General features: G+C 38.8%; 6 protein-coding genes, 1 long non-coding RNA gene and 3 pseudogenes across 18 annotated transcripts; 9 read left to right on the forward strand and 1 right to left on the reverse strand.

The window, feature by feature from the left end:
- Positions 1 to 267: 267 nt before the first annotated feature.
- Positions 268 to 1,895, reverse strand: LOC148917089 (uncharacterized). Its single transcript, XM_089052365.1, has 2 exons — positions 1,106 to 1,895; positions 268 to 602 (listed from the first exon to the last, which is right to left on the reverse strand). The coding sequence occupies exons 1-2, from the start codon at positions 1,893 to 1,895 to the stop codon at positions 268 to 270; spliced, it is 1,125 nt and encodes a 374-aa protein (XP_088908491.1).
- A 5,413-nt stretch (positions 1,896 to 7,308) lies between these two features.
- On the forward strand, positions 7,309 to 14,509 carry LOC148917090 (glutamate receptor 1.2-like; annotated as a pseudogene).
- A 13,699-nt stretch (positions 14,510 to 28,208) lies between these two features.
- LOC148917091 (uncharacterized) lies at positions 28,209 to 29,127 on the forward strand. The gene is made up of 4 exons (XR_016127307.1): positions 28,209 to 28,308; positions 28,738 to 28,787; positions 28,916 to 29,009; positions 29,092 to 29,127. It is a non-coding gene; the product is annotated as an uncharacterized LOC148917091 (long non-coding RNA).
- Positions 29,128 to 30,016: 889 nt separating this feature from the next.
- LOC148917092 (large ribosomal subunit protein eL20-like) lies at positions 30,017 to 33,912 on the forward strand. 11 transcript variants are annotated; one of them, XR_016127457.1, is made up of 9 exons: positions 30,017 to 30,092; positions 30,189 to 30,252; positions 30,338 to 30,411; positions 30,527 to 30,575; positions 31,191 to 31,250; positions 31,416 to 31,580; positions 32,277 to 32,405; positions 33,426 to 33,606; positions 33,750 to 33,912. XR_016127457.1 is itself a non-coding variant. In XM_089053568.1 (8 exons), exons 1-4 carry the CDS (start codon positions 30,046 to 30,048, stop codon positions 30,564 to 30,566), a joined length of 225 nt encoding a protein of 74 aa, XP_088909694.1. In that variant the 5' UTR covers positions 30,023 to 30,045; the 3' UTR covers positions 30,567 to 30,575; positions 31,191 to 31,250; positions 31,388 to 31,580; positions 32,277 to 32,405; positions 33,426 to 33,674. The 11 variants fall into 11 exon arrangements, 4 of the variants coding, with proteins under 4 accessions (XP_088909694.1, XP_088909693.1, XP_088909695.1 ...); XR_016127458.1 differs by having other exon boundaries at positions 33,426 to 33,567; positions 33,750 to 33,911; XR_016127459.1 differs by lacking the exon at positions 33,750 to 33,912 and adding an exon at positions 32,884 to 33,228 and having other exon boundaries at positions 33,426 to 33,674.
- A 20,253-nt stretch (positions 33,913 to 54,165) lies between these two features.
- On the forward strand, positions 54,166 to 57,964 carry LOC103343316 (glutamate receptor 1.4-like). Its single transcript, XM_089051470.1, has 5 exons — positions 54,166 to 54,515; positions 54,668 to 55,992; positions 56,204 to 56,507; positions 56,754 to 57,118; positions 57,425 to 57,964. The coding sequence occupies exons 1-5, from the start codon at positions 54,167 to 54,169 to the stop codon at positions 57,779 to 57,781; spliced, it is 2,700 nt and encodes an 899-aa protein (XP_088907596.1). The 5' UTR covers position 54,166; the 3' UTR covers positions 57,782 to 57,964.
- Positions 57,965 to 60,462: 2,498 nt separating this feature from the next.
- On the forward strand, positions 60,463 to 79,094 carry LOC148917093 (glutamate receptor 1.2-like; annotated as a pseudogene).
- Positions 79,095 to 81,624: 2,530 nt separating this feature from the next.
- LOC148917094 (glutamate receptor 1.2-like) lies at positions 81,625 to 83,511 on the forward strand. Its single transcript, XM_089053609.1, has 3 exons — positions 81,625 to 81,927; positions 82,211 to 82,590; positions 82,881 to 83,511. Exons 1-3 carry the CDS (start codon positions 81,717 to 81,719, stop codon positions 83,235 to 83,237), a joined length of 948 nt encoding a protein of 315 aa, XP_088909735.1. The 5' UTR covers positions 81,625 to 81,716; the 3' UTR covers positions 83,238 to 83,511.
- Positions 83,512 to 93,662: 10,151 nt separating this feature from the next.
- LOC148917095 (glutamate receptor 1.4-like) lies at positions 93,663 to 98,611 on the forward strand. Its single transcript, XM_089053608.1, has 5 exons — positions 93,663 to 94,119; positions 95,113 to 96,455; positions 96,812 to 97,115; positions 97,470 to 97,846; positions 97,996 to 98,611. Exons 1-5 carry the CDS (start codon positions 93,819 to 93,821, stop codon positions 98,299 to 98,301), a joined length of 2,631 nt encoding a protein of 876 aa, XP_088909734.1. The 5' UTR covers positions 93,663 to 93,818; the 3' UTR covers positions 98,302 to 98,611.
- Positions 98,612 to 132,659: 34,048 nt separating this feature from the next.
- LOC148917096 (glutamate receptor 1.4-like) lies at positions 132,660 to 140,390 on the forward strand (annotated as a pseudogene).
- A 1,338-nt stretch (positions 140,391 to 141,728) lies between these two features.
- KIS (tubulin folding cofactor A (KIESEL)) lies at positions 141,729 to 144,001 on the forward strand. Of its 2 annotated transcripts, none has more exons than XM_089052663.1 (4): positions 141,729 to 141,907; positions 142,278 to 142,431; positions 143,541 to 143,627; positions 143,709 to 144,001. In XM_089052663.1, exons 2-4 carry the CDS (start codon positions 142,279 to 142,281, stop codon positions 143,811 to 143,813), a joined length of 345 nt encoding a protein of 114 aa, XP_088908789.1. In that variant the 5' UTR covers positions 141,729 to 141,907; position 142,278; the 3' UTR covers positions 143,814 to 144,001. The 2 variants fall into 2 exon arrangements, with proteins under 2 accessions (XP_088908789.1, XP_008232194.1); XM_008233972.3 differs by having other exon boundaries at positions 141,733 to 141,907; positions 142,273 to 142,431.
- Positions 144,002 to 144,179: the final 178 nt, after the last annotated feature.

A 144,179-nucleotide genomic window follows, 5' to 3' on the forward strand; every position in this document is an offset into this window, starting at 1 on the left:
CATGAACCGTTAAATCTCCGATTCAAGCCTACACTGTCTCACGGTTTCGTCTCGATACCACTCACGCCCGAAAACCACTCGTGGTCCCAAAATCTTCGGATAAGAAATTGACCAAAATTACCCTTAACCCAAGAGTAAATTAATATTTTCTCTTAATTTAATTAAAATAGGAAATAATTGGAGTCGGGGTGTTACATTCTACCCTCCTTATAAAAATTTAGTCACAAATTCACATACTGTCGATGGAAGAGATAAGGATATTTGGCATCATTTTTCCGGGTTCCCAAATAGCTTCTTCAACGGTTTGTGGCTTCTCCACAAGACTTTCACTACCGGGATAGATCTAGAACGCAGCCTTTGTTCTTTCCTATCCAAGATCTGTACTGGTTGTTCCTCATACGACAAATCTTCTTCTAACTCCATAGGTTGATATTCTAATACATGAGAAGGATCTGGCATGTATTTCCAGAGCATGGATACATGGAATACATCATGAACTCGAGATAGTTCTGGGGGTAAGGCAAGTCTATAAGCAACAGGTCCAATTCGCTCTGTAATCTCATAGGGTCCAATGTAGAGGAGCTTAACACCCGTTCCCAAATCTCATCACACCCCCAGGAGATAACCGAGAACACCCAATCCCTGCAAACTCAAGATCCTTGGACCTGTTATCTACATAACTCTTGTCGGTCTTGTGCAGTTTTCAACTTCTCTTTTATCATCTTCACCTTCTTTATTTACCGGATACTATCCACTTTTTCCAGTTTCTTGTGACCCGCCGTTCCAACAAATAGGAGTCACCCACCTTTATACATGCGCCTCATAAGAGCCATCCCAATACTCGAATAGTAGCATTGTTATAAAGCAAACTCCACGAGTGAGTGAACATCCCATACATCCTTAAAGCAGCGAGGACCTCAACATGTCCTCCAGTGCAGATAGTCCTTTTCGATTGTCCATCAGTTTTGTGGGTGAAAGTGAATCTGACTAATCTAGTACCCATAGCTTCTTGTAAACACCAGAATCGAGTAGAACCTAGGATCACATCCCGTCTAATGGGCGCAGGTGCTCCATGTAATCGACAATCTCATCCACAAAAGTTTACCAACCTTGTCAAAGGATAGGTCTCCTTGATGGGTAGAAAATGGCGGACTTGGTGAGTCTATCACTATCACCCAAATTCCATTATTGCTTTGAAATGCGTGGAAGCTTGAAAGCAAAATCCATGGCAATGCTCCCACTTCGGGAATCTGAAGTGGTTGCATAAGTCCGATAGCCACATCGCTCGCCTTCACTTGACATATCAAGCATCTGCTCACATACTTGGCAATGTCTCCCTTCATATGCGGCCATGAATAATATACCCGTAGCGTCCGATACATCTTCGTGCTACCCGGATGCATAGTGTAAGGGGAACAGTGAGCTTCCTCCATGATTTCTCTTTTCAACTCAACATTCTTACTAGGTACACATAGACGAGCTCCTTTTACCAAGGCTCCGTCTCCTCGTATGGCATAGTCCTTCCGTATTCCATTTTCTACTTCTCCCCTTATCCTACAGAGTGTAGGATCTTCCAACTGGCCTGCAATTACCCGTTCCACCATAATGGGTCTCACATGCAAGCTAGCAAGGATCCCACCTTGTTGAGTCATCTTCATTTCTACTCCATCTTTCAGTAGTTCCACCAACAACGGAAGATAGGCCGCCCTAATATGGGCTAAGTTCGCAGTAGTCTTCCTACTCAATGCATCTGCAACCACATTAGCTCGGCCTGGGTGATACTCAATCGTACAATCATAGTCCTTGATCAATTCCGACAGCGCCGTTGTCTCATATTCAGCTCCTTCTGGGTAAAGAAATACTTGAGGCTCTTGTGATCCGTGAAAATCTGACATGTCTCACCATACAAGTAATGTCGCCAAATCTTCAAAGCAAACACTACTGCGGCAAGTTCCAAATCATGGAGTGGATAATTTCGCTCATGCTTTTTGAGTTGCCTCGAGGCATAAGCAATCACCCGGTCATGTTGCATCAGAACACATCCCAATCCTTGCAATGATGCATCACTATAGATCACCAAGCCCCCGAGTTATCAGGAAGAGCCAAAGCAGTGCGGTGGTTAGCAACTTCTTAACTCTGAAAACTCCGTGCGCACTCTTCCGTCCACTCAAATGCAACGTCCTTCCTTGTCACCGCGTGAGAGGTGTTGCTATCGAAGAGAACCCTTCCACAAATCGACGATAGTAACCTGCTAACCCCAGAAAACTCGTACTTCCGTCACACTTGTGGGTTGTACCCAATTCACAATAGCCTCAACCTTCTGTGGGTCCACATAAATCCCTTCCGTTGAGATTACATGTCCAAGGAGCACCACTCTATCCAGCCAAAACTGACACTTGCTAAATTTGGCATAAAGTTGCTTCCTCCTTAAAGTCCTCAATACCAACCTTAGATGCTTCTTATGCCCTTCCAAAGTCTTAGAATAAACCAAGATATCATCTATGAACACAATCACAAAGTGATCCAAATAAGGTCGGAACACTCTATTCATGAGATCCATAAATCTTCTTTGGGCATTCGTCGATCAACGGCATCACAGTTCATAGTAGCATACCGAGATTACGAATGCGGTCTTGGGGACATCCTCTTCTCTAATCCTCAACTGATGGTATCCTGACCTCAGATCAATCTTAGAGAAATACTTGGCATCTTTCAGCCCATCAAACAAATCATCAATCAGCGCGGCAAAGGATGCGGATTACGTCACATCACCTTATTCAAGCGCGGTAATCATCCCATAACCTCATGGTCCCATCCTTCTTCCTCACAAACAACAGGGTGCACCCGTAGGAAACACTAGTCGGATGAAACCATATCCACTAATTCACCTGGCCCGAATCTTGACTCGGTGGTGGTGCCATCCTATAAGGTTAGATAGATAGGATTGGTGCACGGAAGAATTCAATAGTGAACTCAATTTCCCTTTGGGAGGTAACCGGGAAGATCATGCGGAAAGACATCGAAACTCAGCGACAGCGGGAATATCTTCGTTCAATGTGCGTCTCTCAGTGTCGATGATATGAGCTAGGAATCCTTCACACCCTTTCTTGGGTAACCTCTTGGTGCAATGTGAGAGATAAGGCAAGTAAAGGGGAGGATTCTCGTTCTCCCGGAAAATCACTTTAGGTTGTCTGGACTCAGTGTCACTTCCTTAAAACAATCACAGGCCATATGATGCTTCTCTAGCAATCCATCCCAAAATAATATCAAATCCACCAATTCTAAAGGATCAAATTGGCTTCAACCACACATCGTCAACTTGAACATAACATTCTCTGAATACGGTCATATACATGACTTTGTGGGTAAATACTAAAACTTCTGTCATGGGTGTCGGTCTCCTGCGACATAAAGTCGAAGTTGTGTGCTCTGAAAGAATGTGTGGCCCGAGGTCGAATTAAAACCACGAGCAAGATAACCAAAATAGGATCATACATTAATCCGTGCAGGTGAGTGCATGCCTCCTCTTTGGGTCATAGAGAACACCTAGCAGTGGTAGACGCCCGAGTGACCTTGAATTTCGCACTTCTTCCCAGAAGATGGCGGATTGCCACCTCTTGGAAGATCCCGCTGCGGAGAGTAGCACCACTCGACTCGATCTTGACCCAAATACCTTGCCTGTGGTGCTCAGATCCCACCTGGTGTGTCACTAGGGTAGATCGGTGAGCAAATCCTCTTAGTATGCCTACCCCCATCACACAAAGTAGCATATTGGGCATTGCTCGGGCTTGGTTTACCCTGAAATGGAACTAGGGCAATCCTTTGCAAAGTGCCCCACACTTGCACCTGCTTGTGGCATGTCAGCAGTTTGCTGGAGGAGTCTAAGTATGCTAGATGCAGGCTGCTGCTCGGAATCTGAGTCCATCTTTGGGCGAGGCCGGATCTCCACTACGGCTGGATCCTCGTCCACCCGACCATCCACAACTAGAGGCTGGAACTAGATCCTCCTCTCTTGGATGGGCCTTGGCAGACCACAATCCTTGCGCATCTGCGAGCGTCTTCTTGGCACAAAGCACATGTCCTAGATACTCGCGTGACTGAGCCGAGCCCTCATGTTGGGATAAGTCTTTGGCGATGACCAGATCGAATCTCCCACCGGACCAGCCTTCAAGCGTCTGCGATCCTCTTGGTAGCCACTATTGCAGGTGCAAACCTTGATAGTTTATTAAACTTATGCTCATACTCGCCACCGACATTGATCCACCTTGAGATCTGGGGACTTGACTTTTTAGCATATCGATAGGAAGGTGGATAAAATTGATGGAGAAGACTCTTTGGAATTCCTCCGGAGTAATAGCGGTTGGATTCTCTGTGCCCTTTTGCAGCTTTCCACAATGATAAGCATTCCTTTAGCGAGAAAAGGTAGCCAAGCGGACTCTATCTCCATCTGGGCCTCCGATTACCTCAAAAATCCGCTCCACATCGGTAATCAACACTCGGCCTCTGCTTGAGTCTGGCCACCATGAACTCTTGCCCCAGGGTTCCTTCACCCTTTTGATTTCAGAACTTTGCCTACGCTCCCAGTAGCGGTAGTCATCGTCTGCGGGTAAATTGGCTGACACATGGCGCAAGTCAAGGCATTATCTCCGGCGGTGGAGATGGTGGAGGAGATGGAACCGCTGGTAGTGAAGGAGGTGGTGCGGAGATGGTGGTGGAGGATTTGGGCCCCGTCGACCACGACCTCGTGTTCTTGGTCATGTGAAGTTGCCATGGTTCTACAAAAAACCATAAAATCATTAGATCAACAATGCAGAAAAAGTGCAAATGTCGAGAAGGAAAATAGACCTAATGCTCAATACCAAGCGGACCGTCTTGGTGCCATATCTGCGATGCGCCACTACTAAAAATCCAAGACATCCTACCAAAAAAGTCTCCTGCAAATGCTCAAACCCAACAATATTCTTTGCATAATTTACATAATAGATATATTCCAACCCAAGATGCTTTTAACAACACAACAATCCAACATAAAATGGCTTCTCGGCCCAAGTAGAAACCTAACATGGGCGATAACAGAGTATCTCTGAATTTGTTTACAACAAGCGGTTGAGTAGAAGGAATTTACACAGACTAACAACTGATGAAAAGTTTGGAGCTGCAACCTACAGGCGCCTAAAAGCAACCCTTGGCTGAGGCGAAAGAAATATTAGGACAAAAATAAAGTTTGCACTTTAAATCAACATAATAACCGCCACCATGTAAAATAATGCTCTAGCATGCAGCTTCACAACCAAACCAAAACTCAAAACACATTATCCTAAAGTCCAATACATCTCCACATCTCAACCCACAACTCATTTCCCAAAGATATGCAACTCTCATCAACCCGAACATATATATATATATACATATATAACTATAACTATACTATAATATATACTTCTCTCCATACTAATGTACCGGCGGAAACAATCCAGCGGAGGTTGTTTGATGCTTGAGACCCGAACATAACCGCAAGGCCGGGGATGGAGTAGTCCAGCGGGGCCGAACTCCATAGCTCACCTGCCAAGCCGGCACGCCAGCGACCGTGTAGCTCACAAATCTCATAACAAGCCCCTAGCGCGCGAGCCGATTATCATCACCCACCGCAGTGCGCCCAACGGACGTGTGTGATGATGCTAAGCAATATACATACTCTTCCCATGCCGGCGCCAATGACACGATGGAAAGTGTCTCACACACCGGCACTGCCACGACATGTGTGAGACCCGCAATCTCATGGCCTTCCCACCACTGCATCGCCAACTACGTGTGTGGGAAGCCTAGTAACTAGGGAATGGTACTCACCTAACATACTCATACATCTCGCAACCATCCCTCTAACTCATATCTTTCCACAATCTCACCACAACAACCTCTCATACTCTATACATAGACAATATAGATAGTCAATCCCAAAATCCTTATCAACATATTCATCATACTCAAATACATATATCCATACTCAAAATATATTGTGAATACTTATAAGAATATTCAAATCCATCAACCCAATAATTATTAAATCAAAATCACCATTTAAAATATATGCACAAGTCTTTTATCAATAAAACCATGCATATGCTTAAAACAAAGTCCACTCACAAATAATCCCAAGCTGCCCGGCCCCGAGAGGGTCCTACTGCGAATAGTCAACCAAGTACCTATTTCGAGATACGAACCCTTGATTAATATAACGTTTCAAGATGGAAATTCATAAAAGGAAATACTTAAATCCCCAAGTTCCCGGTGCGCTTACGTCCAAAGGAATATCCTAAGGTCCAGCTGTACAGTTTGGGAATCGCCAATCGTATTTGCGGTTATCGCGAGTCCCCAAACTTCAAATTATTGAATCGGAACATCCGGGGCTCCAACCACGATCCGCGAATTCCTATAGGTTTCTAAGAGTACCTAGATCAACATACTTCAGTTTGGAAATGATCCAACGGTTAGAACTTATCGAACCCGGATAACGCACAATATGCGAAATCCGTTCGATAGTCAAACGACATCCAAATTGAGATCCGCAAAATCCTACGCACTCGTGGCAACCCAAGGATCTCATCAAGATAAAAGCAACTTCACCAGCCTTGCCCACGCGCCGCCACACGCGCCGGCAGTGTGTAGAGAAATTTCCGGCGACGGAAAATCTCCAAATCACGAGCCACCCATCCAATCCTGATTTTTACTAAACCCTTCAAAATAATTACGGTTCCGCCACCGAACGTATTTTGATCGCCAAAACTTCGTTAAATCTCCGATTCAAGCTTCATCACCGCTTTGTCTACGCTTCGTCTCAGTACCACCTACGCAACCAAACCACTCGTGGTCCCAAAATCTTCCCGGATAAGAAATTGACCAAAATTACCCTTAACCCAAGAGTAAATTAATATTTTCTCTTAATTTAATTAAAATAGGAAATAATTGGAGTCGGGGTGTTACAAGTACTCTAGCAGTGGACATATCAGAGGTGTTCTTTAAATTATCATAACGCATGCAACAAGCTTGAAAGAATATTCAATTTGTTTGGTGAACACGTAAACGGTATTTTCATAGTCCACAACCCCTCCCACACGTACGGTATTTTCATAGTGATAGTTTTCCTCCTTAGACAACATTTTATTTAACTAATATAAAATTAATATTCTCGGGTCGAGCTAGCACTAATTAATTAACGTATGAAGAAGCATTATATATATGCGGGATGATACTGATCAGGTGTTAAACCAACCAACAGAGAAGCAGAAATTAAGTTGGGCTCTTGTGTATATGGAGTTTCAAGGGAAGAAGCAAACCATCCTTTGTGACCTTGTCTAGCCTTCTAGGTCTCTTGTGTGCTGAAATTGATGGCAGTCCCAATATTGTTGTGGAAGAGGTTCGTGTTGGTGTGATTCTTGATATGGGGTCAAGGGAAGGAAAGATTATTCTCAGCTGCATTTCAACAATCTGATTTCTACCGTCTACATAATAACTACACCACAAGAGTAATTCTACACACCAGAGATTCCAAAGGAAAAGCTCTGCATGCTTTATCAGCAGGTAAGCCACATATTAATATTTTAGTTTTTGTAGTATAAAATTAATTTTCTTTCTAAACTTTGTTATAATGATTGTAATAAATAAAAAAAAAATTATAATAAACTATCATTATATACTTTTATCTTAAACTCAACTCGCGATCCTCAACAAAATCCAGCTCTAAATCTTTTGGATGAGATCAAAGTGGAAGCAATAATTGGTGCACAAACAAGAATGGAAGCAAACCTATTGGCAGAGTTAGGAGAAGAAGCTAAAGTCCTTGTATTGTCACTTTCTGAACTTCGTACTAAAGTCCTTGTATTGTCACTTTCTGAACTTCACTAGTCCTTTCGATGCTCCTAATATCCCTTCTTTGTTGAGATCGCACAAGATGAAACTTCTCAAGTTACGGCAATCATTGGCCCTATTGAAATGTTCAAATGGAGGGCTGTCATCCTTCTATATGAGAACACTGATTATAGGAAAGACATCATTCCATTTTTTATCAACTCCTTTGAAGAAGCAAATGTGAATGTTCTATATAAAAGTTGCATTGCTGCCTCCTCAGCAGATGAACAGATCATTGAAGAGCTCTGCAACCTCACGAAGTTGAAGACGACGGTATTTGTGGTGCATGTATCACATTTTCTTGTTCCTCTCCTTTTCTTGAATGCAAAAAAGTTAGGCCTACTGAATGAAGGGTATGCTTGGATCATGACATCAACTAGCATGAATTTCTTGCATTCTTCCATGGACCCATCTGTAATTGAGTCAACGCAAGGAGTGCTTGGTTTGAAGTCTTATACTCCAGCATCAACCCGCCTCCACAATCTTACTTCAAGATTGAGGAGGATATTTTACATGCAGGATCCTGATAACCATGGTGGAAAGAAAGTATTTCGGATCTAGGTTTAGAGAGAGAAATGAAAGAAAGGTAAAGCTCTGTATATTTCTCAGAAGTGTTTTCTTACATGATAATGAAATGAACTAATCACAAGCTTATATAGTTGTGTAACAATGACTCCTTCACTAATCTGAGCTCAACAGAATAACTAATTAGACTAACAAGAGTAACTAATCAGATTAACAAACACGTGAAGAGCTAACAGACTTGCCACCTCAGCAAGTACACGTGTCACACATCATCTTTATTATCATCCCCTCTCAATCTCACGGTAAAGGGTGAGCCAAGACCGAGATTGCCACAGTGTTTGACAAGCGAGGACTATGAAGACCCTTGGTAAGAATATCAGCCACTTGCTCATCAGAGAAACATATTGAACAATGAGATCTTCGTTTTGAACTTTCTCCCGAATGAAGTGGAAATCGATATCCATATGCTTGATACGAGAATGAAGTACCGGATTAGCACTTAGTGCTAAGGCATAAGTTATCCTGTGTAAAAGCCCCGAGCTTGAGGAATAACCATATGTAAATCGTGCATAACAAGCCTAATCCATGAAATCTCTGCAAAAAGCCAATGAGCAAGCTCAATATTCAACCTCTGTGGAGCTTCTGGGAAACTGAAGCTTACTTTTAGACACAAGAGATTGGATTATGGCCAAGAAAAACTGCATAACTAGTGGTGGATCGACGAGTGTTTGGGTCACCAGCCCATTCGGCATCACAATAGTTGGAGAGAAGCATAGTGCCGGGAAAGCGATCCCATCTTTGTAAGTACCTTAGATACCGGAGAATTCTTTTGACAAAACCAAAATGAACATCGGTGGGATTATGCATGGCCCTGACGACGGTATTAACCGCAAAGGCTATGTCTGGACGAGTGAAGGTTAAATATTGTAGGGCCCCGACAATACTGCGATACAATGTAGGATCACTAAGAGCAAGACCATCAGTTGTCAAAGCTTGTTGATGAGGTTTGGAGGGTGTACTACAAGGTTTACACGTATCCATGGCAGCCTTCTTGATTAAATCCTTAGCATACTTAGCTTGATTGACAAACATATTGCCATTAGCCTGATAGTGAATCTCAAGACCAAGAAAATATTTGAGCTGACCCATATCCTTGAGTTCGAATACTTCCCCAAGATCACGAATACAGAGTTGACAAGGCGCAGGATTAGATCTTGTGAGGATGATTTCATCAACGCATACAATAAAAGAATAAGAATATCAGAAGAAGTTTTCTTGATAAAAAGGCTTGGATCAGAAGGAGACACTGTGAACCCCAGAGTAGGCAAATATCCTTTAAATTTGGCATTCCATGCACGAGGAGCTTGTTTTAAGCCATATAGGGACTTCTGAAGTTTACAAACAAAATCAGGATATGTAGGATCAACAAAGCCTTGAGGCTGCTTCATGAAGACTTCTTCTTGGAGCTCGCCATGAAGAAAGGCGTTCTTAACATCTAGTTGACGTAATTTCCATTGAAATTGAACCACTCCCAAAATCAAACGAACTGTAGTATGTCGAACCACGGGACTGAATGTTTCGTCATAATCTAGACCATATTCTTGACTAAACCCTTGTGCTACAAGCCTGGCCTTATATCGAGAAATAGTACCATCTGCATTCTTTTTAACTTTAAAAATCCACTTGCACCCAACAATGTTTGTATGAGAAGGAGGAGGAACTAGAGTCCAGGTGCCTTGTTGGTGAAATTGGACCTGTGGTAACAGTTCAATGCGATGTGACCCTTCTTTCCACATATCTGACATTCAAGTACAGGAGAAGAAGAACTCTCTGGAATTCGATAATAACAATTTGGAGCTGTATAACTCTCTTGTTACATATTTGGCATTCCGGGATGGGCTGATTCCGATTCCTGGAGTTTGAAGAAAACCTTGGTGAAAAACCGCCTCGATTATTAGAAGAGAACCGACCACCTGGACCCGCCTCTAGGAGTGAAGGCGAAGAGGACCCATGGGTGAAAAGACTAATGTAGCGAAGATGATGGCACATTAGGCAAGGCAAGCGTAAGAATCTTGAAACCATTAAGCCCTGTGCATCGAAAGAATAAGAGGACTGTGGATGAGCGGTTAGTGTCCCCATGAGTGAAGCGATGGCTCGATCGAGCAGGAGCTTGAGCATGAGACGATGAACCATATTCAACACTGAGCAAACCAGTCATATTATGATGCATAGCGTTATGCGTGACTCAATATTCTTCTCGATAGTTAAGAGATATGCTCGGAAGTCCTTAAGTGATATTGGTGTGTCACGAGCCACCAAGATACAGTCTTAATGATGTCAAACTCAGGTGGTAGACCATTTAAGGCTGCAATGATTATATCATCATCAGAGAACTTGATACTTGCTGGTCGAGAGAGTTGGTCTCGAATATGCTTCAAAGCCTTAAGTAAAAATTTATCTATAGAATCCCCTCCTTTGTGAATGGTATAGAACTCTGTTTTAAGTTGATTGATGCGAGCTCTTGAGACAGAGGCATATCGATCGCAATGAGACTCAACCAAGCTTCGTGCAGATTTACACCAACTACATATTCAATGGCATCATCGATTAGCGAGCAATGAGTAGGCTAAGCAAAGCCTTATCTAGTTGAAGCCAATGTCGATAGTCCTCGAAATCTGGTGAGTTACTCCTCAGTTCAAGTAACAACATATTTAGGTGGACACACGGAGGTGCCATCAAAGTGACCATATAGATCATAGCCTTGAAGGACATATTGCAATTGATAATTCCATTTCACAAAGTTATCATCATTGAGTAATAATAATGACTCCTAAGAGACCGTCAATTTTTCGAATAGAAAAAGTCATATTTGCCTTGTGCTTCAACAATTGTGTGGCAACAAATTAAGAATCAAATATTGCTTTGTGCTTTAACAAATCAGAAAGTAGCAATAGTGCTTCAACAGGTAGATCAGATTATTCGGATCTTCAAGAAAAGAGCCGTGCTTCAAAGAAATCTCAGATAAGTGCTTCGTGGCTAAAGAGATCTTAGAGGCGTGCTTCGTGCTTCAAGAATTTAGAGAAGTATCTTTGTGTTGCTTCAAGAAATCATAAGACAGCATAATTGAATAAGACTGAATCGAGTCAAGAAGAGGAATATCAGGCATACCAGAGGTGAATTCATCACCGAGTCAAGAAGAAGAGCACACGAAGAAGATTGGCGAACAACAATTGCAGAATCGCGAAATATGAGCAAACTGGACAAAACCGCATAGCGGCCACTGATTCGCCATTGTTGCAATTTGAGGCTCGAAAATGAAATTAAGCGGTGATCTGATGGCGGGCTTTGAGATTGTGGAGCGGAAGCGTAAAATATCAGGAATCGATGAGCCGAAGCTCTGATACCATGATAACCATGGTGGAAAGAAAGTATTTCAGATCTAGGTTTAGAGAGAGAAATGAAAGAAAGGTAAAGCTCTGTATATTTCTCATAAGTGTTTTCTTACATGATAATGAAATGAACTAATCACAAGCTTATATAGCTGTGTAACAATGACTCCTTCACCAATCTGAGCTAACAGAATAACTAATTAGACTAACAAGAGTAACTAATCAGATTAACAAACACGTGAAGAGCTAACAGACTTGCCACCTCAGAAGTACACGTCAACACATCATATCATATCGGATCCTAAAATAGTAGTAAATGCGGTAACCCTAGATGGAATTTGGGCATATAATGCAACTTGGACTCTAGCTGAAGCAGTTGAGAGGACCTGGACTTCTACGAGATTGAACCTAGTGAATTTAAACAATATTACATCCTCCAAACATGGACTTCTGCTTCTTCAAGAGATATTGCAAACAAGGTTTAAGGGTTTAAGGTGAAGAAATTCAATATCCAAAGCGGGAAGCTAGTTTCAAGTGCATTTGAGATTGTGAATCATAGGAAAGGGAACGGGGTTGGATTTTGGCCATGTGAAGAAAAGCACACAAGAGATTCCTACCCACTTTGAATAACAGAAGAAATTTACTTTTACCAATGATCTCGAAACAATCATATGGCCTGGAGGATCATCAACCATCCCAAGAGGTTCAAAGATGCAATTGAGTAATAGTTCCGAAATAAAACTAAGAGTTGGCATTCCGGTGAAAAAGGGTTCAACGAACTTGTGCTTAAGAACCATGATACTCAAACCAATCGAACATATTTCAGGCTTGCTCGTGATAGACGTATTTGAGGCTGCAATTAGAGGGTTGCCGTATGAAGTTAAATATGACTTCGTTCCATTTGCGATTGGCGCTAATCCAAGTTACAATGATCTTGTTCACCAAGTTGTTCTCCAGGTATGCTTAATTTGAAATTAAAAATTTATATCAGGTGGAATATAAATATTATGTTGGATAAATACATCTGTAATTGTATGCTAGTAACTTGTAATGCAAAAATAGATTTGCATCTCATTATATTACATTTTAATGATTTAATCTTTCTAATTTTCATTTTTCATTTTCCTGCCACACACTTTTGCATATTGGGAATGCATATTAACTAGACATTCGATGCTGTTGTTGGGGATACCACGATCACATCGGAGAGATCTCAGTATGTTGGTTCTACAATACCATATACCTGACTTAGGTGTGGGGATGCTAGTATCAAGTGAAAATGAAGACATGTGGTTTTCTTGAAACCCCTTTCGCCAAATCTCGGATCACAAGTGCGGGTTTCTTTATCTTGACCGGTTCTCGTTGTGTGGGTAATTGGCGTCCCACAACTCAGAATTCCAAGGCACACCTTCGCAGCAAATCGGAACCATATTATGGTTTGCCTTCTCAACCCTTGTGTTTGCTCATAGTAAGTGCACGATATCTCACTACTTCTTTCAATTATTCAAGTTTACTGCACATTAGTTTTCGCCTCTATGAAACAACCCTTGTCTTTTCTGATTATTCAAGATATGAGAAAGAGTAGCATTATGAATTATGTTTTTCTGACTGAATTCTCTTAATTCAAAATGATTCCTTGTTCACTCAAACTCCATTCAGATGAAAGAACGAACTCAAATTACGATTAGAGATGTCTGAGTTGACGATCAGTCTTGATTCTCACAGGAGAGAAGTTGTTAAACAATTTAACAAAGTTTGTAGTGATCATATGGGTGTTTGCTGTGCTTATATTGACTTCCGTTACACAGCAACTCGACATCAATTATGACCGTTAACCAAATACGATTAAACTCAAGAAACTATATAGGTTACCAATCACGTTGAGTCACCCAGGAGTGGTAAAGAACTTGAATTTCAAAGGTCTTAAACCCATGGTCGGTTGAAGAATATGCGACGCTTTATCAAGAGGAAGTAAGCATGGTGGTGTCTCTGCTATAGTTGACGAGGTTCCATACATGAAGATCTTCCTTGCACACTATCCTACTGGCTACTCCATGATTAAACCCGAATCTAGCACTAGCACCAATGGTTTTGGCTTTGTGAGTAACCTCCTTAAATTAAGTTATGCATCAATCATATGTTGTATTTCCGCTAAAACTAGCAACATTAAGCATGATATTTTGGCCACATAACATCTTAACATTTATAGTTTCTGTAGTTTTTAAGATTTTCCAATTTGATCCTTGTATTTCTGATTCTGACAATTAAGTGCATGTACTTTACTTAAGCAACCTGATTAGTTCGTTGTTCATCTTTTTTTGTATATGCAGGTTTTCCCTAAAGGTTCGAAATTGGTCCATGATATGTCAATGCAAATTCAACGAATGAGAGAAGAGGGAAAGCTTATAGAGATGGTGGTGGTCTGGTTTCATAAGAGAACAATTCCCATGTTTGACAACACAACTGTGAGTGATCCCAATACCTTTCGTGGTTTATTTCTCGTTACTTGGGTTTCTTCAGCTTTTGCTCTTTTCATATTCATAATATTTCCTCTCAAAGAAAAATGGTATGCCGCAAAAAAATTCAGATTTAGATATCGGGTTCGAGAAAAGCTGCAGCGTGTAAGGAAGTTCTTCTCTCACAAAGTTTCCAATGAAAACCAAGAAAAGCAGTATACATATAGTGCATGAAGCTAAGTATTATGGTATGTAGAACTAGATATTGCTCCCCATTGTAGTCGCTGAGGTTGTACGGGAGCTGTGTGAAATCGTGATTTTACAAACAGATAAAAGTCACTTATAAGCAATATGCTTGCTTCTCTTTTGTTAAGTATAGGAGTGAAATGCAGTTTTTTCTTTAATCTCTTGTTTTCCGAAAGCAAAATCTATATTATTGACATAATAATCAAAAGCAATAAGGGAAAGATTTATACATAACCCAAGCAAGTACTAGGTCCTCTATGAGATTTCGGGAAATTAGTGTGAAATTAAAAAGGGAATCGTCTTTAAATCCCAAATTTATTGTAACACCCCGACACCCCAAATTTATCCCATGTTTTAATTTATTTATGTGGAATTAAGAATTTACCCGTGGGATAAGGGCATTTTAGTCCTTTTCTTATCCGAAAGGAATTTGGGAATTCGGTTGTACGTTCGTGAAGAGCACGGCGAGATGAGTTCATAGACACGTAGTGGGCTCGAATCGAGGAACGATGTGAAAAGTTCTGGGCAAAACATCACCAGTGGAAAAATCGTAAATATTTTGAAATAGGTTTTGGTTAAAAGCGGAACTGCCCTCATCTCTCTTCTTCCAGCGCGTCTCCTCTCTATCCTCGGGTTCGCACGGCCGGAACGACCGCCACGTTTAACCGGCCGTGCTCGTCCGTACCAAACTTACGGGCCGGTACCAAAATAACTGCCAGCGTCTCTTCTTCCTACCCCAGCCTGTGTCTCGCCGCCACCGTCCGGTTTTGCTGGAAAATCGAAGAAAACAGCTCGGTTTCGCCAAACCGCCGGCTTCGTTCTCCGTCGTCCGCCACGATTACAGCAAGTGAGGTATGGTTTCTCACCTATTTTCCGAGATATAGCTGCACTGTTGGGTAGAATTGATCAATTTGTAGCGTAGGGAAACTTCGATTTCTGGTGGGTTTCCGATTTGAGGAGATTCGCCACTTCCGGTCAGTTTTTGGGGTATGCCCAAGAACAAAAGTGTAACACCCCGACCCCAAATTTATCCCATGTTTTAATTTATTTAAGTGGAATTGAGAAATTACCCGTAGGATAGGGGTATTTTAGTCATTTTCTTATCCGAAAGGAATTTGGGAATTCCGGTTGTACCGTTGCGTAGAGCACGGTGAGATGAGTCCGTAGACACGTAGTGGGCTAATCGGAGTTGTAATGAGAGATATGATCAAATGAAGCTCAGTGGCATAATCGTAAATATTTTGAAATTGGTTTTTGGTTGAAAGACGGAATTGCCCCCGTCTCTCTCTCTCTCTCTCTCACTCTCTCTCCCCTGTCAAAACAAAGCAGCGGCGGTTTTTCCACCGCCACCATTCGAGTGGTGTTGGTCCAAAATGACCGCTTGTCTTCCGCTTCCAACCACAGCCAAGTCTGCGAAGGCGAAGCTCACGGAACCTGCAGAAAATCCAATGGCGATTTTTCTCAATTTAAATCGCTGTTCTCTCTCATTTCTCCACCAAATTGGACGTATAAGGTATGGATTTCTTCCTATTTTTCATGATCTAGCTGATGGTTGGGTAGGATTGCATCGATTTTGAGCGTAGGATGTACGATCTTGGAATTGGATTTGGCACGGATTCAGGATGAGATTAGGCCACTTCCGGATCAGTTTTTGGGGTATGCCCAAGAACAAAAGTGGCTCCAAATTAGGTGTATTACCTAGGGTAGGAGTCTTGGCTCACGATTTGGAAGTTTTCCGGCGATGCGATATCGCTTTGGACACCATACACCGGGCTGCCGGCGCGTGTGGCGGCGCACGTGAGCACTACAGTGAGGGGCATTTTGTCCCACCGCGATCCTCTCGATGTCACGAGTGCGTAGGTGTGCTCGGATCTCATTTTGGATACCGTTAGAGTTCCGAACGGATATCGCATATCGCGATTTTCCGGGTTCGCTAGGTTTGGACCGTTGGATGGTCCTGAAGTTATAATATGTTGATCTAGGTATTACAGGATCGTAGGATTTGACGGATCGTAAAATGGAGTCCCGGATACTGAAATACCAACCCTAGGGTTAGGGTTTTAGTGACACCGATCGTGCGATCGTGAGCGATCCGACCGTCCGATCTGGACCAAACTTGTAGGACGTGTGTCCTAGACCTTGTAGAACCTATAGGAACTGGATCATAATTTGGAGGTCGTGGGCCCCCCGCGGGCCTGTTTGACCAAGTTTGGGTAGTTTGACCCTAGGTTGACCGCTAGACTTTTGTTGCAGTTCTACCATTCCGGGAGGGTTAGAATGACCTTAGTGACAGGTCTTGAGCGTTGTTGAGTTAAATGGTTTATACGTGAATTTAGGATATTATTATATGATTTAAATTGCAGAAATTATCATATGCTATACCAGGGTTGAGTTTTACGAAATAAAGGATTTTATGTGATTAATGTAATTAGGTATGTATACGAAGGTATTAAAGAGTATCGAATGTTAGTTTACAGTGCTATACGCATTACCCCAATGTACTCTTTATATTGTGATCATGTTGAGGCCTTTAAACCCGTGTGGTGATGAGAATGTAAGGCGAGACACTAAAGTGAGCGATGTATGATGGCGTGAGAATGTAGCGGCGAGTGATGCATGAGGGTGGTGAGAATGTAGCGGAGCCTAAGGTTACAGCGCCGCCTTGAATTAGTCGGCGCAGTGTGACAGACATACATGGCGGTGCATCCCGGCGTATGAGGAGATATGATTGTGTAAGCTGCCGTGAGAATGTAGCGAGCGGTGTGAGGTCGCACGCGCGTCTTTGGATTAGCCGGCGTGTTGGACAGACCATCGTGGCGGGTGTGTCGGCGTATGAGGAGATATGATTGTGTGAGGTTGTGAGAATGTAGCTAGGCCGGGTGAGTCGCTCGTCTTGGATTAGCCGGCGAGTTGGCGGACCCATCGTGGCGGGTCGCATCCGGCGTATGAGGGGAGATATGATTGTGTGAGGGCGGTGAGAATGGCGGGCCCGGTGTGGTCGCACGCTTCTTTGGATTAGCAGCGTGTTGGACAGACTCCATCGTGGTCGGGTATCCGGCGTATGAGGGGAGATATGATGTGTGAGGTTGGTGAGAATGTAGTCAGGCCCAGAGGTCGCACGCCGTCCTTGGATTAGCGGCGTGTTGGCGGACTCCCATACGTGGCGGGTGTGTCGAATGCATGAGGAGAATATGATTGTGTGAGTTGGTGAGAATGTAGCTAGGCCCGGTGTGAGTCGCACTTCGTCTTTGGATTAGCCGCAGCGTTGATTAGCCAGACCCACTTATATCGTGGGCCGGGTGCATACCGACGTATGAGGGAGATATGATTGTGTGAGGGTCAGAGAATGTAGCCAGCCTGGTGTGGTGCTGCGCTTCTTTGGATTAGCGGCGTGTTGGCGGACCTCATCGTGGCGGGTGTGTCACGTATGGGAGATATGATGTGTGAGGTTGGTGAGAATGTAGTCATGCCTGCGGTGTGAGTCGCAGCGTCTTTGGATTAGCGGCGTGAGTTGGCGGACTCCACGTGGCGGGTGTGTCGGCGTATGAGGAGATATGATTGTGTGAGGTTGGTGAGAATGTAGCAGGCCCAATGTGAGTCGCCGCACGCGTCTTGGATTAGCGGCGTGTTGGCGGACCCCATACGTGGCGGGTGCGTTCCGAGGCATATGAGGGAGATATGATTGTGTGAGGGTTGGTGAGAATGTAGTCGAGGCCCGGGTGAGGTCGCACGGCGTCTTGGATTAGCGGTGTGTTGGCGGACCCACGTGGCGGCAGCGCGTCCCGGCGCATGAGGAGATATGATTGTGTGAGTGGTGAGAATGTAGCGGGCCCGGTGTGAGTCGCCACGCGTCTTTGGATTAGCCGGCGTGTTGAAGCCGATGCACCCTACACGAGGTCGGGTGCGTCCCGTCGTATGAGGGGATTATGTGATATGTTGATGAGTTCTCATGTGTCGTAGGTTTATCCGGCGTGCGGATAAGTCCCATATGTAATTTTGGATGTTCCGGCGTATGGGGAGATACTATGATTGTGTTTGGTGAGTTGTGATGATTAAATCCTAGAATGTATGAATTTGTATGGCTGTAATGGTTTTCTAATATTAGGAGCCAGGATAGATACGAAAGAGCTACGTGTGGCTTGATCCCTTAGTAGGGTACGTGAGGCGCATCGGAAGTTACTAGGTGCAGCCACAGATTAGACCCCATTTAGGTGGCTCTTACTGAGATTGGTTTGGACCTCGTTGTTGGTTCAAACTTGGTTAAATTGAGGCTCGTCCTGTGGACTGAGTGAGTGAAGGTGTGCATAAATAGATTTTGAAGTTGTTATGTGCATGTTTGATGCATTAAGTTATTTTTTAAAATTATTATTGGGCAGTTCGCTAGAATCATTTGAAGGCCGGAGGCCATTTATGTAATTGCATGAGATTATATTATGAGTGCGCCGGTTGGGTTATAAAATGTGTTGTATGCAGGTGGAAATTTTGGGGAAATGTTCAATTTATGTGGGAGACTCACGAAATTTCAGGAAGTCTCGTGCCATAATCCTCTCTCAGTAGCGAGGACATAGATTTAAGGAGGACCCGGCATGGGGTGATGCGAGGTCTCCGCAGGTCTCGGGTTAGGAAATTGGAGGCGGGTCTGTCACAAAAAGTGACTCAAATTAGGTGTATTACCTAGGGTAGGAGTCTTAGCTCTCGATTTGGAAGTTTTCACGTCGATATCGCTTTGGACACCCATGCACTGCGACGTGGCGGCGTGGGGCACTGTGAAATGTGAGGGGCATTTTGTCCCACTATGATCCTCTCATTTTGGATACCTAGAGTTCCGAACGGATATCGCATATCGCGTATTTTCCGGGTTCGCTAAGTTGGGACCGTTGGATGGTCCTGAAATTATAATATGTTGATGAGTTCTCACGTGTCGTAGGTTTATCCGGAGTGCGGATAGGTCTCATACGTAACTTTGAATGTTCCAGCGCATGGGGAGATATTGTGATTGTACTTGGTGAGTTGTGATGAATAAATCCTAGAATGTATGAATTTGTATGGCTGTAATGGTTTATTTGATATTAGGAGTCAGGATAGATACGAAAGAGCTACGTGTGGCTTGATCATAGTAGGGTACGTAGGCAGCCTGAGTTACTAGGTGCAGCCACAGATTAGACTCCACTTAGGTGGTCTTATTGAGTTTGGTTTGGACCTCGTTGTTGGTCCCGAAACTTGGTTGAATTAAGGTTTGTCCTGGGGACTAAGTGAGTGAAGGTGTGCATAAATAAATTTTGAATTTATTATACGCATGTTTGATGCATTAAGTTATTTTAAAAATATTGTAGCGATTCAGTTCTGCAAGAATCTTTTGAAGGCCGGAGGCCATTTGTATAAATTGCATGAGATTATATTGTGCTTTGGGTTAGGTTATAAAATGTGTTTTATGCGGTGGATATTTTGAAATGTTCAATTTACAGGGAGACTCTGTAAATTTTGGCAGAAAGTCTAAATGCCCTTAATCCTCTGGTAAATGAGGACATAGTTTTAAGAGTGAACCCGCGTGGGTGTGATGCCGGGGTCTCGCGCGGGGTTCGCCTCGGGTTCAGGAAATTCGGAGCGGGTCCTGTTAGCTTAGTATCGGAGCCACTCTGTCGTGTGGTGCGAGTGTGGTCGACTAGGACGTCGGGCCCATGAGGGGGGTGGATTGTAAGATCCCACATCGACCAACGGAGAAGGGGTGATGTGCCTTATATGTGCACACCCGCATCCATCTAGCACGAGGCCTTTTGAGAGCTCCTGGTTTTGGAGTCGAGGAACTCCGAAGTTAAGCGAGTTGGAGGTTAGAGCAATCCCAGGATGGGTGACCCACTGGGAAGTTGCTCGTGAGCTCTAGAAACAAAACCGTGAGGCAGAGGCCGCGGACAATATCGCTATTCGTCGGGCGGTCCCGGGATGTGACATTTATACTCGCACTAATGTAGATTGGTAAAGTTGGAGCATCCCCATGCATTATTTGCTTATTGTCTTATCCCAATATGAATAATACCAGGATCTGTCATGATTCTTGTAAAAGACGAGAAGAATATCTACTATCAATGATGTGGACCCCAACTTCCTCAAACCTGGCGGACCTCCGTTTGATGCCGACATCACACCAATGCGGGCCCACTTACTAAAAACCCAAGACATCCTACAAAATTTTGTAGCCTCTCCCAGTAAAATGCCACACCCAACAATATTCAACCTGCATAATTTACATAATATAAATCTCAATCACATATGCTTTCAACATACAACAACAAAATAGTGGCCTCCGGCTACTTAAGTAACAACCTAACATGGGCGATAATAGAGCATCTAACAGAATTTGTTTACAACAAACAGTTGAGTAGAAGGAATTTACAAGTCCTATCTACGAATGAAATGTTTGGAGCTCACAACCTCGCTTCGAACGCTGCAAAAGCAACTATCTGCCTGGGGGACGCAAAACAGAAATATGTGAGTGGACAAAAATAAAGTTTGCATTTTAAAACAACATAATAACCTCACCGTGTAAAAATAATGCTCAAGCATGCAGTTTCACAATTCATAAACCAAATACTCAAAACACATCATCCCAAAATCCAATAAATCTCCAAATCTCAAAACCACAACTCTACTCCCAAAAATATGCAACTCTCATCAACCCGTAATCACATATATATATATATATTTATAACTATAACTATAATATAATATATACTTCTCTCCATACTAATGTACCGGGGAAACAATCCAGCCGAGATTGTTAGCTAAGTCACGCAGGATTTTGAACACTAACCGCGTCCGAGGGATGAGTAGTCACCGGGGGACGGGAACTCCATAGCTCACACACCGGCACTTTCATCAAGCGACACGTGTAGCTCACATATCTCATAACAAGTCCTACGGCCGCGAGACAGTATCATCACCCCACCGCATCGCCAGCACGTGTGTGATAATATTAAGCAATATACATACTCTTCCCACGCGACGCGCCAACGACGCGATGGGAAGTGTCTCACACAGCGGCACGCCAGCGACATGTGAGACCCCAATCTCATGGCCTTCCCACCCCACCGGCAAGATCGCTAACGACGTGTGTGGGAAGTCCAAGTAACTAGGGAATGGTACTCACTTAACATACTCATATATCTCACAACCAACCCTCAAACTCATGTCTTTCCACAATCTCACCATGACATCCTCTCATACTTTATACATAGGCAATATAGATAAACATCCCAAAATTCATATCAACATATTCATCATACTCAAATATATCCATATTCAAAATATATTGCCAATACGTATAAGAATATCTAAATCCCTCAACCAAATACTTATTAAATCACATTTACCATTTAAAATATATGCACAAATATTTTATCAATAAAACCATGCATATGCTTAAAACAAAGTCCACTCACAAATAATCCCAAGCTGCCCGCCCCGAGAGGGTCCCCTGCTGCAAATGATCGACCAAGTACCTATTTCGAGATACGAACCCTTGATTAATATAATCGCACTTCCAAAATAGAAATTCACAAAAGGAAATACTTAAATCCCCAAGTTCCCGGTGTGTGTACGTCCAATGAAATATCCTAAGGTCGATTACAGGTTTGGGAATCGCTTCAATCATACGATTATCGCGAATTCCCAAACTTCAAATCATTGAATCGGAACATCCGGGGCTCCGATTCACGATCCGCAAATTCCTATAGGTTTCTAAAAGTACCTAGATCAACATATTTCAGTTTGAAAACGATCCCACGGTTAGAACTTATCGAACCTGGATAACTCACAATATGCGAAATACGTTCGATAGTCAAACGACATCCAAATTGAGATCCGCAAAATCCTACGCACTCGTGACAACCTAAGGATCTCATCAAGATAAAAAGCAACTTCACCAGCCTTGGCCACGCGCCGCCACACACGCCCGCAACAGCTGGGTGTGGAAGAAATTTTACGCGACGGAAAATCTCCACACCAACGCCACCCTTCCTACCCTAGCTTCTTCTCAAGGTCAGGATCACTTTCTTCAACGCCACAAGATCCATTCAGACGGAACTGGCCGAAATTTCAAATTGAAACCGACCAAAACCTAATTCAAAATTAACTTCCAAAACCTCCAAATCGTTCCAATCCTAAGCAAATAGCGGTCAGCTAGGAACACGAAAAGAGGAAGAAAGCCCATCAATTTTACTGAAACGGACGGTGGTGGCGGGGCGCAACGATCGGAAAGCTTCGGTTCAACCATGAAACCGCGCCGGATTCGAGGTTTCCGCGGAAATTGGGTGGGTCGTGATCGGGACTTCACGACGAGTCGAACGGGACCGGTGCGGCCTTTTCCGTGGCCGGAGTTGAGGGAATCGAAGAGAGAGAAAGTCGGTATCGGGGGAGAGAAACGGAAGAGAGAGAGAGCGTACGCGGGGAGAGAGAGAGAGTGAGGTAAAAATGAAAAATCTGATTTTTACTCAAAACTTTTCGAAATAATTACGCTTCCGCCATCGAGCTTATTTTGATCGCCAAAACTTCATTAAATCTCCGATTCAAGCCTCACCGCCTGTCACGGTTTCGTCTCAGTACCACCTACGCAACCAAATCACTCATGGTCCCAAAATCTTCCCGGATAAGAAAATGACCAAAATTACCCTTAACCCAAGAGTAAATTAATAATTTCTCTTAATTTAATTAAAATAGGAAAATAATTGGAGTCGGGGTGTTACAATCAATCTCCCTATAAAGGGCACTATAGTACTTCCAAAGGTACAGCTATCCTAATCAGGGGTGCATCCACCAAAACATGGTCTGCCCATTAAAATGCCAACTTGATTTGAAACTATTGAGATTTTAGTACTTTCTTGAAGCACCTTGATCAATGATTTTGTAAAACATAATTTGATGTCGGAACGGTTTCCGATTTGTCTAACTTTTTTCAAAAATGATCTATGAATATATACTTAAAAAATAGATAGTTTGGATCGTTTAAAAAATTCGTAACGGACCTTAGAGGATGCCCCTCAAATAAAATTATTTGAAGAATCTCTCAATAGAAGAGGAATATATATATATATATGTATATATATCCAAGAGAATTTATGGACTCTGAGAATATTGCATGCTTGTCACTTGTCAGCCTAACTCATGTACTCTCTATTAATCAGTCTATTAAAACAATCTTGGTGATAAGAAAAACCAAAAATATGCAACAAACATTGAAAGGCAAAGCAGAAGATCATCAGAAAGAAGAGGCAGAATTGGGCATATGGGATTTGTGGCAGCCCCTCTGAATTAGTCACATTTAGTCATCTGATTGAACGACATCTAACGGAATTGCCATCTCTATAGGAGGATCAAGGTGGTTCATCACCAATCTCTCTCATCATCCATCATCAGAGATAAAAATCTAATGATCAATTTTTTCATCTAATTTCTAGTCTTTGAAGAAATAAAACTTTAAATCATATAAACCACCCTAGTTTATAGCTCAATTGATTAATTTTCAATAATAATAAAAAATTCTTTCGATACATGCGATATTTGGGGAGGAAAAATTGAAACTTAGACAATGGTAAACGTTCTTAACTATTTGAACTACAAGATCCTTAGAATTTTCAATAAGCTTTAACCGAAGACAAATACATATATTAAATGCAACCAAAAACCATATATTATCAAAATGAAAATATGTTCAACAACATAATTGAAAGTGTAATTATTTTAATGTGTATTTTTATTGTTGCCCAGCAACTAAATTCATAAAGAAATGAATTTGAAAGAAAGCAAATATATATGTTTAATATTTTTTATCCCAAAAACCTCATTGGACTACAATGTAGCCCTTGTGTAGTTCCGACCATGTCCTTGAGAAGAACTATTGGACGAAAAACCTTTCTTTAAGACTTCAATAGCACACCATCGTTTTAGCTTGTTTCTATAACGATGATAATCGATGCACTTGTCGTTCGATTTACACTCATGACCATCATCGGCACATTTGTGATTTTGATGTAAACGCATTGTCTGCAGCAACAAAAAAGAAAAAAGAAAGATAAGCTTGTTAAAAGAAAGAAGAACAGAGCAAGAGCACATGAGTTGATAAAGGATAGTAAATTAATGACATCTCGTGTACGTACAAAAAGGACAATTTGGAGGACTGTCTCGCTATCATGCTACCAATATTTTTCGACAAATTTCAACCACTCAGTCACAAGCCTTTTTATTTGTATTAGCTAGTTTACCTGCCAAGACAATTTTTAACTCAATTATTTTTTTTAATCAGATCTTGTTTATTATAAAGTTGTTGATAACTCAAATCTTGATTGCTCATATAATGTCAATTTCAAATTATATATATACTAAAACTGAGTTCACGAATTCACTGTTCCTAGACTGTAGCTTAGGAATAGTGAATTGTCGATTTTGCCCTTTATTAAATTTTCCCTTATGTTCCCTTTTTGCCCCTTCCCATTCGCGTCTCTTTCGATTCGACGCTTCGCTTGCTGACCGCCTTTTTGCCAACCAGCTTGGTTGGGTGGGCTGTTTGGGGCAGCCATGGAAGATCGTAGTTCACCGCTCGCATGCGTGGGGGTCGATTTCTTGGGGAGGCGCGCTGCAAATCTAGCCACCCTTTGGTCTTTATCTTATCTGTTCTCTCTCGGATGTTGTGTTCGCATGTTGTTGCTCCAGATGCGCTTCATCCTTCTTCTCATCGCACGGGTTTAGCTCAAAGGATTTCGGTTTTCTAGGTTGGTTTATTCATTTGTCATGTCGAAAAATTGAGAAGTAAATCAGAAATTGTGTTTGGTTTGTTTTTACAGGGAGGAAGATCTAAGGAAAAAGAACTGGAGTAATCAATATGAGAACCATCACAGTCAGCCTCATCAACTGTAATTGATGTTCATGCGTGGTATTGATATTCTGCTTGCATGTGGTTATAGAAACCTTTTTTAAAAAAAATTATTTTTTATTTTTATGACTCGCAGATCAGAATTATAATTCTAATAGATGTTATAGATTTTCTGTTATGCGTGTGGTTATAGATTTACTGTGTGGTGATTTTTTTATTTTTTATTTTCTTTCTGCTTGTACTTATCTTGATTGTTTTCCGATGAATTGTTTCAGCAAAGATCACCAATAGTACTCTGAAATGTATATTTTGATGTTCAACTACGAGTTTGTCATACATATGTGTGTTTAATGTCATGAAGAGGTCTTTGCAAGTAAGACTTTGTACTTATTTGTTGAATGTTATGTTTCTTTTCTCGCTTGGCCTCTCCGATATCACTCTTTCCTCCATCACATCATTTCCTTTAGTTGTTAAATTTTCTGCTTTTAGTGAATTTGAGGGGTATAAAAGGAAGTGGAGGGAATTGGGTTCGGATGTGTGAGTGAAATTATGCATCTTTGTGTGTTATTTCAGTCCAAGTTTGTACCTTTGTATATAAGACTTTGTACTTATTTGTTGAATGTTATGTTTCTTTTCTCGCTTGGCCTCTCCGATATCACTCTTTCCTCCATCACATCATTTCCTTTAGTTGTTAAATTTTCTGCTTTTAGTGAATTTGAGGGGTATAAAAGGAAGTGGAGGGAATTGGGTTCGGTTGTGTGAGTGAAATTATGCATCTTTGTGTGTTATTTCAGTTCAAGTTTGTACCTTTGTATATATGAGTGTGTTGTTCTGTTTTGATAAATGGGAAGGCACTGTGATTGGGTTTCTATTGTTAGATTTTGAAATTTTGACTGGTAAAGGCATTCTCAAGGGAACCTGACTTTTTGGACTATATTTGCTCTGTTTCAAATGCTTTGCAGTAAATCTTTCTCTGAAATGAACCAAAAATTATATACACTACTTAACCCAAGCAAACAAAAGTGGGTGTTTTCATGAGTCATAATATATATATATATATATAATTAATTTGATGTTAAAGCTCCTTCAATTTGTCATTTTGGATATCTATATAAGTGCATATGTTTGTAAATCTTTTGAGAAGTAGATCATTTTAGATCCTTCTTAGGTTTTGCACTTCCTCTGTCTAAAGCACCTGTAATTTATAATACAATTTACATCAGAGCATATGCTTTGTAATTGAATCATGAGAGCATTGTTGAATGAGGGGATCCGTACAGAGTGGTTTCTTTCCGTACAGATTTTTCTGTAGCTAATTTTTTTGGTTTAATGAAAAGATTGTGCATGTATAAAATACTCAAACTAATTTCATCTCCGATTTTTCTGTTTTTTTCTTCCTTTTTCTTCTTCTTTTTTTAAACCATGTTTTCTTTTGATATTTTGCGGGTGGTCTTTTGTTGCTTTGGATAGAGCAGTTTGGTTGGTGTTTTCAATCTGTTAAGCAAGGGTGAGTTTCTAGGCTGAAATTCCAATTAATTGTTTTAAGGTTTGTGAATAGAGCATAGGAATTAGCTAATGGCATCAATTGACAATTGGTTGGTGTTAATTTGTTGTTGTAATGATGGGTTTAGATGATTACAAGATATCGAGCATGTTGGTAAATCCTTTGAGTGTTTTGGCAATTGGGTAACTTGAGAACTCCCAACATGAGGAGAGAGTGACAATGCGTAATTGATTGAGGGAAAACATGGTGTCTCTCTTTGTGTGTAGGTGGCTCATGGGGAATCAATCACTCGCCTGTATTCAAGCAGCGCTATGCGACGCTCTCATTTTTTTGCTTGCAAATTGCAATTTGTTGGTATTTAAAGTAGTGGAAAATTTTCAAAACATTTCAAAGTGGTCCTAACTCTGATTTTCTGTTGTTTTTTGGTTTTTGAATTTGTTTGTTTCTTTTGTTTTTGTGGAATTTTTTATTCAATACTCTCTCTCTCTCTCTCTCTCTCTCTCTCAAGGAAAGCAAAACTTGAAAAAGCTTTTCTGATCAGTAGAGTGAAAATAATACTTAGAAGTGAAGAATCACTTTATCTCTTAATTACTAGGACAACAAAACTTGAAAACGCTCTTTTAATCCAATAATATACTTACAAAGGTTAGAACCAAAGAATCACTTTATAATACTTCAATTGATCTGCTACATTTATTGGATTCCTGAGTATTTCTTTTTTCTTTTTTTTATCAACTTTCATATCATATTAGTACATCCACCACACAGTACACATCTTTCATGCTCTATTTTTCGTTTGTCTTGCTTCTAAAAAGTTAATTATTAATTTTCCTTGAACATGGTTTTCTTTTGTTTGTCGTAAAAAAAAAAAAAAAAAAGAACAAGGAAAAAAAAAGGAGAGAAAACTCTATGATGAGAAAAGTCCAACCAGCTGGTTTTGCCTTTTGTTGGAATTGTTGGGGGATGGGAGATATTTTTTTATTGGCTCTTTCTCCCATGAGAGCTTCACGTTGAAGCTTGATCCTGGCTTTCATGCGGCCGCTGATTTCGCTTTGTGGCTGCTATGGTGCGAATTGGTTCTGGCCCATTTGGTCCTCTCTTCATCGATAATCTTCTTTTATTTGTTCGCCTTTTGTCTCATATCGCCTTCTTCCTCTTTCTTTCGCTTGTGCCTCAGGCTGTTATTTGTTGGGTTTTCTTCTTCAATTTTTCAGATATGTCTTTCTTTTTCTCTTCTTCTTTTTTAAGCACGTCTTCTTTTGATGTTTTGTAGGTAGTCTTTCGACGACGGTTCGAATGCCTCACCCGTTGTATCTCCCGACGCTCCTCCTCGAGATTCAACGACAGCCATCCGACGATGACATGATCAATCGTGGGACCTGCGGTCTTTCCGAGGATCTCAATCAAAATATTATTAAGCAGGCAAGATCTCTCTCTCTCTACTTGAGCATGTGGATAATGAACCCTAGGAGCTTAATATCTGTTTGCATCTAAAAGGAAATATGATTTAACACTGTATAAAATATGTAGAAACCTACTTATCCTCCTGTTTGCTAAGAAAATGCAAGAAAAAAACAGAAAATTTCGTCTTTTTAAACATTTTACTGTTGTTTTGTGGGTAGGAGTTCAATAATTATGCTTATAAGAGCGTTTGAGGTCACCCACTTAATAACATTATACTTTTTATTGAAATCACTTGGGTTTCTGTGGAAACTCAAGGACATAAGGGCAAAAGTTTGAGTCTTTGTTCTATAATTATCTTGAATTGAAAATTTGGTGCTTTTCTTCTTTCTTGCATTTGCTTGGAATTACAATGAAAATTTCCTTTCATTGTTTTTTTGGTTGTTGAAGGGTTTGAGCATGAGGAAAGGTGATTTTGCAACCTCACCAAAGCATTTCAGGTAAGAACCATATCCTTGAATTGCCCTTTTGGACCAAAAGTAAGCCTTTGTGTGACGGTTTATAATATGATTGGGTTCTATGTTTGAGCTTATGGATTGGTTCATGGTGGATTTGAATTGGCACGCAGAGTTGCTTGGGTGAAGCTGATGACTTTGTGCATTGCAGGACTACAACAAAATGGTGCAACTACATCTATTCGTGGACTTTGAAATAGAAACAAGGTTTGCATCTTTTAATCACCTCCATCTCGTATTTCAATTTCTTTCCCTTTATTAATTTTGATTGTATTCTCCCCTATGATAGGATTGAACATGCTTTTGAACCTGTAATGGCAAGTGATCTGTTTGTGCGTGAATGAAGGCTTGCCATTGCCCTTGTGCTGATGTGGGACATGAGCGCAGTATATGTAACAGAAGTTGGTTATGTATACAATGTTCTCTCTCCCTCTCTTTAATTTCAGTTTTTTTCTTTAATAGAATTTCACAAATATTTTGGTTCTGGATTTTTTGTGTTGAAGAAATTTACAATAAAGGTATTTTATGACGTTCTCGTGGTTTGTAAATATCTTTGTAGAACAAACAGTAATGTTGACTCGACTTTGAAGGTGTTACAAGAAAAACGAAGTAGGGTTCTGCGTTTGACTAGCAAAGAGGTTTGTCAATTGTCCTCTCATCCTCATTTTTTTTTTCAATTAGTCGATTACATCTCAAAGCCTTAAATTCACTGTTTTTTTTTAAATTTCTGTTTAATTTAATGAGACAATTTCTGTTACAGAATTCTAAATTATGCACTTCTTTTTCCATGTTAGGGTACTGGGATGCTAGGGGTTTCTTTTTATTCTCTTTTCCACTGCATATTATAACTTAGATGGGTATGCTTCAAGAAGGTTAGTTTTATTCTTGAAGAATACCCATTTGGTTTTAGACGTAGTTTATTTAGTTAAATATATGGCTACTGGTGAAATGGATTAGCCAAACATTGCATATGTAATATGCAAACAAATTCTTAGTATTGTTGCAAACAGTCAGTTTAAGTGAAGGATTGTTGTATGAAATTTGGTAAACAAATATCTAGAAATTATCTTCACAGTTTCTTAGGTTCCATTTAATTTGGTATTTGTTTTTGTGTGATATATTTCTCTTAGCGCGTGTCAAATGGTAAAGCTGCAATTAACGGCGCCTTTTTGTGTGTTTCCACCAGACCAGGTTGTTAGGAGGAAGCTCCCTATCATCTATTGAGCACCCTAAGATTTACCAAATGAAGCTCTGGGCCACCAATGAGGTTCGCGCCAAGTCCAAATTCTGGTATAATCCTTAACCCTAGCTCAGCTTTTGTGATCCCAAATGTTCATTGGTGAATTTGGTTAAACTTAATATAGTTGATTGATTTGTTTGGATTAGGTGTTTCCTTAGGAAGCTGAAGAAGGTCAAGAAGAGCAATGGCCAAGTGCTTGCCATTAATGAGGTTTGTTCTCTCTGCCGTTTATACTCTATTTTTTCTTATTAATAAATTTATACCCATTTTGATTATTTGTCAGTGTCTAATGTAGTCAATGTTGTTTTGTGGTGGGGAAGTGGTTCCTCCTCAACTCTCCTCCTGGCTTAATCCAATTTGTTGCCAAAGGTCTCCGCCTTTGACCCACTCTTTTATCACATTTATTTCGCTTTTTTCTAATTTTGTTTCAATCATTTGAATCGTATTTTGTATTTGATGTTTGGCTTTGGTGGCAAATGTGAAGGAGGCTGCGTCAGAGGCATCCCCTTGAAATGACCAGTTGATTTGGAGACGTATGTTTTCTTTTCTTTTTTTCCTTCATAATTGAAGCCTCCACTTTGCTGAATAAAGGCTCCTCTTGGCTTTAGTGTTTCGTTTCAATGAATTTTGGGCTCTCACATGTCTGCGAAATTGCGAACCTCTTTTTCTATAGAGATGTTCAAAGTTTGAACACTACGTCCATTATTTGAGTTCTAATACTGAATTTTAATTCTTCTCTCTTTTTAAGAACACTACCTCTATTATTTGGAATTGATTAAGATTATTTTTTGCGCCTGTATTTTGGCTAATTTTTTCTTTGGGAGTATTATGAAAACCTATCAGCATATCCACACCTTCTTCTACACCCTATTTCTCTGCACATTCCTCTCGAAAACTTAAATGCTTTATGCTCCACTGTAGCCTTTTGTAGTTTTCTCTGCTTTCACTTGGTTCCATTTTAAGTTTTTTTTTTTTTTTTTTTTTAATCTTTATTGTAAATTTGTTATTTTAAATCCTTAATTTTAGGATTAGTTATGGTTTATTTTTATACCTTATAATAAATTGAGATGTGGACAATGAATGTGTTTCTTCCTTCATAGTTGTGCTTAAAATAATATTTCTCTTGATATCTTTTCTTTCGTATATAGGTGACATGAAGAAGAAACAGGGAAGGAAATCTCATATGTAATGGGTATTTTATGTTGGAGGTTAGGTTTATTTTATGATTTTTTATGTTAGATTTCATACTGAATCAATTTGAAAGGTTCCCCTGAAGACTATATGAATTTCTTTTAAGGTTTTATGGTTATAAGTTATAACACATTAAATTTATTTTTCTTATCAGTTCTTTCAACTTTATTTTGCTAATTCAGTGAGAGTAGTTGTCAAAGATGGCATCAAAGCTTAGCAAATCTATGCTTGATGGGGTGAAATTACGATTTGATCAGTGATAGGACTTTTGGTTAAATCCCAAGCAGGAAATGCATTCTTTGCCATAGTTCCCGGACAGGTCCTCTTGGCTTCCCTTGATGCTATCAGTAAGTTAATTAGGGTTCTATAACCTATAGGTGTTTATAGGTTATTTCTGCTTTTATAGCTTACTTCTCTATTAGATCAACATAGCCTATAAATGGCAATACATGTATCAGTTTTGACCTTAGGTGTCTATAGATCATCTATTCTTTTGTACAACAAACTTGCACATGGTTTGATTTTGTTATGGGTATTTGGTTTGATTCTATTGAAGTCTGGGTCTTTTGGTTTCATTGTGGCAATGACAGGTTATACTTTTGTCTACCACATTTGTAGAATGCTTGGCGAATTTAAATTGTGGTTTGTGCAGTCGATTTTTTGGCCTTAATTCTGTAATAATAGCCATTGTCTTCACTAAATTTTCCCATTTGTCTACACCAACACCTCTACCAGTTTCCAAATTTGTAGCAACAGATTAAACACCCATTGATTTGATGCTATTAAAGCTCGAGTGTTTTGGCTTAATTCTCTCATACCTATTTAATAAATTGTCACAATTGTTCTAAGTTTGTTATCAATTGATTAAATAGACTGCAGTTATACTTTTGTCCATCATATTAATAGAATGGTTGATGTACCTAGACTGTTGTTTGTCCTGTTGGATTTTGTAACTTAATTTTGTGATATGGTAGTTGGTCTTCGCTTAAATTTTTCCATTTATCTACACTAACACCTGCCATTTTCCAAATTTGTACCAACAGAGTTAAAACCCCTGCAAAGGACAAGAAAGAACAGAAGCCACCTCTATAGCAAAGCCATCAAGAGAAAGATCCCCTTCCAACATACATCAAGGCAGAAAATCCCCTTCCACCACCCAGTAGCATATATATGTAAAGACCTGTCCAAACTCTTTTGAACAATGAACATCTTAAAACTGCTGATATTTTGATACTATTTTGATGTTTTAATTGCTGCTTGGTTTATTAAAATATGATCAATATTTTAACATGACAAGCTGCATATAAAACGTGTTATTTGTCTATTTTTTGTAACATAAACTTGCCAAATAAAGCATGATGCCACTATTTAGATCTCCATGTCTATATAAATATTTCCATCTTTCATATATTTTTTCACGATTTTGTATACATTTCACACGGTTTTAAATCCCGCAGCATCGCGCGGGTACCTTTGCTAGTAGATTTCTAAAGTTGAGCATCTTGTTATGATAAATAATAAATCTCATCAGTTTCTCATTCATAATTAATGTAAGAGAAATGAGCAATGATACTTTTCTTTTTCTTTTGCTAGATTTTAAATATCTTTTACAGATTGACATATGTTGAAATGCTGTTGTACATTTTGCAGGGGAGATGTTAAACAATTTGCCAAAGTTTGTAGTGATACATTATAACCGGATAACTTTAGCATCAATGATGACAGTTAAACAGATACAATATAACCCAGATGCAAATTACATAGGTTTCCATGGTGTATTGGCCCCAGGAAATTTAGATAACTATGTGAAATCTGAAGGTCGTAGAACGTACAATTCGGTTGAAGAATTTCACGATGCTTTATCAAGAGGAAGTAAGAATGGTGGTGTTACTGCCTGTCATTGACGAAATTCCTTACATAAAGTCCTTCCTAGCAAAGTATTCTGCTAGTTACTCTATGATTAAACCCAAGCCTATTACCAATGGTTTTGGCTTTGTGAGTAACCTTTCTAACGTTGCATATGCATTCAAATATAAATAAGTAAATAGATATACATAAGCGACACATTACAAAATAGCGATTTAAAACATTGTCTATAATTCTTGGGTAATTTTCGTTCTGAGTCACATATGCAAGCGGTTGATTAAATTAATCAAATAAGCCTTCATAACTGATTCATGTTTTGTTTTCAGGTTTTCCCCACAGGCTCGGAATTGGCTCAAGACATGTCAACACGAATTGAACAGCTGAGAAAAGGAAGAATGCTTTTAGCAATGGAAAGGGACTGGTTTCATGAAGATACAAGTGATCCTCATACTAGTAATGCTAACTAAGGTTGTTTCATGGCTAGAAACAGACTAATCTCTAAGTGAGGTGCAATTTGCTCAATGTATTTACGAATGCTAAATTTGATTAATACAAAACAAGAGCCAATTCTTCTACTTCAGAAATTTATCAATCTCTGAGCTTAGTGGTTCGGTCAAAGCCCCTTAGCTTACATGCTCTCTCTTTTTCAGGCAATCTAATAATAGATTACGTTTATGAGACGCGTGGCATTGCCAATCAACTCGGCGAGAATCAACCTTCACTTTGTTAGTGTCTGTTAGCTTGTGTGTGGAAAACAATAAATGTTGGAAGTGTGAAAGTAGGAAATATTAACTTGACTTGTGGAGACTTTGGAGGCTGCTGCTGTTAGCTAGACCAGCTGTGGGTGTTAGCTAATAGGCTACTATTTTGTAGTTATTAACATTAGTAAGGTTGGCTGCTCTTGGGTGGCTGTAGGGTCTGTAGGTTAGCTGTGGGGTTGCTATAGGTTGGCTGATGTATAGATTCTTGTGAATATGCCACAAAATTATCTTCTCTCATTCTCATATTCTCATATTCCAGCTTCTCATGTTTTGGCATGGTATCAGAGCCTAATGGCTAATCCTTAAGATATTCTACCGAATTGAGAGTCGTTGGCGTTTTTTCATGTTGCTGTAAAATCTCTTGTTTATCTTCTTCTTTAATCAACATTTTTTTTCATTCCACCTTAGCCGTTTAGGCAGATTCTTTTTTCCTCCTTTTCCTTCCAGTATCAACCAAAATACATAACTAAATAAATAAATGTCATTACCTTGTTTCTTATTTTATTCCCCTTTATTTCCTTAAATTATTTCTTCCACTCTATTTCCATACCATTTTTTGGGGTATATTTCTTTCCCCCCTGTTACCCACGTGCAGGGTGTTTTTTCTCCTCATCTCTTTGTTCTCATGTCATGCACACCATATTTGAGCCTATCTTTTTCGATGAGTAAAGTTTTTCTGTCTACTCATTTCTCCATTAAAAAAAAGAGTACATATATGAAAAAAATTCGCTACTTCTTCCAGCGGCGGATCCAGACCTTTTTCAAAGGAGGGGCAATATTTAAAAGTCTAAAGCTAAAAAACAAAAAAACCGAAAAAACCTTTATTTCATACAAACTATCTATTAGATTGACTGGTTATGGGTTATGACAGGATCCGCCCCGAATTTCCTGGAACCCGAGACGAATCTGTGGAAATCCCGACACTACCCCGATGTTGGGCCCACTCTGCAAATTGTAACCCCTTTCTCTTAAAAGAGTAAGGGCACGAGACTTTCTGCCAAAATTTCGGCAAAGTCTCCCCTGTAAATTGAACATTCCCCAAATTTCAACCTGCACAAAATTCACATTTTAATATCCCAACGGACAGCATGCACAAGATAACAACATGCAATTCCTGCTACTTGGCCTCTGGCCTTCAAATACTTCAAAACAAATTACCAACACATACCTTACGCCAAATAATATAATCAAAAGAACTTATGCAAGCCAAAAGTAATTTATATCACTTAATTTTCCAAATCAATTAGCATACGAGGCTCCAACCTCCTAACACGACTGCATCTCACTTTCACCCAAATTTCAAGACCAACGACAAGGTCCGAACCAAACTCAACATAATACCTAACTAAATCTAATCCATTCACTTAGTCCACCGAAAAGCCTCAATTCAATCAAGTTCCCGGACCAACAACGAGGTCCGAACAATTCTCAATATACGAGGGTAGTTTAGCCTGCGGCTGCACCTAGTAACTTCAGTGCCACGTTGATCAGTTCACAATTGCATATCATTTTGTACCATTCTAACTTATGATTTGGTTATGTTATTGAGTCAAACGTGTGCTTTTAATCCCTTTTCTGTTTATCATTCAATTCATTGAGCCTTAGGTAGCAATGGTGCCTTTGGATAAGAAAAGATGCAAAATGGTGCAAAAACGAGCAGACTGGGTTGGCAACTCATTTCGACCTTAATGTCTTTCTCCCAACTTTGATTGGCCCATATAATATGTGCTTGGAAAGATGAGAGTCTGAACTTTAAGAAGGACTACTCAAATATATCAATTGATTAAGTCAACCCCAATCCGTGAGCCCATCAAAATGCACACTATGCTCAGAATGCAACGCTAGCTGTTGAGCCATGTGCCGACAAGACAGCATGGAAACTCAGAAGGCATGGGCAGCTGACATTCCGAGAGGTATGGGCAGCTGACATTCCTAGAGGCATGGGCTACACATCAAATCAGCAGCATGGGAACCTAATGGGCAACTCAGACAAATGGGAACGACTAGGAATGGGTGTGCTTCACCAGCTAAAGGGGGAGCACAAATTTGCACTCTATAAATACAGTGATGCACACTCATTCAAGGGGAGTCACTCCATTCAGCCTAAAATTCACTTCAACCATCCTCTAACACTCCCATCCTTCCCCAAACACTCCATTCAGTCCCAAATCACCAAAACAGCTCCAACAAGCCTCCTTCCATTTCCCTACGAATTTCCTCTTTTCGCCATCACCACTCACCCAAACTCATCCCAAATCACCTCTTTAGTTGCCATACTCTAGATGCGAGGAAGCTCTTGGAGCAGCATTAGGTGTGGAGAAGCACTTGAGAAGCCTTGACACCACAAGTAACTTCAGAAATGGGTTTTTCCACTCTTATTACATTCATTATGTTTTCTCATTTCTGTTTAAGTTTCATTTCCATTATGAGTAGCTAAATTCATAACTAGGACTTCGATGTAACCTAACATGAATATTCTGGGTTTATAAGTTGAAGTTTTGAGTTTCAAGTTTGATTCATGATTCATGTTCTTATTCATTATGCTTATCAGTTAATATGCTTGTTTGGATGATTGATCACCATTAGAACTTGTATATTAGCTATCTTGGTTTGAATCAAGAGTAGACACCATGCTTTGATTCGAATTGAACTATGAATAAGAAAAGTATGTATGGACATTCGATAACAGGGATTAGATACATGCTTGGTTGTTTAAATTGTTCTTCTATGCTTAATGAGTTCCTAATGCTTAATTTAGGTTAGACAACAAATGATCAAGTTAGGGAATTAGGAACACAAGGTTAGGACCAGACACTATGGCCTAATCATACTTTAGCTAGAATCAATCTTTGAATCCGAATTAGACTTGTCACTTGACTCCTTATAACCTAGAATTGAATTGTTATGGTGAATTGAATGCCCTAATCTCCCAATCTGTTTTCCAGCCCACAAAAACACTCTTTGTTACATTTGCTCATTTGCTTTTGTTTGAAATTTCGTTTTGCCTCATTTGTTCAACAATTACAATCACTCTTGCTTTAAATTCTATTTTAGACTTAACCTCCTACTTTCTTGAATTTGGTAATCTAAGTACATAACTAATTTTAACTTCTCAGTCCTCGTGGGTACGACCACTACTTCTCTTGCTGTATTACTAATTGGCCCGCATACAATTGCGAGTTAACATTTTAACAACATACGACCCTTACTGAGGGATCAAGCCACACGCAGTTCTTTCGTATCAATCATGGCTCCTAATATCAAATAAACCATTAAAGCCATACAAATTCATACATTCTAGGATTTATCCATCACAACTCACCAAACACAATCACAATATCACCCCTCATACGACGGGACGCACCGGCCTCGTATTGGGTCTGTCAACACTCGGCTACTCCTACGACACGTGCGACCTCAACACAATAACAATATCACCCCTCATATGGCGGGGCCTGGCCTCGTATGTGCAACAACTGTTGGCTACTCCTACGACACGTGCGAGCTCAACACAATCACAATATCACCCATCATACGATGGGACACACCGACCTCGTATGGGAGTCAGTCAATACGCCGGCTACTCCTACGACACGTGTGACCTCAAGACAATAACAATATCACCCTCATACGACGGACGCACCCGGCCTCATATGGGGTCTGTCAACACGCCGGCTACTCCTACGATCGTGCGACCTTAACAACAATATCACCCCTCATACGACGGGGCCTTTTGGCCGCTTATGGGTCGTCACAACACGCCGCTACTCCTACGACACGTGCGACCTCAACATCATATCTCACTATCCGCTTTGGGCTCGCTACATTCTAACCACCATCCGATCGTATTCGCTTTGGGCTAACTACATTCTCACCCTCTAGCTGTTGCTTTGGGCTCGACTACATTCTCACCACCCTCTATCGCCGCTTTAGGCTGACTACATTCTAACCAGCCATCTAGCTCGCTTTGGGCTGGCTACATTCTCACCAGCCGTCGGGTTTAAAGGCCTTAACACAATCACAGGGACGGTACTTACAATGTAATCAAAATCCGGGGGAGGTACATATGGTGGTGCGTATAGCACTTCAAACTGACAATCTACACTCTTTTTATACCTTTATACTTCCACACAATTAAATATATATCTAATTTCTAATCTTATATAGACCTCAACCAGTATAGCATCCCATAAACTCCCCCATTTAAATTCATCAATTTATATCCTAAACCCACAATATCCATTTAACTCAACAACACTCAAGACCTGTCACTAAGGTCATTCTAACCCTCAAAGAAAGGTAAGACTATCTCGGAAGTCTCACGGTCAACCTAGGGTCAAATGGGCCCGCGGGGCCCACAACCTCCAAATTCCGATCCGAAAGTTCCTATAGGTTCTACAAGGTCTAGGATGCACGTCCTGCAAGTTTGGTCCAGATCGGACGGTCGGATCGCTCACGATCGCACGATTGAATGACGATTACTATAAACTTAACCCTAGGGTTGGCATTTCGAGTATCCGGGACTCGTTTTACAATCCGTCGAATCCTACACGATTCTAGGAATGCCCAGATTAATATATATTAAATTGGAATTAATCCAATGGTCCAAACCTATTGAACCCGGATAACCCACAATATGCGTAATCTGTTCGGGGTTCAAACGTCAACCGAATCAGAATCCGAAAGAACCCACGCTCATCGCGAAAACCAGGAGACCACATCGGGACCCAAGCCCTTTTCCCGCCGCTGCCACACCGCCCAGCGTGGGTGTCCAAAGCGATAACCCATCGCCGAAAAACCCATAATCACGGCTGAAGACTCCTACCCTAGGCAAAACACCCTATTTGGAGTCACTTTTGTTCTTGGGCATACCCCAAAAGACCGGAAGTGGCCGAAATCCCTCGAATCCGACCAAACCAATTCGTAAATCGAGTTGCCTACACTACAAATTGATCAATTCCTACCAACAGGCAGCTAGAGCTCGAAAAATAGGTGAGAAACCATACCTCATTTGCCGGAATCAGTGGCGGACGACGGAGAATGAAGCCGCGGTTTGTCAAAATTGAGCTTTTCTCCTCGTTTTCGCGAAATCACGGCGGTGGCGGAGACTGGTGGGGTAGGAAGAGGACGGAGGCCCGGTCATTTTAGTACAGGCCCGTCCACATTGGTGGCGGATGAGCGAGCAGCCAAACGTGGCCAGGTGTGGTGCTGATAAACCGAGAGAGAGAGAGAAGTCAGTTTTATCAAACCCTTTTCACAATCTCTCTAGTTACAACTCCAATTCAGGCCCACCACATGTCTACGGACTCATCTCACCGTGCTCTACGTAACGGTACAGCCGGAATTCCCAAATTCCTTCATGATAAGAAATGACCAAATTACCCCTATCCCAAGGGTAAATTCCGAATTTCACTTAAATAAATTAAAATAGGCAATAAATTTGGAGTCGGGGTGTTACAGGTTAAAAGGGTTTTTGTTTGTTGTATAATCTTCTATTATATTTTTCGACCAAAATAAAATCTTATATTATATTGAGATTTGTAAATTTTTAATAGGCAACATTTTGATTTTAACTGGGCTAAGCAATAGTTTATTGTTGTTTCTTTTTGGATTTAGTGTAGGTGACGATATGATTTTATATGACTTGGGTGGTGGGCCCATTGGGGCAATTTTGTATTTCCAATGGCTTAGAAACCAACTTTAGTGAAACACTGCGTTTCATTAAACATAATGAAATTAGACGACGCCGTTTCACCGTAAAAATAAAATTAAGGTATTATGTCTTCTTCTTCTTCGTGAGGCAGTGCCTCAACCTCCATTAAGAACGCTTTGCAACCTGTCGTTTGCTAAATTAGTGGCGCCATGAGAAGTTGTGAGCACTACGCATTCCGGCGAGAGGAGGTGCAAGTGCTTCTCCTTACGCCTGTGGGTCACGACTGACCTATTCTCTTTCACGCCAATTACTTGGCTTCCTTTTTCCTTTATTTTATTGACTTGTTTTGCACCATATGGCTCTTCCTTTTCAACACCCCTCACATTTGTCAACATCGCCTACCTTATCTATACAATATTCATCCCTTTCTCTCTATGTGTGCACACACGTCATCCACCTTCATTAATTTTTAATCCTTCTTTCTTTTGGGTTGTTGCAGACTCCTTTCCATCTTTTATTCCTTTTCTCTCATTGTCGGCTGCCCACCTTCATTCCACCTTCCTCTATTGCATTTGTTTCTATTTAAGTCTCTTTTCTATTATTTCAGTTTCCCTTCTTCCAAATCTCAACCCTCTACTAGTGTCGGATTTGAGGGGAATATAGATACAACTTTATTAAGGTTCTATGTCATGCTCTGCCCAAAACACCCGTGGGTCACCTCATCTTTTCTTTTTTAATTTATTTTTTATTTGTTTTGTTGTTGTTATCTTCTCTTCATTTGTGTCTGCCTAGAAACACTCGTGTCTTCCTACTCTCTATTTATTTGGGTGTTACTTTCTCCAAATCTTAACTCTCATACATCGTCGGATTTGAGGGGGAGTGACACCGCTGCAATTCTCATCTATTCCGCTGCAATTCACCTACCTCTCTGCCATGGCAGATTATCCGTGCCTGTTTCTCAAGTACCACTGATCATATAGCTCCATCGACCCATTCTCTTCAAGGGGAGAGGAGTGAAGAGAAGTTGTCTCTGTTGTTGTTGTTGTTGCCAGTGTCTTATATTGCTCTCGTGGTGCCAGCGCCTTGTGTTGCTCTCACTAGTGCCAGTGCCTTGTGTTGCTCTCACTGGTGCCAGTGCCTTGTGTTGCTCTCACTAGTTCCAGTGCCTTGTGTTGCTCTCACTAGTGCGGTGCCTTATGTTGCTCTTGCTTGATGCAGTGTTGTTGCTCCTGCTGTATGTCTCTTCTTTGGGAAAGTACCAATATTGTTGCTCTCTTATGGTGCAGTATTGCTCATGCCTTTGTTGGAGTATTTCCGTTGTGGTCACGCCCATTGACCTTGTCTTTGCTCCTGACTTTCCTTACCTTGCCTTATCCTATTTTTAGGGTTTGGTTTTGTCTTACCTTTGTCTTACCATGCTTTGCCTTACCTTGCCTTATCCTATTTTTTAGGGTTTGTTTTTGTCTTACTTTTGTCTTACCATGTTTTGCCTTACCGTACCTTTGCCGTGTTCACAGGGTTTCTGTGTCTTTTGCCATGTTCACAAGGTTTCTGTGTCCTTTATCGTAGTCACAGGGTTTTCTGTATCCTTCTTTGTGTTCACTGGGGTTTCGTGTCTTTGCTTTGCCTTTGCCGTGTTTGCATGGTTTGTGATCTGCATTGACCGGCCGCACTTGGATTTAGTGTTGCCACCGACAGACCGAAATGATTAACTTCAATGTGGCCTTAGCTCCATGTGTGACCCACTATGTAGTGGTCCCATATGAGGGGGCATGTTGAAGTGAATTGACATTCTATTAAGAAGAAGCTCAATGTGGAAATATTAATAACGACAGTCTCTCTCTTGGAAAGTTGGTCATTGATGACATCTATGCACCAACTTGAGAGGGAGTGTTAGCTTGTGTGTGAAAGCAATAAATGTTGGAAGTGTGAAAGCAGGAAATATTACCTTGACTTGGAGAGACTTTGGGAGGTTGCTGCTGTTAGCTAGACCAACAGTGGGTGTTAGCTAATAAGCTACTATTTGGTAGGTATTGACATTAATGAGGTTGGCTGCTTTAAGGTGGCTGTAGGGTCTCTAGGTTTGCTGTGGGGTGGCTATAGGTTGGCTGCATTAATGGGGATGGCTTGACTTTGATTAGATTAGCTGCTGCAATTCAACTACTTGTAATTAATATTGAGCTTGCTTAACAAGCCTTCTTCTTTGTTTGTACCATATTTGACCCTCCACTCGTATCGCAATACGTGGAAGGAGAACGAGGTTAAGACCAACCCTGTGAGGCCCCTGCCGATTCATACGTGTTCTTGGTCTCACATGCCGAGCGACCTTGAGGGCGCAGTCAAGACGCTGGCCGATTGTACAAGACAACCTCGGAGACCCCGCCAAAGCTTGTCAGGATGTGTGTTGACCGCCGAAGCCACTCTCACGAGTCCCATATCGAAACTAAGTACTACTAGAACCCCAAATGCCCTCTATAAATAAAGCCCCTTGGCCCCGGCCAAAAGGGTAAGACTTTCAACAAGCTGTGCTTCCACATTCAGTATTTAGCTATTAGTCCCTAACTTTGGCATCGAAGGGTCTACAGCCGGTACCACACCGATGCCCAAGACCTCACCTACCGCTTCTCTCTTTAGCTCGGATCCGGCATTCACTTTAGCGGCAGGCGCCACGGGAAGAAGGCCCCTCCGGTCCACAATCATCCACATAGCGTAAGTTAGCCCCATCACTATCTGTTTAGTTTTAAGCGCAAAGCAGATTGGCGCCGCCTGTGGGAAGCTTCGATCATCGATCGGCCCATCTCTCTCTTGAGCAAAGATGAATCCACCATCCTCCTCGCTAGGATAAATGCACACCATCAGCTTAACAAGTGGTGAGCCCGCTCTTCCACCAAATCGCCATAAGCGGACACACCGTTCGTGAGAACACACTTGATGCTCGATTGGAGGTCCTCCAACAAGAAATGGTAAAGGTGCAGGCTATGTTTTCTAAAGGAGATAAGCACGGGACAGGGAGTTGTACAAACTGGAAAATCAAACTAACCATCACAGTTTGAGCTCTGACAAAAGCAGTTGAAATTGAAGAAGGCTAGGTTTTCTTTCAAGAAAAACAGGGAAGTGATTGCCTTAGGAATTGACTATTGAAAGCTTATCTGCTAGAATTATAAAACCCCCTTTCCCTTTGCATTTAAAAATGAAAGATCTTTTGAGAATTTTTGCCACCTATTATTAAATGAATTAGAAGCCCCACTCCAAAACATTTCTTATAAATATAGGAGAGGGTGAACAGAGCAAAGGACACTCAACAATCAATCAAACAACCAAAAACTCTGTAACACCCCAACTCCAAATTTATTCCTATTTTAATTAAATTAAGAGAATTATAGGGTAATTTTGGTCATTTTCTTATCATGAAGGATTTTGGGACCACGAGTGGTTTGGTTGCGTAGGTGGTACTGAGACGAATCCTTAGACATGCGGTAGGCTTGAATCGGAGTTGTAACGAAGTTTTGGCGATCAAATTAAGTTCGATGGCGGAACCGTAATTATTTCAAAAAATTTGGTAAAAATCATATTTTCCACTTTTACCTCACACACACACACACTCTCTCTCTCTCTCTCCGAATCTCTCTCTGGCGAACCCCCTATATTTCACTTTGTTCACCGAACCGGAAAAACCCTCACAGTATCACGTCACGGCCACCTCGACCCTCGAGACCGGTCCGTTCAACTCGTCGTGAAGTCGATCAAGACCCACCCAATTTCCCCACCGGAAACCTCGAATCCCGCCGTCGTTTGATTGGTTCGAACCGGAAGTTTCCGATCGTTGCGCCTCTGCCTCCACCGTCCGTTTCAGGTAAAATTGATGGGCTTTCTTCCTCTTTTTACGTGTTCTAGCTAACTGTTGCTTAGGATTGGAACGATTTGGATGTTTTGGAAGTTAATTTTTGAATTAGGTTTTGGCCGATTTTCAATTTGAAATTCCGGCTAGTTCCCGTGCAAATTGGACCTTATGGTAGTTGAATAAAGTGATCCTGACCTTGAGAAGAAGCTAGGGTAGGAAGGGTGAGCGTTGGTGTGGAGATTTTCCATCGCCGAAAATTTCCCTACACACCCACGCGCTGCTTTCGAAGTTTGAGGACTAGCGATAACCGTACGATTGGAAGCGATTCCCAAACCTATAAGCGGACCTTAGGATATCCTATTGGACGTACACGCACCGGGAACTTGGGGATTTAAGTATTTCCTTTTGTGAATTTCTGTTTTGAAGTGCGTTATATTAATCAAGAGTTCGTATCTCGAAATAGGTACTTCGGTCGATCATACGCAGCAGCAGGACCCTCTCGGGGCGAGGCAGCTTAGGATTATCTGTGAGTGGACTTTGTTTTCAAGCATTCGCATGGTTTTATTGATAAAAGAATTGTGCATATGTTTTTAAATGGTAAATGTGATTTAATAAGTATTTGGTTGATGGATTTGGATATTCTTATACGTATTGGCAATATATTTTGGGTATGGATATATTTGAGTATGATGAATATGTTTATATGGATTTTGGGATGTCTATCTATATTGCCTATGTATAGAGTATGAGGAGTTGTTGTGGTGAGATTGTGGAAAGATATGAGTTTGAGGGATGGTTGTGAGATATATGAGTATGTTAGGTGAGTACCATTCCCTAGTTACTAGGCTTCCCACACACGTCGTTGGCAGTGCGTGGGGTGGGAAGGCCATGAGATTGTGGGTCTCACACATGTCGTTGGCATGCGGTGTGTGAGAACTTCCCATACGTGTCGTTGGCAGTGCCGGAGTATGGGAAGAGTATGTATATTGCTTAGTATTATCACACACGTCGTTGGCAGTGCCGGTGGGGTGATGATACCGTCTGCGCGCATAGGACTTGTTATGAGATATGTGAGCTACATGTGTCGTTGGCAGTGCCATATGTGAGCTATAGAGTTCCGTCCCTCGGTTGGACTACTCATCCCTGGACGCGGGTTAGTGCTTGGAAATCCTGCGTACCAGGCAAACAATCCCCCAGTTGGATTGTTTCCCCGGTACATTAGTATGGAGAGAAGTATATGTTATATTATAGTTATATTTATATATATATATATATATATACGTATGTATGGGTTGGCGAGAGTCGCATATCTTTGGGAATGGAGTTGTGGTTTGAGATTTAGAGATTTATCGGACTATGGGATTATGTGTTTTGAGTATTTGGTTTATGAATTGTGAAACTGCATGCTAGAGCATTATTTTAACACGGTGGGGTTATTATGTTGTTTTAAATGCAAACGTTATTTTTGTCCACTCACATATTTCTGTTTTGCGCCTCCCAGGCAGTAGTTGCTCTTGGAAGCGTTCAAGCAGAGTGCGAGCTCAAAACATTCCATCCGTAGATAGGACTTGTGTAAATTCCTTATACTCAACTGTTTGTTGTAAACAAATTCTGTTAGATGCTCTGTTATCGCCCATGTTAGGTTGTTACTTGAGGCCGGAGGCCACTTTACCTTGGATTGTTGTATGTTGAAAGCATCTGGCAGTTGGGATATATATTGTGTAAATTATGTAGGTTGAATGTTGTTGGGTTTGAGCATTTTACAGGGGAGACTCTGCCAAAATTTTGGTAGTATGTCCCGGGTTTTAGTAAGTGGGCCCGCATCGGGAGATGTCGGCACCAAGGCGGTCCGCCCCGGTTTGAGAAATTCAAGGCGGGTCTGTCAAAATCAACCAAAGACAAAAACTCAAAATGACACTTGATCTCTGAGAAACTTTAAACAAACCGAAGCAATCCCAAAGCTCATTGAGCCACAAGAAAGAAGCCAGTTACAAATCAAAACTTTCAAGTTTCAGAGTTAGAGAAAAAGTCATTCAAAAAGAGATTTCTCTGGTTACTAATTTGGTTCAGCAAGAGCTAAAACAAGCAGAGTCTGGGTTTTTACAAACATGAAAACCTCAACAAATTTATGTGTGCTATTATAATTGGTGTTCTTGATATTGTATAATGTTCTTGATATACTATATTTACGTATTGTGAACTATTTGAATGATGTTGGCATAATTCTATCATGCCATGGTAATTGGTTGGAGTTGTTAGGTGGAGAAGATAATAATGGAAAATAGGGTAATGAATATAGTCTTTTGTGTAGTTGAGTCTAACTCTTGGCAGGTACCAGGTCTCAGAGATCCCACAGTGCACATGGTTTTATTGGGTGATTCGGGACTGACGAAAGGGAGTTAGACAAGATGACTAATAAAAGGGGAATTATGGGATGGTTGAAATGGGTGTTAGTTCATATAAATGGGCATTCGGGACCAATTGGTATAAGCATGGTATGGGACGTGCAGGTCTGCTTGTCCAATTATATGAATTAACAGGGGTAGATGAAGAGCATTCATGCATTATTATTATTAATGTGATATTTGGCTATGTGATTGCATATCACCTAATTTCTTGCTGCAGATGTTAATGTTTTGGTTCGTACTTGAATTGGTCGTTCTCTTATAGATTTGTTTGAGTTAAGGATTCATTCCCCTAAACTTTGTATATAGTATACTGGATACTGCTTGCCTCTTTCACTATAAGGAGATACTTTTCCTTTTTACGAATTATAGTTTGACACATATGCAAAAGTAATTAATCAAAATTATACAAAAAGATAAATTTATGCACACATATCACACTGCTATTAGCAAGAATATAGGAGCTTCTACTTATATGGTAAGGAGGGAAGTATTTTCCTTGTATACTATTATGTAATTTGACAGCTTTGAATTGGTCCAATTCTACTGGCTCCACTAGTGCTGGAAAATTTGTGCAAAAGATGTTATTCAAGTGTTAAGGAATGGCTTGACTCAAAAAACAACAAAAAAAGTATATGTCATTGACTGGGAATGGGTCAACTCACTACTACAAAAAAGGCAAAAGACGACGGGAATTCACCGTCTTGTATTCGGTTTTCAAACCGTCGTGAAATCGACCGATATCTATTTGGGTGTCAAACTACGATAACTTTTCACCGTCCTTGTTTATCTGTAATGAAGACGGTTTTTAAAGAAAATTGTCGTTGTTTAGAGATAAAGATCATTAATTATAGGAGAAAAGACTACTATTTTTAATAAAACCGTCGTGTATTGTATGTAAAGAGGACGATATTTTATGAAAACCGTCGTGGATTGTTTATAAAGACGACGGTTGTTTTATAAAAACCATCATCTTTATATATAATAGACGACGGTTTTTTATAAAAAGCGTCATCTTTACATATAATAGACAACGGTTTTTATAAAAAGCGTCATCTTTACTTCATAATAGACGACGATTTTTGTATAAAAAGCGTCATCTTTACATATAATAGACGACGGTTTTTATAAAAAGCGTCATCTTTACATATAATGAGGACGACGGTCTTTATAAAAAGCGTCATCTATTATATATAATAGACGATGTTTTTATAAAAGCGTCATCTTTACATATAATAGACGACGGTTTTATAAAAGCGTCATCTTTACATATAATAGACGACGGTTTGTATAAAAATCGTTATCTTTACATATAATAGACGACGGTTTTTTTATATAAAAAACGTCATCTTTACATATAATAGACAACCCTTTTTTATAAAAATCGTCGTTAATTATCTGTAAAGACCATGATTTATTATAAAAACCGTCGTCTAATAAGTTTCCAAACTGCTACATTTTAGTTCTTTTTTATTTCCTACGATGCTATACAACGATTTTAACTAGAAAACCAACCATAATGCTTTATTAATGAATATATACACTCAAAAATAGTTTCTTTCATAAAACTTGAAGATTCAATAGTTATTATATAGTTAACCAATCTTTATTCTACAACAAACATAATTTCTAACAAGACCTACGTACTCCTAATCCAAGCATTCCTCATCCAAACAAACAAATGATGCACAACTGAAGTCTCCTCCATCATCCCTGTAAATAAATCAAAATGACAAAGAGAGAAAGAAAAAAAAAAGAAGCTAAGATTTACCATTGGTCCATATTTCCATAGAAAACTTGTAAAATGAGCATAAAAAAGACCATCGAGAACCTGCAAATTTTCAACAACAAAAAAACATACGACTCACATAGAAAACCTGCAAAAGAAAAAGTTATAAATCTACAAGCTTCCTCCTCATCTCTTGATAACCAAATCAGAAAATCTAAAAAGAAACTAGAAAAAAAAATATATATATGTAAACAAACCACACAAATCAAGAGAGAGAAAATCTGAAATTAGGGAGACAAAGACATATCAGAAACGCAAAGAGACTAATCTAGAATTCACTAGCAAGATATAGAAGAGTATTAAGAGATTAGGTGACTTTCAAATCAAACCTTTCAACCAGCTTTGATTCTCAAATACAGAACATCCCTCTACATCTTATGAATCTGCGAAGACCTCAATCTCTCAACTCCTTCATTGATATCAATTTTTTGATTATTTTGTAGAGAGGTTCATGAGGGTGTCTTAGAGAGTGCAGGAGGGTTTCAAGGAGGGAGAGATAAGGTTTTGAGACGAGGGAAAATCTGAAAATTTGTGAAGCACGAATTCCCTTAAGTAGCCTTTTTTTAGTGTGTTTTAAAAGACGATGCTTGTTAATGAGAGATAAGGTTTTCAAAGACGGGTGAAAATTTGAAAATTTGTCGAGCATGAATTCACTTAAGCGCCCATTTTTTAGCGTGTTTTAAAGACGACGCTTTTTTTTTAAAAAAAATTGTCATCTTTACACATAATAAACGACGGTTTTTATAAAAAGCGTCATCTTTTCATATAATAGACTACGATTTTTTATAAACAACGTCATCTTTACATATAATAGACGATGGTTGTTTTATAAAAAAGCGTCATCTTACATATAATAGACGACGGTTTGTATAAAAATCGTCATCTTTACATATAATAGCAGACGGTTTTTATAAAAAGTGTCATCTTTACATAATAGACGACGGTTTTTTTATAAAAAGCGTCATCTTTATTTCATAATAGACGACCCTTTTTTAAACAAACCATCATCTTTACACATAATAGACGACACTAGTGGATACCACAAAATCTTATGTTATATTTAACGAAAGTATAAATAAACTCTTAATTGTTAGTGAATATATTGTTTTGATGGCATATGCATTTTAAGAAACTAGTTTCAACGATCCAACCGTCAAACTTGTTTGTTTATATTTCGAGATCATATACACCAAAAATTGGAAAAAATAAACATTCAGAGATCAAGTAACGGGACAAAAAATTTCGACGGTTATAAATGAAAAATCATGATTTAATGATTATTTGAACTCCGATTTTGATGATTTTTTACCGCTACACTCCTTGACCCTATATGAATACAATGATTGAATTTGATCTTCAATTTAAAATATTTACACCAGTGGATACCACAAAATCTTATGTTATATTTAACGAAAGTATAAATAAACTCTTAATTGCTAGTGAATATATTGTTTTAATGGCATACGCATTCTAAGAAACTAGTTTCAATGATCCAACCATCAAACTTGTTTGTTTATACTTCGAGATCATATACGCCAAAAATCGGAAAAAATAAACATTTAGAGATCAAGTAACAAGACAAACAATTTCGACGGTTACAAATGAAAAATCATGATTTAACGGTTATTTTAACTCCGATTTTGATGATTTTTTACCGCTGCACTCCTTGACCCGATATGAATACAATGACTGAATTTGATCTTCAATTTAAAATATTATACACTAGTGGATACCACAAAATCTTATGTTATATTTAACAAAAATATAAATAAACTCTTGATTGTTAGTGAATATATTTTTTTGATGGCATACGCATTTTAATAAACTAGTTTCAACGATCCAACCGTCAAAGTTGTTTGTTTATACTTCGAGATCATATACGCCAAAAATCGGAAAAAATAAACATTTAGAGATCAAGTAACGGGACAAAAAATTTGTGTTATAAATGAAAAATCATGATTTAACGGTTATTTTAACTCCGATTTTGATGATTTTTTACCGCTACACTCCTTGACCCTATATGAATATAATGATTAAATTTGATCTTCAATTTAAAATATTTACAGTAGTGAATACAACAAAATCTTATATTATATTTAACGAAAGTATAAATAAACTCTTAATTGTTTGTGAATATATTGTTTTGATGGCATACGCATTCTAATAAACTAGTTTCAATGATCCAACCATCAAACTTGTTTGTTTATATTTCGAGGTCATATGCGCCAAAAATCGGAAAAAATAAACATTCAAATATCAATGCGGGACAAAAAATTTCGACGGTTATAAATGAAAAATCATGATTTAACGGTTATTTTAACTCCAATTTTGATGATTTTTTACTGCTACACTCCTTGACCCTATATGAATACAATGACTGAATTTGATCTTCAATTTAAAATATTTACACTAGTGGATACCACAAAATCTTATGTCATATTTAACGAAAGTATAAATAAACTCTTAATTGTTAGTAAATATATTGTTTTGATGGCATACACATTCTAAGAAACTAGTTTCAACGATCCAACCATCAAATTTGTTTGTTTAGACTTCGAGATCATATACACAAAAAATCGGAAAAAATAAACATTCAGAAATCAAGTAACATAACAAAAAATTTCGACGGTTATAAATGAAAAATCATGATTTAACGGTTATTTTAACAAACCATCATCTTTACATATAATAGACGACCATTTTTTAAAATATAAAAAGCGTCATTTTTACATATAACAGACGACCATTTTTTATAAAAAGCGTCATCTTTATATATAATAGACGACCATTTTAAAAAATACCGTCATTTTTACTTCATAATAGCGACGATTTTATAAAAATCATCTTTACATATAATAGCGCGGTTTTTTTATAAAAAGCGTCATCTTTACATATAATGACGATGGTTTTTATAAAAGCGTCATCTATTTTATATAATAGACATTTTTTTTATAAAAGTGTCATCTTTACATATAATAGACGCAGTTTTTATAAAAGCGCCTATTATATATAATGGACAACGATTTTTCATAAAAGCGTCATCTTTACATATAATAGACAACGATTTTTATAAAAAAACGTTATCTTTACATATAATAGACGACGGTTTTATAAAAGCGTCATCTTTACATATAATAGAAGACGGTTTTTATAAAAAGCGTCATCTTTACTAATAATAGACGACGGTTTGTATAAAAAGCGTCATCTTTACATATAATAAACGATGGTTCTTTCAAAACAACCATGTCTTTACCAAAAAAAGGACATTTGATTTTTAAAAGGACGACGCTTGTCATACCCATCGTTGTTTTTGGTCGATTTAACTCAAGAAAACCTTTTAATAAAACAACGCTTTTTATTTGTGTGCGTCGTTATAAAAAATATTCAACAGACTCGCGTTTTTTTGTTGTTTAAGTCACTTATCCACGACGGTTTTTTGTTACCGTCGTCTTTTTAAATACAACGACGGTTTTTTCTTCTACCGTCGTCTTTTTCACTTTTTGTAGTAGTGACTATATTTGTCCCTTGTTGGAGAATACCATACATATACTGATAGAAAGATAGCTCTGCAATGGTCAATAATTACTATATGAGTTCCAACTTACAAGTTAACTTGGAAAAAGTACAAGCTGCAAGACTTTGCCTTAGTAACTTGGATTTCCTGTATCTGTTACATTGCTTTCAATATAGATTCCTAGTTCTCACAATCTGAACCACAAAATTTTCAGATTTGTCTTCCTGTCTCATTCAAAACAAAAAAATATCAGGGGCTTAAAATTATATTGAAATTAAAAGCGAAAGCTAAATCACCACTTCAAATAAAGGAAGCAACACTGTCAGCAACTAGTCTCTCATTATTTATGCTTTGATCCAGTGTGAATTTAAACTTAAACAATATCTCATACATCTGCCTGGTGATCTAAGTGTTGAGAATTGTTTGACATCAGCCCCACATGATAGTGTTCATTTCAAATTTACGCACATTTATTGATTGATTCTCTCTGTACGTATCAAATATTTCTTTGAAGAAAAATAGTAGTAAGATCCCACATCGACCAATGGAGAGGGGGTGATGTGCCTTATATGTGCACACCCGCATCCATCTAGCATGACGCCTTTTGGGAGCTCAGCGGAGTCGAGGGAACTCCAAAGTTAAGCAAGTTAGAGGCTAAAGCAATCCGGATGGGTGACCCACACTTTGAAGTTGCTCGTGAGATCCAAAACAAAACCGTGATGCGGGATGGGGCCCAAAGCGGAAATATCGTGTTACTGAGAGCGGTCGGATGTGACAATTTGTATCAAAGCCACTCGTCGTGTAGTGCGAGCGAGGCGTCGGGCCCTTAAGGGGTGGATTGTAAGATCCACATCGACCACGGAGAGGGGTGATGTGCCTTATATGTGCACACCCGCATCCATCTAGCACGAGACCTTGGAAGCTCAGCGGCCGGTCGAAACTCGGTTAAGCGAGTTGGAGGCTAGAGCAATCCCAATATGGGTGACCCATCGGAAGTTGCTCGTGAGCCCGAAACAAAACGTGAGGCGAGAGGGGCCAAAGCGGACAATATCGTACTCTGGCGGGCCGTCGGATGTGACAATTGTAAGATTCCACATCGACCAACGGAGAGGGGTGATGTGCCTTATATGTGCACACCGCATCCATCTAGCACGAGGCCTTTTGGGAGCTCACCGGCTTGAGTCGAGGAATTCGAAGTTAAGCGAGTTGGAGGCTAGAGCAATCCCGGGATGGGTGACCCACTGGGAAGTTGCTCGTGAGCTCCCGTAAACAAAACCGTGAGGCGAGAGGGGGCCCAAAGCGACAATATCGTCTGTGGGCGATCCGGATGTGACAATTTGGTATCGAGCCACTGCCGTGTAGTGCGAGTGTCGCGAGGACGTCGGGCCCTTGAGGGTGGATTGTAGATCCCACATCGACCAACGGAGAGGAGTGATGTGCCTTATATGTGCACACCCGCATCCATCTAGTACGAGGCCTTTTGGGAGCTCAGCTGGCTTGGTCGAGGAACTCCAAGTTAAGCAAGTTGGAGGCTAGAGCAATCTCGGGATGGGTGACCGCATGCGAAGTTGCTCGTGAGCTCGAAACAAAACCGTGAGGGCGAGAGGGCCCAGACAATATCGTTCTGATGGGGGTCGGGATGTGACAATGCTAGATACTAATTGATTATAGGACCATGTATTTTTGAACTCTTTAGGTAAGCAGCAGCATATGCCATCCAATTCCAACTTATGAAAAGTCGGAAAACTACAGTGCTTGACCAATGAAAACTCTACTCGGTTGTATATACTTTTCCAACCTTGTGAGTTGGAATTTTGATACAAAACTAGTATTTTCCAAGACTAGCTGGCCACGACTAGTATCAAATAGTATACTAGATACTGCTTGCCTCTTTCACTATAAGGAGATATTCTTCCTTTTTGCGAATTATAGTTTGACACATATCAAAAGTAATTAATCAAAATTATACAAAAAGATAAATTTATGCACCTTATCACTCGTTTCTTATTAGCAAGAATATAGAAAGCTTCTACTTACATGGTAAGGAGGGAAATATTTTCCTTGTATACTACTATGTAATTTGACAGCTTTGAATTGGTCCAATTCTACTGGCCCCACTAGTGCTGGAAAATTTGTGCAAAAGATGTTATTCAAGTGTTAAGGAATGGCTTTACTCAAAAAACAACAAAAAAAGTATATGTCATTGACTCGGAATGGGTCAACCATATTTGTCCCTTGTTGGAGAATACCATTGTTGGATAGAAAGATGGAGTAATATCTGTTACATTGCTTTCAATATGGATTCCTAGTTCTCACAATCTGAACCACAAAATTTTCAGATTTTTCTTCCTGTCTCATTCAAAAAAAAAAAAAAAAAAAAATATCAGGGGCTTAAAATTATATTGAAATTGAAAGCAAAAGTTAAATCACCACTTCAAATAAAGGAAGCAACACTGTCAGCAACCAGTCTTTCATCATTTATGCTTTGATTCAGTGTGAATTTAAACTTAAACGATATCTCATACATCTGCTTGGTAATCTATAAGTGTTGAGAATTGTTTGACACTAGCCCCACATGATAGTGTTCATTTCAAATTTACGCACGTTTATAGATTGATTCTCTCTGTACGTATCAAATATTTCTTTGAAGAAAAATAGTATGCTAGATACTAATTGATTATAGGACCATGTATTTCTGAACTCTTTAGGTAAGCAGCAGCATATGCCATCCAATTCCAACTTATGAAAAGTCGGAAAACTATAGTGCTTGACCAATGAAAACTATACTCGGTTGTATATACTTTTCCAACCTTGTGAGTTGGAATTATGATACAAAACTAGTATTTTCCATGACTAGCTGGCCACGACTAGTATCAAAAGCTATCAGCTTGTGTTTGCATTGGACGTTGCTTTCTGGAATTTCCTAATCACTGGAATTTCTTATGTCTTGCAGTCCACAGCCCCTCTCACTAATTAAAGAGAAGTAACGGTATCATGATAGTGATAGTTTTCCTCCTTAGACAGCATTTTATTTAACTAATATAAATTAATATTCTCGGGCGAGGTAGCGCTAATTAATTAACATATGAAGAAGCATTATATATATGCAAGACGATACTGATCAGGTGTTAAACCAAACAATAGAGAAGCAGAAATTAAGTTGGTCTCTTGTGTATATGGAGTTTCAAGAGAAGAAGCAAATCATCCTGTGCCTGACCTTGTTTGGCCTCCTAGGTCTCTTGTGTGCTGAAATTGATGGCAGTCCCAATATTGTTGTGGAAGAGGTTCATGTTGGTCTGATTCTTGATATGGGGTCAAGGGAAGGAAAGATTATTCTCAGCTGCATTTCAACATCCCTGTCTGATTTCTACCATCTGCATAATAACTACAGCACAAGAGTAATTCTGCACACCAGAGATTCCAAAGGAAAAGCTCTACATGCTCTATCAGCTGGTAAGCCACATATTAATATTTTAGTCTTTCTACTATAAAATTAATTTTCTTTCTAGACTTTGTTATAATGATTATAATAATAAAAAATTTTAAGAAACTATCATTATATAATTTTATCTTAAACTCTAGTTGCGATCTTCAACCAAATGCAGCTCTAAATCTTTTGGATAAGATCAAAGTGGAAGCAATAATTGGTGCACAAACAAGAATGGAAGCAAACCTATTGGCAGAGTTAGGAGAAGAAGCTAAAGTCCCTGTATTGTCACTTTCTGGACTTCGTACTAGTCCTTTCGGTGCTCCTGGCGAATATCCCTTCTTTGTGGAGATTACACAAGATGAAACTTCTCAAGTTACAGCAATCAGTGGCCTTATTGAAATGTTCAAATGGAGGGCTGTCATCCTTCTATATGAGAACACAGATTATGGGAGAGACATCATTCCATTTTTTATCAACTCCATTGAAGAAGCAAATGTGACTATTGTATATAAAAGTTGCATTGCTGCCTCCTCAGCAGATGAACAGATCATTGAAGAGCTCCGCAACCTCACAAAGTTGAAGACGACGGTATTTGTGGTGCATGTATCACATTTTCTTGTTCCTCGCCTTTTCTTGAATGCAAAAAAGTTAGGCCTACTGAGTGAAGGGTATGCTTGGATCATGACATCAACTAGCATGAATTTCTTGCATTCTTCCATGGACCCATCTGTAATTGAGTCAACTCAAGGAGTGCTCGGTTTGAAGTCTTATACTCCAGCATCAGCCCGCCTCCACAATCTTACTTCAAGATTGAGGAGGATATTTTACATGCAGGATCCTAACATAGAAGTAAGTGCGGTAACCCCAGATGGAATTTGGGCATATGATGCAACTTGGGCTCTAGCTGAAGCAGTTGAGAGGACCTCGACTTCTACAGGATTGAACCTAGTGAATTTAAACAATATTACATCTTCCAAACATGGACTTCTGCTTCTTCAAGAGATATTGCAAACAAGGTTTAAGGGTTTAAGCGGTGAAGAAATTCAATATCCAAATGGGAAGCTAGTTTCAACTGCAATTGAGATTGTGAATGTTATAGGAAAAGGGGAAAGAAGGGTTGGATTGTGGCCATGTGAAGAAAAACACACAAGAGATTCCTACCCACTTAATAACAGAAGAAATTTACTTTCTACCAACGATCTCGAAACAATCATATGGCCTGGAGGATCATCAACCATCCCAAGAGGTTCAAAGATGCAATTGAGTAATAGTTCCAAAATAAAACTAAGAGTTGGAGTTCCAGTGAGAATAGGGTTCAACGAACTTGTGCATATGAAACATGATAATCAAACCAATCGAACATATTTCACTGGCTTCTGCATCGACGTATTCGAGACTGCAATTAGAGCATTGCCGTATGAAGTAAATTATACCTTCATTCCATTTCCGGTTGGCATTAATGAAAGTTACAATGATCTTGTTTACCAAGTTTTTCTCCAGGTATGCTTAATTTGAAATTAAAAATTTATATCAGGTGGAATATAAATATTATGTTGGATAAATACATCTGTAATTGTATGCTAGTAACTTGTAATGCAAAAATAGATTTGCATCTCATTATATTACATTTTGATTATTTAATCGTTCTAATTTTTAATTTTCCGTTTTCCTGCCACACACTTTTGCATAATGGGGAATGTATTTTGACTAGACATTCGATGCTGTTGTTGGGGATACCACGATCACATCGGAGAGATCTCAGAATGTGTGTTTTACAATACCATATACTGACTTAGGTGTGGGGATGCTAGTATCAAATGAAAATAAAGGCATGTGGTTTTTCTTGAAACCTCTTTCGGCAGATCTTTGGATCACAAGTGCGGTTTTCTTTATCTTGACCGGTTTCGTTGTGTGGGTAATTGAGCGTCCTGTCAACCCAGAATTCCAAGGCGCACCTTCGCAGCAAATCGGAACCATATTATGCTTTGCCTTCTCAACCCTTGTGTATGCTCATAGTAAGTGCACGATATCTCACTGCTTCTTTCAATTATTCAATTATTCAGGTTTATTCAATTATATTTTTCTGGCTGAATTGTCTTAATTCAAAATGATTCCTTGTTCACTTTTAGTCACTCAAATTCTCTTAATTCAGATGAAAGAACGAACTCAAATCACGAATATAGTTGACCATCAGTCTTGAATTAGTTTAGAGTTGATTTGCTAAGATCACCTGGAAATGAAATTTTGTCTTTTTGATGCAGGGGAGAAGTTGTTAAACAATTTAGCGAAGTTTGTAGTGATCGTATGGGGTTTTGCTGTGCTTATATTCACTTCCAGTTACACAGCAACTCTGACATCAATTATGACAGTTAACCAAATACAATTAAACTCAAGAGGAAATATAGGTTACCATTCATTAATCAGTCGGCAAGGGGTAGCGAACATAAAATTCAAACGTTCTTATAAGACGGTTGAAGAATATGCTCTCGCTTTATCAAGAGGAAGTAAGCATGGTGGTGTCTCTGCTATCGTTGACGAGGTTCCGTACATTAAGATCTTCCTTGGACACTATCCTACTGGCTACTCCATGATTAAACCCGAATCTACCACCAATGGTTTTGGCTTTGTGAGTAACCTCCCTTAAATTTAGGTTATACATTAATCATATGTTGTATTTCCGCTAAAACTAGCAAGATTAAGCATGATATTTTGGCCGCATAACATCTTAACATTTATAGTTTCCAATTTGATCCTTGTATTTCTGATTCTGACAATTAAGTGCACATATGTCAAATGTGGCTATAGATGGAAAATTGACGTGAAAAGAGGTTTATGATTATGTCCATCCATTTAATTACACATATGCATTGCAAATCAAAACTATATGGAGAAAAGCAGAAAATCAGGAAGTAAGCATGATATGTCAATGCAGGTTTTCCCTAAAGGTTCGAATTTGGTCCATGATGTGTCAATGCAAATTCAACGAATGAGAGAAAAGGGAAAGCTTATAGAGATGGAGAAGGTCTGGTTTCATAAGGGAACAATTCCCATGTTTGACAACACAACGAGTGATCCCAATACTCTAAACTTACATACCTTTCGTGGTTTATTTCTCATTACTGGGGTTTCTTCAGCTTTTGCTCTTTTCATATTCATAATAATCCCACTCAAAGAAAAATGGTATGCCGTGAAGAAATTCAGATTTAGATATCGGGTTCGAGAAAAGCTGCAGCGTGTAAGGAAGTTCTTCTCTCACAAAGTTTCCAATGAAAACGAAGAAAACCAGTAGACAGTGCATGAAGCTAAGTATTAAGGTATGTAGAACTAGATATTGCTCCCCATTATAGTTGCTGTGGTTGTACGGGAGCTGTGTGAAATCGTTATTTTGCAATGCTAAGGTTGTGTTTATTAGTATATATTGTACAAACAGATAAAGTCACTTATAAGCAATATACTTGCTTCTCGTTTGCTACGTATAGGAGTGACATGCAGTTTTTTCTTTAATCTCTTGTTTTCCGAAAGTAAAATCTATATTATTAACATAATAATCAAAAGCAATAAGGGAAAGATTTATACATAACCCAAGCAAGTACGTCTATGAGATTTCGGGAAATCAGTGCGAATTCAAAAGGGAATCGTCTTTAAATCCCAAATTTATACGAGCACTAAGGTTGATTGGTGAAGATCACCTATGATTATTGCCTTTGTAGAAATAAAACTTTAAATCATATATAGATCACGCTAGTTTATAGTTCAATTGACTAATTTTCAATATTAATTAAAAATTCTTTCGATACATGCGATATTGGGGGATGAAAAATTGAAACTTAGACAAGGGTAAATGTTCTTGACTAATTTGAGCTACAAGCTTTTTGGAATTTCCAATCACCTTTAACCGAAGACAAATACATATATTAAATGCAACCAAAAACCATATATTATCAAAATGAAAATATGTTCAACAACATAATTGAAAGTGTACTTATTTTAATGTGTATTTTTATTGTTGCCCTGCAACTAAATTCATAAAGAATTGAATTTGAAAGAAAAAAAAATATACATGTTTAATATTTTTTATCCCAAAAACCTCATTGGACTACAGTACTGTAGTTCCGCCCATGTCCTTGAGCACTACCATTTCATCATCAGATCAGATATGAGTATGTGGTATTTATACAAGGGAGGGCAAAGGGTCTTCTTCTTCTTCCACGTGGGTGGCCTGAGTGAATTATTGGGCATTAGGAAGATTCGGAAGAGGAGGGTTGTGTTGGGAGGAAGAAATGACAGGACCAAGAAAATGAAAACCGGGTCGTCTCGATTTGGCTTGAGCAATATGAAGATTGGTATGTGGAGGCCAAAGGATCAACACAGGTGAAGTTCCAGTATTTGAAAAACACAAGTGCATACATATAGCTATTAATTTGAAAATTAAGATAAATTAGTTACCACCCCTCGTTTTAGCTTGTTTCTATAACGATGATAATCCATGCATTCGTCGTTCGACTAACACTCATAACTATCATCGACACATTTTGTGATTTCGATGTAAACGCATTGTCTGCTGCAGCAATAAAAGAAAAAAAAGGAAGATAAGCTTGTTAAAAGAAAGAACAACAGAGCAAGAGCACATGAGTTGATAAACTTGTTTATAAAGAAGAAGAAATGCAGATTAAATTAAAGAAGTCTGGTGTGGTACAAAAAGGACAATTTGGAGGATTGTCTCGCTATCATGCTACCAATATTTTTCGACAAATTTCGACCATGTAGAGCATTGTTATGCTAATAAAATAAATTACGTTCTTTTAAAGGTATCCGATTCCGAACAGTAGGTGCTGTGTCCCGACTCTCAAGCCTTTTAAACAGATACAATATAACCCATAAGCAAACTACATAGGTTTCCATGGTGTATTGGCAAAGTATTCTGCTAGTTACTCTATGATTAAACCCAAGCCTATTACCAATGGTTTTGGCTTTGTGAGTACCCTTTCTAAACTTTGCATATGCATTCATATATAAATAAGTAAATAGATATACATATGCGACACGTTACACAATAGCGATTTAAAACATTGTATATAATTCTTGTGTAATTTACATTCTGAGTCACATATGCTCAATGTATACTTGTGTATGTATTTACGAATGATAAATTTTATTAATAAAAAACAAGAGCCGATTCTTCTACTTCAGAAATTTATCAATCTTGGAGCTTATTGGTTCTGTCAAAGCCCCTTACCTTACATACTCTCTCTTTTTCAGGCAATCTAATAACAGATTATGTTTTATGAGCTGCGTGACATTGCAAATCAACTTGGCAAGAATCAACCTTCACTTGTTTGTGTCAACTGTGGGAAATGAAATTTACTGAGATACTGGTGCATGCTCACACAAGGCAAAGCACTCAGGCTGAAAAAGCTCAGAGAGTGTGAATAATGAAGCCTTCCTTAAATCAGAGGATTGGAGACTGTTGGAATTTTAAAAAGGTTTTAAAAATTTAACTGTTTTGATTTATTTAATTATGTTGGTTGTTTTATTTTATTTATTGTGAGGTTATGCAAAATTAATTTTCAGGTATCCTATTTCTATATTGATTGCCTATTTGGTATAATGTTTTCGGAGAATATTTTATGAGAATGAAAACAAGAAAATGAATTTGCATTTTCAGGATTTGAAAATGCGTCTGGTAGATTAATTGGAAAACATATTCAAAAAATAAAAATAGTGAAAAAGTATCTGATAGGACAATTTGAGAATAAAAAAAAAAAAACATTTTTTTTATTGGATGACTTCCTTTAATTTTAATTTTCCATTAAAATGCATACTATGTGAGTGATTTTTCGAAGTCCTTTTTGTTAAGAGATTTTCTATTTAAAACCCCGATTGTCTAGCCTTCTAGGTCTCTTGTGTGCTGAAATTGATGGCAGTCCCAATATTGTTGTGGAAGAGGTTCATGTTGGTGTGATTCTTGATATGGGGTCAAGGGAAGGAAAGATTATTCTCAGCTGCATTTCAACAGCCCTGTCTGATTTCTACCGTCTGCATAATAACTACAGCACAAGAGTAATTCTACACACCAGAGATTCCAAAGGAAAAGCTCTGCATGCTTTATCAGCTGGTAAGCCACATATTAATATTTTAGTTTTTGTAGTATAAAATTAATTTTCTTTCTAAACTTTGTTATAATGATTGTAATAAATAAATAAAAAATTATAATAAACTATCATTATATACTTTTATCTTAAACTCTACTCACGATCCTCAACAAAATCCAGCTCTAAATCTTTTGGATGAGATCAAAGTGGAAGCAATAATTGGTGCACAAACAAGAATGGAAGCAAACCTATTGGCAGAGTTAGGAGAAGAAGCTAAAGTCCCTGTATTGTCACTTTCTGAACTTCGTACTAGTCCTTTGGTGCTCTGGCGAATATCCTTCTTTGTTGAGATCGCACAAGATGAAACTTCTCAAGTTACGGCAATCAGTGGCCTTATTGAAATGTTCAAATGGAGGCTGTCATCCTTCTATATGAGAACACAGATTATGGGAAAGACATCATTCCATTTTTATCAACTCCTTTGAAGAAGCAAATGTGACTGTTCTATATAAAGTTGCATTGCTGCCTCCTCAGAGATGAACAGATCATTGAAAGCTCCAACCTCACGAAGTTGAAGGCACGGTATTTGTGGTGCATGTATCACATTTTCTTGTTCCTCGCCTTTTCTTGAATGCAAAAAAGTTAGGCCTACTGAATGAAGGGTATGCTTGGATCATGACATCAACTAGCATGAATTTCTTGCATTCTTCCATGGACCCATCTGTAATTGAGTCAACGCAAGGAGTGCTTGGTTTGAAGTCTTATACTCCAGCATCAACCCGCCTCCACAATCTTACTTCAAGATTGAGGAGGATATTTTACATGCAGGATCCTGATAACCATGGTGGAAAGAAAGTATTTCAGATCTAGGTTTAGAGAGAGAAATGAAAGAAAGGTAAAGCTTTGTATATTTCTCAGAGTGTTTTCTTACATGATAATGAAATGAACTAATCACAAGCTTATATAGCTGTGTAACAATGACTCCTTCACTAATCTGAGCTCAACAGAATAACTAATTAGACTAACAAGAGTAACTAATCAGTTAACAAACACGTGAAGAGCTAACAGACTTGCCACCTCAACAAGTACACGTGTCAGCACATCATCTGTTATCATCCCCTCAATCTCAGTGGGGGTGAGCCAAGGCGAGATTGCCACGAGTGTTTGACAAGCGAGGACTATGAAGACCCTTGGTAAGAATATCAGCCACTTGCTCATCAGTAGAAACATATTGAACAATGAGATCTTTGTTTTGAACTTTCTCCCGAATGAAGTGGAAATCGATATCCATATGCTTGATACGAGAATGAAGTACCGGATTAGCACTTAGTGCTAAAGGCGGACAAGTTATCACTTTGTAAAACTGGAGCTTCAGGAATAACCATATGTAAATCGCATAACATCTGTCTAATCCATGAAATCTCTGCAGCACAATGAGCAAGAGCTCAATATTCAGCCTCTGTGGAGCTTGGGAAACTGAAGCTTGCTTTTAACGCAAGAGATTGGATTATGGCCAAGAAAAACTGCATAACGGTGGTGGATCGACGAGTGTTTGGGTCACCAGCCCATTCGGCATCACAATAGGCGGAAGAAGCATAGTGCGGGAAAGCGATCCCATGTTGTAAGTACCTTGCAGATACCGGAGAATTCTTTTGACAAAACCAAAATGAACATCGGTGGGATTATGCATGAACTGACAGACGGTATTAATGCAAAGGCTATGTCGGACGAGTGAAGGTTAAATATTGTAGGGCCCCAACAATACTGCGATACAATGTAGGATCACTAAGAGCAAGACCATCCGTTGTCAAAGCTTGCTGATGAGGTTTGGAGGGTGTACTACAAGGTTTACACGTATCCATGGCAGCCTTCTTGATTAAATCCTTAGCATACTTAGCTTGATTGACAAACATATTGCCATTAGCCTGATAGTGAATCTCAAGACCAGGAAAATATTTGAGCTGACCCATATCCTTGAGTTCAAATACTTCCCCAAGATCACGAATAACAGAGTTGACAAGGGCAGGATTAGATCCTGTGAGGATGATGTCATCAACGTACAATAAAAGAATAAGAATATCAGAAGAAGTTTTCTTGATAAAAAGGCTTGGATCAGAAGGAGACACTGTGAACCCAGAGTAGGTAAATATCCTTTAAATTTGGCATTCCATGCACGAGGAGCTTGTTTTAAGCCATATAGGGACTTCTGAAGTTTACAGACAAAATCAGGATATGTAGGATCAACAAAGCCTTGAGGCTGCTTCATGAAGACTTCTTCTTGGAGCTCGCCATGAAGAAAGGCGTTCTTAACATCTAGTTGACGTAATTTCCATTGAAATTGAACTGCAGACCCAAAATCAAACGAACTGTAGTATGTCGAACCACGGGACTGAATGTTTCGTCATAATCTAGACCATATTCTTGACTAAACCCTTGTGCTACAAGCCTGGCCTTATATCGAGAAATAGTACCATCTGCATTCTTTTTAACTTTAAAAATCCACTTGCACCCAACAATGTTTGTATGAGAAGGAGGAGGAACTAGAGTCCAAGTGCCTTGTTGGTGAAATTGGACCTGTGGTAACAGTTCAATGCGATGTGACCCTTCTTTCCACATATCTGACATTCAAGTACAGGAGAAGAAGAACTCTCTGGAATTCGATAATAACAGTTTGGAGCTGTATAACCTCTCTTGTTACATATTTGGCATTCGGGATGGGTGATTCGACCACTGGTGAAAAACGCCTCGATTATTAGAGAGAACCGACCACCTAGACCCGTCCTCTAGGAGTGAAGCGAGAAGAGGACCCATGAAGTGAAAAGGCTGTGTGACGAAGATGATGGCACATTAGGCAGTGTGTGCAGAAGTCTTGAAACCATTAAGCCCGTACAGAAGAATAAGAGGGTGGATGAGCAGTTAGTGTCCCAACAATAGAAGCGGTAAGCTAATGCTGAGCAGGAGCTTGAGCATGAGACGATGAACCATATTCAACACTGAGCAAACCAGTCATATTATGATGCATAGCATTATGCGTGACTCAATATTCTTCTCGGCAGTTAAGAGATATGCTCGGAAGTCCTTAAGTGATATTGGTGTGTCACGAGCCACCAAGACAGTCTTAATGATGTCAAACTCAGGTGGTAGACCATTTAAGGCTGCAATGATTATATCATCATCAGAGAGCTTGATACTTGCTGTAGAGAGTTGGTCTCGAATATGCTTTAGCCTAAGTAAAAATTTATCTATAGAATCCCCTCCTCTGTGAATGGTATAGAACTCTGTTTTAAGTTGATTGATGCGAGCTCTTGAGACAGAGGCATATCGATCAGTGAGACTCAACCAAGCTTCTTGTGCAGATTTACACCCAACTACATATTCAATGGCATCATCTGATAGCGTAGCAATGAGTAGGCTAAGCAAAGCCTTATCCAGTTGAAGCCAATGTCGATAGTCCTCAGAAATCTCAGTAGTTACTCCCTCAGATTCAGTAACAACATATTTAGGTGGACACACAGAGGTGCCATCAAAGTGACCATATAGATCATAGCCTTGAAGGACAGATTGCAATTGATAATTCCATTTCACAAAATTATCATCATTGAGTCGAATAGTAATGACTCCTAAGAGACCGTCAATTTTTGACAGAAAAAGTCATATTTGCCTTGTGTTTCAACAATTGTGTGGCAACAAATTAAGAATCAAATATTGCTTTGTGCTTTAACAAATCAGAAAGTAGCGCTTCAACAGGTAGATCAGATTATTCAGATCTTCAAGAAAAGAGCTTAGTGCTTCAAAGAAATCTCAGATAAGTGCTTCGTGCTTCAAAGAGATCTTAGAGACGTGCTTCGTGCTTCAAGAATTTAGAAGTATGCTGTGTGCTTCAAGAAATCATAGACAGCATAATTGAATAAGACCGAATCGAGTCAAGAAGAGGAATATCAGGCATACCATAGGTGAATTCATCACCGAGTCAAGAAGAAGAGCACACGAAGAAGATTGGCGAACAACAATTGCAGAATCGCCGAAAATATGAGCAAACTGGACCGCAAGCAGCCAGCTGATTCGCCATTGTTGCAATTTGAGAGCTCGAAAATGAAATTAGTGGTGATACAAGTAGGCGGGCTATGAGATTGTGGAGCGGAAGCGTAAAATATCAGGAATCGATGAGCCGAAGCTCTGATACCATGATAACCATGGTGGAAAGAAAGTATTTCAGATCTAGGTTTAGAGAGAGAAATGAAAGAAAGGTAAAGCTCTGTATATTTCTCAGAAGTGTTTTCTTACATGATAATGAAATGAACTAATCACAAGCTTATATAGCTGTGTAACAATGACTCCTTCACTAATCTGAGCTTAACAGAATAACTAATTAGACTAACAAGAGTAACTAATCAGATTAACAAACACGTGAAGAGCTAACAGACTAGTCACCTCAGCAAGTACACGTGTCAGCACATCATACTGTTATCAGATCCTAAAATAGTAGTAAGTGCGGTAACCCCAGATGGAATTTGGGCATATGATGCAACTTGGACTCTAGCTGAAGCAGTTGAGAGGACCTGGACTTCTACAGATTGAACCTAGTGAATTTAAACAATATTACATCCTCCAAACATGGACTTCTGCTTCTTCAAGAGATATTGCAAACAAGGTTTAAGGGTTTAAGCGGTGAAGAAATTCAATATCCAAACGGGAAGCTAGTTTCAAGTGCATTTGAGATTGTGAATGTCATAGGAAAAGGGGAACGAAGGGTTGGATTTTGGCCATGTGAAGAAAAGCACAAGAGATTCCTACCAATATGAAGAAATTTACTTTCTACCAACGATCTTGAAACAATCATATGGCCTGGAGGATCATCAACCATCCCAAGAGGTTCGAAGATGCAATTGAGTAATAGTTCCGAAATAAAACTAAGAGTTGGCGTTCCAGTGAAAAAAGGGTTCAACGAACTTGTGCTTAAGAACCATGATACTCAAACCAATCGAACATATTTCACAGGCTTCTGCATAGACGTATTTGAGGCTGCAATTAGAGGGTTGCCGTATGAAGTTAAATATGACTTCGTTCCATTTTCGATTGGCGCTAATCCAAGTTACAATGATCTTGTTCACCAAGTTGTTCTCCAGGTATGCTTAATTTGAAATTAAAAATTTATATCAGGTGGAATATAAATATTATGTTGGATAAATACATCTGTAATTGTATGCTAGTAACTTGTAATGCAAAAATAGATTTGCATCTCATTATATTACATTTTAATGATTTAATCTTTCTAATTTTTAATTTTTCGTTTTCCTGCCACACACTTTTGCACATTGGGGAATGCATATTAACTAGACATTCGATGCTGTTGTTGGGGATACCACGATCACATCGGAAAGATCTCAGTATGTTGGTTTTACAATACCATATACTGACTTAGGTGTGGGGATGCTAGTATCAAATGAAAATGAAGACATGTGGTTTTTCTTGAAACCCCTTTCGCAGATCTCTAGATCACAAGTGCGGGTTTCTTTATCTTGATCGGTTTCGTTGTGTGGGTAATTGAGCATCCTGTCAACCCAGAATTCCAAGGCACACCTTCGCAGCAAATCGGAACCATATTATGGTTTGCCTTCTCAACCCTTGTGTTTGCTCATAGTAAGTGCACGATATCTCACTACTTCTTTCAATTATTCAAGTTTACTGCTAAATAGTTTTCAGTTTCTTTTATTCAACCCTTGTGTTTTCTGATTAATTATCACACAGATATGAGAAAGAGTAGCATTATGAATTATGTTTTTCTGACTGAATTCTCTTAATTCAAAATGATTCCTTGTTCACTCAAATTCCATTCAGATGAAAGAACGAACTCAAATTACGATTAGAGATGCTGTAGTTGACGATCAGTCTTGATTCTGTTGCAGGAGAGAAGTTGTTAAACAATTTAACAAAGTTTGTAGTGATCATATGGGTGTTTGCTGTGCTTATATTGACTTCCAGTTACACAGCAACTCTGACATCAATTATGACCGTTAACCAAATACGATTAAACTCAAGAGGAAACTATATAGGTTACCAATCACGTTCAGTCACCTAGGGAGTGGTAAAGAACTTGAATTTCAAAGGTCTTAAACCCTGTAATTCGGTTGAAGAATATGCTGACGCTTTATCAAGAGGAAGTAAGCATGGTGGTGTCTCTACTATAGTTGACGAGGTTCCATACATGAAGATCTTCCTTGCACACTATCCTACTGGCTACTCCATGATTAAACCCGAATCTAGCACTAGCACCAATGGTTTTGGCTTTGTGAGTAACCTCCCTTAAATTAAGTTATGCATCAATCATATGTTGTATTTCCGCTAAAACTAGCAACATTTGTAACACCCCGACTCCAATTATTTCCTATTTTTAATTTAATTAGGAGAAAATATTAATTTACTCTTGGGTTAAGGGTAATTTTGGTCATTTTCTTATCCTGGAAGATTTTGGGACCACGAGTGGTTTGGTTGCGAGGTGGTGCGAGGACGAAACAATAGACAAAGTAGGCTTGAGTCGGAGATTTAATGAAGTTTTGGCGATCAAAATAAGTTCGGTGGCGGAAGTAATTATTTTCGAAAAATTTGGTAAAATCAGATTTTTCATTTTTACCCCTCATTTCTCTCTCTCTCTCTCTCTATCTCTCCCGCGTCTCCTCCCTCTGCGATTTCTCCTCCTATTCTTGTTCACTCAACAGAAACCACCACACCGCCACCACTTCCGACCACCCCGTCCGACGAGAAGGGTCCCATTGAACCGCCATCTCCTCCTTGTCTCTTCCCGACCCATCTCCACTCCGGGAATCGTCGCAATCCACCGGAAAATGCAGAAAAATCGCTGAGAACTTCACAGCGCTCGATCTCTCTCCTCCAGCCACCATTTCCGACGGGTAAGGTGAGGTTTCTCATCCATTTTCTGAGTTCTAGCTGGCTATTGCATAGGAATTGATCGATTTGCAGTTTAGATTCACGATTTTGAAAACTAGGTTTTGGCCGGTTTTCAATATGAAATTCCGGCCACTTGCCGTCCGAATTGGACGTTGCCGTAGTTGAAAAAGATGCTCCATTCGTAGAGTAGTATCTAGGATTGGAAGGGTGGCTTGTGATTTGGACATTTTCCGTCACCGGAAATTTCTCTACACACCCACACGCTGCCGGCGAGTGTGGCGGTGCGTGGGCAAGGCTGGTGAAGTTGCTTTTTATCTTGATGAGATCCTTAGGTTGCCACAAGTGTGTAGGATTTTGCGGATCTCAATTTGGATGTCGTTTGACTATCGAACGGATTTCGCATATTGTACGTTATCCGGGTTCGATAAGTTCTAACCGTTGGATCGTTTTCAAACTGAAGTAGGTTGATCTAGGTACTCTTAGGAGCCTATAGGAATTCGCGGATCGTGAATCGGAGCCCGGATGTTCCGATTCAATAATTTGAAGTTTGGGAATCGCGATAACCGTCCGATTGAAAGCGATTCCCAAACCTGTAACCGGACCTTAGGATATTCCTTTGGACGTACACGCACCGGGAACTTGGGGATTTAAGTATTTCCTTTTGTGAATTTCTATTATGGAAGTGCGTTATATTAATCAAGAGTTCGTATCTCGAAATAGGTACGTCGGTCGACCATTCGCAGTAGGCACGACCCTCTCGGGACCGGGCAGCTTGGGATTATTTGTGAGTGGACTTTGTTTTAAGCATATGCATGGTTTTATTGATGAAAGATTTGTGCATATATTTAAAATGGAGATTTTGATTTAATAATTATTTGGTTGATGGACTTGAATATTCTTATGCGTATTGGCAATATATTTTGAGTATGGATATATATTTGAGTATGGTGAATATGTTTATATGGATTTTGGGATGACTATCTATATTGTCTATGTATAGAGTATGAGAGGTTGTTGTGGTGAGATTGTGGAAAGATATGAGTTTGAGGGATGGTTGTGAGACGTATGAGTATGTTAGGTGAGTACCATTCCCTAGTTACTAGGCTTCCCACACACGTCGTTGGCAGTGCCGGTGGGGTGGGAAGGCCATGAGATTGTGGGTCTCACACATGTCGTTGGCAGTGCCGGTGTGTGAGACACTTCCCATACGTGTCGTTGGTAGTGCCAGCGTATGGGAAGAGTATGTATATTGCTTAGTATTATCACACACGTCGTTAGCGGTGCGGTGGGGTGATGATCTGTCTGTAGTAGGACTTGTTATGAGATTTGTGAGCTACACGTGTCGTTGGCGTGCCGGCGTGTGAGCTATGGAGTTTCGTCCCCCGGTTGGACTACTCATCCCACGCGGGTAAGTGTTCGAAATCCACGTAACAATCCCCAGTTGGATTGTTTCCCGGTACATTAGTATGGAGAGAAGTATATATTATATATTATATATATATATATTTATGTGTGTGTTACGGGTTGATGAGAGTTGCATATCTTTGGGAAATGAGTTGTGGATTTGAGATGTGGAGATGTATTGGACTTTGGGATAATGTGTTTTGAGTTTTTGGTTTCTGAATTGTGAAACTGCATGCTAGAGCATTATTTTTACATGGTGGGGTTATTATGTTGATTTAAAGTGCAAACTTTATTTTTGTCCACTCACATATTTCTGTTTTGCGCCCCAGCAGTAGTTACTTTGGAAGCGTTCGAGCAGGTTGCGAGCTCCAAACATTTCATCCGTAGATAGGATTTGTGTAAATTCCTTCTACTCAACTGTTTGTTATAAACAAATTCTGTTAGATGCTCTGTTATCGCCCATGTTAGGTTGTTACTTGAGGCCAGAGGCGACTTCATTTTGGGATTGTTGTATGTTAAAAGCATCTTGGCAGTTGGGATTTATATTATGTAAATTATGCAGGTTAAATATTGTTGGGTTTGAGCATTTTACAGAGGAGACTTTGCCAAAATTTTGGTAGGATGTCTTGGGTTTTTAGTAAGTGTGCCCGGCATCGGTGTGATGTCGGCACCAAGACGGGGTCCGCCCGATTTGAAAGTGGGCGGGTCTCAACATTAAGCATGATATTTTGGCCACATAACATCTTAACATTTATAGTTTCTGTAGTTTTTTAAGATTTTCCAATTTGATCCTTGTATTTCTGATTCTGACAATTAAGTGCATGTACTTTACTTAAGCAACTGATTAGTTCGTTGTTCATCTTTTTTTGTATATGCAGGTTTTCCCTAAAGGTTCGAAATTGGTCCATGATATTTCAATGCAAATTCAACGAATGAGAGAAGAGGGAAAGCTTATAGAGATGGAGAAGGTCTGGTTTAATAAGAGAACAATTCCCATGTTTGACAACACAACGAGTGATCCCAATCCTCTAAACGTACATACCTTTCGTGGTTTATTTCTCGTTCGGGTTTCTTCAGCTTTTGCTCTTTTCATATTCATAATATTTCCTCTCAAAGAAAAATGGTATGCCGCTAAAAAATTCAGATTTAGATATCGGGTTCGAGAAAAGCTGCAACGTGTAAGGAAGTTCTTCTCTCACAAAGTTTCCAATGAAAACCAAGAAAAGCAGTATACAGATAGTGCATGAAGCTAAGTATTATGGTATGTAGAACTAGATATTGCTCCCCATTGTAGTCGCTGAGGTTGTACGGGAGCTGTGTGAAATCGTGATTTTACAAACAGATAAAAGTCACTTATAAGCAATATGCTTGCTTCTCTTTTGTTAAGTATAGGAGTGAAATGCAGTTTTTTCTTTAATCTCTTGTTTTCCGAAAGCAAAATCTATATTATTGACATAATAATCAAAAGCAATAAGGGAAAGATTTATACATAACCCAAGCAAGTACTAGGTCGTCTATGAGATTTCGGGAAATTAGTGTGAAATTAAAAAGGGAATCGTCTTTAAATCCCAAATTTATTGTAACACCCCGACCCCAAATTTATCCCATGTTTTAATTTATTTAAGTGGAATTAAGAATTTACCCGTGGGATAGGGGTATTTTAGTCCTTTTCTTATCCGAAAGGAATTTAAAATTCGGTTGTACGTTGCGTGAAACACGTGAAATGAGTTCCTAGACACTAGTGGGCTCGAATCGGATTTAGAAGAAGTTCTGGGTAAAACATCACCAGTGGCAAAATCGTAAATATTTTGAAATAGGTTTTTGGTTAAAAGACGGCTGCCCCGTCTCTCTCTCTCTCTCCCGCGTCTCCCTCTCTCTCCTTGGGTTCGCGGCGGCTGGAAAAGCCGGCCACGTTTTGGCCGGCCGTGCTCTCGTCCGGCCACCAAACTTGCGGGGCGGTACCAAAATGACCGAGCCGCCGTCCCTTCCTACCCCAGGTCTCGCCGGCCGTCAGGATTTCGAAAAATCGAAGAAAAAGCTCGGTTTCGCGAAACCGCCGGCCGTTCTCCGTCGTCCGACCACCGATTCCGGCAAGTGAGGTATGGTTTCTCATCTATTTTCCGAGCTCTAGCTGCCTGTTGGGTAGGAATTGATCAATTTGTAGCGTAGGCAACTCGATTTACGAATTGGGTTTTGGCCAGATTTTGAGGGGAGATTCCGGCCACTTCCGGTCAGTTTTTGGGGTATGCCCAAGAACAAAAGTGACTCCAAATTAGGTGTATTACCTAGGGTAGGAGTCTTGGCTCTCGATTTGGAAGTTTTCCGGTGATGCGATATCGCTTTGGACACCCACGCGCGCCGGGCGTGAAATGAGGGGCATTTTGTCCCACTATGATCCTCTCGATGTCACGGCGCATAGGTGTGCTCGGATCTCATTTTGGATACCGTTAGAGTTCCGAACGGATATCGCATATCGCGTATTTTCCGAGTTCGCTAGGTTGGGACCGTTGGATGGTCCTAAAATTATAATATGTTGATGAGTTCTCACGTGTCGTAGGTTTATCCGGCGTGCGGATACGTCCCATACGTAACTTTGAATGTTCCGGCGCATGGGGAGATATTGTGATTGTACTTGGTGAGTTGTGATGAATAAATCCTAGAAGGTATGAATTTGTATGGCTGTAATGGTTTATTTGATATTAGGAGCCAGGATAGATACGAAAGAGCTACGTGTGGCTTGATCCCTTAGTAGGGTACGTAGGCAGCCTGAAGTTACTAGGTGCAGCCACATATTAGACTCCACTTAGGTGGTCTTATTGAGTTTGGTTTGGACCTCGTTGTTGGTCCCGAAACTTGGTTGAATTGAGGCTTGTCCTGGGGACTAAGTGAGTGAAGGTGTGCATAAATAGATTTTGAATTTATTATATGCATGTTTGATGCATTAAGTTATTTTAAAAACATTGTGGGTAGTTCTGCAAGAATCTTTTGAAGGCCGGAGGCCATTTGTAAATTGCATGAGATTATATTGTGCGTGCTGCCGGTTGGGTTATAAAATGTGTTTTATGCAGGTGGAAATTTTGGGGAAATGTTCAATTTACAGGGGAGACTCACGAAATTTTGGCAGAAAGTCTCGTGCCCTTAATCCTCTCTGGTAAATGAGGACATAGTTTTAAGGAGTGAACCCGGCGTGGGTGTGATGCCGGGGTGTCCGTAGGGTTCGCCTCGGGTTAGGAAATTGGCGGGTCTGTCGGCTTAGTATCGAGCCACTCTGCCATGTGGTGCGAGTGTGCAGCGGGCGTCGGGCCCTTGAGGGGTGGATTGTAAGATCCCACATCGACCAACGGAGAAGAGGTGATGTGCCTTATATGTGCACACCCGCATCTATCTAGCACGAGGCCTTTTGGGAGCTCACTGGCTTTGGAGTCGAGGAACTCCAGTTAAGCGAATTAGAGGCTAGAGCAATCCCAGGATGGGTGACCCACTGAGAAGTTGATCGTGAGCTCCTAGAAACAAAACCGTGAGGGCAGAGAGGGGGCCCAAAGCGGACAATATCGTGCTACTGGGAGCCGGTCCCGGATGTGACATTTATACTCGCACTAATGTAGATTGGTAAAGTTGGAGCACCCCCATGCATTATTTGCTTATTGTCTTATCCCAATATGAATAATACCAGGATCTGTCATGATTCTTGTAAAAGACGAGAAGAATATCTGCTATCAATGACAGGACCCGCTGAATTTCCCTGAAAGGGCGGACCCGTTTTGGTGCCGACATCACACCAATGCCGGGCCCACTTACTAAAAACTCAAGACATCCTACCAAAATTTTGGTGAGTCTCCCCGTAAAATGCTCAAACCCAACAATATTCAACCTGCATAATTTACATAATATAAATCCCAACTGCACAGCATGCTTTCAACATACAACAATCCAAAATAAAGTGGCATCCGGCCTCAAGTAACAACCTAACATGGGCGATATGAGCATCTAAGAATTTGTTTACAACAAATTGAGTAAAAGGAATTTACACAAGTCCTATCTACAGATGAAATGTTTGGAGCTCACAACCTGCTCGAACGCTTAAAAGCAACTCTGCACAGGCGCAAAACAGAAATATGTGAGTGCACAAAAATAAAGTTTGCATTTTAAAACAACATAATAACCCCACCGTGTAAAAATAATGCTCTAGCATGCAGTTTCACAATTCATAAACCAAATACTCAAAACACGTCATCCCAAAATCCAATAAATCTCCAAATCTCAAAACCACAACTCTACTCCCAAAAATATGCAACTCTCATCAACCCGTAACCACATATATATATATATATATATATCTATATTTATAACTATAACTATAATATAATATATACTTCTCTCCATACTAATGTAGGAAACAATCCAACTGGGATTGTTAGGTGCAGCAGATTCGAACACTAACCGGCGTCCGAGGATGAGTAGTCCAACAGGGGACGGAACTCCATAGCTCACTGCGCGGCGCCAGCGACACAGTAGCTCACATATCTCATAACAAGTCCTACGTGCGCAGAGTATCATCACCCCACCGGCCGCCAATGGACGTGTGTGATAATACTAAGCAATATACATACTCTTCCCATGCGGCCGCCACGACACGTGGGAAGTGTCTCACACCGCACTCGCCAAGCGACATGTGTGAGACCCACAATTTCATGGCCTTCCCACCCCACCGCACTGCTAACGACGTGTATGGGAAGTCCAATAACTAGGGAATGGTACTCACATAACATACTCATATATCTCACAACCAACCCTTAAACTCATGTCTTTCCACAATCTCACCACGACATCCTCTCATACTTTATACATAGGCAATATAGATAGACATCCCAAAATTCATATCAACATATTCATCATACTCAAATATATCCATATTCAAAATATATTGCCAATACGTATAAGAATATCCAAATCCCTCAACCAAATACTTATTAAATCACATTTACCATTTAAAATATATGCACAAATCTTTTATCAATAAAACCATGCATATGCTTAAAACAAAGTCCACTCACAAATAATCCCAAGCTGCCCGGCCCCGAGAGGGTCCTGCCTGCTGAATGATCGACGAAGTACCTATTTCGAGATACGAACCCTTGATTAATATAACGCACTTCCAAAATAGAAATTCACAAAAGGAAATACTTAAATCCCCAAGTTCCCGGTGCGTGTACGTCCAATGGAATATCCTAAGGTCCGGTTACAGGTTTGGGAATCGCTTCCAATCGTACGGTTATCGCGAATTCCCAAACTTCAAATCATTGAATCGGAACATCCGGGGCTCCGATTCATGATCCGCAAATTCCTATAGGTTTCTAAAAGTACCTAAATCAACATACTTCAGTTTGGAAACGATCCAACGGTTAGAACTTATCGAACTCTGAATAACTCACAATATGCGAAATCCGTTCGATAGTCAAATGACATCCGAATTGAGATCCGCAAAATCCTACGCACTCGTGACAACCTGAGGATCTCATCAAGATAAAAGCAACTTCACCAGCCTTGCCCACGCGCCGCCACGCGCGGCGCGTGGGTGTGTAGAAATTTCGGCGACGGAAAATCTCACACCAACGCTCACCTTCCGCCTAGCTTCTTCTCAAGGTCGATCACTTTCTTCAACTGCCACAAGATCCACCATTCGTGACGGGAACTGGCCGAAATTTCAAATTGAAAACCGGCCAAAACCTAATTCAAAATTAACTTCCAAAACCTCCAAATCGTTCCAATCCTAAGCAACAGTCAGCTAGAACACGTAAAAAGAGGAAGAAAGCCCATCAATTTTACGAAGCGGATGGGGGTGGCGGGCGCAACGATCGGAAACTTCCGTTCGAAACCGACATCGGGATTGAGGTTTCCGGCGGGAAATTGGGTGGGTCGTGATCGGGACTTCACGACGAGTCGACAGGACCGGTGCCGCCCTTTCCGTGGCGGAGTTGAGAGAATCGAGAGAGAGAAAGTCGGTATCGGGGAGAGAACGGAGAGAGAGAGACGCGGGAGAGAGAGAGAGAGTGAGGTAAAAATGAAAAATCTGATTTTTACTCCAAACTTTTCGAAATAATTACGTTCCGCCATCGAGCTTATTTTGATTGCCAAAACTTCATTAAATCTCCGATTCAAGCCTACCGCCTGTCTACGGTTTCGTCTCAGTACCACCTACGCAACCAAACCACTCATGGTCCCAAAATATTCCCGGATAAGAAAATGACCAAAATTACCCTTAACCCAAGAGTAAATTAATAATTTCTCTTAATTTAATTAAAATAGGAAAATAATTGGAGTCGGGGTGTTACAATCAATCTCCCTATAAAGGGCACTATAGTACTTCCAAAGGTACAGCTATCCTAATCAGGGGTGCATCCACCAATGTAACACCCCGACTCCGTTTATTTTCCTATTTAATTTAATTAAGGGAAAATATTAAATTATTTCTGGGTTAAGGGTGATTTTGTCACTTTGATCCGGAAGATTTTGGGACCGTGAGTGGTGTGGTTGCGAGGTGGTCTTGAAACTGAGACAAAGGTAGGCTGAATCGGAGATTTAACAGCTTTGGCGATCAAAACTTGTCGATTGCAGACCGTAATTATTTGAAGTAAGTTGGGGTAAAATCTGATTTTTCACATTACCCTCACTCTCTCTCCCTCCCGCGTACACTCTCTCTCTCTCCGCTCTCTCTCCCGACCCTCTCTTTCTCTCTCTTGGTTCTTCCAGCGAAAAAAGAGACCGGTTCCGTTCGACTATTATTGAAGCTCGATCATAACCCACCCCATTTCCCGCCGGAAAATCCGATTCCGGTAGCGACGGGTTCATTGGTTTTTCACCCGATTTTCACCACGACGGCGCAGCGATTCCGGCCATTTTCCGTCGAGTGTGGTATGTTTTGAATCCTTTCAGTATGCTCTAGCTGATTTTGGGGTAGGTTTGGATCGAATTTGAAGTTTGGAACCGAATTGGAAACCTAGGTTTTGGCGGTTCAATTTGAAATTCGGCCACTTGCCGAATTGGGCGTTGCCGTAGTTGAAAAAGTTGCTCCATTCTTGAGTAGTATCTAGGATTGGAAGGGTGGCGTTGGTTTGGAGATTTTCGCCGAAATCTCTCTACACACCGGCGCGTGTGGCGGCGCGTGGGCAAGGTGGGTGAGTTGTTTTCATCCTGTTGAGATCCTTAGGCTGTCACGAGTGCGTAGGATTTCGCGGATCTCAATTTGGATATCGTTTGACTATCGAACGGATTTCGCATATTGTGCGTTATCCGGGTTCGATAAGTTCTGACCGTTGGATCGTTTCCAAATTGAAGTATGTTGATTTAGGTACTCTTAGAAACCTGTAGGAATTCGCGGATCGTGAATTGGAGCCCCGGATGTTCCGATTCAATAATGTGAAGTTTAGAAATCGCGATCACCGTGCGATTGGGAAGCGAATCCAATCAGGACCTTAGGATGTTCCTTTGGACGTGAGCGCACCGGGAATTTGGGGATTTAAGTATTTCCTTTAGTGAATTTTCGTTTTGGAAGTACGTGCTGTTAATCAAGGATTTGTATCTTGGAATAGGTATACATTGATCACTCATGCGGGACCCTCACGGGCCGGGCAGCTTAGGATTACTTGTGAGTGGACTTTGTTTTAAGCATATGCATGGTTTTAATTATGAAAGTTTTGTGCATATACTTTAAATGATGGTGACTTTGATTTAATAAGTCTTTGGTTGATGATTTGATTATATATTTTGAGTATAGACATATATATTTGAGTATGATGATTATGTTGATATGGATTTTGGGATGGCTATCTATATTGTCTATGTATAGAGTATGAGAGGTTGTTGTGGTGAGTTTGTGGAAAGATAGGAGTTTGATGGATGGTTGTGAGATATATGAGTATGGTAGGTGAGTACCATTCCCTAGTTACTAGGCTTCCCACACACGTCGTTGGCGGTGCCGGTGGGGTGGGAAGGCCATGAGATTACGGGTCTCACACATGGCGTTGGCAGTGCCGGTGTGTGAGACACTTTCCATACGTGTCGCTCCGTATGGGAGAGTATGTATATTGCTTGAGTATCATCACACACGTCGTTGGCAAGTGCCGGTGGGGTGATGATACTGTCTGCGCGCGTAGGACTTGTTATGAGATTTGTGAGCTACACGTGTCGTTGGCAGTGCCGGCGTGTGAGCTATGGAGTTCCGCCCCGGTTGGACTACTCATCCACGCCGGGTTAGTGTTCGAAATCCTGCGTACCCTAACAATCCCGGTTGGATTGTCTCCCCGGTACATTAGTATGGAGAGGAGTATATATATACTATACTAGAGTCCTAGCTATATATATATATATATTTATATATGGGTATTTACGGGTTGTTGAGAGTTGCATATATTTTGGGAAATGAGTTATGAGCTTGAGATGTGGAGATGTTTTGGACTTTGGGATTTTTGTGTTTGAGTTTTGGTTTCTGAATTGTGAAACTGCATGCTAGAGCATTATTTTTACATGGTGGGGTTACTATGTTGTTTTAAAGTGAAACTTTATTTCTGTCCACTCACATCTTTCTGTTTTGCGCCCCCACATGAGTTGCTCTGAAGGCATTCGAGCAAGTCACGAGCTCCGAACTTGTCGTCTGTTAATAGGGTCTGTATAAATTCTTTCTACTCCCCTGTTTGTTGTAAACAAATTCTGTAGACGCTCTGTTATTGCCCATGTTAGGCTACTACTTGAGGCCGGAGGCCATTTTGTGTTGGATTGTAGTATGTTAAAAGCATGCTGGCAGTTGGATTGTTTATTGTTGTAAATTATTGCAGGTTGTTTATTGTTGGTTTGAGCATTTTACAGGGGAGACTCTGCCAAAATTTTGGTAGATTGTCTTGGGTTTTAGTAAGTGGGCCCGGCATCAGTGAGATGTCGGCACCAAGACGGGATCCGCCTCGGTTTCGGGGGAAATTCAGGCGGGTCCTGTCAACAAAACATGGTCTGCCCATTAAAATGCCAACTTGATTTGAAACTATTGAGATTTTAGTACTTTCTTGAAGCACCTTGATCAATGATTTTGTAAAACATAATTTGATGTCGGAACGGTTTCCGATTTGTCTAACTTTTTTCAAAAATGATCTATGAATATATACTTAAAAAATAGATAGTTTGGATCGTTAAAAAAATTCGTAACGGACCTTAGAGGATGTCCCTCAAATAAAATTATTTGAAGAATCTCTCAATAGAAGGGGAATATATATATATATATATATATATCCAAGAGAATTTCTGGACACTGAGAATATTGCATGCTTGTGACTTGTCAGCCTAACTCATATACTCTCTATTAATCAGTCTATTAAAACAATCTTGGTGACAAGAAAAACCAAAATTATGCAACAAACATTGATATAAATTTTTAAGGTTTAAGCTTAAGATGGTTCCTGCTAAAAGTGATATAAATTGAAATCATATATCATCATAATTAGTTTATATATAGGAAAGGCAAACACTGTATTTGTTCATAAATCTAAAAGATAGACCGATGTCCTAGGAGTCTTGAATAACTATCAATTTTAATAAATAAAAGGAAACAAGAAAAAAAGTTACGCATTTGTAAGCTTATATATTAATTTGTTATTCATACATCTTTCATATTCAGGTTTTCCCTAAAGGTTCGAAATTGGTTCACGACATGTCAAGACAAATAGAACATATGAGAGAAGAAGGAAAGCTTATAGAGATGGAAAAGACCTGGTCTCTTAGAAAAACAACTCTTATGTCTGAGGAAGCTACTACCACAGGTCCCAGTACTCTTGACCTCTATAGCTTTCGTGGTTTATTCCTCGTTACTGGGATTTCTTCAGCTTTTGCTCTCTTCTTGTTCTTAATTTTCTCCACAACATTTAGAAATCTGATTAGAAAGCAACTGCAATTGATTGGAAGACAACTGCAGCGTTTAAGGATGTAGTCCTGTCCAATTTAGCATTGGGAACTGAATAAATTAGTCTATTGTACGTACATGATGTCCTTTATTAATTATATAAATTACTTTCGCTCCTTTCTTTGGAAGATCATAATATATAACACTGCAGCAGGTGTAGCTATATGCCAGAAATCGTAGTGTCATAATGCTAAAGTTGTAGAGGGAGTAACATGCAGTTTGCTTAATGTACATTTGGGTATGTGTTCTATTTTTTTCAGGGGTTGTTATTGGCACTCTAAAAAAGTCATCCTACACTCCTTTATAAGGACGTAATGGAGAACTTATACACCACCTCTCTGTATCGCACTCCTCGAGAGGTGAGATGCAAATCCGGGATAAAGAACTTATTTCCTGTATAGATCTCGATTTCCGCTAGCTCCAACAAATTATCAAGGGATTAGAGTCTAAGAGGACTGAATTAAACCCCTAGTTATCCTTGTGTGCTTTCCAATTTGGTTGTATGTGTGAAAAGAATGGAATACTGAGTATGATTTGTCAATTTTTGCCATGATTACTATCCACACGGCTGACGGCTGTGAATGGCACAATAATCCTTGGTAGAAACGAATGTAAAAATCACGGATACAATAATCCTTTAATCCTTGGTGAAGAGAATAGACAAGACCAAAAGGGCCTTATATGCCTGTTGCTTCCTATGGAATACTAAGTTGGTAGAAAAGAATAAGTTCTCTTTTTACTCAACATCCAAATTGTCTCAGAGCATTCACAATGGGCTCTCTAAACCATATCCTTAGACAAATTTTAGGGAGGAATTGTAAAAATACAACTCCAACTATGCTCCCTATCCACCTCCTAAAATAGGGAGACCTGTATGAGCTCTTAAATATGAGGAGAGAGAAAGGACTCCTAGTGGCTTCCTATAATTTAATGCTGTTTTATTTAATTAGTATTTCAAACCTTTATTTAATGCTAACTATTTTTTATTTTATTTTTTTAATAGAAATGGACCAATCAAAAAAAAGTTATAGCATTTATGACAACCTAAACTAGAAAGCATGATTGAAGTTTAAATTTTAGAGATAGCTCCTAAAATAACTTTGATATGTTTTTAGCTAAAATTTAACTAAAAAATAGAGAGCATGATTTTGGATGCTCTCACCAAGCCATAAGATAGCTTTTTTATTTAGAGAAAGCATAAATTTGAAATCTTAGCTGTGGATACAAAATAAAAGGAATAAAAATACGAAATTACCGAAAGTCTTTAAATTGGCGTAGCATGCCTAGTGTTGCTGCCTTGAGAAACAAGTGCACCAGTCGATATGAGATTCCCTCTCAGAGAGGAAGAACTTCGCCTCCTGGGCCACTTGTTATTGGTTCGGTCAAAGCCCCTTAGCTTACATGCTCTCTCTTTTTCAGGCAATCTAATAATAGATTACGTTTATGAGACGCGTGGCATTGCAAATCAACTCGGTGAGAATCAACCTTCACTTTGTCAGCGTCGACTATGAGAAACGAAATTTACCCAGATGCTGGTTCATGCTCACATAAGACAAGCACTGATCAGGCTGAAAATGCTCCAGAGAGTTTGAATCCTTGAATCAGAGGATTGGCGACTTCAAGTCTTAAATGAAAACTTACTTGCTGCCAAAGGTAATAACATTCTGTTGTGAATTTGCTGCTACTCTTCAGGCTGTACCACCCACACGGTTTATATGAATATTATTATAACAAGCTCCTTAAATTATCATAACGCATGCAACACGCTTGAAAGAATTTTCACTTTGAATTTTGTCACCTGTCATATTCTAGCTATATCACCATTCACAAAGTCTTGGTCAACCTATTCACGTTGCTTTCTGGAATTTCCTAATCACTGGAATTTCTTATATCTTGCAGTCCACAGCCTGCAGCCCCTCCCACTAATTAAAGAGAAGTAAACGGTATCTTGATAGTGATAGTTTTCCTCCTTAGCATTTTATTTTACTAATATAAATTAATATTCTCGGGCGAGCTAGCGCAAATTAATTAACATATGAAGAAGCATTATATATGTATGCAGGATGATACTGATCAAGTGTTAAACCAAACAATAGAGAAGCAGAAATTAAGTTGGTCCCTTGTGTATATGGAGTTTCAAGGGAAGATGCAAACCATCCTCTGCCTGTCCTTTGTGACCTTGTTTATCCTTCTAGGTCTCTTGTGTGCTGAAATTGATGGCAGTCCCAATATTGTTGTGGAAGAGGTTCATGTTGGTGTGATTCTTGAGATGGGGTCAAGGGAAGGAAAGATTATTCTCAGCTGCATTTCAACAGCCCTGTCTGATTTCTACCATCTGCATAATAACTACAGCACAAGAGTAATTCTGCACACCAGAGATTCCAAAGGAAAAGCACTACATGCTCTATCAGCTGGTAAGCCACATATTAATATTTTAGTCTTTGTACTACAAATTTAATCTGCGCTGTGGACGGGAGAGGATCTGGTCAGGATGAGGGAGAAGGGGGTTTGACCGGGATGAGGGAGTCATGGGGGCGGTGGGGGAAAGACTTTCAAAAATAAAAGCTCCACATGTCATCATCAGCAACTATTTCTGCAGTCCGGTAAATGCTCCACATGGCTACAGACATGCGTGTGATTCCAAACTTTGTGTAGTAGGGTTTTGTTTTTTAGGTTTATGTGGGTTTTCATTTTTAAGGGCATTTGTGTCTATTTTGGTGAGTTTTTGGCTATATTTGAAAGATTTTATAAAAACTGACATTTTTGAAAGTGGGGTTAAATATTGGCTATTCGATGCTGTAGTTGGGGATACCACGATCACATCGAAGAGATCTCAGTATGTTGATTTTACAATACCATATACTGACTTAGGTGTGGGGATGCTAGTATCAAATGAAAATGAAGACATGTGGATTTTCTTGAAACCTCTTTCGGCAGATCTGTGGATCACAAGTGCGGGTTTCTTTATCTTCACTGGTTTCGTAGTGTGGGTAATTGAGCGTCCTGTCAACCCAGAATTCCAAGGCACACATTCGCAGCAAATCGGAACCATATTATGGTTTGCCTTCTCAACCCTTGTGTTTGCTCATAGTAAGTGCACTATATCTCACTACTTCTTTCAATTATTTAAGTCTACTGCTAATTAGTCAATGCACATCTTAATAGTTTTCAGTCATTATGAAACAACGATTCCTTCTGTTTTCTGATTAATTAACACAGATATGAGAAATAGTAGCATTATTACGAATATAGATGAAAGAACGATTCCTTCTGTCACTCAAATTCCCGTACTCATATTCATTCAGATGAAAGAACGAACTCAAATTACGAATATAGATGCTGTAGTTGACGATCAGTCTTGATTTTGTTGCAGGGGAGAAGTTGTTAAACAATTTAGCAAAGTTTGTAGTGATCATATGGGTGTTTGTTGTGCTTATATTGACTTCCAGTTACACAGCAACTCTGACATCAATTATGACAGTTAACCAAATACAATTAAGCTCAAGAGGAAACTATATAGGTTACCATTCAGGTTCATTAATCAGTCAGCGAAAGGTAGAGAACTTGAATTTCAAAGGTGTTAAACTATATAATTCGATTGAAGAATATGCTCTCGCTTTATCAAGAGGAAGTAAGCATGGTGGTGTCTCTGCTATAGTTGAAGAGGTTCCGTACATTAAGATCTTCCTTGCACACTATCCTACTGGCTACTCCATGATTAAACCCGAATCTAGCACCAATGGTTTTGGCTTTGTGAGTAACCTCCCTTAAATTAAGTTATGCATTAAGCATGATATTTTGGCCACATAACATCTTAGCATTTATAGTTTCTGTAGTCTTTTATGATTTTCCAATTTGATCCTTGTATTTCTGATTCTGACAATTAAGTGCATGTACTTTACTTAAGCTTAAATCGAATCTAATATGTTACATCCATTTAATTACACATATGCATTGCAAATCAAAACTATATGGAGAAAAGCAGAAAATCAGGAAGTAAGCATGCTGATTAGTTCGTTGTTCATCTTTTTTTGTGTATGCAGGTTTTCCCTAAAGGTTCGAAACTGGTCCATGATATGTCAAGGCAAATTCAACAAATGAGAGAAGAGGGAAAGCTTATAGATATGGAGAAGGTCTGGTTTCATAAGAGAACAATTCCCATGTTCGACTACACAACGAGTGATCCCAATACTCTAAACTTCCATACCTTCCGTGGTTTATTTCTCATTACTGGGGTTTCTTCAGCTTTTGCTCTTTTCATATTCATAATATTCCCACTCAAAGAAAGATGGTATGCGGTGAAGAAATTCAGATTTAGATATCGGGTTCGAGAAAAGCTGCAGTGTGTAAGGAAGTTCTTCTCTCACAAAGTTTCCAATGAAAACGAAGAAAACAAGTAGACAGATAGTGCCTGACCCTTAGTGGGGTAGTCTGGGCGAGTAGGACTCGTCGAAGGCGTCCGAGTATTGAGGATTTTGTTGTACGTGTTGGTGAGCTTAGTCCCAGTTGGACGGCTCGTTCCCTAGCCACATAGTCAATTGAGGATTCTTTCATGTGGACTAGTCAAACAATCCGCCAGTTGGATTGTTTCCCCCGTACAACTTAGTGGTGTCATACCTATATATATTTATATAACTATTACGTTGTGCATATATATATATATATATATCTATTCATTCGTTCTTGTTTATCAATGAAGATACTTCCTTGCTCGCCGTGCCAACGGACATGCATTTTGAGAGACTAGGTTGGGTGTAAGAGGGAAAGATTTGAATGGGATGATTAATAAAGTTTCATTATGGGATTTTGGATCTCACTATGGTTTGGACTCAATTATATATTTATATATGGCTATATTGATTTTGAATACATATGGTTTTCGGCATCGTTTTCTAAATGGTGGGGTTATATTATGTTGTTTTCAGTGTCAACTAAACTTTGTTTTTATCCACTCATACTTTTCTGTTTTACGCTCCCTACACAGTAGTTGACCGAGTTGAGTAGCAGAGTCGAGCTTTGAACTTCCAAATCCCGAACTTTAGTAGGATAAGCTTTGTTCATTTCCTTTTCGTTAAACTTGGTTATCATTTGAAAACCGAAACTCTTAGATTTCTCTGTTATCGCCCGTACTAGGGTTTGATTTGTGAGGCCGGAGGCCATTGATGTAAACTGCATGAATTTTAACTTGTGCATGATGCCAGTTGGGTTTATTAACTGTTTTTAATAGGTTGAAAATTTGGGAAAATGTCCAATTTTTAAGGGAGACTTTGCCGAAATTTCTGCAGAAAGTCTCGTGTCTTTAGTAAGTGAGCTTAACATCGGTACGATGTCAGAACTATCACGGGATTCGTCCCGAATTTCGAGAAATTTGGGGCGGGTCCTGTCAATTTGTGGCAGCCCCTATGAATTAGTCACATTCAGTCATCTGATTGAACGACATCTAATGGAATTGCCATCTCCAGGAGGATCAAGGTGGTTCATCACCAATCTCTCTCATTATCCATCATCAGAGATGGTCTCCTTGAAGGGCGGAATCAGGATTTTTTTCAACGGGTGGAGTAACTATATTTATTAACTACAAATCTAATGATCATATTTTTTTCATACAATTTCTAGTCTTTGTAGAAATAAAATATTAAATCATATAAACCACGCTAGTTTATATCTCAATTGACTAATTTGCAATAATAATAAAAACATTCTTTCAATAAGGCGATATTGGGGAGGACAAATTGAACCTTAGACAAAGGTAAATGGTCAAAAGCTACAAGCTCCTTGGAATTTCCAATAAGCTTTAACTTTAAGACAAATAAATATTAAATGCAATCAAAAACCATATATTATCAAAATGAAAATATGTTCAACAACATAATTGAAAGTGTACTTATTTTAATGTGTATTTTTATTGTTGCTATGCAACTAAATTGATAAAGAATTGAATTTTATTAGACTTTAATAAGTTAATGCATACTATGGTATATTTGAAAGAAAGCGCATATATAACCAAGGTGGTTGGTGTGAGTGGTTCGGCACTCTCATTCCTTAAGAGAAGGTCAGGGGTTCGATCTCTGTTCTCGTATGGAGTCACCACTTTGGCCAGCACTTTACCCCTTACGGGCCGACCCGGTGTGAGCGGGGATTAGTCTGGGTTGTGGTTAAGGCTTAAAGGTGCCACCCATAGTTGGGGCCCATCCAGGACCACCTCGTGATTCAAACCAAAAAAAAGAAAAAAAGAAAGCGCATATATGTTTAATATTTTTTATCCCAAAAAACTCACTGGGCTAGTGTAGCCCTTGTGGTAGTTCTGCCCATGTCCTTAAGCACTACCATTTCATCATCAGATATGAGAGCGGTATTTATACAAGGGAGAGCAAAGGGTCATCTTCTTCTTCCACGTGGGTGGCTTGAGTGAATTTGTGGGCATTAGGAAGACCCGGAAGAGGAGGGTTGTGTTGGGAGGAAGAAATGACATGACCAAAAAAAATTCCAAAGAAGAAGAAGATATTCATATGACTCAGCGTGTTGTAGGCACAGTCAGTTCCCACATGAAGCATTTGAACCCAAACAGTTTGTGTTATCAACTCAATCACTCAAGTTTTTTATATCATCTTAATCATGTCTCCAACTCCTTCAAAACATCCAACATAGAGGGTCGGGCTCCTGGGTTCCACTTGAGGATGCTAGGGAGGCGAACTGTCCTTTAATAGATGGGTCCATAAACTGCTTGAGCTTCGACTTCTGAAAAATTTGCAACACCAAAAGGATCAATTCTTTTATTCTTCAAATCCTTAAACATAAACTTTATATCCACCTGATTGCGAGGATTGTCATGGTTGGCCTTTAAATACTCAAATATTATGTAGCAATTGGACTGCTGCCTTCAAGATTGTCTACATCCATCTCAGCTCTCGTTAGCGTCCGGCTGGTCATTAACTGGACCAGCACAACACCCAAACCTTATATGTCTCCCTCTGGAGACTATTGAACTGTAACATAGTATAAAATAATTAAAATTCCATTATAGTGCATGCATATGGTCTAAACTTTGCCTATGCATTCATGTATAAATAAGTAAATAGATATACATATGCGACACGTTACACAATAGCGATTTAAAACATTGTATATAATTCTTGTGTAATTTACGAATGCTAAATTTTATTAATAAAAAAACAAGAGCCAATTCTTCTACTTCAGAAATTTATCAATCTTGGAGCTTATTGATTCGGTCAAAGCCCCTTACCTTACATGCTCTCTCTTTTTCAGGCAATCTAATAACAGATTATGTTTTATGAGCCACGTGACATTGCAAATCAACTCGGCGAGAATCAACCTTCACTTGTTTGTGTCGACTATGAGAAACGAAATTTACTGAGATACTGGTGCATGCTCACACAAGGCAAAGCACTCAGGCTGAAAATGCTCCCGAGAGTTTGAATAATGAAGCCTTCCTTGAATCAGAGGATTTGAGACTGTTGGAATTTTAAAAAGGTTTTAAAAATTTAACCATTTTGATTTATTTAATTATTTTGATTTTTTAATTTTATTTATAGTGGTGGTCACCCACCCTTAGATTTAATCCAAGGGTTGAGAAAAATTTACTTTAAAATATCTTTTTTCTTTTACCTTTTAAATTTCACTTAACAAAAAAGGAAAAAACTAAAAACTAAAAACCAAAAATCTGTTCTTCTTCCTCCCGTTGCCTCCACGTTCTGCTTCCTCCCATCGCTGTAGCCACAACAACTTCGACTCCGGCGTAGCCAGCGAAAATCCGGAGCACTCATTCCCTCGCACTTCAACAAGGTCAGTTTCTTGTTCTTCAAAGGTTTTTCACTCAATTTTTGGATTTGAAATCATGAACCCATATCTAGGAATTTCAATTGGGTTTCTGTTATTTTTTATTTTGGAAGTTTTGTAACTATTCCTTGTACGCCTAGAATTTCAATTGGGTTTGTGTTATTTTTTATTTCAGAACTACTAGAACAAACATGAATCTCAATCTAAGGTTCTTCCATTCGAGTTTTTCCTTTGTCAAACATGAGTCTCAATATGAGGTTCTTGCAACTATGCTGTTTGTTACTGATTGTGAAAATCTGTTTGTTTTTTTCTTTTCCAGACCTTTATTTATTTATTTCTTCCATTCGAGGTTTTTCTTTGTTTATTACATATGTTTGTACTAATTTTCTTATTATACATTTAAATGCAGAGTGATGGAAAATGCATTAGATGAATGGATGTCTTCTAAAGATGAATTTTATATCCCTCAAGTTAGAGATGATAAAAAACCGAAAGCAGGGCTAGCATTCAAGTCATTGGATGAAACATACAAGTTCAACAATGATTACGCAAAGGATGCTGGATTTAGTGTCAGGATTAGTAAGGAGAAGAAAAAGAAAGAAACAAGTGAGGTTTTTTTGGAAACGATACGTTTGTTTTAAGGAAGGTGAAACAGATGAGACGTGGAGGAAAAACAAAAGACAGTGAGTCTACACAAATAGAAAGAGAACGAGGTAATGTTCGTGAAAATTGCAAAGCGAAGTTAACAGTAGTTTATGATGGGTTCAATTTTGTAGTTAAGACTTTCATTGAGGAACATACTCATCCACTTGCAACACCATCTAGAGTACACTTGTTAAGATCTCATCGTGGTGTATCAGATACAAAAATAAAGTTGGTGAAAAAGTTTTCCAATGTGAACATTCCATTATATCAACAATTTGAACTCTTGGAGACACAAGCTGGTGGACATGAAAGTGTTGGGTTCATAGAAAGAGATTTAAGAAATTTTGAGCTAGATGAAAGGGAGAAAATAAAGGGTCATGATGCAGAAATGTTATATGAGTACTTCAAATCGGAGGAAGATAAGGATTCAAATTGTAGAGTGGACCATGGAGTTTTTGGAGCAGTTTAAAATACATAATACTTGCACCGAGCCAGCAAGGGTGCCACGATTTATTAGATGGATTAAACCTCCCTCTTCTTGTAACACCCCGACCCCAAATTTTATCCCATGTTTAATTAATTTAAGTGGAATTGAGAAATTACCCGTGGGATTGGGGTATTTTAGTCATTTTCTTACCCGAAAGGAATTTGGGAATTCCGGTTGTACCGTTGCGTAGAGCACGGTGAGATGAGTCCGTAGACACGTAGTGGGCTCGAATCGGAGTTGTAACGAGAGAGATATGGTCAAAAGAAGCTCAGTGGCATAATCGTAAATATTTGGAAGATGGATTTTTGGTTAAAAGACGGAATTGCCCCCGTCACTCTCTCTCTCTCTCCGCGCGTCTCTCCCTCTCTCCTCTGAATTTCGCGACAGCCACGGTGGCCGGCCACGTTTTGGCCGGCCGTGCTCTCGTCCGACCACCAAAGTCGACGGGGACGGTACCAAAATGACCGCCGTCCTCTTCCTACCCCAATGGGTCTCGCGCCACCGCCGTGATTTCGCGGAAAACGAGGAGAAAAGCTCCGGTTTGATAGAAATTTCCGGCCGTTCTCCGTCGTCGGCCGCCATTTTTGGCAACCAAGGTATGGAAATTCATCCCTTCTGCATGATCTAGCTGATGGTTGGGTAGGATTTCATAAATTTTGAGGCTAAGTAGCTTGATCTACGATTTGAAATTCAGCCAGTTTTGCGATCGCGATTCCGGCCACTTCCGGTCAGTTTTTGGGGTATGTCCAAGAATAAAAGTGACTCCAAATTAGGTGTATTACCTAGGGTAGGAGTCTTGGCTCACGATTTGGAAGTTTTCCGGCGATGCGATATCGCTTTAGACACCCACGCGCTGCCGGCGCGTGTGGCGGCGCGTGGGCACTGTAGCTGAGGGGCATTTTTGTCCCATTGTGATCCTCTCGATGTCACGAGCGCGTAGGTGTGCTCGGATCTCATTTTGGATACCGTTAGAGTTCCGAACGGATATCGCATATCGAGTATTTTCCGGGTTCGCTAGGTTTGGACCATTGGATGGTCCTGAAATTATAATATGTTGATCTAGGTATTACCAGGATCGTGTAGGATTCGACGGATCATAAAATGGAGTCCCGGATACTCCGAAAATGCCAACCCTAGGGTTAGGGTTTTAGTGACCGTCCGATCGTGCGATCGTGAGCGATCCGACCGTCCGATCTGGACCAAACTTGCAGGACATGTGTCCTAGAGCCTGTAGAACCTATAGGATCTTTCGGATCGGAATTTGGAGGTTATGGGCCCCGCAGGCCCGTTTGACCCTAGGTCGACCGTGAGACTTCCGAGATAGTCTTACCTTTCTTTGAAGGTTAGAATGACCTTAGTGATAGGTCTTGAACGTTGTCGAGCTAAATGGATTTTGTGGGTTTAGGATAATTGATGAATTTAAATGGGGGAGTTTATGGAATGCTTTATTGGTTGAGGTTTATATAAGATTAGAAATTAGAATTATATATTTAAATTGTGTGGATGTTTAAAAGTAAATAAAGCGATTGAATGTTAGCTTACAGTGCTATACGCACTACCTCACGTACTTCCATATTGTGATCATGTTGAGGGCGGGTGAGAATGTAGCCAGCCCGGTGTGAGGTCGCACGCGCTGGATTAGCCGGCGTGTTGACAGACTCCCATACGTGGCGGGTGCGTCCCGACGATGAGGAGATGTGATTGTGTGATGGTGGTGAGAATGTAGCGAGCTGTGGTGAGAATGTAGCCAGCCCACAGAGGTCGCACACGTCTTTGGATTAGCCGGCGCAGTTGATGCACCCCATACGTGGCGGTGCGTCGGACGTATGAGGAGATGTGATTGTGTGATGGCTGGTGAGAATGTAGCCGTGCCGGTGGTGAGAATGTAGCTGTGCCCAGGAGGTCGCCGCGCCTTTGGATTAGCCGGCGCAAAGTTGATGCACTCCTACACGTGGCCGGTGCGTTGGACGTATGAGGAGATGTGATTGTGTGATGGCTGGTGAGAATGTAGCCGGGCGGTGAGAATGTAGCCAGCCCAGGAGGTCGCACACGCCTTTGGATTAGCGGCGTGTTGATGCACCCCATACGTGGCCGGGTGCGTTCGGACGTATGAGGAGATGTGATTGTGTGATGGCTGGTGAGAATGTAGCCGGTGGTGAGAATGTAGCGGGCCCGGAGGTCGCACGCGCGTCTTTGGATTAGCCGGCGTGTTGGCGATGACCCCATACGTGGCGGGTGCGTCCCGACGTATGAGGAGATGTGATTGTGTGATGGTGGTGAGAATGTAGCGAGGCGGGGCTGGTGAGAATGTAGCCGTGCCCCAGGAGGTCGCACGCGCCTTTGGATTAGCCGGCGTGTTGGCGGACCCATACGTGGCGGGTGCGTCGGCGTATGAGGAGATGTGATTGTGTGATGGCTGGTGAGAATGCGAGCCCGGTGTAGGGTCGCACGCGTCTTTGGATTAGCCGGCGTGTTGACCATACGTGGCGGTGCCCGACGTATGAGGAGATGTGATTGTGTGATGGTGGTGAGAATGTAGCCCGTGAGAATGTAGCGAGCCCAGTGAGGTCGCAGCGCGTCTTTGGATTAGACCCATACGTGGTGGTCGTCCCGGACGTATGAGGAGATGTGATTGTGTGATGGCTGGTGAGAATGTAGCCGTGCCAAGCCGGTGAGAATGTAGCCGGCTGGTGAGAATGTAGCCAGCCCGGTGTGGTCGCACGCAGCCTTTGGATTAGCCGGCGTGTTGGCACCCCATACGTGGCGGGTGCGTCCCGACGTATGAGGAGATGTGATTGTGTGATGGTGGTGAGAATGTAGCTAGGCTGTGGCTGGTAAGAATGTAGCCAGCCCCAGGAGGTCGCACGCGCCTTTGGATTAGCCGGCGTGTTGCACCCCACACGTGGCCGGGTGCGTCCCGACGTATGAGGGGAGATGTGATTATGTGATGGCTGGTGAGAATGTAGCTGTGCCGGGCTGGTGAGAATGTAGCCGGGCCAGCAGGAGGTCGCACGCGCCTTTGGATTAGCCGACGTGTTGATGCACTCCCATACGTGGCCGGGTGCGTCCCGACGTATGAGGAGGTATGGTTGTGTGAGGGCTGGTGAGAATGTAGCCAGGCCCGGTGGTGAGGTCGCACGCGCCTTTGGATTAGCCGGCGTGTTGATAGCCCCATACGAGGCCGAGTGCGTCCCGTCGTATGAAGGGTGATATTGTGATTGTGTTTGATGAGTTGTAATGGATAAATCCTAGAATATATGTATTTTTGTGATGGTAATGGTTTATTTGATATCAGGAGCCAGGATAGTTACGAAAGAGCTACGTGTGGCTTAATCCCTTAGTAGGGTACGTAGGCAGCCTGAAGTTACTAGGTGCAGCCACAGATTAGACCCCACTTAGGTGGTCTTATTGAGATTGGTTCGGACCCTTGTTGTTGGTCCCTGAAACTTGATTGAATTGTGATTGGTCTTGAGGACTAAGTGGGTGGAGGTGTGCGTGATTAGATTTTGAATTTGGTATATGCATGTTTGATGCATTAAGTTATTTTAAGAACTTTGTGGGCAGTTTTGCTAGAATCATTTGAAGGCCGGAGGCCATTTATGTAATTGCATGAGATTATATTGTGCATGCTGCCGGTTGGGTTATAAATGTGTTTTATGCAGGTGGAAATTTTGGGGAAATGTTCAATTTACAGGGGAGACTCTCACGAAATTTCGCAGAAAGTCTCGTGCCCTTAATCCTCTATGGTAAACGAGGACGTAGATTTAAGGAGTGAACCCGGCATGGGTGTGATGCCGGGTCTCCGCAGGTTCGCCTCGGGTTCCGGGAAATTCGGGACGGGTCCTGTCACTTCTTCTTTGTTATTGAATTGTGATGGGGCGATTGGACAAGCTGGGTGTAATAGAGGGGTGGGTGGTGCTTTAAGAGACTCCGCATGCAACTTTATTTGGGGGTTTGCCGATCAAGGCCCAGCAGGTTTGGATGTTTTGGCTACTGAATGTGCAGCTATACACATGGGATTATTGAAGGCTGCTGAGTTGGGAGTCTCTGATTTTTTGGTAGCATCAAACTCGTAGGAAGTTGTGGCTTTGCTGAAAGGAAAGGAGAGCTCTGGAGTAATCTGGGTAATATTGTGGATGACATTAGAAGGTTGCTAGCAGACTGTGTGTTCGTGATGTTTTTTTTCAGCCGTGTTCGGGTAATCGGGTAGCTCACTCTTTGGCACAGTTTGGGCTACGAGAACAGCATCATTCTTTCTAGGATGGTCTTGCTCCTGACTGGCTTGTATCATTGTTGGTAACAGACATGGAGGGTGGGTAGTTGTTTGGATTTTCAGTTTCAGATGCTATGGTACTCTTTTTCCTTGACCGGATTTCCTCCATTGGAGGTTTTTATGGCAAGGTTTTAATGAGGCCACCTCTTGTTGCATCCATGTTTTGATTGCAAATTGTATGGTTGTTGGTTGGAATGAAAGTTTCTTACTCTTTGATAAAAATAAAAAAATAAAAAAAATTCCTCATCACTCAAATGACTCAAAATACTCTTTAAGGGACTAGAAACACACAAACACAAAGTTAAAAATCACAAATTCGAAATTGACCCACCTTATAGATTTTTTCTTCTCTTCCTCCTATTCTACATTCTCTTCCTCACCCAAATTTCATTTCCTTCATCCCCAATCTTATCTTAGTTTAAGAAATTAATATCCTTAGCCTAGACTAGGTGACTTACCTCCAATAGATGAACAACTCATCCCAAAATCAGATTTTTGAAGAGAAAGTAAGAGGGAAGGGGGGAAGAATGAATGTTTGTCTTACACGTTGCCTTTCTTTTTTATTTTTTTTATTTTTTATATAACTCACAATTAAGTTAAATAAATAAATATTATTATTATTATTATGATTAAAAAAAAAATTCCTAGACACTTAGCATCAGAGGGTGATTGGTGGAACCGTGACCATCTATTTAGCGACCACTGCATGTTTCAGTTTCAGGAGATTAGAGTTGTTGTCCACCATGCTAGGCAACCCCAAGTGCAATAGAAAACATACAAAAGTGCGACCTCAAAATCCCCAAGTCCACCATTGAGGAAGGGTTGACTAGGTTTTGATGCACTCTAACTGGTGGTGCAAAAATCGTGCATCAACAATTCTGATGTAGAAGATACTTAACCGATGTGAATGTTCTTAGGGGTGGGCATTAATCCTCCTGAACCGACTAAACTGGCCAAATCAAATCATAATTCCAGGTTTGATTTGGTTTTAACCAAGAAAAAGTCAAACGGTTTAAAAATCGAATCAGACCGTAAATTGTTTGGTTTTGAGCTTTTGCAATATTAGCTTTTAGTTATTGAACTGAACTATGAAATTTTATTGCATGTCGAGTTTTAGGATGGTTTGATAAGCTAGAAAGTAAAGAAAGAAAGAAAAAAACGTAGCAAGTTGTGAATTTTTGTTGTCGCTGTAATTGCATTAACAATGTTGAATTGGGCTTAGCCCAACCTGGCTTAAATTAGTTTAGTTTGGTTCGATTTTTGGCAAAACTAAACCGAACTAAGTCGTTATATTGTAATTGGTTCAGTCGCAATTTTGACGTGAAATCAATCCATGGACCGTGTCCATCATAAATGCTAGTGTGAATGTCTTAATGTGGGGCATTGGGCTTTTATGAAATGTGAGATATTTTATTGACTAAAAATGAGTTTTCCGATCTAAATTTTGTATGTTTGTGACCATTATACTGAAATTTATCTTTTTGCGTGGAATATTCTTTAAAATTAGCAATCGTTTTGCTGTACCTTATTAAACTTAAATCCCACTCGACCAACAGAAAAATCTGAGATTTCGTAATAAAACAATTAACTTAATCGTAAGCCACAAACGTAACGAATCCGGATGTTTGTTGACTTCAAGGAGATGAGCTTTCTGGGACTCTCCATAGACTTGACTTGCAGAACATAGAAATCTTCAGCCGATGTGGTAGTTTCCCTTCACCCATGAAGAACATAGGAATCTTCAGCCGAGTATATAGAATCAAATAAAAACAAGAGGAAATGGAGTTTCAAGGGAAGAAAAAACAAACCAGGCTTTGCTTCTCATTTGTGACCTCTTTGTCCATCCTCGGATACTTGTGTGCTGCAACTAAAGAAATGCATTACGATAGTCGACCCGCAATCGTGGAAGAGGTTCACGTTGGGGTGATTCTTCATATGGAATCCAGGGAAGGAAAGATTGTTCACAGTTGCATTACGACAGCCCTGTCTGATTTCTACCAGATGCATAATAACTACACCACAAGAGTGATTCTACACACTAGAAATTCCAAAGCAAAACCTCTACATGCTCTATCAGCTGGTGAGCCATTCTACACACTACTTGTGTTTTTTACTATATTTTCTTCTATAATTTCAAAATCTTGGCTGAATTTGCTTGCTGTAATCTTGGACTGAGTGTATTTACGCATTTGGCAATAATTCTATTTTTCCTTTTTATAAAGCTTCTAGGAGATTATTTCTTTCCCCACCATATTATAAGAAGTCATCATCAAATTTAATACATTAGTTTCCAGAATAATATGGAAATAATGGCCCAGGAAAGCGGTTTGCGTTTCAATGTGCTTGTTCAACTACTAAACTGCTCTTAATTTCATTATGCCTGTCCTCGTATTGTTTTTTTCTTTTTTCTTTTGATGATTTTGGGGGGAGGGGGGATTCCGACTTGGGACCTCTTCCAACTAAACTAAGAAGAACTAGTTGGTTGCTTCTTCTCATTTTCTTAACTGTGCCTTTGACCAAAACTAGTTAAGCTAAAGCCTTATCGTCAGCAGCTGCCTAAGCTTACTTCGAGAAGAAGTTGTTGCTTCAAGAACTATAGCTGCAGCCTGCAGCTGCAGCTGTTCATATTGCAGCCAAGCTTCTGAAGCCTAGTAAACAAGGTCACAATTTCAAAGCCTCTAAACTTGTCGATTTCTCTGTTGACGTCTGAATTAAATATTGTGGAATTACAAAGTAGTCTCTAAATTAAAGAAACAGAACAGAAAGGCTATATGTGGCAGTCCGTTCTGAATGACAAATTCAGTGTATACCCAATTAATAATGAAAGAAGAAACAACATGATGGATCCAGTGGTAAACAGAGAATAGTTTCTTCTAGGGAAGGTTAATAATCTTAACTCTCATGTAGGCAATACTCTGATTTCAACAAAGCTAAGCTACTTCATTATTATTTGGGGTTTGACATGTGACCTTAACTCTTAGGGATGCATAGGCATGGTATCACTTGCTATATGATAAATACATTTATGGTCATTATATAAGTTGTGTTACACTCTACTTGTTAACCAATGCAGCTCTTAATCTTTTGGATGACGTCCAAGTGCAAGCAATAATTGGTGCACAAACAAGCATGGAAGCAAACCTTTTGGCAGAGTTAGGAGAAGAAGCTAAAGTACCTGTGATGTCTCTTTCTCAACCTAGTCCTTCTCCCTCTCCCTCTAACAAATATCCCTTCTTTGTTGAGATCACACAGGATGAAACTTCTCAAATTATGGGAATCAGTGCCTTGATTGAAAAGTTCGAATGGAGGGATGTTATCCTTATATATGAGAACACGAAATATGGGAGAGACATCATTCCTTCTTTGGTCATTTCCTTACGAGAGAAAAATGTGTACATTTCACATAAAATTTCATTTGCTACCTCCTCAAGAAGTGAACAAATCATTGAAGAACTCCAAAAGCTAATGCAACTGAATACTAAGGTTTTTCTCGTGCACATTTCACATTTGTTTGTGCCTTGCCTTTTCTTAAATGCAAAAAGGTTAGGAATGATGGTTGAAGGTTATGCTTGGATTATGACATCAAGTAGCATGAATTTCTTGCATTCCATGGATTTATCTGTAATTGAGTCAATGCAAGGAGTGGTAGGTTTGAAGTCTCGCATTCCAGCATCAAGAAGCCTCCACAATCTTACTTTAAGATTGAGGAGGAAATTTTACATGGAGGAGGCCAATGTAGAAGTAAGGGAGTTAAGTGCAGATGCAATCTGGGCATATGATGCCACTTGGGCTCTAGCAGAAGCAATTGAGAGGGCAAGGATAGTAAATTCTACAACTAACCAGCCATACACCGAACTAGACCTACCAGATGATATAAGTAATACGAGGTCCTCCGGACATGGAGTTCTGCTTCTTAGAGAGATATTGGAAGGTAGATTTAAAGGTTTAAGTGGCAAAACTCGGTATCCAAATGGGAAACGAAATTCAGGGGCATTTGAAATAGTAAATGTGATAGGGAAAGGGGAGAGAACAGTTGGGCTTTTGCCTTGTGTAGAAGGAAACATAAAGGAGTCCCACCTGCTTCATAGCAAAAGAAAGTTAATTTCCACTGGTGATCTGGAGACAATCATTTGGCCTGGAGGATCAACCACAGTCTTGAAAGGTTCCAAGAGTCAATTGAGTGAAGTAAAACTAAGAATTGGCGTGCCAGTGAAAGTAGGGTTCAAGGAACTTGTGCGCGTGGAACATGATCTTCAGGGCAATAGAACATATGTCACTGGATTTTGTATAGACGTATTCAAAGCTGCAATTGGTGCTCTGCCATATAAAGTACATTACGAGTTTATTCCATTTCAGGATGCCAATGGACATTCTGCTGGGACTTATAATGATCTTGTTCACAAGGTTTATCTCAAGGTACACTTGGTTGTTGGTTTCTGGTATAATGCAAATAATTAATGGCCCAAATCGTAGTAGATTAAATCTACATTCTAAGTAGCTTAAGTTGATAGGGGCAGTGGACAAAACTTAACATGATGATATCCAAGAAACTGATATTGGTTCAAACACACACATAAATATAATGGAATGTGTCTGGTTCGTAGTGTGTTTCTATTAGGTAAGTCTAAATTTTGATCTTGGTAATGGACAAAAAATTTGTTCTGTCTTAGTATATTATTTTTGGTGATTTTTACTTCTTGTTATATACAGAAATTTCTAACTAACTTCATTACTGATTTTCCTTGCCACATATTTGGGTGCGAATAAAATAGAAATACGATGCTGTTGTTGGAGATACGACAATCACATCGAACAGGTCCTTATATGTTGATTTTACAGTACCATATACAGACTTAGGTGTGGGAATGATAGTCCCAAATGAAAAGGAAAACATGTGGATTTTCTTGAAACCTCTTTCTGCAGATCTCTGGATAACAAGTTTGTGTTTCTTTGTGGTAACTGGTTTGGTTGTGTGGCTAATTGAGCGTCCAATTAACCAAGAGTTCCAGGGTTCGCCCTCACAGCAAATTGGAACTATATTCTGGTTCTCCTTCTCAACCCTTGTTTTTGCTCATCGTAAGTGCTCTGTCTCACTTCTTCCAATTATGTAAAAAAAGTCTTCCTGCTAATTAAATGGTCAATGCAGTATTTGTTGAGATCTCTTTTGAGGGGTGATTCATCTCAGGAGTTAAAGCACGTATAAGATTTTAAAACAGATATTTGAAACCATGAGTACCGTTGAATAAAGTTGAGCATTACATCATTCAGATGGACGAATAGAATTAATTCCAGTTTATCATAAGGTTTTATTAGATTGACGCAGAAAATATTCTCGGATTAAGGAGATAGGGATGTGAATGACACTACTGATGTTCTTTAATTGTGAACTAGTAAAACACATGAAGCTGAAATTTTGTCTGTGTGTTGCAGGGGAGAAGCTGTCAAACAACTTGGCAAAATTTGTAGTGATCGTGTGGCTGTTTGTAGTGCTTATATTGAATTCCAGTTACACTGCAACTTTAGCTTCAATGATGACAGTAAAACAGATACAATTCAACTCAAAAGTGAACTCTATAGGTTACCAAATAGGTACATTCACCAAAGGACCTATAGACTTGAATTTCAAAGGACTCAAGCAATTCATTCATTCGGAAGAAGAATATGCTGATGCTTTATCACGAGGAAGTAAGCATGGTGGTGCTTCTGCTATCATTGACGAGATTCCGTATATCAAGATCTTTCTAGCGAAGTATTCTGCTAAGTACTCCATGATTAAAACCAAGTCTACCACCAATGGTTTTGCCTTTGTGAGTAATCTCTCTAAAAAAATTGATTACTTTCATTTTGTGGTTATAGTTAGAAAGATATAAATTAGTTAAGCTTTTGTAGAAAAAAGGAATTTCAAAAGGTATAGTTCTATAAGCTGATTAGTTTGTTGCTCATCTTTTGCATGTAGGTTTTCCCTAAAGGTTCCAAATTAGTTCATGACATATCAAGGCAAATTGAAACTTTGAGAGAAGAAGGAAAGCTTTTAGAAATGGAAGAATCCTGGTTTCAGAGTAAAACAACTCTTATGTACGAGGACAAAAGCAATCCCAATACTCTTAACCTCAACAGTTTTCGTGGATTATTCCTTGTTAGTGGGGTTTCTTCAGCTTCTGCTCTTTTCCTATTCAAAGTTTTCTCACTTAAAGTTGGAGACATGATCCGTGGACAACAGCAGCGTATAAGAATGTTCTTCCTAAATATGGCATTCCAATGAAAATGAAGAAGACTTTACAAGATCACCAGAAGCACACTATAATACATGCTGCTATGTACAGGAATTCTCTAGAGAGGTTAATTGCAAATTAGAGAAGTGCAATTATAATCGGTGAATATGTGGTTGAGCACATATCGACCGCCATCTCAACCTGTATTGTTGGAAATCAGGAAGTTATTTAGTTTCCTTTTATGTATAGATTGTAATTTATTGTAATTGATTTAGGAGTAGACTCCAAGTAACCTAGTATTCTGTGGGAGCAAATTTTCCCACGAGAATATTCGATTGGAAAGATTCCCCTTTCTTCTTCGCCTCCTCTTTTTCCCTGCAAAATAGAACAAATAAGAGGACCACACCCGGGGGGTGTTGGCCAAAGGCCCTCCTATGCCTAAATTAGTTCAATTGAATCATATAGAAAACAATAGCTAAGAGGGTATGGAGATATGTTTATGGTGTAAACCGGGCAGCCGGGGCCTTATGTAAACGAGAGAGAGAGAGAGAGAGAGAGAGAGGAGGTGGCTAGGGTTTGTGAGAGGAATTTTCTGCAGAGTTTCAGTACAGATTTCCGACATACCTCAACCCTTAAGTGTGGCCATCCTTTTATAGTGGTCTCGGAGGCTAGGGTTTCAGAGGAATAATTCTGTAGATGGAAAGGAATTATTCCTCCCCGATTTGGAATTGATTTGATTAATTAGGGATTTGATTTATTAGGGTAAATCAAATCCCCAATTGTGGTAGGTATCGAATCAATTCCTAATTTAATTAGGTAACTCCTCATTTAATTGGGAATTGTGGTAGGAATCAAATCAATTCTCAACCTAATTTGGTAACATTCCATTTAATTGGGTAATCCTCAATTAAATTGAGTAACTCCCAATTAGGTTAAATAATTCCCAATTAGGTCAAATAATCCCCAAATGGAAGGAATTATTTGACCTAGGGTTCTGATTTAATTTGGTTCCCACATATTCCTTGTAGGGTTTGTAACTCTTTGAATAAATACTTAGCCTTTTGGCTCTATCAATACAACGGAGAAATATTCTTCTCAACATAGTCTTCAATTTGACATAGTATCAGAGCACCAATTCTAGGTGTCTCTTTGTTTACAAACCCTAGTTGTCTAAGCCTCCATGGGTGACACTAGCCAAACCTCCCAAACATAGACCAAAACCTCCAACATAGAAACCAAACCCTCTCCCACACAACCCATGGATCATACTGATCCTTACTTCTTGCAGTCCTCGGATCATCTGGGACTTGTTATTGTTGCCTAACTTCTTGATGGAGATGACTACAGCACGTGGCGCCGCACCATCACCATTAGGCTTAATGCCAAAAACAAATTAGGATTTGTTGATGGCACCATCAAATCTCTCTCTGATAAAAATCCCGAATACTCATTATGGCACCACTACAACAATATGGTGATCGCTTGATTGTTGAATGCTTTCACACTAGCCCTTGCTAATAGTGTCATCTATGCTGACACCCCTGCTGAAGCTGCAGGATCAATTCTCTCTTGGTAACCTCACCTGTATTTTTCAGATTCGGAGGACCATCGCCGAACACAAACAAGGACAGTAGACCATTTGTCAATAATACACAAATTTGAAATCCTTTTGAGATGAATTGGGTTCTTATCCATCCGTATCACACTGCACCTATGAACCTTGAAGGTGTTGCGATCATGCGAAGATGAAGAGCAATTCATACAGTTTTTGATGGGTATTAATGACTCATACAGAGCCATTCGAGTCCAAATTTTGCTAATGCAAATTGTCCCGTCTATCAAGAAGGCTTATTCTATGATTATCCAGGAGGAACAACAACATGAAGTGGGAGAAAACACTCCGTTTGAAGTTTCCCATGCCATGAACATGAGCAACAAGTCATACAAGCCCCCTGGCTCCTTCTCTTCCAGCAACTCCAAAGCGCAAGAGACCAACACTTCCAAACATACTTCCTAAAGAAGCAATTCATGCAAACCTCTCTTTTGTACCTATTCTGAGGACACCACCCATCTGGTTGACATGTGTTTTTATCTACTTAGTTTTCCTCTTTGGCACAAGCTTCATGGCAAAGATGTCAAGCCACCCAATCGCTCCAAGAAACCCTCTATGGCAAATCAGACACAATCCACTAAAGAAAGGTTCAAATTCTCCGTTAAGGAGCCTGCACAACTCAAGTCTTTGCTTCGTGATGGTAAACCCTGTGCTAATTTCACAGGTAAAATACCTATTTTTTGTGCCCTCACAAGCTCATCATCCACACATCCTTGGATACTTGATAGTGGAGCCATTAACCACATTGCACCTTGCTCCAGGCTATCCATCACCACCCTACTCAACTCCACTGTTGATCTTCCTAATGGGTCTCATGCCAAAATTAGTGGCCTTGGTTTCTCCTTTCTTGGTCCAAATTTATTTGTTGATGGAGTTCTTTGTGTGCCTTCCTTTCATGTTAACTCACTTTATGATAGCAAACTTACATCTCGTCTCAACTGTTCTATTCACTTATTCCCTACCTTTTTTGTCTTACAAGACCTGGCTTTGAAGAGGATGATTGGCCTGGGGAAACAAGTTAATGGATTGTAGTACTTGCTCATGAAAGAGAACACCACCATTCCACCATCCACATCCAACACCACCACATGCCATCTCAACCACAAAACTGCAGCTCTCTGGCATCAATGCTTGGGACATCCCTCCCAAGAACCATCCAAACTTTTGTCTCAAACAATTTCTAAAATTGCATTTGATTTACACCATCATTATGATGTATGTCCTTTAGCCAAGCAAACTTATTTGCCCTTTTCTTCCAGTTCAATATATGGGGTCCCCAAAGCATTGCATCTCATCCGAGTACACGATACTTTCTCACAATTGTTGATGATTACTCACGCTACACTTGGCTTCACCTTATGTATCACAAATCTGACACACAACGCATTCTCAAGAATTTCTTTGCCTATATTCACAATCACTTTCATTCTTCTATCAAAACTGTCCGGTCTAACAATGGGACTGAATTTGTATCTATGACTTCCTTCTTTGATGAACATAACATCACTTTTCACCACTCGTGTCCTTCTACTCCACAACAAAATGGAGTAGTTAAACGCAAACATCGACACTTACTCAATGACAGTCGAGCCCTATAATTTCGAGCTCAACTTCCTCTCCATTTTTGGGGAGAGAGTGTTCTTACCACTACCTATCTCATCAATCGCCTTCCTACACCTACCCTCAACAACAAAATTACCCTATGAAATCCTCCATAAAAAACGTCCCACATATGCTCATCTTAGGCCCTTTGGGAGTCTTTGTTATGCTTACCAACACCACGTCTTCTTCCAAATTTGCACCTAAGGCTCATCGGTGTGTCTTTGTGGGATCCATTGGGACAAAAAGCTTATCGCGTTTATGACCTTTCCACCCACAAACTTTTTTCAAGTCATGATGTTGTGTTTCATGAACATGTCTTTCCTTACCATACTTCCTCCTCCCTATCACCACATATCGCTTCCGCACCTTTTCCAAATCCTTTTACCAAAAACTTTAACCTTGAAACACAACCATACCCCACACAAAATGCACCTAGACCCGAACCGATCAATTGCCCTTCCTCAAGGAATCGATCATTTTTTTTCCAGAGAGCACTGGGACTCTCAAAACACCGATGCAATCGATCACTCATCTCAAGACGATCGATCAATTTCTGACAAAGAGCACTCAAGCTCTCCCATCTTCGATGCGATAAAGACTGCCCCTTTCTGACGATCGATCGCTTCATGGCGCCAAACCTATTCCGGACTCCTTTTTACCCAAAAAACGTCATTTCCTCTCCTCCACTTCGTTGTAGCCAACGTGTCTCTCAACCTTCCGTTCTCTTACATGATTTCCATTGCAATCAAGCCACAAATAGGCCATCATCTTTCAAGAAATCAGGTACATGTTTTCCCTTGTCCAATTACATTTCTTATGCTTCGTTATCTCCTTCACACAAGGCTTTTGTTAACATTATTTCAAGTGATTTTGAGCCCACTTCTTATGCTCAGGCTACACTAGAATATCATTAATGTGCCGCTATGGATGCCTAATTACGTGCTCTTGCCCAACAAAACACTTGGTCTTTGGTTCCTCTCCCATCAGGAAATCGTGCGATTGGCAGTCATAGGTGTATCGGATCAAGTATAATTCTGATGGTTCCATTGAGCGTTACAAAGCTCATCTTGTTACCAAAGGCTTTACTCAGCGAGAAGGCCTTGATTATACAGAAACCTTTGCTCCGGTTGTGAAGTTGATCACCGTCCATTGTTTACTGGCTCTTGCTTCTATTCATCAGTGGCCTCTTTATCAGATGGATGTTAACAATGTTTTTCTCCATAGTGATCTCCATGAAGAATTTTACATGACTCGTCCTCCGAGCCTTTGTCGATAGGGGGAGAGTAATTTGGTTTGTCGACTACACAAGTCCCTATATGGTCTCAAACAAGCCCCTCGTAATTGGTTTCACAAGTTTTCTATTGCCTTTAGAAAGCAGGATTCACACAATCCCTTTCAGACTATTCTGTCTTCACTCATACTTATGGTACATCATTTACTACTGTTTTAATCTATGTTGATGACATAGTGATCACAGGCAATGATGAGAGTGCTATATAGAATTTAAAGTATTTTCTTCATAATTAGTTTCATATAAAAGATTTGGGCCATTTGAAGTACTTTCTTGGGCTAGAGATTGCAAGATCAAAGGCGGGAATTGCGATCTCTCAACTACAGTACACACTAGATATTCTTGATATGCAACTATTCTAGGTGCTCAACCAGTAGACTTTCAATGGAGCAAAACTTGAAGCTCACAACTAGTAATGGTGAAGTTCTCAATAATCCTTCACAATTTAGACGATTGGCGGAGAGTTCAATCTATCTTACCATCACTAGACCAGAGATTACTTATGCAGTCAATATTCTGAGCCAATTTATGCATCTACCAAGGAAACCACATTTGGATGCCACCTTACGTGTTTTTCGTTATTTGAAAGGTGATCCAAGTCAAGGATTACTCTTCTCTTCAAAGAGTAAGTTACATTTGATAGGTTATTGTGATTCTAATTAGGGCTGTGCGGTTGGACCGCAAATACCGAAAACTGGCGGTTTCCGACCGATACTTCCGGTCGGCAAACCGTTGCCTTTTCCGGTCAATAACCGGTTGTGATTGGACAACCGAACCGAAATACTGTGGATGCGGCTGTGGTTGCAGGATACCAAAGCCGTCGGCAACCGCAACCGACCAAAATATATATATATATATATATTTGTACACCTGCCAAAGAAGCTAGAGGTTGAGATCAACTCTCCCTCATTTCATTTCATTCCCTTCGAATTCAAACCCTAGCCATCTCTGAATTTCCTCCTCTCCTCGTCTTCCCTTTGAATCTAAGAAACAAAGAGTACAAAACCCCCACCAAGCCAAGCAAAAAAATGGAACAGAGAGAGGGTGTAGCTTTGGTGATGGAAGAAGGAGGAAAGAATGAGGAAGAAGAAGAAAAAAAAAAAAAAAAAGAGAAACGCAGAGCAAATAGAAGGAAAGAAAAAGTAGAGATATATTTCTATCTGCCGTTGCGTTTTCTTCTCCCTTTCTTGATATTTTATACTATATTTTAATATTCTAATGGGGAAATGGACAAATGGACAAATGGAGTGATGTAATGAATTTTAAATTCTAAATATTAACAACTTTTGACTGTCAATAGATTTTTTAATATTTTAAATACAAATTTATAAATAAACCCAATCCTAGACATGTATTTATAAAAAAACCCAAGCACTATTTAAACATAGAAACACACCCAAAATCAACCCCAAAGTCAACTTTTTGAGTGTGTTTATAAATGGGTTTTGAGTGTGTATAATGATGGGTTTTGGGTGTGTTTATAAAGTGTTTTGGGTGTTGGGTTTTTTTATAATTTCAACCTCCATTTTGGGTGTTTTAGTGAAACTCCCTATTTTAAATGGGTGTTAATTAATGCCCGAGGCATTCCCGAGGTTTCCTTTCACTGCCCAAGGAAACCAAAAACCAAAAGCCTTCTTCCTCATCTTCTTCTTCCCCTCTCTAACTCATCTCTCTCTCCCCTCGCTTTTCTCTAACTCCTCTCTGGTTCTTAGGTGATAAACTAAATCTGTTTTTATTTTTTAAATTTCTCTCTCCCTCCTTCTCTGTGGTTGTGATGAATGAAGGTTATTTCTCTCTCTATCTCCCTCTTGTTTTTTGCAGGTTTGTTCTTCCAGGTTTGGTAGCCGACCGATACCGCAACCACCCACGGTAACCGTCTTTGTGCGGTGCGGCGTTGGTTTGGATTTTGGCTAAACCGCAGGTAGTCGGCCGGTAAATGGTTTCTTTGTTTCGGTGTGGTTACCGCACCGAAAACACCCCTAATTCTAATTGGCAAAACTTGCCTCATGACGAGAAGATCCACTTCAGGCTACTATGGTTTTCTTGGAGATTCACTCATATCATAGAAGACAAAGAAACAGAAAACAGTTTCTCATTCATCTGCTGCAGCAGAATGTTGTTCCATGGCAGCTGCTACTTGTGAGCTGACTTGGTTGCGATATGTTCTGAAAGATCTATGAGTTACCAATCTAGGTCCTGCAAAGTTCATTTGTTACTATCATGCAGCCCTTTCTATTACCGCCAATCCCGTTTATCATAAACGAACGAAACATATCGAGATTGATTGTCATGTGGTTCTGGAGAAGATTCAAGCCGGACAGATAGAGCTACCTCATTCGTTCCATCTGCAGCTTAGGTAGCAGATTTGTTCACCAAAACCCTTGGAAGTAATGCTTTCCACAATCTTGTGTGCAAGTTGAGCATTCTCGATATCCATGCTCTAACTTGAGGGGGAGTGTTGGAAAAGTTATTTAGTTTCCTTTTATGTATTGATTGTAATTGACTTAGGAGTAGCCTCCAAGTAACCTAGTATTCCTTGTAGGGTTTGTAACTCTTTATATAAATACTTAGCCTTTTGGCTCTATCAATACAACGGAGAAATATTCTTCTCAGCAGTCTTCAATTTGACATGTATTGACCACCGGTTAACTGCAATTTTTAATTTTCAATTAACATCTCTAGAGAAGGCGGATACGTTTACATACATATATGGGTGTGCACACTAGTATATTTCGATGTGTGCATGAGGTTGTAGCTTTGCGCAGAAATAGTAGTCTTGTAAAGCCAATAAGGTTTATTTTAATATTTAGGTTAGGAACTGAGTCGCTTTAATCAATCTTGAATGGTGATTTGTATTGCTAATTAAGGTTGCTTTTGAGGGTAGAAACTGGGTCACTTTTAACGACAAATTCCCCCTAACTAAGCTCAAGGATTTTAGAAACCTTCCCATTTCTTGTGTTATTGGGAATTCTACAATTTAGAAAGCATTATTTCTTGATTATGGAGCTAGTGTGAGTTGAAACATAATCTCTATAACATTGGAATTTGCCGACGGATCTGTGAAACGTCCTCGTGGTTTTGTTGAAGCTGTTAAACCAGTATCGTTTGTAATGAAGTAATTTTTGCCCAATATAGTCATGCCCTTTATGTATATTGGGGTCGTATATCCCCATTATAAGAAAGTTTTTTACAAGTGGGGCATTTTTTTGGTACAGAAGAATTGTGGTCATAATTCCTTCCTACCAGTATTGAACGACTATATATGGAACTTTGAGTTGCTTGAAGTCAAACACCAATTTCCATAGGCGATGTTATTCTGGAAGAAACATACAGGAAATATATATGAAAGTTTGGATTTCCATAGTTTTGAATATTAAAACTTGGATTCTTAATGTATAGTATTATGATAACAATACGATAGTGAATAAAATTAAAATAACCAAGATGACATGCATTAAGTTTTCTTTATTATTCAACATCACTGACTTGCATTAATTTTAGGGGTTCTTAGAACAAGGTCCAAAATGATTAGTTGTCATTGAGTTTAGTCCACACGTTTTTTATATAAGATGTAGGTCCTTTGACTTTTATTACACTTTTTATTGTGTCGATTTTACCATTTGAGGTAAATAAGGAAAACATTGAAAATCTAAATTTAATAAATTATTTACTTGTAATTGAATTTCAGATTTTAAATTTTGAATTCTTTCATTGATAATATTTATTACCTAATATATGGGTAAAATACAAGTTAATCAATGAAAGTAAAGACCCACATATTATACTAATCGATTAGACAAGCACCCACATTAAATTATGTACGTAACATATAAGTAAATAGTGTTCTTATTAGCAACGAAAAAAAAAACTTAAGTGATAAATCGTGTTATCTATAAGTCATGAACATAAATTAGAATACTACCTATAAGTTAGAAACATAAATTAGAAGGCTACCTATAAGTCAGATACAAAAATAGACAAATAAAATTGTATGTTACCTATAAAAAAAATATGTACATAAAATACTATTATTCATTGTCTAAAATATGAAAAAATAAAAAACACACACACACACACACACACACACACACATATATATATATATATACCTATGCAATACCCAATAAGCAATAGGACAATATACCTACACCATAGGATAATATATCTATGAAAATATATACTATACCTCTACCATAGGGTGAACAAAAATAAAAATAATTACCTACAACTTTTCGAAGAAAACGGAAGGGAAAAGGAATCTTGTAACATGGAATGCTATGATCTTGGGTCACATTCATGTTAAATAAAATCTTGTATGTGCAATAATAGAATCCATGTTAAATAGGAATTTGCAAAAGTCAAGTAAAAAAAAATGAAGGGCCGATAGTTACATTCAAAATGTAATTATTCATTTAATTATGATCAAATCTAATCATTAATGACCTATATCATCTTACCCGTTTTAGACAATAGGGATATAATAGGAACAAAAAATTTAAATGCAAATCAATTAAATACGAAAGTTTGAATCAACAAGTTAAAAATAGAATGTAATCTACATGGCAAACTAGTCAAAGAACTTGCATCAACAAACAATAATTCAAGGACTAAACCCAACTATTGGTTGGATTTTTGGATCTTGATCAACTTTTCTATTAATTTTAAACATACAAACTAATAATATCATAAAATAAAAAAATTTGAGAAAGAAAATTCATTCGTGGAACCAAAGGCGTACAAAGATACAGTGACCTCGTTAAAACCTTCCTAGGAATTAAGTTGAATATAATGTAAAGATTTAATTAGGAAAATACTAGTGAGCTTAATATGTTTTCATCTTAACTTCCTCAAACCCTGCTGTTTTCTTCTTAAGTTAACTGCCATATGGCGGCCAAAGAATTTCTATGTGAATCAAGACTAGGACTATTTCGTGGCCTTGACTTGACGACGGTTTCTTTCTTCCTTCTGCTTACGTTTGTTTAAGGAATGAGTTTTATTTATTTATTTATTTAAGGAATTACTTTGTTATTTTCGTTTACAAGCTTTTTTTTTTTTTTTTTTTTTTTTTGAGAGAATAGCGATAGGATTTTATTGATAGGAAAAACATAACCAGTACAAAAAATTGGGAAATGTCTTCGGAGATTATGTGAGTTTCTCTACACATATGGACTTGGTCGTCGGTCTAACTGAGTAGCCTTACCCGCTCAACGCAAGCAGGAGCAGGAACCTAACCACAAGTAGAGTACCCCCCTGTCCCCCTAAGATCATACCCGTAAAAACTACTTGTTACCATCCTCAAATAAAACATCAACTAGAAAGTCTGGAGGTTCCTCGAACCAAGAGATGGGTGTTCCAAGGTGTAAAGCAAAGTGAGCAATGCGGTGAGTAGCCTAATTTGCAATCCGGCAGACATAGGCAAAGCCTTCTGCAGTGATGTGTAACAACAAAAACTTAGAATCCTCCAAGATAGGGATAATAAAGGATCTGTCCAAAGATGAGCATCCAAGTGCCGTAACGATCTAGAGATAATCACTCTCAAAACAAATATTAGTCAAACCCCTTTCAACTGCCAAAACCACACCTTCTCGTTTACAACCTATTTGCTATATCTTTGAATGGTCCTTAACTTTTCCAATTGTAGTAAGCTTCTTTGAGTTTTCCAACACCCTGATGATGTTCGACTTTCTCAACCACTAGGTATATACCTCCCAACCAAATTGTAATATTAATTCTCCTAGTTGACATTAATCTACAATAAAAGTTTAACAAACTCAATTAAAATCTATACACGAATTCAATCAAAATCTATGTAGAGTTTGTGAAATTCAGTCAAACTCAATTAAATTCAGTTAAACTCTAACAAACTTTATAACTCATTTGAAATCATTAAGTCTTAATTGAATACATCCACCTCAATTTGCTTTTCATTTAATTCTACTTATATCAGCAACGTGCTTGGTCAAGTACTTGGTCTACCATCTACGTTCACTACTACAAAATAACTCTTGCGCGACCAAATTTTGCGCGACGAAACTCAAAATTTCGTCGCGAAAAACCTTCTTGCGATCAACTTTTGCGACGAAAATAATTCGCTCAAAGTGACTTTCGCGACCAACTTTTGCGCGAGGACAATACGTCGTCGCTCAAAGTCTTGTGCGACCAAATTTTGCGCAACGAAAAATAATTCGTCGCTCAAAGTAACTTTGCGCGAAAAAATTGTCGCTCTAAGTAACTTTGCGCGAAAACAATTCGTCACATAAAGCTACTTTGCGACGAAACAATTAACTTCGTCGCGCAAAGTCCTTATAAAAATAAATAAAATAAAAAATTTATTTTTTAAATCTTTGTTAGAAAAATATAGTATTGTTGTTTGGATTGGGTTTTTATTAGAAAATATATATTTTAAATTGACGATCGAATTAGTTCATTGTATTCATATAGGATCAAAGAGTGTAGCTATAAAAAAATCATCAAAATCGGAGTTAAAATAACCGTTAAATCGTGATTTTTCATTTATAACCGTCAAAAAGTTTTGTCCCATTACTTGATCTCTGAATGTTTATTTTTTCCGATTTTTGGCGTATATGATCTCGAAGTATAAACAAACAAGTTTGACGGTTGGATCGTTCAAACTAGTTTCGTAGAATGCGTATGCCATCAAAACAATATATTCACTAACAATTAAGAGTTTATTTATACTTTTGTTAAATATAACATAAGATTTTGTGGTATCCACTAGTGTAAATATTTTAAATTGAAGATCAAATTCAGTCATTGTATTCATATAGGGTAAAGGAGTGTAGCGGTAAAAATCATCAAAATCGGAGTTAAAATAACCGTTGAATCATGATTTTTCATTTATAACCGTCGAAAAGTTTTGTCCCGTTACTTGATCTCTGAATGTTTATTTTTTGCGATTTTTGGCGTATATGATCTTGAAGTATAAACAAACAAGTTTGATGGTTGGATCGTTCAAACTAGTTTCGTAGAATGCATATGCCATCAAAACAATATATTCACTAACAATTAAAAGTTTCTTTATACTTTTGTTAAATATAACATAAGATTTTGTGGTATCCACTAGTGTAAATATTTTAAATTGAAGATCAAATTCAGTCATTGTATTCATATAGGGTAAAGGAGTGTAGCGGTAAAAAATCATCAAAATCGGAGTTAAAATAACCGTTGAATCAAGATTTTTCATTTATAACCGTCGAAAAGTTTTGTCCGCTACTTGATCTCTGAATGTTTATTTTTTGCGATTTTTGGCGTATATGATCTCGAAGTATAAACAAATAAGTTTGACGGTTGGATCGTTGAAACTATTTTTTTGAATGCGTATGCCATCAAAACAATATATTAACTAACAATTAAGAGTTTATTTATACTTTTGTTAAATATAACATAAGATTTTGTGGTATCCACTAGTGTAAATATTTTAAATTGACGATCAAATTAGTTCATTGTATTCATATAGGGTCAAGGAGTGTAGCTGTAAAAAATCATCAAAATCGGAGTTAAAATAACCGTTAAATCGTGATTTTTCATTAAGAACCGTTGAAATTTTTTGTCCCGTTACTAGGTCTCCGACTGTTCGTGTTTTACGATTTTTGGGGTATACGATCTTGAAGTATATACAAACAAGTCTGACGGTTGGATCATTGAATGGTGTGTGTATATATATATATATATATTTATTTCCTTATTAAGTAGCTTTAAATTTATTTATTTTGTACGTATAACACTCAAGAAATTGGTATATACATTTATTAAGTAGCTTTAACCTTATTTATATTTTAAATCGTAAAAAACATAATTTTATTATTCATAACAATTATTTTTATAAATATCGTGCTACGAACCAATTTTTAAATCTCTCAAAAGTTTGCGACCAATAATTCGTAAAACTCTAAAAATTTGGCGGTACCAAAAATGGGATGCGGGATGAAAAAAATTATTTTTTTAGACTTTTTGCGACCAATATATATTTCGTCGCGCAAAAATTTGTGGTACCAAAAATGGGACGCGAATTTTTATATAATTTTTAGACTTTTGCTGACCAATTTGCATTTTAAATCGTCGCAAAATTTCAAAATTTGGTACCAAAAAATGGGAGGCGGATTTTTGACTTTGCGACCAATATACTAATATTACGTCGTGCAAAAATTTCAAAATTTGGTAGGTACCAAAATGGGAGGCGGGATTTTTTTGACTTTGCGAGACCAATATACTAATATTTCGTGCAAAACTTTTTGAATACTCTAATATTTTCGTCGCAAAACTTTGCTTGCGACCAACAATGTCGTTCGTCACGCAAAGTGATACCGTTTTTAAAATGAAAATAACTCATCCATCATTTTCTCAATGTCTTTCTCTACTCTTTCCTCTCCTCTCTCTTTCCCTCTCCCCAAATCCCACCATTTCTCTCACACTCACTCCTCTCACTTAATCTCTCATCATCTCTCTCTTCACAATCTCTCACTCTCACTCACTCTCTCATCTCTCTTTTCACTATCTCTCTCTCTCTCTCTCTCTCTCTCTCTCTCTCTCACTCACTCTCTCATCTCTCTATCACCATCTTCTCTAATTCTCTCACACTCATTTCTCTCTCTCATTCTCACTCACTCTCAATCTTACCAAAAGGTAGATTCTCTCCAAATTTTAATTTTTTTTCATTAATATGTGTTTTTGGAGTTAGTTTTGAGTTTGTGTGGGGTTTGTGGTTGAGTAAAGGGGAGGGATTGGAGTTTGGGTTGGATTTGTGGTATAACAATTTTAGGGGAGATTATCCCTTTTTTTTTATTGTACTTTGTTAATTTATGTGTACATTTTGAATATTGTATATATATATATATATATATATATTTATTGGATAATTTGATCACTATTTTTCATATGTAATTTTATTTTGAATATGTCAATTTAAATTAAAGTAATTAAATTAAATTTAAAAAGTAAACATTTGAATAAATTAATATAATTAAATTAATATCAATTTAAATTAAAGTAACGAAAAAAATCATACAATTAAATTAAATTTAAAAATTAAAAATTCGAAATAATTAATTTAATTAAATTAATATTAAAGAAATAATAAAACAAAAGTCAAAAAGTTTCGTCGCGCAAATATTTGCGCGACATTAATATTCGTCGCGCAAAACTCTAAAAATTTGGCGGTACCAAAAATGGGACGCGAATTTTTTTAATGTTTCGTCGCATAAAGTCACTTTGAGCGACCAATATTTTTTAAATCGCGCAAAGTCTTTCTCCACGATCTTTGCGCGGAATCTGTGACGAAGTTTCGTCGCGCTAAAATTTGTGCGACTATAATGTATTTTGTGAAATTCTCTTAAATCGCGCAAAAAAAATGTTGTAGTGGTTTGTCGAATGTGAATCGGGGAGGATTCGATTGAGGCAGGGGATGGAATCGATCTTATGCGGGGTTCGCAATTCTCTTTGGTAGCAAGGGTTCTGACTTCTAAGGTTGTATACTCTAACGAGATTGTGGGGGTTTTTGATAAATTATGGCATGGGGGAGATGGAGTTTTGATAAAAGAGATTGATGAACGGAAGTTTCTGATCAGATTTGCAAGTAGACGGGACATGTTTCGTGCTTTGGACATGGAGCCCTGGTCTTATAAGGAACATCTAGTACTCCTATCTGAAATCTAGTATGGGAAGGACGTGCAGGAGGTTGATGCATCCATGGCATCCCATTGCTAAATATGACCACGGTGGTGACCAGAAAAATTGGCTCTGTATTGGGGCAGGTGCTGGACGTTGACCACATGGAGGGGGAAGAATGTATACGGCGGTTCTTTCACATTCGCATTCTTTTGGATGTGCGGTAATCGCTTATGCTTGGTACATTCGTTAAGTTTCCTGAAGAGGGTGCAACTTGGGTGGACTTTCGCTATGAATTTTTGCCAGAATATTGCTTTATTTGTGGGTGTCAGGACATCCCAGTCATATTTGTGTTGAGACACTGGCTTCCGCAACTAGTTCTCAAAATTTGCAGGATTAAATTATGGCTTTTGCAGGACTAGAGGCAAGCGAGGACTTGCGCGGGAGAAAACTTCGACAACATAGACGGAAAGAGTCTTCTGATTCCAGCCTGTGGGTCTCTGGGGACATTGCTGATGGTCATATGTGTCGGCGCATGTCTTATTTTCCAAGGAGTATGAGGGAAGGTTCGGGGGGTAGCAAAGCTGACTGTAGTGATTGGCGGGTAAGACGAGGGGCTGAGCAGGGGGGATATGCTGAGAATATGGTGCCATCCCCCTTCAAGTCCACATCCGGGGATTCTACTCTAGCTAGGAGAATTCGTGTAGTAAGGGAGGCAGAAGAACAGAGTAGGCAGATACGGGAGGCGGCATGGGAGGCTGGAATTTTAGGGCAACATGGTATCATTGAGGCATCACCCACGAACTCTGCTGAGCCTCATCTACCTCATGGTGGTGCAATTCAAACTTCTGTCGAAAGTGGGATCGCTATTGATTTGAATGCGATCACCGTGATAGAGGAAGGAACCACAGTGTAAAGAACAATCCAGGAGCCCTTAGGCAACCAGGCTACTGTAGAAGGGACTTTGGGTTTTCAATCTAAGGCGTTGACGTACGGGTCTGATCCTTTTAATCTGGGCCTACTTATATTTGGGCAACCTGATAATTCTAAGACAGGTGGTGTAGGCTCTCGGAGCAAGAGGGGAAGAGAAGAAGAGAAGAACGGTAGAATGGATAAACGGGGGTGTGCTGGTAATCGATTGGCGTCAGATTGTTGTGGGACATGTAGTATGGGATCTCGAAAGGTGATAACTTTTAACGATACTCTAATTCAAGAAGCAAAGACCGACCTTGGGTCTTCGCGAGCGTCATGAGGATCATTATTTAGAACTGTCAGGGTATTGGGAGTGTTCTGACAGTTTCGAGTCTTAAGGAGCAAGTGAGGCTCCAAACTCCCAACGTAGTGTTTCTCTTAGTAACAAAAAATCGGAGTCACCGCTATGGTTATTTAAAGCGACAGTTAGGTCTGCAATTTATGCATGCGGTTGAACCCCTGGGCTTGAGTGGGGGATTATGTTTATTCTAGGAGGAGATGTCACAAGTTGTATTACTCAAGTATGCTGATTTTTTTATTGAGGTTGTGATCAAGGATGAGGAGAATGGTGCCAAGTGGCGTTTCTTTGCGGTGTATGCAAGTGCTAATGAACGAGTGCTTAGATCTCAATGGCAGATATTACAAGATAGGATGGCCTGATGTCAGGAGGCTTGCCTACTTATGGGAGAATTCAATGATATTTTGGATGTAACAGAGAAATGTGGGGGAATGTCGCAAACTGAACGAAGCCTACATGATTTTTCAATGTTTGCAGTTAATAGTCACCTGTTGGATCTGGGATACGTGGGTCATCCGTTTACTTGGAGGAACAGACGGCAGGAGGGCGAAATTATGGAACGCTTGGATAGGGGATTTGGGAATGATCAATGGGTTACACTGTATCCATCAGTTATAGTGCATCATGTGGTGGTGCCTGGCTTTAACCACGTGATACTCTTATTACAAAACCAAGGCCCAAGCTGGAAATGGCGTAAAAGATTTAGTTTTTATCCGCACTGGGGGGATTCAATAGGGTGTCGAAAAGTGGTAGAAGAGAGATGGATTAGACGGATTCCGGGGTCAAAGGGTCTACAGATTTCAAGGAAATTATGCTGGGTAAGGAAAGGGATATTGGATTGGAGAAAAAGATAATAGAGAAGTTCGAAGGCTACTATTGCACTCTTACAGCAACAACTCAAAGTTACTTATTTGGCTCCTGACTTCAATCGTGATGAGGTCATGTAGTTGGAGAGTAGCCTTGAAGGGGTATTGCAGGAGGAAGAGGTATATTGGAAACTTAAATCTTGAGGCCAATGGCTTAATGAAGGAGAAAATAACACAAAGTTTTTTCACTCTAAGACGCTTGCTCGACGACGAGCAAATAGGATGGTGGATTTAGAAGATTCTGCAGGACGGTGGTGCATGGATGATAGCGAAATTAAACCACTAATTATCTCTTATTTTCAGGAAATTTTTACCATGTGCTCCCCTACGAATATCGAGTCTATTACTGATTGTGTTCAGCCACGGGTGACCATGCAGCAGAATTCGTATTTGACACGGCAAATTTCCTCTAAGGAGATTTGGCTAGCAGTGAAATCCTTGAACCCTACAAAGTCACCAGGTCCAGATGGGTTCATGTGGAAATTTTTTCAACAATATTGGGACGTGGTTGGTGAGGATATTATTAGAATGGTCAAGAGTTTTTTTCACCCGGGGAGGCTTCATAGAACTCTTAACCAGACGCATCTCGTGTTGATCCCAAAGATTGCTACACCAAGGAAGATGACACAATGGAAACCAATTGCTTTATGCAATTTGGTGTATAAAATTATATCCAAGATTTTAACAGCCAGGCTCAAAGCTTTGCTCCCTAAGATCATCGGTCTCAATCAATTTGCCTTTATTGAAGACCAATTAATTATAGACAATATTTTGATTGTACATGAGATACTTCACTCGCTTAAGAAGGAGTGTGGAATGGGGAGATCCAGTTTGGCTTTGAAATTAGATATTGCAAAAGCTTATGACCGGGTTGAATGGCCATTTGTGGAGCTTATGATGAGAAGGTTGGGATTTGATTTTATCTTTCGAGGTTGGGTAATGGAATGCATTTCTACTATTACATATAGTATGATTGTTAATGGTGAGGCTACATGACATATTACACCTTCTCGGGGTCTTCGTCAGGGCAATCCTCTATCTCCTTTTTTATTTCTGTTTGTGCTGAGGGGCTTGTCAGCTATGATTAAGAAGCATGAAGAGATGGGTGCCTTGCAGGGCTTCTGATTTCATCCTCAAGGAGTTAGTATTTCACATATGTTCTTCGCCAATGATTCAGTTATATTTTGCAAAGCTGATGAACGTGAGGCTAGATGCTTGAAAAATATTCTAGTATGCTATGAGAAGGGTTCATGTCAATGTATTAATTTTGATAAAAGTTCCCTCTCGTTTGGGAAGAAATGTCCTGCACGTGTCCGGAAGCAGGTGGGAGAAATCTTACAGGTACAACAAAATGATGGGTTTGGACGATATTTAGGACTCACTGCTGATTTTGGTGCATCCAAACACCTGGTCTTTGAGGAGGTACGCAACAAAATTAATGCCAAACTTATGGGGTGGTCTGAACAATACTTATCTCAAGCTGGGAAGGAAGTTCTGATCAAAGCAGTGGCTATGGCTATGCCTAATTATGCTATGTCCTGTTTTAAGTTACCCATTAATTTATGCAAGGAGATTGAAAGGGAGATCATTAATTATTGGTGGAAGGGGCACAAGGAGCATAAGGGTATCCACTAGGTTGGACGGCAACGTCTCAGTATGATGAAAGAGGCAAGGGGGTATGGGTTTTCGAGATCTTAGATGCTACAATCTAGCCATGCTTGCAAAAATTGGCTGGTGGATTATCAAACGCCCGGACTTATTGCTGGCTACTACCTTCGGAGATAAGTATTTTAGGTCCTCATATTTTATGAGAGCTGTTGGTGGTCGTGGGACGTCGTGGAGGTGGAAGGGTATTTTGCAAGGACGGAAAATATTGGAGGCAAGCATGAGATGGCGTATAGGCAGTGGACAGCAAGTTCGTATTTGTCTGGATAAATGGGTGCCCAAACCTTCTACTTTCAAGATTTACTCTAGACATCCAGATATGCCTATTTTGGTGCAGGGGCTTATTGAAGATCAAACAAAGATGTGGAATCGAGATCTTATTTTGTGTTGTTTCAATAGTGTGGAAGCCCAGACCATATTATCCTTACCTCTTAGCAGGTGGGGCTATGATGACAAACTAGTGTGGCATTTTACTGCTCATGGTGGATACTCAGTTCGTACCGGCTATGAACTTGCTCTAAACTTACCGAAAAATGGCTAGTTGGGGGGAAAAGCTGAAGGAGAGTGCAGCCATGGAAATTATCAGAAGAATTTCTGGAAGAGCATATGGAGATTGCAAGTACCGCCTAAACTTCGAGCATTTGTTTGGAGGAGCTGTCAAAATGCATTAGCAGTAAAAGGAAATTTGCAGCGTCGTTCGGTTGATGTTGATAATACCTGCGCCCTTTGTGGCTATGAAGGGGAATCTCAGGTGCATATTTTCTTCCGATGTGAGCATACTAGAGTTTTTTGGTTTGGAAGTTCCCTACAGCTTGATGCCTCACAATTGATTGGGGAGGAGTTTATTGAGTGCTGGGACAGCATATTAAAGAAGTATGAGAAGCATGTGAACTCTCAAGAAATAAGAAATAGTGCGCTGTTTGAAGGAACTATTACTGACCCTACAACTATGGCGGGAAGTCTCCAAGCTCAGGTGCAGGAGTATAGGGCTGCCCAGATGTCAGCCAACCCATTGATTAACGAGATGCCCCGTCCGCCAGATCGTGCTCAAAGTGTGCCTAATTTGTGGACTAAGCCGACACATGGCTGGGTCAAGGCTAATTGTGACGGAGCTTGGTTGCAGCAGACGCAAAGGGGTGGGGCTGGTTGGGTCAATAGAGATACTGATGGATGGTTGGTGCAAGCAGGGGGGTAGGCGGATTATGGGGTAGTATGGCCTTGATGATGGAGGCGGAGGCTATAAGAGAAGCCTTGCTTGCTTGCATCAAGGGTCGATTGTTGTGTCTGGATATTGGATTTGACTCATTGCAATTGATCCATATGCTCAGAGGTAAGCGTCAAGTAGATGTTACGGTGGAGGCTATGGTGTTTGACATTAAGATGCTTGTTGGCAAGCTCCAACAAGTTATTTTTTTAGCTACTCCCCGTCAGTGTAATAAGGCAGCGCATGAGGTTGCGGCCTTTGTGTCTAGAGTAGGTGGTAACCACGTTTGGGACCAAGTGTGGCCTGAGTGGATTTTTGATATTTTAACTAGTGATATAAACCTTGCTATTCGTCTCTAATAAAACTCTCTTCATTGGCCAAAAAAAACAGGACTTGGTCTATCTTCTTTTAAAAATTTAAGTTGGTGAAGTGCCTGTTATTGGTTTCGTTGCATATTTTAAAATTGGTCAAGTACGTGTATTGGCTCCCTATAATGGGACATTTTGAAAAAAGCAAAAGGAGAGAAAATATTTTTAAAAGAAGCAAAAATGGACCAAAATGTCCTTATTTATTTTTAGATTTCCTAAGGAATCCAATATATTTGCATGTCTTTGATTTGAAAGTTGAGTGGTTTTTTTGTCTTTTTTGAAAAACCTTTGACTTTTTCCAAAAGTGAAATTTTTTTTATGTCTAAAACCTAAAAAACCTTAAATATATATATATATATATATATATAAGCAAGATGATCACATAGCGGTGCATGCTAGAGCACTACTACAAAAAGTGACAAAGACGACCAGAAAAAAACGACGGTCTAAGGGAAAACCGTCGTTGTTTTTTAAAAGACAACGGTTCTATAAAACCGCCATGTAATAATACCTTAGACACCTAAAAAATGGAGACTCCAATGGTTGTTCCTAAAAAACGACGCACCTAATTAAAAAACCGACGTCTTATTGAAATTGGATTTCCGCAGAGTAAAATCTAAGCCAACAAAGAACGGCAGAAGTTATGAATAGACCGACGTAGAAAGTAAAGACGACGATGTCAAAAAAAGCCGCCGTTTTTACTCAAAAATTAACACAACCAAGTTTTCGTATAAGGAGCTGTATAATTACAAATAAATCCACAACGGTATAATACAAAATACCGCCGTATTAAATTAATGTACAACTACAGCAAAGATAAATATATCGACGTCTTTCTCACGTAGTTCTATGACGGTATCTTTAACTCTCACCACGTTGGGGTTTTTCATTTAACGACGTATTATAAAATTTAACGTCGTATTTATTCACTTTATACGTCATACCTTATATTTAAACCGTCGTCTTAACAAGAATTTTTTTAAACAATTTATTTCTTGGATTTTGTTATCCTACGTCGGTAGATCAACTTAATGACAAGAATTGAAATAACCACGACAGTTTATATAGAAAACGGCCGACATAATCAGATTTTTCTGAGATCCCAAGGGTTACGAAATCTTACCAAATGGAACTCTGTTCCTCATCATAATCTTACCAGAAAGACAATATTTTAGAGGTTAATGATGTATGTGTATTTGTGTCTTTGAGATACACAAACGCACATACACATTAACATCCAAAAAATTGCTTCTGAAATTTGACAACGGCACCTCAGATTTGCAATCAGAGAGACAATTTTTTAGAAGTTGATGATGTGTGTGCGTTTGTGTATCTACACAAACGCACACACACATCAACATCAAAACAATTGCCTCCTAAAATTTCACGATGGCAGCCACATATTTGCAATCAGATAGACAATTTTTTCAAAATTGGTGATGTGTGTATGTTTGCGAATTAGGTACACAAAACATACACACACACCAACATCCAAACAATTGCCTCCTAAGAGGTGAGGTGAGACAAAGAAGGGCAAGAAGAAGTTGAAACCCTAATTGAAAACTAAAACTGAAAGAAATCGTGAAAAAAAACTCTATTTACAAATAAAAAATCAAATCCACGTCGGTTAAATTACACCTAACGACGTTTAACAAAACGAATCCACGTATGTTAAATTACACCTAACGACGTTTAACAAAACGAATCCACGTCACTGAACAAATATTGCGTCGTCTTAGTGAAAAAGGACGACGGTAGAACAAAAGACGGTCGTTGTTTTTATATTCGTATTTGATTTAAATCAGTCTCCCAAACAAGAAACTTTACAAATTCTAGAACATTAATTTCCGTCATTTTAAATTTCTTCAGGGAAAAAAAACTCTATTTATAACGCACTGTAATTGAAAACTAAAACTGAAAGAACTTGGGAAAAAAAACTCTATTTATAATTAAAAAAATAAAATCCACGTCGATTATATTACACTGAACGACGTTTAACAAAAATAATCTACGTCGGTAATTATAAACCTACCGTCATCTTACTTTAATATACTATGACGACAAAAAAGACAACAAAAAAGATGACAGTAGAACAAAAAACGGTCGTTGTTTCAATTTTAATGGTTTGGTTTGTTCTCTTTCTACAGGACTTGGATAGTTCAAAGCATTGACAATGTCTTTACAAATTCGATTACTCAGGCTTTAGAGACCATCTGAAGCCATTTCTATTCTTTATCGCAATCTTGAAAACCCATCTTCTTCTTCTGAAGCTCTACAGATAAAGGAACAAGCTATCACAAATCTGACGGATCTTCTTAGCCAAGAAAATCGAGCAGAGGATCAGGCACATCTAATCTTCAGATTTCCCTTTGCAAAGAAATGGCGCAGTGGACCCATGCTGAGAAGCGTTTAACTTTCCTTCGATAAATGAGTGGAGGCCAGGCTTGCATCTCTTTGATGGAAAGCAAGGAGTATTCAGAAGCACTAAGTCTCCTATCAGGCCTGATCACGGAAGTGAGAAGGCTAGATGACAAGCTCCATTTCTCTTTGAGAAAGACATCCAAATTATTGTCTTTGAGAGATGAGAGAGAGTGTCTGTGAGAGAGGAAGAACTTGGAACCCTAAATGAAAACTGAAATTGAAAGAAAGCGACAAATTTATACAATAAATTTTTAAAACCCACGGCAGTCATTACACACAAACCGCCGTTTAATTTTAAAATCAACGTCGGTTATTATTTAATATACGTCGTATATTCTAAAAATCCACGTCGATATATTAAAAAAATGACGTGTTAAATCCTTGTACCATGACGCGAGATATTAATTTATCGACTTTTATTTTGGAGTTTACTACGACGGTACCTACAACACTACTGTCGTATTTATTTACCACGTCCTAAGTTCAAATTATCGTCGTAGTTTTTTATTTATACGTCGTCGTTCTCTATAAACCGCCGTCTTATTTTTATGAAACGGTTTGTGTATATATTCAACTTTTCGTCTACCTGACTTACACATGCACTGTTTCCAAACCCGATAAAAAATTTCAATCTCCAAGAGAAAACTTTTTGTCTTTTTCCTTGTCAGAGAACTGTCTGTATCTCATCGTCTTCTCTCGTCTTCGTCGTCTTCTCTGAACTTAAACACCAAACTCCGAGAGGAAGCTTTCATTGCACGCAAAAGGTAAGCTTTCATTTCTCACTATTTTTGTTGCTGTTTTGCATGCTCATACAGTTTTTGTTTTGAAAATCTTTTTACCTTTTTTCTGGCCAAAATCATTTTAATTCTTTCCAAGTTTGATAAAATATGCAGACAAAGAGGGAAAGTTTCCAACTTTGAACACAACTACTTCAACTAAATAAAACGACGGTAGCTTCTTATTTACGTGGTTAAATATGTAGACCACGACGGTTCGTCAGTCGTCCTAGCGTCGTCTGAAAATTGATCTAAATTGTTTTTAAAATGACCGTCGTTTTTTTATTTGCTTGTTTGATTGCAGGTTTGATTTCTCTAAACCATGGTTTTTGTTTTTCCTAATTTGATAAAATACAAAGAAAAAGAAAGTAGGGTTTGGGATCTTATATAGACGACGATATCTTATTATTCACGTCGTGTGAATGTTAATACCACGACGTTATACTAAGATACCGTCGTCTATATAAGATTCCAAAACCTTCTTTCTTTGTCTTTGTATTTTATCAAATTAGGAAAAACAAAAACCATGGTTTAGAGAAATCAAACCTGCAATCAAACATTCACAGACAAAGAAAGAAGGGTTTGGAATCTTATATAGACGACGGTATCTTATTATTCACGTCGTGTTAATTTTAATACCACGACGTTATATTAATATTAACGTCGTTTCAAATTTAAATATCATGACGGAGTGTAAATATCGCCGTAATAAGTTCTTATTACGTCTTCTTTTATATTGTTTCGTCGTTGTTTAAGTACCATCGTTTTAAACATTTATTACGTCTGATGTTATGTTATTGCGTTGTGTAAAATCTTATCATATGTCGTGTTTTATGAATGACCGTCATTTGTGTTCTTAATTTTTTCTTGAAATATTTTCACTTGCAGGTTTGATTTGTCTCAGTAACCATGGTTTCTCAAGACCAAAGTAAGGACTCTGGCTCTAAAAAAAATTGGAGGTAAGGAGCTTGGAATGGTAACTTCTCAAGACAAGTCCTTGAAGAAGATGAAGTTTGTTTCATTTGCTGAGACAGAACCAGCCAGCACGACAACAATTTCTGAGGATTCAAAGTCAGGTCGAGGTATGAGCACAATGCCTCGTGTTGTGAAGAGAAAATTTCAGAAAATCAAGCCAGTTGTTGAGTACAATAAAAGGGGGAAAGGATGTGGCCCTGCACATACTGAGATGCAGTCTTACATTGGTGTGTTGGCACGCTCCAGAGTCCCACTTGTGGACAAGAAATGGGCTGAAATCCCCAAGGATATAAAGGAGCAGATTTGGGAAGCCGTTGACATGGCTTTTGTGGTAGGTCAAGGGGGCAAGAACCTGGTGTTATCTTCTGCTGCCAAGAAATGGAAGGATTTCAAGTCTACACTAACGAGGCATTATATCCTTCCATACATCAAGGAGAGGGAGAAATTAAGCCAACCCCCTGAACTATATAAATTCATAGAGAAAGCAGAATGGGATGCCTTTGTGGCTTCAAGGTTATCCCAAGAATTTGTGTCTGTGCATTCTCAACATTCAAAGATTAGGGAGAAACTTGAGTACAATCATCGATTGTCTCGAAAAGGATATGCTGGTTTGGAGGATCAATTGGAGGAAACCATGCCTGGGGTAGAAATTGATCGATCTACCTTATGGAAGAAAGCTAGACAAGACAAAGATGGTAACATCCCTGATCCAAAGGTGGCAGAGAAAGCAAAATTAATTGTAAGCCTACTCACTCTGTTTTAAATTTTTATTAAACTCTGTATTGCCCTGATAATTTTTATTACGTCTTATGTTATATTTACCGTCGTGTGAATGATATTACTACGTCAATATGTTTTAAAAAACGTCGTTACAGGTCTGAATTTGGAATCGCTACTCTGTCTTTGTAATTATAGCATAAGACGTCGGTGTTTTATTTATTGCGTTGTTTGAATATATTACTACGTCGAGATGTTTTAAAAACGTCATTACAGGTCTGAATTTGGAATAGCTACTCTGTTTTTTGTAATTATAGCATAAGACGTCGGTGGTTTATTTATTGCGTCGTTTGAAACAACTAACCACGTCGTTCTTTAAATAATGTCATTATAAATATATTATAACGTCGATTTCCGTCGTTATAAATGGTAACATATCTGAACTTTGAATTCTTTGTTTTTTAAAAGAGCTATTAGATGTCGTTATTATGAAGCAAACCATCGTTTGAAATACATACCACGACGATTTTATTAATAAACCGTTGTTTGGATTTCAATACCATGTCTTATTTAGTTTACTTGTTTTACGCGCCATTAGACGTTGTTATTTTTGAAAACTTTTGTGGTGATTTAGACGACGGTTTTAGTCATTACCGACGTAATATATAAATCCCCACGACGTTTATTATTTACCATCGTTTAATAATTTTAAGACGTCCATAATTTTTACATACCTTCTTATGTTATGCCTTACCACAATGTTTTGATTTAACTTTTTTACTTTCTATACAATCTGTCTTATATATATATTTCTTTATTAATTAAAACAGAAATCTGGGGATTTAGAAAATCAAGATGAAGAGAAGAAAGAAGAAAAAAAATATGAAGAGAAGAAAGAAGAAAAACAAGATGAAGAGAAGAAAGAAAAAAAGAAGATGAAGAAAAGCATGATGAAAAGGTATATTCTCATAACTTTGCCTTTTTTATTTGTTTTTCAAATTTCAGACGTCGATAGTTTCTTTAAACCGTCGTTTGTTTTCAAATTAGACGTCGGAATTTGTTTCCTACGACGTAATAAATTATTCAACACGACAGTGTTTTGTTACCGTCGTTTAAATTATTACCAGACGACGTTGTTTTCTTTAAACTGTCGTGTTGATTGAATTACCATGTCATTTTATTTTGCTTTATTTCTTTAAACATGGTATTGAAGTAGTTGATTATTCAAAGGTGGAGGTGTCATCTTCCTTACAATCCCTTTGTCATTATGTGAAAACCACACTAAAGCCTCAGGAGAAGATCATGACCTTTACAATTGAGAAGGAGGTGTTTGGTGCAGATCGCAGTACCTTCGTCTTGCCTGAAGATATTATACAGTTAGCAGGCATGGAAGAAATTGGGGCTACTGTGCTTGCAGTATATATGAGGTTTGTCCTTATCAAATATTTATTTCACACTCAAATTTGTGTTGAAAAAAAAAATCATTATAGCATAAGACGTCGGTAGTTTATTTATTGTGTCATTTGAAACTACTAACCACGTCGTTAGTTATGTACCGTCGTGATAAATTAATGATAACGTGGATTTCTATTTCATTGCGTCGTGTGAAATTGTATAATACGTCGTTTTTTTATAAATAACCGTCGTGTGTTTTTTTGTGCTGACTTTTTTATATACCTTTGTTTTATATATTTAGGTGCTTATATGATCATTTGAAAGAAGCAAATATGTTCAACATGGTTGGCTTTATCGACCCTGCTCAAGTTAGTGCCAACGCTGGGTCACTAACTGTGATCACGATTGGTAGCCGATCGACTTCAGAAGACAGATGGTGAACAGATTTTCATGATGCCTTACAATCCAAGGTTAGTCTCCTGAACAGGATTTTGTTTGTATGATGCACTGTGTATAAAACTGTTTAACTAATTTTGTGCCGTTTGAAACATCTAACCACGTCAGTTCTTTATTTATTGAGTCGTTTGAAATGACTAACCACGTCGTTAGTTAATTACCGTCGTGATAAATTTATAATGACGTCGATTGCTACGTTATTTCGTCGTGTGAAACTATATAATACGTCGTTTTTATAAATAACCGTCGTGTGTTTTCTTGTGCTGACTTTTTTATATATCTTTGTTTTATATTAATTTTGTGCAGCCGTCATTGGGTCTTGTTGATTGTGAGAGCAAAGAAGGAAACCGTCTATTTTCTGGATCCTCTGCCCGGAAATCGTGTGGTTAATGAGGAGGCCAAAAACATGGTGAACAGTGCTATAAAAATTTATAATTCCAACATAGGCAGATAAGGTCGTAAAGCACCCATTTGGAAAACTCGCCAGGCACACCAAAGCAACCCAGCAGTGTCGAATGCGGGTATTATGTCATGCGCTTCATGAGAGACATCATCATGGATCCTTCCCTGGAGTTTGAGAAGACGGTAAGAAGAAAATTTTCAAGTACATTTTATGTGGTTTTTTGTATTATCAACGACGGTCCTTTAAAATTACCGTCGTTGCATCGATATATTATGTCGGTTATGAAAATAGCGTCGTCAGTGATTGAATTTCTTTTTATTTATAAAGCTTAATAATCATTGTTTATGGATTGCAGTTTGCCAAGGGAAAAGAGCAAGCGCCATACCCTCAAGCAGCCATTGATGAAGTCAGGAATGAATTGGCAGAGTTTGTTTGCCTTCATGTGGACTAGAGGATTTTTAGAACACTTGATATTTTTATATAATGTACAAATTTTGTCTATAATATATAATGTACAAATTTTGTCTATAATATACATCCGTTTTTTCCCTGAAAATTTTGTTGAGGTTTTCTTAATTTTTTTTTTAAAAAACAAATTGCGTAACCGACGTGTAATAACTTTCCAACGACATAATTATGTCAAAAACCGTCGTCTTCTGGTGTTGGAAACAACGTCATCGTTTGAAACAAATCCGATGTAAAAGGATATTTTGACGACAGGGATGACGTGGTAATTAAATTACACGGCGACACCTTTTTTGTTTAAGTCGTGATATAACGTTTGTACGTCGATGAGACGCCTTTCAACAAGTAAGTCGTTTATTATATTTACAACGTCGTTACTTTCTTAAAGTGGACATGGTTTGTTGTGTTTGTAGGAATATTTTATTCTATTTCATTCAAAATATTCATAATAAATTTAAAATAGATCAAAAAAATGCAATGTCAACTCCTATGAAGTCATTGATATATTTTCTTCCCCCTAAACCTAAAAAAAATTCAGTTTGTGTAATGCAAATTTAAAATGACCACCCAAAAATAAATTATTTTGATGAGTCATAACATCACTTATAGTTTGATGGTTTTGGGGTTTAGGGTTGTTATTTATTAGGGTTTAGGATTAAAGGATAATTTTTGGGGTTTACGGTTTATGTTTGTTATATATTAGGCTGTAAAACCATAAACCCTTTTATAAAATTATATTTTAAAAATATATAATTTAGGGTTTAGGGTTTAGGGTATTACTTTTTAACGACGGTGATTGAGTCGTGGAATATTGAGTTTACGTTGGATGGTGAAACATCCGCCATGGTTTCTCTTTTAAACGACGTCCTTTTTACAAGTGAGTCGTTTATTATGATTTACAACGTCTTTAATTTCTTAACCCCAACGTGGTTTGTTGTTGATATAAGAATATTTTATTATTTTTAATTCAAAATATTCAAAATAAATTTAAAATAAATCCAAAAAATGAAACATCAACTCCTATGAAGTCATTGATATATTTTCTTCCCCCTAAACCTTAAAAAAATTCAGTTTGAGTAATACAAATTTAAAATGACCACCCAAAAATAAATCGTTTTGATGAGTCATAACATCACTTATAGTTTGATGGTTTAGGGTTGTTATTTATTAGGGTTTAGGATTAAAGGATAATTTTTGGGGTTTACGGTTTAAAAGACGTTATATATTAGGCTGTAAAACCATAAACCCTTTTATAAAATTATATTTTAGTAATATATAATTTAGGATTTAGGGTATTATTTTTTAACAACAGTATTTATGTTTTCAATCGATGTTTATTTTTTTGACAACGGTGTTTATGTTCCTTTAAAATGACGTTGTACGTGAATAACAACGTCATCGATTTTAAAAAAAACATAAAAGGTTATTCAAACGACGCTATTGGTTCAACAGACGACGTGGTTTCTTTAAAATAAACGGCGTTAAGTTCAGTGTTTGAGTCGTGGAATAATGAATTTACATCGGTTTTGGTAAAACTTTCGCCATGGTTTCGCTTACTTTTGACAACTTATGTTTGATTTTGCTTTGTACATAGTTTTACCACGACGTCTTTAATGTAATAAGCGTCATGTTTAAAGTGAAATTTTAACGACGGTTGTTTTTTTCGTCGATGTTTTAAAGAGTGCGCTTTCCAAAAAAATTTCGCGCGACCTAAAATTTTCAGATTTCGCACAACACAACATTTCGCTCTCTCACTTAATCTCTAATTCAAAGTTGGGCTCTCCAGGCTCCGTCAAATCCAAGTAGGCCATAATCTGTGAGCTCTGCCAACCTGTAAGTACAAACCCTTATTTTCCCCTTGTAAATTCATTGAATGATATTAGGTTGTTTTGTTAAAGGGTTTTAGATATATGTTGTGCGATCTTTTAGTAATGTTGTTGGAGGTATGGGTTCATGGATTTTCTGTTTAATGTTTTCATTATCACTCTCTGTTATGTTGAATAGGGAATTGATTTAATTTTGTCGGATCTTTTAATCACTCTCTGTTATGTTGAATCGGGAATTGATTTATTGTTTTCATGCTTAGTATATGTTGTTTCATGCTTGGTTTCATGCTTAATACCCAACATAAAAATTAATGTATATGTTGTGTTCTTAATAGGGTTTTGGGTTCTTGAAAAAAAACTGGGATATCGACGCGTTTTTAGGCATACGATGATGGTTTTTTAATAAACCGTAGTCTGCATTACTTATACACGACGGTGTTCTTTATCTACCGTTGTGGTTATAATTAGACGAACTTTGTTGATAAACCGTCGTCTATATATGTCAAATACGTCTGTTTTGTTTAAAAACCGTCGTCTGTGTAGTATATTACTTGCTATTAAAACTTTATATAATCTGCTATAGTGATGGTCATTGCTTGTCTTTTCACTTTATTATAGATAATAGGGTATAATTTCGAAGATGGATAAGTCATGGATGCACTCGGATAGAAGATCGAAGGCATATAAGTTAGGGGTGGAAGCATTTTTGAACTTTTCTGTAGAAAATCTTCTAACTACAACACATATCCGTTGTCCATGTGTTAAATGTGTTAATTTGAAATTGTTTGGGGTTGGAATTATAAGGGATCACTTATACTTTAATGGAGTTGACCAAAGCTATAAGAAATGGACATTTCATGGAGAACCTTGGGGAGCAACTACTAATGCTAGTAGAAATGTTGAAGAAGATGATGACCATAGTAGGTACAGTTTTGTGTCTGAAGAAATAGAGATGGATGATAATGATTTTGGTGATTTTGGATCTGATCCTTATGAGTTTGCCAATGTGATTGGGGATGGAGATCAACCATTGTACCCTGGTTGTAGAAAGTACACGAAGTTATTAGCATTAGTGAAGTTGTATAATTTGAAGGCAAAACATGGGATGAGTGATGTTTGTTTTATAGAATTATTGATACTTCAAGGCGATTTGCTTCCAGAAGGAAATACAATACCGGCCTCTATGTATGAGGCAAAAAAGACTTTGTGTGCATTGGGGCTGAGTTATGAGAGAATGCACGCATGCCCCAATGATTGCATCTTGTATAAGAAGGAGTATGAAGATTCAACTAATTGTCCTACTTGTGGTATCTCAAGGTGGAATGAAGGTAAAGATTCAATCTTGAAAGAGGGTGTGCCAGCGAAAGTGGTGTGGTATTTTCCTCCAATTCCAAGGTTTAAAAGGATGTTTTGATCACATGAGACAGGTAAGAGTTTGACTTGGCATGCTGCTAGAAAATCAATTGACGGTCAAATGTCTCATCCGGCGGATTCCCCGTCTTGGAAACTTCTTGATGATAAATGGCCCAAGTTTGGTAATGAGCCGAGAAACTTGAGATTGGCTCTTTCATCTGATGGATTCAATCCCCACAGTTCTCTAAGTAGCAGATATAGTTGCTGGCCAGTTATCTTAGTTACATATAATCTCCCTCCATGGCTGTGCATGAAACGAAAGTTCATGATGTTGACCTTATTGATTTCCGGTCCTAAACAACCCGAAAATGATATAGACGTATACTTGGAGCCTTTGATTGATGATTTAAAATCTTTGTGGGATGGGATTAGAGGAGTGTATGACGCACATAATGGAGAATACTTTACACTCAAAGCTGCATTAATGTGGACAATTAATGATTTCCCCGCCTATGGAAACTTATCTGGTTGTGTTGTTAAAGGATATAAAGCTTGTCCAATATGCGGCGATGATACACCTAGTCACAGGTTGAAAAATGGCCACAAAATTTGTTACATTGGGCATAGAAAATGGTTACCAATCAATCATCCATATAGGAGGCAACATGCAGCTTTTAATGGGAAACCTGAATATGGCACGCCTCCCAAGCCATTAACCGGAGAAGAAGTGCTGCATATGGTTGAAGATGGTGACAGAGTTTGTTGGAAGAAGAAATCAATATTCTTTGATCTCGAGAATTGGAAATACCTTCCAATGAGGCATGTCCTAGATGTTATGCACATTGAGAAGAATGTTTGCGATAGTATCATTGGTACATTGCTGGAGATCCCTGGAAAAAATAAAGATGGGATTGCTGCTCAATTAGATTTATTGAACATGAGGCTCAAAACTGATTTGCAACCCGAGTGTGGAGAAAGACGTACTCGTTTGCCTCCCGGGCCTTGGAATTTGTCAAGAGCAGAGAAGAGAGAGGTTTGCAATTCTTTCTATGGTATGAAGGTCCCTGAAGGTTATTCTTCAAATATAAAAAATCTTGTATCTTTACAAGATTCAAGACTTCTTGGCCTTAAATCACATGATTGTCATACCTTAATGCAGCAATTGTTCCCTGCAGCAATTCGTTCTCTTTTGGAGAAGCCTGCAAGGTATGCAATAACTCGTTTGTGCTTCTTCTTCAATGTTATATGTGCAAAGACTGTTGATGTTTCCAAGCTAGATAAGTTGGAAGAAGATGTAGTAGTTACTTTGTGTTTGCTTGAGAAGTACTTTCCCCCTTCATTCTTTGATATCATGATTCATCTAGTAGTACATCTTGTCAGAGAAGTTCGTCTATGTGGGCCAATATATTTTAGATGGATGTATCCGTTTGAAAGATATATGAAAGTGCTAAAGGGGTATGTTCAGAATCGTACTCGTCCCGAAGGTTGCATTCTTGAGCGGTATATAGTGAAGAAGTAGAGTTTTGTTCCGAGCATTTATCGATATTAGTACAGTTGGAGTGCCTTCAAGCCAAAAGATGGGAGTTTCAAAGCCATTATCAGGTTGCACAGTGAGCGTAGTTGATCGGGACCTGTTGAACCAAGCACATCTATATGTCTTGGAGAATACGGAGGAAGTCCTACCTTATATCGAGTACGTATGAGTTTTATTCTTTAAGTTTTCATTTTAAATTATTTCTTATGTTTATCTTATATGTTTGGGACCGTAATGCTTGAATTTTTCGTGTCATGTAGGCAACATATGATCCACATCAAGACCGCTTATCCAAAATTTAGAAAGAGAACAAAGTGGCTGCAGGATAAGCACAATAGCACTTTCATTCAATGGCTACGCTTCAAGGTATATGTTATTGAATAACATATTGGACTTTTAATTTTCTTCTTTCTATGTTAGATTGAATTAAGATATCATTAATTTGCAAGTTCAAAGTGAACTTAATGAGGAAGACAATCATGGCGTATCAGAAAATTTAAGGTGGCTAGCAGCTGGTCCAAACATGGCAGTGCCATCATATAGGAGCTATCTTATTAAAGGTATTAAATTTAACATCAAGGCACAAGATGATGTGCGGCCAACTCAAAATAGTGGAGTTTATTTATTTGCACATACCATGCAAGTTGCTAGTTTCAAGGATAAAAACCCAATTCTCTCAAATATGGGTTTCTATGGTGTCATTCAAGAAATTTGGGACCTTGACTACCAAAAGTTTACAATCCCAGTCTTTAGGTGTGATTGGATAGATAGTACTTCTGGTCTTCTAGTCGACGAACTTGGATTTACCCTTGTAGATTTGAGTAAAATTGGACATAGGAATGACCAATTTGTTTTGGCTTCTCAAGTCAAACAAGTATTTTTTGTTGACGACTCGATGCATCGTGGTTGGTCAGTAGTGTTATCAATGCCTAATAGAGAATATAATGATGTTATTGGTGATGATGATGTCTTAGGTGATGTGAGAATTGAGTGTGAGCCATTTACTAGAGGGATGCCAAATGTTGACACATTTGATGAACTAGTGGGTGAGTTTGGGAGTCAAAATATTCGAGATGGCGTGTGAAGATATATGGATTGAATGATGCTTATGTAATTGGCAGTGTATGACATTAATTTTGTAATATATTGTAATGTGATTGCTTCACTTTCATTATACAGGTTTTGGCCACAAAACAATCAGTACAAAAAATACTGGTTCAAGATTACAAACACGACGGTCTTGATAAAAATGTGAAAAACAAATGTTTGTTCTAATAAAAAATGACGTTTTGGAGCATTCAACGACCATAATATATTTACCGACGTCTTAAAGCAACGTAACAAAGAAGAACCACGACGCTATTGTGAAACAGTTATTAAAGATATCACATCGGAGAAGCATAAAGAGCCGCCATGTAATTCCAAATAACACGACTCCAATCCCATAATACCGACGTCTAAAAGACGAGATATCTAACCCGAACGTTACAAAAGACGATGTCGTCTTAACTTTACCACGTCGCATGCTATTTCATAAACAAAATGGAAAAGGATGAATTCACGACGGTATTTTAAATCCATTGATAAATTTGTCGACGTTAAGATATATTTGGACGTCGTTCCTTTACAAAAACAACGTTATATGAATGTATCCACGTCTCTTTTCTTATGATAATGTCGTTAAAAAATTTTTACACGGCAAATATCGGATTAACAACGCCGTCTAATAGGAATTAGACGACGGTAATTTTTTTAATGATGACGTATAAATTATGAAACACGGCTGTCTTTTGCATGATAACGACGTTATATATTGACGACAACGTCGTCTTTATAAATTAATGTGTCATAAATAATGACCCCAACATATTTTCCACGTCGTTTATTTTAAGATCGTGTCGTTAAAACTATTTTACACGGCGGTGGAAAGAGAAACGTTGTCGTCTCAGATCCATTAGACGACAATTATATTTTAAGAGATGACTTATAAATTCTGTAATACGGCTCTCAATTATTTGGAACCGCCGTTGTTTTTTAGTACAACGTCATCAGTTTAAATATATGCGTCGTAAGTAATGACCCTAACATCTATTTCCACGTCATCGTTAATAGAAAAATTGAAGTGGAAAATTCATTTCACGACGGTTGTTGAAAATGTACTGACGTAGTAGGAGTCAATAACGTCGTCGATTATGTATTTAAAGACGTCATATTTTTATTTGTCGTGAAAGGTATATTTAACGGCGGTGAGTTTTAGTTCTCGTCGTTGTATGTATATCTTGCGGCCATGTTCTGTTAATATATGTCATATGTTTCCTTTTTAACGACGTTTTTTGTTAGAATTGGTCGTCTATTCTCATCCTCGACTGTTTTTTTATCTCTTTTTCCATTACAAAGACGTCGGTTATTATTTGTTAATGACGTTGTTTGTTTTAACAACGACGGTGATTTAGCGTCGTGGTTTGACACCCAAATAGATGTCGGTCAATTCCATGACGGTTTGAAAACCGAATACACGACGGTGAATTCCCGTCGTCTTTTTCCTTTTTTGTAGTAGTGGAGCAGCATTAATGTTGGTCATGCATATGGAGGTTTTCAAGGGAAGAAAGCAACCCATTCTTGGTGTTGTAACCTTCTTTTGCCTTGTAGGTCACTTCTGTTCTGCAATTGAAAAAATGTGTTACGATAGTCCAAGTATCGTGGAAGAGGTTCGTGTCGGGGTGATTCTTGATATGGGATCAAGGGAAGGAAAGATTGTTCCCAGTTGCATTTCCATGGCCCTCGCTGATTTCTACCATCTTCATAGTAACTACAACACAAGAGTAGTCTTGCATAGTAGGGACTCCAAAGAAAAACCTCTACATGTTCTTTGTGGTGAGCCATTCTTTATGACACGTTGTATAAAACTTGCTTTGAGATTGGCCAAAACCAAAAACAAAAACAAAAAAACTTGCTTTGGGAGATTTAGGTTTGAAATATATCTTCTTTAATCATAGTATATAATTATTCATAAGACCCATAAATTCATAATTCATCAAAGGCATATTCAATTAAGATTTTAATGGGTTTCAAACTAGTTCGAACTCTATGGATTTTATTTGACTTTCTTAAACTCCACATGCACTTTGATTGAATTTCCTAAGAATATGTGGCAGTAGTAGTGGTAGTGGTAGTGGTAGTAGTAGTGGTAATGGTAGTGGCAATGGTGGTCATGGTAGTGATGATGGAGGTGGTGGTGGCAATGATGGTGGTAGTGGTAGTGGTAGTGGTGGTAGAGGTAGTGGAGGTGGTGGTGGCAATGATGGTGGTAGTGGTGGTAGAGGTAGTGGAGGTGGTGGTGGCAATGATGGTGGTAGTGGTGGTGGAGGTGGTGATGGTAGTGGTGGCAGTGGCGGCGATGGTGATAGCCATGACAAGATAGTGGTAATAGAGGTGGTGAAATCATATCTTGAGAATAAAAATAATATATCTATCAAAATATCTAGGGGGAAAGCAAAGATCATGGCCTAAAATTAGTCTAAAATCAATCGAAATCCACTAATTTTTGCATTTCCTTTAAAATCAATGTTTTTTTATACACCCAAATTTTTATGGAATCTTTTAAAGTCATGATTGAATATACATCCAAATTTGGATAAACATTAAAATGTCATGATTGAAAACACCCAAAATTTTATAGACTTTTATAAATTCATGATTGAATACACCTAAACTTTTAAACTTCTGTAAAATCTTCTAAAATCTCAATTGAATACACCCTTTAAATCAATTTGTACATATATATACAGTCCCTTTCTATTTAGGAATCCCTTAAATAATTTTATTTGAAGGACACAATTTAAGGTACCTTATAAATTTTTTTCCAACGATCTAAACCATCTAATTTTAAGTCTACATTCATAGATCATCCTTGCAAAAAATTAAACAAATCAGAAACTGTTTTGACATCCAATTGTATCCTACCAAATCAATAAACATGGTGTTTCAAGAAAGTACTAAAATTTCAATAGCACAATTGAGTGGTCAAACGATATTGGATTCAAGTAATTTTTTGTAGAGATGATCTTTGAATGATTATCTAAAATATAGACAGTTTGGATTAGTAAAATACAATGCGGAGTGAGCCCTTCAAATGTGTCCCTCAAATAAGCTAATTTCAAGGATCCCTTAATGAAAGCTCTCTGTATATTGATCTTTTAATTTCTTATTTTGATCCCATCCATCAACCAAATGAAACCACCCTCACAAACTTACTGGTTTTTGTTTGGTCTTTTTTTTTTTCTAAATTAAGACTTCACTAACCAACCGTGCACCTCGGGTTCTATGTACTCACAACTTGACTATAAATATTGATGAACATCCCTAGTGCGCAGGACAAAGAACCACAAGGTTGTTGTGAACACTTCAAGACCTTGTTGTTGATGAACTACGCAATCAGCACACACACAAACCCATAAGAATATAAGCATAAAAGCAAACACACAAAGAACTCAAGATATAATCAATTGATTTATTAAACCATACCTATTCTACACACTTGAAGTCAAGATATCCCGATGGAGACCGGTTAACCAAATATGAAGCGTGGTTAACCGCTTTCTCCCCAAAGGACTAGGTACGCCTGCTTGAGTCCTCATGCACCTTTCACGCTCCATGAGAGTTATGTTCATTCTCTCCGAGGCTCTATTATGTTGCAACATATTCTTCACGGTGAATGCCTATTGATACCCTCACTCTTGTAAAACTTAAGGAACTTGCTCTCCTTATATTCACCACCATTGTCACTCCTTAGGATATTAATCTTCCTTCCATAAGGTTCTCTACTTCCATCTTACATTTCTTGAATTTGGTGAAGACCTTAGATTTCTTCTTCATGATGTAGACCCAAACCTTCCTAGAAAAATCATCCATGAATGTCAAGAAATAGCGGGCTACACCCTTCGATCTAACTAGTGTTGGTCCTCATATGTCCGTGTGAATATAATTAAGCACACATGTGATTTTTTCCTCCTTGTCTTACTGCTTGAATACCACCCTAGACTGCGTCCCCTTGGAACAATACTTGAATAACTTAAGTTTGCAGCTACGCACACCCTTCAATGCTTCAAATGTCAAAGTTTAGTGTCATCCTCTAAGTCATTCTCGGTAAATATAGCTGCTCCACCTGTCACCATTGTACCACATAGTCTATATAGGCAATTAAGTTGAATCTCTCCCTTCATAATCACAAGTGAACCCTTTAAAACTATGAGTTCTCCTCTAATGGCCTTGTAGGAATAATCATTCTTGTCAAAAGTATCAAGGGAAATAAGATTATTTCGCAACTTAGGCATGTACCTAACCATTCCCAACGTCCTAACAATGTCATCATGTATCTTTACCTTGATAGTACTTGTAGCTTCAACTCTACAAACTTAGTCGTCCCAATCACAACTTCGCCAACATTTTCCTTCTCATATGTATCAAACCATGAATTTTTTAAACACATACGATACGAGCACCCAGAATCCAAAATCTAGTTGGAAGAGGAACTACCTGAAGAAATACCAAGTAAATTGGAATTAGCTATCAACTAATAAAAGCTTATCATCGCAACCCAAGCTGTGTTGTTGGCTTCTTCCCTTTTTTTTCTCCTCTCTTTCCATGTAGGACAATTTTTCTTCAAATGAGATCCTTTGACCCACACTTGCAACAACCATATTTTTCCCTGGATTTTGACCTTCCTTTAATTTTTTTTCTTGTTTTCATGCTTACTTGATCGACCCCTCCCTTCGGCCTTTACAACTAGACCTTCATCTTGAGAGCCTTCTCCAGAACGTATAGTCATCCGGTGATATGTCAGGATGTCTTGCACCACCTCCTCAAAGTTTAGAGTACTTTTACAGAACATCAACGTCGTTCGAAAGTGCTTATATGATGAAGGCAAGGATGTCAACAACATCATAGCCTTGTCCTCCGTCTTATAAATCTCATCCATCTTTTTCAATTCTGTAAGACACCTATTAAAGGTGCTACTATGCTCCATCATATTCGCAACCTTCTCCATTTGAAGATTTAGGAGCTCATCTGTCAAGAAGAGTTTATCTAACAAAGATTTCACTGCAAACATCTATTTGAGCTTTTCCTATGTCTGCTTCCACCGTATTACACAACACTTCATCCCTGAGGCAATTCTAAATGGCTCCCTAGCGAACTTGTCAATCGAGTCCCATTCCTTGTCTTTCATGGTTTCCGGTTCTTTTCCTTGCTTGCCAAGACTACGTTGAGATGATGTTGTGCTAGGACGTACATGCTTCATTCTTCTTTGTCATAGCGTAAAGTTCGCCTAGCTTTTGAATTGCTTCAACTCGACCTTTATGCTAGCCGTTTGTGGTTGCTTTGGCTGAGAGTTGCTTTCTCCATCAGTCTTCTTATTGCCTACCACTTTCAACACACCACTGCTCTTATAGTTGTAAAAGAATTTGGGCATAAACCCACCGCCAACTAGGCTATGATCTACCACTTGTTGTGCGAAGTCAACTACAAAATGTTGTCGTTGATAAATTACGAGCACACACACAAACCATGCAAGAATAGAAGCACACACACACCAAGTGATAAAAGCACATAGAGAACACAAGAATTTATATAGGTTCAGCATTGTGCCCACGTCCTCTTGGTGATCGCCATGAGAAATTCACTAGTAATAAGAACACCTTTGATTACAAGGAAGACCCCCTTAGCTCTTACTAAGCCCTAGCTCTCTCTTCTCTCACACCCGACTCAAATTCAATTTGAATGCCCTTGTTTTCTCTCTTGTGAAAAACCTAGCATGAAGATGCCTATTTGTACTTATAAGACTTTAGTACAATCTTACAAGGAATAGCAAATTTAAGATACCCTTAAACCCTAGGAAAAACACTCCTAAAACAAGCTGGAGTCTAAGCGTCATGTGTTCGCCGCTCGAGCGGCAGGACCTAGTTATTGGGTATGCAGACTGACTTGTTTCCTCCGTTCCTTTGGTATTCTTTAGGTGTGCCAACATCAACACAGGTACCAATTGCTATAATACAAATTTAACCGAATGGAGGAGCGCAGGTAAACTTTTCCTCAGATTTCATTTTTTATGTCAATTTATGGAAGCCTAGTAGCCAAACTTGTGAGGATAATTTTGAAGAAAAAATGTTCCATTGAAATAAGCCTAAGAATCCAACTTTGTCCGCACCCTAAACCTTAGAAGTTAGAACCATCACTAGAAATTCAAGTTTAATAATTTTTGGGAAAAGCTAACCATTTAGGTAAAAAGGACTGGATAGTATTAGACACATACCTCCCAAGAAGACTGAAATAAACTTGTCAGGCATGAGATCCAAATATGGGATTGAAAACTAGCCAGGAAGAAGCATAAGCAACTTATCTTTAAGTAATAATCAGATCTCATGAACACAACACTCTGATCTCCATTACTTAATCATTTTCGTAGGTTAGACAAGTAAATGGAAAGATCCATGAATAAAGTTCAATTCTTGTACATGAGAATGTGAGGAGAATTTGCACTTCATAAATTTAACATCTGCAAAAAAAAATTGTTCCCATTTGGACCTAAAGAGATTATATACATATGTATAAGCTTTTATGCTCAGAATTTCAATTCTACTTTTGTCGCACAATGCAGCTCTTAATCTTTTGTACAACATCAAAGTGGAAGCAATAGTTGGTGGACAAACAAGTAAGGAAGCAAACCTTTTTGCAAAATTAGGAGAAGCAGCGAAAGTCCCTATAATGTCCCTTTCTGAACATAGTGCTTCTCCTTCTTTCACTGACAGATATACCTTCTTCATCTATATCATGAAAGATGAAACTTGTCAAGTTATGGGAATCAGTGCCCTTGTTGAAGTCCTCAAATGGAGGGATGCTGTTCTTCTATATGAGGACACAGAACATGGGAGAGCCACCATTCCATCTTTGGTCAATGCCCTTCAAAAGAAAAATATTCATATTGCATATGAAAGTTTCATTGCTCCCCCTCAACAAATGAAATAATTATTGAAGAGCTACAAAAGCTAAAGGCATTGAAGACTAAAGTATTTGTCGTGCATATGATGTCGAATTTACTTGCTCCGCGCCTTTTCTTGAATGCAAAAAAGCTAGGAATGATGAGTGAAAGTTATGCTTGGATTATGACATCATTCAACATGAACTTCATGCACTCCATGGATTCAACTGTGATTGAGTCGATCCAAGGAGTGCTAGGTTTCAAATCTTGCATTCCAGCATCAACTAGCCTCCACAATCTTACTTCAAGACTGAGGAGGAAATTTTACAAGGAGGAACCTAGTATCGAAGTGAGGGAGGTAAGTCCAAATGGAATTTGGGCATATGATGCAACTTTTGCTCTAGCTGAAGCAGTTGAAAGGGCAAAGATGAAAAATTCTACAAGATCCTCCCAACATGGAATTATGCTTCTCAGAGAAATATTGCAAAAGAGATATCTAAGGGTTTAAGTGGTGAAATTCAATTCTTAAATGGGAAGCTAATTTCAGGTGCATTATTTGGGATGGTAAATGTGATAGGAAAAGAGGAGAGAAGGATTAAAATTTGGCCTAGCAGAGAAAGAAACACAAAAGAGTTGCACCTTCTTAACGATAGAAGAAATTTACTTTCTACCTATGATCTGAAAAGAATCGTGTGGCCCCGAGGATCAAAAGCAATCATGAAAAGTTCCAAAAGGCGATTGAGTAATGAAATAAATTGAGAATTGGTGTTCCAGTGAAATTGGGATTCAAGGAACTCGTAGGTGTGCACCATGATCTTCAAACCAACAAAACTTATGTCACTGGCTTTTGTATAGACGTATTCAAAGCTGTAATCGAAGCCTTGCCGTATAAAGTGCGTTACAAGTTTATTCCATTTGAGGATGCCAATGGAAATATGACTGGGACTTATAACGAACTTGTTTACCAAGTCCATCTCCAGGTATGCTTGGATTGATTTATATATGTTAGTGCTTAATTATCCTCTTTTTTGTCATTTATCATTACATACAAAAGTTTTCTAATATACTTGTTGGTTTCCCTGGAAAAAATTTGTGGTAAACTAGAAATTCGACGCAGTTGTTGGAGATACGACAATCACACGGAACAGATCTTTATATGTTGATTTCACTGTACCATTCACTGACTTAGGCATGGGAACGTTGGTGCCGAAAGAAGAGGAAACAATGTGGATCTTCTTGAAACCTCTTTCAGCAGATTTGTGGATAACAAGTGCTGGTTTCTTTATTCTGACGGGTTTTGTTGTGTGGATAATTGAGAAGCCTGTTAACCAAGAATTTCAAGGCTCACCATCGCAACAAATTGGAACAATATTTTGGTTCTCCTTCTCGACCCTTGTGTTTGCTCATAGTAAGCACTTGATCTCATTGCTTGGAGTCATGCATGTTTTTCCTACCAAGTCAATTCTCAACTAAATATTTTGTGTTGCAGGGGAGAAGTTGTTGAACAACTCGGCAAAGTTTGTAGTGATCATATGGGTGTTTGTAGTGCTTATATTGAATTCCAATTACACTGCCACTTTAACTTCAATGATGACAGTAAAACAGATACGGTTGAACTCAAAACTGAACTATGTAGGATACCAAATTGGTACATTCACCAAATTAGGACTGATAGACTTCGATTTTAAGGGACTCGAGCAATTTAACCAGTCAGAAGAAGCATATATTGATGCTTTGTCCAGAGGAAATAAGCCTGGTGGTGCTTCTGCGATCATCGACGAGATTCCTTACATCAAGATCTTCCTAGCAAAGTATTCCTCCAAGTACTCCATGATTAATACCAAGTCTACCACCAATGGTTTCGGCTTTGTGAGTAACCTCAGTATCATAAAAAAAATTTCTGTTTTTAAGTAGAACGTCGAAGGCACGAAGAAAGTATACTACGTTTATAATTTAGCTGATTAATTTTTCGTTCATTTTTTGGATCCAGGTTTTCCCTAAAGGTTCCAAGCTGGCATAAGACATGTCAAGGCAAATTGAAATTCTCAGAGAAGGAGGAAAGCTTTTAGAGATGGAAGATGCGTGGTTCCATAGTAAATCAAATCTTCTGTTCAACGACAAAACGAGTGATCCAAGTGCTCTGAACTTCCACAGTCTTCGTGGTTTATTCCTTGTAAGTGGGGTTTCTTCAGCTTTTGCTCTTCTCTTATTCACAGTTTTCTTACTGAAAGATAAATATTGGCATGTCGTGAAGAAGAAATATTGGCAGCACGTAAGAAAGGTCCTCTCCAGACAGGGATTCAATGAGAATGAAGAAACTACAGTACAAGATGCAAGCTAATAACTAGATTAATTATGTGTGGTTAATTAGCAGAAACTTTGGTTTTTTTTTTTTTTTCTTTTGTAAATTCTGAAGGTTGTGTTTATAGATCGTATAAACTGAGTTGCTTCAAGCAATATATCTTTGCTTGTACAGTTAAGTATATATGTGTATATATATATATAGTCCCCTTCTATTGAGGGATCCCTCAAAGAATTTTATTTGAGGGACGATTTTAGATGATTGATGTAATATAAGAATCAGTTCGTGAGAAAGTGTTTCCTTGCTATGTTTGGTATCTTATTTAAATAGGAAACTCAAAAACTTTAAGGGAGTTTCACTAAAACACCCAAAATAGGGGTTGAAATTATAAAAAAACCCAAGCACTATTTAAACATATAAACACACCCAAAACCCATCATTACACACACTCAAAACCCATTTACAAACACACCCAAAAAGTTGACTTTGGGGTTGATTTTGGGTGTGTTTCTATGTTTAAATAGTGCTTGGGTTTTTTTATAAATACATGTCTAGGATTGGGTTTATTTATAAATTTGTAAAACTTTAATTATGTTTGAGTTTAGGTTTTCAAAACTAGGTCTACCAAATCAATTTTTTGAGTTTTTAACTCAAATTTTGTTTTTGAATTTAAAAAGTTGGATTCAAATCTAATACCAAAGAGTCCTGTGTTGTAGTGTAATTCACCATATGAATTTTACTTCATCAAGGCCTATTTGTTTTTTTGGAACGTAATGTGTTCCACATGTACCAAAAAGTAGGGCACAAAGTGTGACCCACCCGATTCAATAAAACGATGAGCGAAGTTATAAGTAGGGACATAAGTCTCATTAAAGATAATTTTTAAAGCTAAACTAAATGATGATAACAGGAATTTAGCTTAACTTCGCATATCTAACCTTTTAATCCATACAGTAGTACATATAAACATGAATATACGTACCATGCATTTTACCATTGTAACTACAAATTCCACAATGCTAAGTGGTTTTTATATAATCTCACAATTTTCTGTCACAATAATTCATGCCAAATACCACTTATGCTTATGTGCCTAATGCTTTAACTGATTTGTAAACTGGAGGTTGTAATTTAGATGTTTATACTCGTCTAATCTTAATGATCCAGTGGAGATCGTTTTATTATAAACTTAAAAGAAAAATTAGATTTTACTCTGAAAATATCCAAAATATTTACTAGACTTCAATCTAGTATAATTCAAAAAATAAGGTGAAAGAATGTGGGGTTATTTTCTAATTATTTGAAACGTTACGTCGTTGTTTAAAATTATATAGCAACTATGGGGTCCAAATATAACTTTCAAAACTTGATTTTTCACTCCCAGCCCCTGCTTCTCGAGGTTTTCCCAATTTAAAATAGACGGCAGAAACAACTCAAAAAACCAGAGGTCCAGATCCAGAAGGAAGAAGAAGAACAAAGAAGAAAGAAATTGCGAAAGGATATCGGTCCAGCCTCTTCTTCTCCACTGAAAGTTCTGCATCTGCTCCACCCACCAGGTTTTGTTCTTGATTTTAAATCTGAACTGAAGTTAACTTCTTGTTGCTCCTTCACTTACTTTGTAGATGTATTATTTCAACTTCATTCATTATAACCAAATCCAAATCCTGTCTAGAGATTATGGATTCCTTTATCAAAATGATATTTTCGAACAGAAATGAGTAGTGTGGGGATGTGGGCATGGGCAATAGTTCTAGTGCGAATGAGAAGATGATAGATGAACAATCAAATTTTCTATTTAATTGCGGTATCCTTGCCGACTCGTATCCTAGTTTTTGGAGATTTTCCGTATCCAAATGGGATATTTTTCGAAAATGATTTATTATAGTTAGCATTTTACTCAAGAAAGTGCTTCTTTTGATAGGTTAGTATGGCATCCCTAAGAAATCTGAAAATCAAGACTGGTACTTGCAAACGCATTGTTAAGGAGCTTCATTCTTATGAGAAGGAGGTTGAGAGAGAAGCTGCAAAAACAGCAGACATGAAGGAGAAAGGAGCTGACCCTTATGACCTGAAGCAACAGGTATGGTCCAGACATGCATCACAGACCAGATTGCATCATTAAGTTGTCATCGTTTTTAAATTTATATACTACTGCAGTTGTTCTTCTTATGAAACTATTGTTGTTTCAGACGTTTGATTAGTTGAAAACAAGAAATTAGTTCTTATTAGCTCAGTTAAGATTTGTAGAATTTGGGAATTGCATGGTTTTGTGGAATTTGTCATATTTTCTGTTCGTGACATGTCAGTCGCACATGTTCTTTGCAATTTATGTTATTTAGGTATATTTCATTTCCTGCAGTGGGAATCTGTTATTGCACTTAGTGAAGCTTACAGCTTTCTTAAGATTTCTCAAATTAGGTTCACTTTTTTCCTTTTAAATAATTTCTGCAGCAATTCTACCTTTCTGCTTATCAGTCTGTTGTTATTGGAACCTCATAATGTTTAGAAAGGGGTAAGATATACTTTAACCCCATGAACAAATGTGGAAAATCACTTAACAAGCTTCCACCGCAATATTAGAAAAATAAGTCCCACATTTGTTCTTAATTTTTCATTAATAGCTATTCTATCAGTATATTTACCATTAGTAAAGTTTTATGGCCAAGTTCCTATCAGCAGATGACTTATTTGAAATTTGTAATCGATCATTTTGCCCTCTAACTCAAATCTTTGAAACATTGGTGAGGTGATTGGTAGATGTGCAGATATGCAATGTGCAGTGTGCGTGTATAAATAAATGTGCAGATTCGTTTGTTTACTTCCCTGTGTTAGAAATCATGGTAATTTAACAGTTTTATCACAGAAGAATAAAGGTTTGGACTGCATAGAAGCCCGCAATATACACTAAGTATAGATATGGTTACCAAATATCATGTTGAGCACTGTGACTAGTGCAAAGTTAAACTGCATAAATTAGTTTACTAGTTGTTCTTTATCTTTTTGAGGATTCATTAGTTGTTCCAAAAATTAGCCTATTAGATCACATAATGTTTGAACTAATGGTCATCGACTCAATCCTTCCTTTGATTGGTTGGAGAAGCTCTGCTGTTTACTTGTTGTCAAAAGGTTTAATGGAAAGCTATCTATCCATTCCAAATTAAATTCATGTGTTCTTTGTTTTCCTTACAGGAAAATGTGCTGGCTGAATCAAGGATGATGCTTCCCGATTGTCAGAAGCGCTTGGAGGCCTCACTAGCTGACCTTAAAGGAATCTTGGTATGTATAAGTCTTCATTATCTTTACTCTGGATATCAACTCCTTTAGCCCCAATTTGTTAAGCATGATCTTTATTTTCAGGCTGAATTAGAAGACGAGTTGAACCAGAAGGAAGGCCCTGAAATTGAAGAAGCTCGAACCATTATTGGAGAAGTTGATAAGTTATTTCAGACAACAGAAGCCTAGTGCTGTAGCCTTTGTAACATTTACTAACATCAGGTGGTTTTCAATCCCCATTTGCTTTTTTTCGTGTTTCAAAGGATGGGCATGTGGTGTTGTTGCCTTGACATTGTTTTCCAAGGAGCCTTATTCTGTTGCCTGTATTACTACTGTTTTCAGTATATAAATTGAAATTGCGTGCTGCTTCTCTTTCAGTTTCCATTGACAATCTTGAACTTCAGTTTGTACTCCATGTTGAATTGAAAAAGTGAAAAGAATTATTAGGGCCGTTCGGTAACGTTTTCAAGGCCCGTTTTCATTTTCTACCAAAAACGTGTTCGGTATGTCGTTTTCATTTTCACTGGAATTTATTTTCTGAAAATAAATTCAAAC

Source organism: Prunus mume, linkage group LG5, assembly GCF_029339155.1.
Source record: "Prunus mume cultivar Tortuosa linkage group LG5, ASM2933915v1, whole genome shotgun sequence".
Taxonomy (NCBI): domain Eukaryota; kingdom Viridiplantae; phylum Streptophyta; class Magnoliopsida; order Rosales; family Rosaceae; genus Prunus; species Prunus mume.

Bases quoted from the DNA above. Each gene is read 5' to 3' on its own strand.
- LOC148917095 (XM_089053608.1), top strand. From the start codon at position 93,819: ATGGAGTTTCAAGGGAAGAAAAAACAAACCAGGCTTTGCTTCTCATTT. The intron at 94,120-95,112 runs GTGAGCCATTCT...TAACCAATGCAG, and splicing joins TCTACATGCTCTATCAGCTG to CTCTTAATCTTTTGGATGAC. The intron at 96,456-96,811 runs GTACACTTGGTT...CGAATAAAATAG, and splicing joins TTCACAAGGTTTATCTCAAG to AAATACGATGCTGTTGTTGG.
- LOC148917092 (XM_089053568.1), top strand. From the start codon at position 30,046: ATGAAGCTCTGGGCCACCAATGAGGTTCGCGCCAAGTCCAAATTCTG. The intron at 30,253-30,337 runs GTTTGTTCTCTC...TGTCTAATGTAG, and splicing joins AAGTGCTTGCCATTAATGAG to TCAATGTTGTTTTGTGGTGG. The intron at 30,412-30,526 runs GTCTCCGCCTTT...GCAAATGTGAAG, and splicing joins AATCCAATTTGTTGCCAAAG to GAGGCTGCGTCAGAGGCATC.
- LOC148917089 (XM_089052365.1), bottom strand. From the start codon at position 1,895: ATGTCAGATTTTCACGGATCACAAGAGCCTCAAGTATTTCTTTACCCA. The intron at 603-1,105 runs GTAAACTTTTGT...GGGTGTGATGAG, and splicing joins CCTATCCTTTGACAAGGTTG to ATTTGGGAACGGGTGTTAAG.
- LOC148917094 (XM_089053609.1), top strand. From the start codon at position 81,717: ATGCTAGTATCAAATGAAAATGAAGACATGTGGATTTTCTTGAAACCT. The intron at 81,928-82,210 runs GTAAGTGCACTA...ATTTTGTTGCAG, and splicing joins AACCCTTGTGTTTGCTCATA to GGGAGAAGTTGTTAAACAAT. The intron at 82,591-82,880 runs GTGAGTAACCTC...TTGTGTATGCAG, and splicing joins GCACCAATGGTTTTGGCTTT to GTTTTCCCTAAAGGTTCGAA.
- LOC103343316 (XM_089051470.1), top strand. From the start codon at position 54,167: ATGCAAGACGATACTGATCAGGTGTTAAACCAAACAATAGAGAAGCAG. The intron at 54,516-54,667 runs GTAAGCCACATA...AACCAAATGCAG, and splicing joins TCTACATGCTCTATCAGCTG to CTCTAAATCTTTTGGATAAG. The intron at 57,119-57,424 runs GTGAGTAACCTC...ATGTCAATGCAG, and splicing joins CCACCAATGGTTTTGGCTTT to GTTTTCCCTAAAGGTTCGAA.
- KIS (XM_089052663.1), top strand. From the start codon at position 142,279: ATGGCATCCCTAAGAAATCTGAAAATCAAGACTGGTACTTGCAAACGC. The intron at 142,432-143,540 runs GTATGGTCCAGA...TTTTCCTTACAG, and splicing joins CTTATGACCTGAAGCAACAG to GAAAATGTGCTGGCTGAATC. The intron at 143,628-143,708 runs GTATGTATAAGT...CTTTATTTTCAG, and splicing joins CTGACCTTAAAGGAATCTTG to GCTGAATTAGAAGACGAGTT.